General features: G+C 39.0%; 4 protein-coding genes and 1 pseudogene across 5 annotated transcripts; 2 read left to right on the forward strand and 3 right to left on the reverse strand.

Annotated features, from left to right (window-relative positions):
• Positions 1-19,002: 19,002 nt before the first annotated feature.
• ADGRF5 (adhesion G protein-coupled receptor F5) lies at positions 19,003-63,022 on the forward strand. Its single transcript, XM_007426788.4, has 21 exons — positions 19,003-19,154; positions 31,051-31,171; positions 31,607-31,676; positions 34,580-34,735; positions 36,758-36,937; positions 39,407-39,525; positions 41,295-41,353; positions 43,565-43,701; positions 44,506-44,709; positions 47,588-47,806; positions 49,727-49,891; positions 51,316-51,534; positions 51,829-52,053; positions 52,710-52,871; positions 53,457-53,656; positions 57,524-57,703; positions 58,623-59,978; positions 60,799-60,840; positions 60,969-61,028; positions 61,400-61,484; positions 62,164-63,022. Exons 2-21 carry the CDS (start codon positions 31,067-31,069, stop codon positions 62,241-62,243), a joined length of 4,023 nt encoding a protein of 1,340 aa, XP_007426850.1. The 5' UTR covers positions 19,003-19,154; positions 31,051-31,066; the 3' UTR covers positions 62,244-63,022.
• Positions 49,885-84,176, reverse strand: LOC107326093 (meprin A subunit alpha-like; annotated as a pseudogene). Its single transcript, XR_015794719.1, has 8 exons — positions 77,563-84,176; positions 75,160-75,333; positions 72,959-73,180; positions 72,183-72,329; positions 68,498-68,632; positions 66,360-66,789; positions 65,709-65,864; positions 49,885-50,992 (listed from the first exon to the last, which is right to left on the reverse strand). The product of XR_015794719.1 is annotated as a meprin A subunit alpha-like (transcript).
• A 107-nt stretch (positions 84,177-84,283) lies between these two features.
• On the reverse strand, positions 84,284-98,020 carry LOC103066442 (meprin A subunit alpha). Its single transcript, XM_015887830.3, has 13 exons — positions 97,913-98,020; positions 97,796-97,820; positions 97,614-97,670; positions 96,698-96,738; positions 96,542-96,617; positions 94,531-94,648; positions 92,426-92,601; positions 91,248-91,469; positions 90,408-90,542; positions 88,434-88,649; positions 87,231-87,698; positions 85,660-85,827; positions 84,284-84,489 (listed from the first exon to the last, which is right to left on the reverse strand). Exons 1-13 carry the CDS (start codon positions 98,000-98,002, stop codon positions 84,461-84,463), a joined length of 1,821 nt encoding a protein of 606 aa, XP_015743316.1. The 5' UTR covers positions 98,003-98,020; the 3' UTR covers positions 84,284-84,460.
• Positions 98,021-101,359: 3,339 nt separating this feature from the next.
• Positions 101,360-108,685, reverse strand: ANKRD66 (ankyrin repeat domain 66). Its single transcript, XM_007426789.4, has 3 exons — positions 108,087-108,685; positions 105,423-105,651; positions 101,360-104,224 (listed from the first exon to the last, which is right to left on the reverse strand). Exons 1-3 carry the CDS (start codon positions 108,223-108,225, stop codon positions 104,038-104,040), a joined length of 555 nt encoding a protein of 184 aa, XP_007426851.2. The 5' UTR covers positions 108,226-108,685; the 3' UTR covers positions 101,360-104,037.
• A 14,742-nt stretch (positions 108,686-123,427) lies between these two features.
• LOC103066668 (uncharacterized) lies at positions 123,428-141,956 on the forward strand. The gene is made up of 12 exons (XM_088133615.1): positions 123,428-123,538; positions 124,425-124,565; positions 125,859-125,959; positions 127,542-127,667; positions 129,546-129,656; positions 129,807-129,927; positions 130,393-130,474; positions 131,739-131,850; positions 134,480-134,718; positions 136,876-137,157; positions 138,270-138,554; positions 140,263-141,956. Exons 1-12 carry the CDS (start codon positions 123,494-123,496, stop codon positions 140,634-140,636), a joined length of 2,019 nt encoding a protein of 672 aa, XP_087989741.1. The 5' UTR covers positions 123,428-123,493; the 3' UTR covers positions 140,637-141,956.
• Positions 141,957-144,179: the final 2,223 nt, after the last annotated feature.

A 144,179-nucleotide genomic window follows, 5' to 3' on the forward strand; every position in this document is an offset into this window, starting at 1 on the left:
ATTTCTCATTGCTAGGCATCCAGGCATCACTGGAGCAGAGTGATGGCATCTGGACCAGCTTTTCAGCATGACAGAGCAATCACCAGGGATTTGACTAGCAGACCATCTTCTCTCAACTGCCAGTTAAGGTGATGCCATCTGTTTTTCTTGGGCCCCTGCCACTGGCACTGGGGGTGGGGCAAGGGCTATATGACCTATTTTGCTGCCTGTCCAAAAGATAAATCACCCCCCTCCAACACAAATGGACTAAACTGGTCAGTGAATTTTCTGTTGCTTCTGGACTGCATCCTTCACCCAACTCAAGGATCATAGGCTTACATAAGAGAGGTGGGACAAGTTGTTTGGAGCCAATGATTTTGGAGGAAGGATGTATGTCAGGAGTACATCTTTTGATTTTTTCCTATTTGCAGGTCAGACCCAGCTGAAGTCTCCTTTTCTTACAAGTAGCTATGGAAACATTAGCACAATCGCAAAAAAGACTATTACCATACAGCTGCCGCTATGAAATATTTAAAATATTTAAATGTATTTTATTATATTTAATAATTTTTAAATATAACTCTCTCTCTCCATATATATATATTTAAATATATATAATATTTAAAATAATGTTAAAATATTTAAAATTTAATCAAGGCAGTCACCTCCTCAAGACCTCAAGGTATGTGAAAATTTAGAAGGTGAAATTTGCATATAATCAAAATAGAATAATCCAACTCTAATAGTGTTGCTAGCTGATATCTGCACTCAAACATTTAACGCCATCATCCAAGCAAGAAGTTTTTTTGTAGTGGCATCCTGCAGACTCTCCGTGACTCCAGTGAAACTTATTTCCAAAGAAAAACGCTTTCCAATAGATCCCCAAAACTGCAGTATTCAGGGTGGGCCTTCAGACGAAAGGTTTTGAACTATTCAAATTTCACATTGTTTCTCTTTTACTTACATGACAAAGCACATTGTGTTTTCTCCAAAAGCGGTTATTTGGCTAAATGACCCCAAATCACACTAATATAAAATGAAAATGCCTCAAGCCCTTTGATGAAGTTGCTTGGTAAACAACCGTCCGTTTTGGCTTGTATCCCCCTCTAGCGGCTGGAACCGGAATCGCAAAAACATGAGGGGGGAAAATAACAAAGGATTCCGCCAGTTGTATTTTGTAGATCTGCACCTATTATTATTTTACCAGCCTAATATGTATCCCCACGTTTTGGCATGTGATTTTTAAAAGAATCACATCCTAGCTGCAATTTGCCTCTTGTTCTTCTTTGAGTTACTTGGAATTTATTTGAAAACTATATATATAGCATGACAGGCCTCTGCAATTATTTCAAATACATTTCCCAGAACTAATTTCAACAGCAGGAAATATTCTAATTCCAAACAGGACACAAAGAGGTAAGGTATCAGTACTGGCCATTCTTTATAATTTTACCATGTATTTTTTTGTGGATTAAAAGTGCAACATGAGCACCTTGCAAACTTAATATTGTTATTGTAAAATTTCTTTCACAATTCTTTAACAAACTGTAAAACTGTACATTCATGGTACAGAAAACATGATTAATAGGTGTGCAATTTAAATATTTCACTATTTTTATTCTGCTTGAACATGGTGCTATACTTTTCCCAGCACTACGGCCACATTGGGGTGCTGGAAGGCATCCTTGGGGCCCACATTCCAGAAAGGAGGCAGAACCAGGACAACTTAAACCCTGAATGCATTCTTAAACAGAATTAAAATACAATCAAATACAGGTAATATGAATGTTCTGAAGATACTTGTAATTTCTCCCTACCACACAGGCTGGCAAACATTGTTTCGAGGGGATAACTGCACTATTAAACAATGTCAGCATTTGCAAACAGAAGTGGAATTAAAATGAAAAAAAAAAACCCTAAGCATGAATAATTAATTAAAGATTACCCTCTTGTTTCCCACACCAATCTCTAACAACAGTTCTCCATAATCAAAACACAGCCCTAGACTGAATCCTACCAGTACAGCATGGCTGAGGATTCAGAAGCCAGTTGAGTCCAGAGATTGTATGATCTCTTATCTACAGTATGTACACAATGGTGTGGGTAGCAGGGATGTTGCATACATATTTCTTAATTTTGGAGCCCCTTTAAAAAACCAAATCTGGCTAAAAAGTAGCAGAAAAGAAAAGAAAAGGAGCAAACACGGATTTTAAGGTAAAAAATAAATGAATGGATGAATAAAAAGCCACAGAAAAGAGAGCTGCTGCTCTGCCCCACTTTAAAATAAATGAATAAAACATTCTGCTGCCATCTAATGGCTGCCCAATTTTTTTTCAGGCCAGATATTGGCAGTCTTAATCATAAATCATGTATTAAAAGTAGTAAACTAACTTGCACCAGTAGGTGGTAGGCATGTAACAGATACAGACCATTATTTGACCTCAAATTGAGCAAGTACTGATTTTAGCTGATGGTTACTTAGCAATGGCATGTGATGGAGTCAATTATGGTGATATCTAACTAACACAATGCTCTAATGCCTCCTGGAAGAGAGTCATAGTTTCTGCTTTGAGCCATTGCCCTGCCCCTGTGTAATGGTATGTGAGAAAGACTTTGAGAGACAGGGTGAAGAGATGCTGCCTAGGGAACAGTCAGATAAGAGAGGGCTTAGCCTGCACCTGTATAATGGGAAGAGAAAGAGGCTCAAAAGGGACACTCACTAGCTTCTCAGGCTGTAAAGGAGGTGGTGGGAGATTTGTGCTTTCAGACTTGCATGTTTCTGTTAATGTAGCCTTACAACAAAGTAGAATTAGCTCCTCTGGTCATGTTTCCTGTCTGGTCTACCTGGGAAGGCTGACACCTGCTCCTTACTATGACAGTCCTTCACTTCCATGTTTACATTTAACCCCTATCCCACCCACCCCCAAATTTGGGAGGACATAGCCTTTCAACAAATTAAACTATTCCTGGTGGTACTGGATTCCTGGTCTAATTAACAAAAAAGGTGTTGTTCAAACTGTTTGGCCTGAGATGGGACATGCTTCATACTGCAGTAACTCAGCACATGCTTTGAGACACTGGGTGCTCCTGATAAATTTGCAGTATTACCAGGGATAAGAGCAGACAATGTGCCACCTCAGAGATATCTGCAGGTACTGGGCACCTAAAAAAATGCAAAAACAATGGAAATCCTGTGGGTTTGTCAAATTTTGCAAGATTTTGTCAATGTCATCCCTGAGATTGTGCACAAGAGTCTGACATTCTCATCCAAAATCTCACATGATTTTGAGTTCTTGCCTCAAGTTTTGCAAGATTTCATAGAACTCCAAATTCCTGTGAAATATGGCCCAACCTCATGCAATTTTGGCAATTTGAAATGTCTTTACTATTTCTTTATTGAACTAATTTCCAAACTCGGCAGGGGTCATCTGTGGTTGGTATGGGTGTATTGGTATCCACTTACACCATGCTGCCAGCTGCTGCTTAATCTGATATAATCACAAACTCTGCAGTGGGAAGAAAGTTCCAGTCTCATCTAAATCAGTTGTGAGTAAGAAGCATGAGGAAGTAGACTTGCCCACCTATTCTATTACAGGAAGAACACTCAGAAAAAAGTAATACTCATTTTGAACTTGAATTGAAAGTGCATATCTGGAATGTGGAATGTGGCCGAAACATATGATAGATATAAATAAGATTTTTTCCCCCTGTATCCAGCTAAGGTGATTGCACAGCTGACTCAGTATCACCACTGATTTTTTTTTTCTTTTAAATAGTGATGTCCTTAATTTCAAACAGGGAGATTCTGATAGATTTTCCCAGATGGTAACACAAGACAACCACGACCAGAGAGAGGCCGGATTCACGCCTCACACATCACTATAGGGGAGTATGTTGGGTGCTGACTTAGCACGATGTGTGGAGGTTTGTCAACATTGATTTAAGGCTAACACTCTGTTTGAACACAGCCACCTGTGGATTAACCATGTTTAAACAAATGATGGCTTAGTGCAGTTTATGACTCCAATGAGAATCTGTGTTTGTTTTTTTTCAGGCACCAATCTGGTTACTCAAAAAAACTAATTCCTGAAAAAAAAGTCTCCCTCCCCTCCCCCCCCGCACATCTGAAATTCAGTATATAGTTTTATATACATTTAAACATCCATTGAATTGTTAGAAATTACACTTGTGTTTTTGTGACGTTAGACTCCATCTCTTTAGCCCATGGACATTTGTTATAATTAGGATGCCACAAGATTTCACGGTCCTTTGTGACAACGAGCAAGAGCAGCTGCCCTTGGGATTTGTTTAAAGTAGACAAAAATGTTCATTTCTTGTTCATTGCATTCTGATTGCTGTTCTGGACTGTTTATACTGCATGATATTGCATGATATTTTTGTTGTTGCCCACAAAATCAAATCTCCAATTCAATATTCAGTGATAAACAAAGAATACAAATACCATTTCTTATCAGAAGAGGGACAACGAAAACAAAGAACAAAGCAGAGAAAGCAGAAATATCATCACATTTGTGGTGAATGATACCAGTGATCAAAGGTTTTTCGTTTGTAGTTACAAAGGTTGCATCCAGAAGGTTGCATCTGGAACGTGGTTTGTCCTTTCCTTCCTTGATGGTGATGGCAAGCCTCAGAAGGAATAAGGAATGTATAACCTTCCTTTTGTTGGTAGCCACAAAGGAAATTTTGAAACGACATTATGACTTTAATTAGAATTGGACAGTTAGAGTGTGCCTTTTGAAGAAGTTCAATGAGATAATAAAATGGGGAGCTTCCATAGATATATGACACCCCTTTGTTTCACATGTATGGGTGGAATTTGTCTCCAACTCACTTCCAGTTTATGAGCAAATACTATGGAAAGTTCAAAGAAAGAAAGGGACAAGACAGATTGAAGTTACACAGTGATATATGCCAGACACATGGTTACCTTTTACTGAAGGAGGGCACAATCTTCCCAGCATGTCTGAGTCTGAAAACAAGGTACGTGTTCAGAAAGAGAATCGCAAGAAAAGGCAAATTGCCATAGAATGAAAGGAAGACAACCCTCTAAAACTTCTCTCTCTAAGTAGAGCCTTGAGGCACCATGGGAGTTTCTCGGGAGTGCTTCTGGTGACAGCTTGAAGTAGAAATTACAACAGGCATGAACTATACTCTCACCCTCTAGCACTTTCTCTGTATTCCCAAAAATATCTAATCTGACAAATAGCGAGAGTCAAAATGTGTATGGGTATTTTAGGTATTTGATTCTGAAGAAAGACTGGTGGTATCTCATCATATGTTGGGTGAAAATAGCTATTATCAGGCAATGGGGGAAAGAGACAGGAGTATTGTGTCTTCTCTAACAGTTAACCAAGACCTTGAAGATACTATAATTAGGTATGTGTTTTTATTCCCCTCCCCCCCCCCCCCCCAGTGATGCATCTAAAGAAACTAGAGCGAGGGAATGGGAGGGAGACCACGGCAACCATCCCACAGCTTAACTTACTATTTTGGCTGCTTTTCATTCTGCATAATAATAACCACCTTCACATAGCCATGATATCTCCAGATAATTGCTCTGGAATGTTTAGTTGTTTAGTCTTTTTTGTAAACATATCTAATATGAGTTTAACAGAGCGGCTTTGTAATGTCTTGTCTGCATTTGAGGCGTGGGAAATTCCTTAAGCAAGGCAGAGCTTCCTCCGATTGTTAAACACAAAGGAACACACTGAAATAAAACTAAAATTCCTCTTTCTTTAACCCATTCACCTAGTTTGAAAGGATAGAGTCTCAGATCACACATAGACTGCCATTATTGAACTCTGGCTAATATATATAAACATAATTAGGCCACATCTTACATGTATCTAAACCTCACCGAACTCAGTAAGATTTATTTTGAATAGACATATAAAATCTACGATATTAGGGGATTGTTGACATTTAATCAAGATGTGCACTTTGGTTTGTCTCTCTGAATTTGTGTGTCTTTTTCTACAATGCCTATTGTAAATAAAGTGCAAGGCTTGAAATGTTATGCATTGCATGTTGCAAATATTTCTAGGTGCTATTTGTAAAAGTAGTACTTCATTACTATTTAAGGAAATGCATGGTCACTTCTTTAATGTATTAGTATTTCATTAGAATCACAGGATTGGAAGGAGTGATTTATGTCATCAGTTCCAACTGCCTCCTCAGTGTAGGAATCCGAATTAAAACTTCCCAGAGGCCTGGTGTCCTAGCTTCCGTTTGAACACGTCCAGTGAAGGGCACCCCACCACCTCTCTGGTACTTGGTTTCACTGGTGAGACGTTCGTACTCGTAGGATTACATTCCATCAGAATCTGCCTTCAAATCTGTTTCCTGCACTCAGAGATGAGAGAGAACAGGATTTGACCTTCTTCGATCTGACATCTTTCAGTCATTTGAACATGCTATCCCGCCCACCCTGTTGTCATTTTTCTCAAGGTTCAACATCCTGAACTCTTCATACAACAGTTTTTAGTCCTCTGAACATCCTTGTGCTCCAGTTTCTCCGAATCCTTCTTAAACTGTGGTGCCTAGAATTGTTCTGCTGTTACATGACTGTCTGATTATTCATTCTTCAATTAACTAGTAAACTCTGGCCTCCCACAGTGCCAATCCTGTTGGGACCAGGTTATTAAACTGGCATATGTTTTCCAGAAGTCCAAAAATTAAACTATAAATGGCTGATTGCTATAATTCATTAAATAATATTTGAAGCTAATGGCATATACAGCAATCAAATAATCATTTGGTGTTCAATAATGACAGTTTAACAATTTGCAGGCTAACACAGAGATCTTAAACATTTAATTAAATGACAGAAGAGTTAGGAAGAGCATATTCAAGGAAAGGTGAAGGGCGCAGGGACTCACATCAAGGTTTTGTGCCGCAGCAGAGAAAGCAAGAGCTCTATGGAATAACAGGACACATACAGACAGGTGCTAAGAGAGAGGCATTGGGCACAGGGTAGCTTAAAAATGGAGAATGAAAAAAGAGAAGGTTGCATCTGGGTGGCAAACAACTTCTGGTTTGAGGAGAGAGCACAAGCAGAAAGAGAAGGGATGTGTTCATTGCTGGCTTGGAAGCTGCTTTAGCTTCATTTGGATCAAGGAAAGGGTAGGGGAAAAAGAGAATAAAAGGGAAGGTGCTCAGTTAAGCAGGATCTTTGTTCTCCTCTGACCGGCAGGAACAGGGGAGAGCCATTTTCATCCTTTTTTTGGAGAGTTTAACAAGTTGAAACCAAACCAAACCAAGTTTTTACTTCAGAATTTGGGAGATCAAATTCAGATGAGGAGCTTCGTTAATATAATGATCATTCAGAGCAGGAATTCTCAATCACTGTTCAACCAAATGGATTCACTTAAACACTGATATTTATTTAGTATATTTTAATCAATTCAATAACCAAAGCTATCAGGAGGATTACAAAGCCATTTAAAAGAAAATTGTCAAACCATTACTAAAAGCATTACCAGGACTACTCCTGAAACAGTCATTAATAAGTAACACAGAAAATTTATAACTGAAATGAAAATATATTTAAAGTGCCATTTACAGTATTCCTGCCAAATGTAACCTCTTAAAACCAGAAGTATAATATAAAAAAGTATTTAAGTGCATGGGAGAAGAGGAATGTCTTAGCCAGAAAAAAATCTCACTGAAAGGAAGTTCTTTTTGCTAGAAATAATAAATATGACTGTTTTGTTTTAGGCCAAACCTAGCTATGGAACCAAGTTCCACTATAACTTCATTTATTTCTCTATTTTGAATGGGCTACTATCAGAAGCAGAAGCTTGACCCTTTCATTTCATCTTTTGCCACTTGTTAACTAAAATGCCTCCACCCCCAGCAGCTGTTAAAACAACTCTTGAATGTTTTAATCCACGTTGGGCTTTGTTTGTATGGTGTTCAGATGAATTTCCTTGGGATTTTCTCAAGCAGGGCAAAGTTTCCTTTGATTGTTAAAAAAAGAAAAAAGCAGTCTTGAAATATTTCTAAAGATTCTGCTTCAGCTTGTTTCTATTGTCAAAACAATGTATTCACTGGAAAATGTAATTTTATTTGATCCCTTCTGCTTTTCCTCTTTCAAGGAACGAAGGACTTACTCCGTTGGTTGTTTTCAAGACTCTGCGTGGCTCTGGTTCAGGGTCCTGCACCAATTTTTCTTCCCTAGTGATCTGTACCACCCAACTTCATTAGAACGAACAGTAATTTAGGAGACTCTTTTCAGTAGGATATTAAGTCAGCATTAAGGCCCCAGATTCCTATTATTTCTTCAAAGAAAGAACATGACCAACTTAAACACATTTCTTAGAAAAGCAAGTTTAGTGTAACATGCAACTTATTCCTTGTATGCAGTCAATCCAATCCATCTTAAATTGTATCTGGAAAGATTGATTTATCAGCATCTGGTGTGAATTCTCTAAATATGAAAATGATTCAATTTTCCTGTGGGTTGTGATTTTTGCACACATATCCCTCAAGGCATGGCCATATAACTATATTACCATTCCACTGAAAATATTTTGGTAATTATTCATCATTTGATTTGTTTTGCCTATTTTATTAAAATGTAGCAACCTACCAATAGATGAGAACAGGACATCTTTGTGGAGTACAGATTTCCAACCCACCTATAAGATGCATGCGTCAGATCTGTGTAGTTCAAATTGTGATCAAAATGAGCATAAACCAAGTGAGGCAGGCAGTATGGTTATGTACGAATTATGTATCTCTCACTGCATCAGAGTCATACATCTGAGCGCTGCATCTACTGGAGTGGGTCTTTCTTCACATGCAACTGTTTAGACCTTTACTGCCCAAGTGGAATGTAACTGTCTTCAGTAGTAGCAGCAAACCATGATGGTCCAGATCCAACTAGACTGAGCCTTCCTCCTAATATGCTAGCTTTCTGTATGTCATTGATCTGGAAAAAAATCATGACTTCAATGCACAATGAAGCTATAGATAGCAATTCTAGTTAAGCCAAATGCTGTGACTTCGGAGCACTTTTGATATATTGAGTTGCCTTGCCAGCTGTAGCCAACATAGCAGAAAAGACCCTGACTTCTTTCCATCCTTGGGACTGATGGATAAACAGTTGGAAAAAAGTCATGGAACTTTGTTTTTGTACATGATAACTGCAGCGAGATTACAGTATTGTATGCACAAAGATGGAAAGATTCAGCACTACCCACAATGAAGAAATGGTTGGTGAAGATGATGGGACTTGCTGAGATGGCTAAATTGACTTTGATCAGAGAAAAGACAATATCTATATTTATTGATGTCTGGAAACCCCTTATAGACTTTGCGTGAAACAGAAAAAAAATAAACATGATTTATGGTTTTGATGATTAGACAGGATAGATTATACAAAGAAGAGTTATGTTGTAATCAGAGAGAGGTAACTTTATAACTGTACTCATAACTGCTGTAAAGAAGATCGGAAGCTACTTCTTTGTGTCTTTTTTCCTTTTCTTCTATTTTTCTCTTACTTTTCCCCTCCTTTCTTGCACTTTTAACTTTAATTTCTTTTTTTCTTTTTCTTGCTTTATATTAGTCTGTATTTGTTTGTGTTTTCCTTTTTAAAAATCTTTAATAAAAATGATATATTAAGAAAAACATCCAGAAGGGATCACAAACTTTTTAGCACCACTGCATATACCTACATCACTTCTATTGTACTTTTGAAAAGCAAACCTTTCAATAGCTAAGGGTTGACTGTTGATGTGCTGCGGATATAATTTTAAATTACATAAACACAATACTTGCAAAGATAGCTTAACTTTGTCTTAAACTGGGATTTAAGTTTTTTAAATGCCAGAACCTATTACGTGTCAGTCACTGCATACCATTTTGTACTTGGAAAAAGTGGTTGCTAGGTGTAGCAGTGTTGATGTTCCATTCAGGAAATTGCTTCGGCCCCCTCCGCTGAATTCTGTAAATGTGGAACGTAACACCTGCCTGCCTGACCTCTCTGGCAGTGTTGGTCAGGCTTGGCTGCCTTGATGTCTTTTCAGCAACTTTGCTGACAATAACAGGAAAGGGGCTTTTAAAAAAGTTTAACAAGCCACATGAATCAGGAAGTATCTGATCACTAGACTTTCTAGGACTTCACTGCTTCGCCAAGCACCCAGCTACCATTCTCCAAAGCCCCATTCGTCCTGGATATCAGTTCTTTTCCGTCAAGTGTCTTTCAGCGGAGACACCTGCTTTCTCAGGTGAGTGACCTGGCGCCTTTCCTGGGGCACAGATGCTGCCCAGCCTCTCGGCTCTCTTCTCAGAGCGTACGGAATGGAGGCACTGTCTTAATCCTGCCAAAGGAGAAGGCTGGAGTCCTCCTTTTGACATCATCACCAGCACCCTACATCACTATCCCAGAAGGGGAGCAAAGATGCTGAGAGTACCCTTGGAAGTAGGAAGGGGTTGTGAAGTTCCTCTAATTTGTGGCATGTTCATTGGCTGTATGCATTCAAACTTCACTTTGAATAAACACTGCTTAACCAAAGCAGTGTTATTTGAATATTCATGTTTGCTAGGATAATGACCAGATATGTGAATTATGCAGGTAGCGACAAATGCACCACTCTTACTGGCTGAGCATTACACTTTGGGAACTTACAGGAGGAAAGTTGAAAGAACCTAGTCCCATTTTTTTTCATGGCAGAAATCACAGAGGACACGATTCTATTACATGCATGTGTATTTTCCAAAATACATGAGAGCCATATTTATTTTCTCTTCTTTTCTCTTTTTACTATGTGTATGTGCTGCAGGAATCTAAAGTTAATAATGTCTCCAAAAACATTCTGCATGGAAAGCTTGGAGGAAAGCCTCAGAAGGACCTTGCCCATTACAGTGGAGTGGGAAGGACGACGTGCAGTCTAAGGCTCTGATCCGCTATTTCTATAACCTGTGAAATATCCCCCAAACACTTTCTGTTCAAGTAATATAATGATGGCAGTAAAAGATACACCTGAGTACAATTTCCTAATCTGCTTCCTATCATACCAAGAGTTTTTGCAGCAATTAATCGTTATATCCCATTATTTCCCACCAACAAGTAGAGCCAATACCTTCAGAACCAAAAGTCGTTTTGTGAAACACAAGGAAGTAAAAAAGAAAAAAAAAGAAAAAAATCCAGTGACAAACTGGTATCTTTAACCTTGATAGTCTAATGTGGTGAAAATGGATGAAAGAGATTAAAGTCGAAAAGCATGCCAAGCACACCCAAACCAAGTGGCATGATGATCTGCATAATAACGTGGGGTTATATTTAATCATCTATGCTGGATTTATAATTTAGCCTTGTGATCCAGCTTTCATTTTATTGTTTGAAAGAAAGTAATCATGATGGGCACCCAATGTTGGAAGCCTATAAATCTCAGTTTCAGCCCCAAACACATTTTGTTTCTTTTGTTTGTTCCTGAAGGACCCATCAAGGTTACCAGTGATTTGTCAGATACTATTCAGGCACCAAAACTCGTTGCCCTTTGTCTCAATTCTGGCCTCTCATAATGTGTGTGTATGTGTGTGTGTGTGCGCGTGTGCATGGGTGTATTGTGTCGGTTTTCAAAATCAAACATTGATACAAATTAACCACAACACATAAGCTAGTAAATGCATGAATTCTGTGCAAAACAAGCAGAGTCCTTAGCCTACAGGTAGGCTGTACCTGTGGGGGTTATTGTTTTAACTGGGTGTCATGGGTTTTTATTGTAATGTTGGTTTTAAGCTTGTATGCCACCCAGAGTCACTGCTGTGAGATGGGTGGCTCTACAAAATGTTTAAATAAATAAACAAAATGTAATATGCATCTATGAAATGCCTAACAAGTAGCTGATGCTGTTTTGCTTACAGTGACCCACTGGTGACTTTTTTTCCCACCTCAGCAGGAAATACGTCAATGTTTATTTTCAGCTCCTCAATCTTTATCATGACAAGCTGGCACTTCAGGCCTTAATAATTCTTGCTCTTAACTGTTTTTCACTACATGGCTTTATCTCAAAGGGTCTCATACTCACCAACTTTCTCATTACAGATTGTTTGGGTTAGGCTTTTGTTTTGTAAAGGTCACCCTAAGCTGTGTGGCTGGATACACCAATAACTTGTGAGACATGTTGTGTCTGTCCCAAAGCCATTTTGTAAAGGAATAATATCTGAACAATACAGGAGCACAGATTTACTAAGGAGATACTCAGGAGAACAGGGAACAACTCTGGGCCCATGAACACATTAGGAAATCTGAAAAGCTCTTACAGACATCACTACAAAATGGCTACCATTGGACTATTTGCTTAATAGTACACCGAGTGTGAAACTGAGCCTGCAAAAGGAAAATCAAATATTTAATTTCTAAATGACATTGTGCCCTAGAACTGACCCATGCACTTCCCATTATTAAAATACTAACTTCTGAATGTGATGATACTCCGAAATAAATCTTTCCCCTACAGCACTCCACACCTACAGATCCAGACAGCGGCTCCCCACAAAATAAACCTACATTTACGTCCCACTCAATCCTCATTTCAACACTCACAATTAGGCACTAATACCACCATGCTGCCTTGCTGTGAAAACTATGGTTCCCTCTCCAACTCTCCCAGGTTTACCAGACAGTTGCCTGTCCCTTCTTCTTTCTAATTTTAAAGTCAGTTTCTCTGGACAGCAAAGCCTGCTGTTCTTCAGGTCTCCTTCCACTTTCATTAAGAACATCTCTGGGTCAATGGGCTGGGATCCAAGAAACAATCTGGGGAAAAGGGAGATGACTAGTGGTTGGAAGCCAGGCTCTGTCTCTCAAGCACTGAAAAACAAAATTATAAAGTCAGGAAGGGCAGGAGGCTTCTGACCTGACAACGGAGGTGCCCGGGTGCTAGAGTGGGCTCGCTGTGGCAGGCCAGGCAAAGCAAACAGAGACATTGCAAAATGTGCTATAATCTGGAATTTTCAGGACAGGATATGAGTTCAGGTTACAACTTGGCTAGATGTTTTTTTTGGGGGGGGCAGCAAATGTGTGGACCGTTTGCCAGGGTGTTCGTTAAAGGCTGGCTAAAGTCATTTTGTTGCCTGAATGCAACAAACTCTCAATTAGGGTACATACTGACATACAAGCTGTCCCAAGTTAGAGAGCTCAGGCAGAAACTCCCACATACGTTTCTCCCCTTCTTTTGTTAAAAACATCAGTAAGAATGCCTATGAGTTCTTTAAAGTGCTGCCTTTTTATGGTACTCCAACCCAGGCAAGCCAGCTGTGCAATCCAGCAAGGCGTCTGCCCTCAGGCTATGAATTTGCAAAGCGGCACTATTAAAAGGTAGTAATCAAGCAAAGCACTGCAAACTAGCCCAAGAAGGAGGAAGGTGATGGTCTAGTCTTCTGTTTCACACATGAGCTTTGCTCATGCTCTGGTAGGAGATTATGAAAAGGCTGAACATTTGAACATACCACACTGGAAATGGCACACAACCAGAACTGCACGATTCTTCCGATGTTTGCCATTACAACATGACGCCCCTTTGCTTTGCTGTGGAATTGCTATGCTTGAAGCAAGCAGAAGTACTCTTATCATTGTCTCCTCATAATCATTGAACTGGTGCTTAATTTCCCCTTACAGCTGGAGGTGGTTGCTCAGAACCAAGTCCCATTAGCTCCAGTACAGCCTACTCTTCAGAAAGTATGCTTAGGACTGCTGCTTTCAGCAACTGTAGTTCAGCAACTGGAATTACTCCATCCGACTCCTGGGACTATGAAAATAGTGACCTTTTCATACTTTCCTGAATTAGTTTCCTCCTGGCTACAGCATCCTGTCACTTAATTACTTTTAGTTCCTCACAGTTTCCTTCTGATTCTTGTACATAATTTATTTTATTTCTGCACATCCAGAGAACTGGAAATAAAACTTATTTTAAAACATTAATTCAAGCCCCTGTTGCCAATTCTTCTGCTTGGACTCTAGTGGGAAGAGGTGCCTTCCACTGTTTAGATGATATTTGAAGGTCACCTTCTTCTTTCTGATCATTGAAAGCATTTCTGTCATCATTACCTCATGTAAGCGTGGTTGTCTAGAATTGTTCCCTGCTTTTACTGCAGAGAGTAAGAATGATACTGTGTAGGCACAATTATGACCAGCAAATGTCGTGGATTCAGCATCAGAAATTCTTCTGTAAACAACCAGCTCCTATTTAAATTGCAATACTGAGCTTTACTACTCATCAGGGAAAACGAATTGAATCTGTTGATCAGTTGGTAGTGACTGATGGTATTCTTTAAGTCTTCCAAAATAGCCATGCATTTGTTCATTAGCTGGTTTCCTTCTGACCAAGAGCTTGGAACTATCCACCCTGCCAGCACATTTTCAGCCCCATCATTGCTCCTACATCACAATAAACCCATTTCTTGCCCTGTGTATGGTTTTCACTAATCAGTAATGCCAATAATTTTTGCAGTGGGTTCTCAAATTGCCCAGGTTCCACTGGGGCATTCACTGGGATACCAATCCCCCCCTCGGAAATCACAACCCGGAAGTGATGGGGAGAACAGTTGCACATATTACCTTCCTGCCTAGTCCTAAGTACTTGAAGTCAGATTCAACCCCTGGACATTTTCCCCTCCCCACCCTTTTTCTCCCTGCCTCTCCTTTCCAGCGCTAGCATCTTGGGGAGGGGAGTTTCTTTCCTCTGCTACATCCCTTACTGCTCTTTCTTCTTCAATTTTCCTTTTCCTTTCTTCTTCTTAGGATTTGCAGCAGAGGCAGACTGAACGAAAGGAGAGCAAGAGGAGTTTCCAGATGAATAGCACCTAATGCTGCCAGAGTTTTTTCTTGTTTTCCTCCTTAGCAGGTTTTCCCCAGTAAGAAAAAGAACCAAAGACCAAGCAGGAAAATTGGAGTGGCTACAACTGGAAGATGACATTGTCTAGGGCCCTTCTCTTGAACTACACAGAGGGGGAAAAAAAGAACAACCCTCATCTAGAAACATCCAAGAAGGAAATGAAGTTTCCAAATAAGGGGTTATAATAGTTTCACAGTTAGATGTCTCTAACTAGATCTAACTAAATAGAGTATTTAAGCATATTGTATCCAGGACTATTATCAGAAACACCAGTGAACAAAGATATTAGAAAATATTTCAGATTGGCACAAGTTTCAGTTAGTGCAAATAAGTGATTTATGGCAATAATCAGGAAATGGTAAAAAAGATGGAAGATAAATTTCTGTACTATTTCAACATTCTAAAATAAGACTTATAGAAATGGAAAATATGTTACAGTGGAAGAACAATGGCTGTTACTTTGGGGGAAATGGTTAGATATATGGCAATGAAGGAAAATACCAAATATCATCTCATTAATATTTTAAAAGAGGTTTATACTATGAGCTCTGATCAATGTCAGCTACAGCGGAAGCTGGAAGTGAAAAACTTTCATCTTTATTTATTTAGGCAGTGTCCACTTATTGGAATTTGGTGGGGAAAGAAAGGTCTTTGATAAGATCAAGGAAGTAGCAGGATTAAGAAGGGTTTCTCTTAGGGAGTGAAGGTGGTGACACATGTTTATTTTGGCCTTGGCTAGAACGGCTCTGAGTGTGCCTTGGAAATCAATAAGTGCAACATCCCTGACAGACTGGAACAGCAACTCTGAGCAAAGCTTCACTTAACAAATGGAGAAACCGCTGAACACAAATGGTTGTTTTCCTTGGTATGTTATCTTCTGTTGTTTTTAATGTTGCATGCTGCCCACAGTCTTTAGGGAGTTGGGCAGCCTTATACATTTGACTAATAAATAAAATAAAAAAGATGGAAGGTAAGCAGATAAGTATTTACAAAACTCTAACATGCGGATTTCTAGGATTATGAACATCTTTATTACAATGTTATGAATTCTACATTGTTATAGTATATTAAAATCTATTTTCTTTTTCAATCACCACATCAATTCAAACAGATCTGAAAAGCCCTGGGAAGACTCTTTAGAACAAATTGAATGCACAAACTGGGAAATTATGTTGTTGAACTCTGTGCAAAAATGAGCATTTGGATGGCAGATATAAAGGAATCCCTGTAGCACTTAGGCAATGCCCTTGTGCCTCTGATGAACTTGAACCCCTAGCACCTGTTTTTCTAAGGTGTAAATTCTATGCGGAACTGTGCTCTCAATGAATTCGCTCTCTAATGGCAAGACGGCCTGGCTGCCCTGATCCGTATTACCTGGAAGTTTTCTTAAATGACAGTATCCTAAAAGCACCTTTTTAATTGCTAAGCTTTGTGCCTTAGCCATAAGGCTACTTTGTATCCAGATTTGTTCATAAAAGTACACCATGTATTAAAAAGTTATAATGCTATTATATTTTTGGATTGTACTTGGGCTGTTTTAACTAGGGAAAATGGTTCAGGGAGGACCCTGTAAGCCACGGTTCTCACCCACATGCTGGTTATCACCCACCTTCCCACCATCACTATTGGTTGCTATTGACCTAAACGGCAAGGGAAACATCTAATCATAGATCTTAGTCATCATGTATAATGGCCCTTCATCCATCCTTTACATGTGATAGAGCTGATTTCTTCTGCTTTGCTTGAACTTGCCTAATACATTCTTGAGAGTCCCAAGGCCCATATAGAAGACTGGCAGGAAGGAACATAACTCTTTCCTGCATTTTTTTTCACAGAAACATACATGCTTCCGAGCCTTGTTTGTGAGCTCAAGACACTACCATACAGAAAGCCTCAAGACCCAGTTAATTTGCTTCAAGCGCAAATTAAGTTTCACTGCATAAGCTTTGTTTCCCATTGCGATCACGTGTGTGTGTGCATGCACACTGGGTGGATGTCCCTGGCCATCCTTCCTCTTTTGTACACCTACTGAAGTAGAAAAAGAGAATGAAAAGTGAATGTGAAATCCTAGCGTTGCTGCATTTTTAGAATTATAATTCTTATACAGTATTTATATTCCACTTCTTTTTTGTACAACTCCAAGCTGCATACATAACGCTCCTGCCTCCTGTTTTTGCCACAACATCAGTCCTACAAGGTGGGTTGGGCTGAGAGACAGTGACTTGTCTAAAGTCACCCATCTGGCTTTCATTCCTAAGAGAAGACTAGAACTCATAGTCTCCCTTAACCAGTATACTAAACTGGTCTCTCACTCTTTCTTTGGTAAAATGCTTCCTTTGGTAAAAAGGCATCTCCTTTTTAAACATTAATAAAATTAATAAAAGGTGAATAATTTGTGGAATGAAAATGTAGAATCAATGTGGAATGAAATGTGGCTTATCATTACAGTAAGAGTTCAATCACCTGCATGTCATAATGATTTACTGACATTTACTTCCATGGAAGGGTCAGCTGCTGGACATGAGCCGGGCTGTTTTTTTGCAGAAAAACAATGATCACTAACATTACAAATCTCTAATAAAATCACTAAGACTTGTCATTCTTCCTTTGCTTCAGTCCCAACCCAGCACTTGTCTTGTTGGAATGACCCTGACTGGAAACTTTATCAACTGAAGCCAGTTGTATAAATGAAGCAGTGTCTTGTACGGAAGAAATATGTCATTAGTCTAGAGTTAGTCACATCTTTTGTACTCATGTTTTACTTTTAGTTACATTAACCACCAGGAGGCAGGCACTATATGACCAGTTTCATCCTAGGGGTACGGCATAGTTATGGCGACTATGTTATAGTTATAATTATATTGTCGTGGAAAAAATAAAGGCAAACATGAAAAAGGGGCAAATCTGAAAGAGGTTCATAAGGATAAATTTTTTTAATTGTTTATGTTTATAACTTTGCATTACAAAGGAAAATTCAAGAGCAAAACCAAGAAAACTTTACAAAAATGCATATTCTAATAAAAAATATCTAAAATCAAGTAGTGTATGTAAATGTATTTTAAAAAGACAATTCAATTTTCATGAATGTGAAAAATTGTTCATTAAGTGCTACTATTTGTATGATAAAAGTTAAATGACCCAAATAAAGGACAAAAGTGAGTTTTCGAAAAATAAATAAATCTAAAGGACAGCTTTCTGCAATAAAGGACTGTCCTTTATAATAAAGGATGTATGGTCACTGTAGACACATGGAGTCGTCGGTGCTCTCTGAGCTTGGTCGTTTGCTTGCAGATGTTTCATTGCCTGGCCAGGTAACATCATCAGCGCTGCAAGCAAACAACCAAGGACTCCACGGTTCAACCCTGAGCTACAGATATTCTCTTCTATTGGAACTGTAGACATAGCATAACATCTGTATCTCTATGGTCTGAGAGCTGAAGGGAAGGCGGACTGCATGGAACATTCTGACAGATTCCTGCAACCACTGAGCACCAGGATCTGGATAGCTCCTAGAGCTAGCGTGCTGTATACAGTACAGTAATCATCTAAAGTGCAAAGGTCTGTCAGTTCAATTTCTGGTAGAGGGTTTCAACCCTGGTGAATGACACTTGGCTTCCTACCTCTGAGGAGTCCCAATAAGGATTCTTCCTGGTGGTCAATGTAAAAACACCACACAGGATATACACTGTTTAAAAATAGAGACATTTCCTTCGCTTCCAGCAAGGGTGGTGGTGGTAGAAAGGTGTTCAATATTTATATTATTGTGGGCAAGAATACTAATAATGTATTATCAGGATATTGACTATTTCCAATTAACATCAATAATCACCTTTTAATGTGAAGCAAGCTTTGTTATAGATGGAGTTGAAATGCATAAGCAAAATCAAAAGAATAGCAATAAACTTTACGTCCTCTGTTAAGTCTGTAGCTGCTCTCCAACCTCTAAAGTAAAAGCAATAAAAGATGACAATTGTCTTGATCTCTGCACATGCCAGAGGTAATGCCCATGGTAAGGATCCCTAATCCCTTCAGTTCAACTGAAAGGTTTTGATCAGGTGCTGGGAAGGACAGATCCTTGGTGGTATGAATGGCATCAGGAAACTCAGCGTTCTTGCTTTAGAGACAGTGACATTTCGTTTCTTCCATTGTTTAGATCTTGTCTGAGCAGCAACGCCCCATTCAGTTTCACGAACAGGCTATATTTGGTGTAACTTCCTTTCAGTCTGCAGCAAAACAAGGATTACAGCAGTGAACAGGAGAAGGGGTATACAACCACACCAGCTTTGCTTAGGAGAACTGACCAGGGCAAACTGGCAGGTAAGAAAGCTTCTGCACATAATCTGTGTATTTGGAAGAAAGGCACTATGTGGCGAGAGCGTTCTTGTTGTACCTCAAGAGCGCTCAGGTTTATACAGATAAGAACGGGACAAGTCTGAGCAGAAAATAAGAATGGATTCGGGATTTGTAGGAGATATGCACACTGAGAGCCCTCATCCATGAAATCAAGTTTGTAGGTCACTGTGAGGCTGACATCTGAGGACAAATCAATGGAGCGTATCTCTTCACAGACATCCAGAAACCAGAATTACACTGGAAATCAGCCATTTTGATAAATAGACAGCTGGATTAGTAAAGTAAGAAAGTAATATTCCCGAACCTTTCTCTGAATCTGAAATTTTATTACAACTTTTGATTTTTTTTTTAAAACGGGACTTTTTCTCTAGGTGTGCATGCATGTGTGCCTGTATATTAAATTAAAACTCCAGAATATTTGCAAGTTTTACTGCATTTGGCACTGCCTTTGGAATTATTGCTTAGATTGATTTGATCTCTCTTTTAAAAATATTCTTATCGGTAGTTCTTGCAGAATGTTGCAACCTAATTTCCTCCCAACTAACAGTGCAGCTTTATGGAATTTTACTCAGACATAAGCTTCCTTGGTTTCAGTGGGTCTTACGATGATTAACTACGCTTAGAACTGCAGCTGAAGTAATGTGTACAACTGCAGATTGAATAACTAAAATTTACTTATTCTAAATCTCATTTATGCTTACAACAAAGGCCATTGTGACTAAAAAAAGTTTCTCCTAAGCAGTATCCTAGAAATATATCTGTGGAGACAATGGTTTAGACATCTTTATAGAAATCCAGATGCTTTGCACTGGATGTGTTGATAGAAAGAATATTTCTTCTTGTCCCTGTGAGTCAAGGATAGACTTTTGTTAATCTTCAATGATCATCGACCCTAATCACATTTGGATGGCCACGTTACCTTTCCTACACCCCTGTAAAATAATTCCGTTGCACAGGCCAGGATTCTAGCTGAAAATTATCTGTGTTTTTATTGCAGAAAAAAATGAGAACAGTGACTGGGAAGGGAAGCCCAGTTATTACTTTTATAGTTCACTGACCATCCATTTAATTGCATATTTGTTCAACGAACTGGACAAGGATAAATGACTGTTTGGTATTGAAGGTTAACATTGTGTGAGACACTGGGAAGTCAGCCAGGTGAAACCAGAAGAATTGTGACTTATCACAAAAATATCTATTTCCTTTTGAGAAGCATCAACAGAAAGCCTTTCATTTTAGAAGCACAAGGCCTAAAATTAATAGCTTTTTCTCCCTACAGCTCTCAGTGTGTTTTCTGAGGGTTTGAGGACAATAGTTCTTTGCTATTGTTCTAGATACTAAACTGAGGCACCTCTCAGTACAAGAATCAGTACCATGTGAGAAGTCAGGGAAATAGGTATAAATATCATCAAACTAAAGTGGTAACATATGACAATGGATATCATACCAGAGATGGCACAGTATTAAGAATATCTCTGGGTCAGCTTTCTCTTTCCACAGTGGCAAACCAGATGCCAATGTGGACTGCAGGACTAATGGCACCCTCCTCTTCCTCAAATAATGGCAACGGGAGGCTTACTACTTTTAGGACTGGGATTCATTCCTTTAACCTCCATGAATTCACATTTGAAAGCTACTTAAAATGGGGATAATCATTTTCACTTGTGGCAGCAAATTCTATAGTTTTACTATGTAGTGTACATAAAGAATTCCCTCCCTCCCTCCCTTCTGTCCTGACATTGTCATTACTCAATGCCATTGAATGACACTGGTTCCTATGAGGGGCAAACAAACACAGTTTCTTCCTATTCCTTTTCCCTAAGCCATGCATACTTTCATATATATTATGTCCTCCATTATTAGTCCTTTTTTTTTATACTAAAAAATCGCAGATTCTGTAAACACCTATGAAAGAGCAGGTGTGTAACCTTACTGTTTTCCTGCCTTCACCTCATTCATCTGAGACCCAAGGAATCTTGGTGGCCCACTGGATATCACGTGGCCTGTTGCAACTGGTTTGTCATCAGCAAACCTTTCCTGAACACAGATGGCCTGGCCACAGTCGTCCATGCTCTGATAACTTCTTGTACAGATTCCTGCAGGGGCTTTATCTGGATCCATTCCTGAGGATGACATAGAGGCTGCAGCTAATGTTTGAAGGATCCTTTAGATGATTTTGGACTTCTATACTTAAAAACATTAATTATGATCTATGATGTGGGTAGGAAACTCTCTTCAAGACCTCATGGCTGGGAAAAAGGCATTATCTGGAATGAAGGACAAGGCCTTCTCTTTTGTAGTACAATGGCTTGAGAAAGCCCTTCCCCGCAGGATCAGACTGGCCCCTACACTGTTTGTTGTTCAGCAGTCCCAGGTGAATACTTGGTTTTCTATTTGAACACTTGGCTGTTCTTGAATGTCTCTCATGAAAATCTCTGCATTTATATTGTTCTGTTTTAATCCTGAACAGTTTTCTGCCCCATTTTTATTGTGTTTTATTTAAATAAGTAAATAAATCCCACCCCACCCCCAAAAGACTCCCATTCTTTGATCATTCTGGTTCTCCTTTTTTTGCATCTTTTCCAGCTTCATTATGCTTTTTCCAAGAGGGCACAGAAAATAGCTAAAGGTCAGTTTGCCCCTAACCTATCTAAAATCCCAGCATATCAGGTGATGCAAGAGAGTGGGCCTCTATGGGGTGATGCCTTCTTCTCCATAAAAGCCAACCCTTGCATTATCAGCTTCTCTGTGCATGGCTCCCATCTGTTCCTGCATGGACAAAGGCCGTTTAGCCAAAATGAAGTAGAAAGCCATTGCTTCCTACCTTGCTCCATGTGGACTTGCCATCCTGCCTTTTCCCTTAGTTGAAGAAAAGGTAGGATGGTTGAAAAGACTGAATATTACTCTGAGAGAAAAGGACACATCTTATATCAAAATATTTCCCAGCCTCAAATAAATAGGTCTTCTGTATCTTACTGTTTTGCTCTTTCATTGCTTGATCCTCACCTTTCTTTATCCAGCTACCTCTGCATTTGGAGCAGATACCATTGAAGAGGAAACTATATCTGTCATCTACTTCCTCACAATTACATCTCCCCATATCACTATGATTTCTTACATTATGTCATCACTATTTTCTAAACAAACTAAATATCTGTTCAATATTTCCATAGCATCCTTGAGATTATTGTTGTCAGCCACTCAGAGTTACGCTCTAAGGTGGGTGGCCATACAAATCTTTTAAATAAATAAATAAATAAATGCCCCCTGGGAACATGCTACTCTATCATTTTTTCTTTGAAGGTGGAAAAGAAAAGAGGAGCAGACATCAACTGCATTTCTGTTTAAATTTCTGGATGTAAGCATTAACAAGCATGGGAATAAGATGGAATATTTAGGCATCCAACATGACCGTAAGGTGAAACAGAAGGACCCTAAGTACCACTTTCTGAATCCAACCTTCCAGGAAGAAGACAAGCCATGAAACACACCCTTCTATGGCTTATCCAGGCAAAATTGCTTGTTAGTCTGATGTCAGTTTCAATTTAACCAGAAACTGTTTATAGAGTATAATTCTGTACATGGCTTGCTGCCACACTGGAGTTTTCAAGAAAGCATACTGCAGAAATACAAAGAAGGATTAATTAAAAATAAATAAATAAATACATGAAATACAACAGGGATACCAGACACAAGTGTATGGGAGACGTAAAGCTTATATGAGAGGATTTTTAATAAGGACTTGCAATGAATCAGGAACAAAAAAAGTAACAGATGGAAATCACAATTAGAAGAAAAACTAAAGGAATTAGAACAGTTTAATAAAAGTCCAGGTTAACAAGCACTGAAAGAGTTAAATAAAGATAAACTACACTTAGATTTATTGGAAATGGCAGAATTCCAAAAGAAGTTAAAATACGCCAGACAAAATCATTTTGAAAATGCAAGCAAAGCGGGGAAACCTCTGGCATATCAAATCAGAAAAGAAAAAGAAAGAAGGATAATAACAGCAGTACAGTAGAGAAAGAGAACAAACTGTTACACACAAGATGGGAAATAGCAGAAGAACTTGCAAATTTTTCCTGCAATATTCCAGGAACAAAATAGACAAAGGAAATTTGAAAACATATATTCAACACTCAGAGCTTAAAGAACTCATTGAAGAACTTAGACAAATGTTAAGCAAATTTAACAACAACAATGATTTATTAAATTTATATGCCCCCTGACTCCCAGTGACTCTGGGTGGTTTACAATTGTTAAAAACATTTAGCAATTAAACAAAACAAAACAAAAAACTCCCCCACAAAAAAACAGAACAAGACAGAAGAACAATGATGGCAAAGAAAACAAACCTGGAGGGGAATAAAAAGGAGGAAGGGGGAGTCAGTCGCCCCCACCAAAAGCCTGGACAAAGAGTCAGGCCTTTAGGGACCTTCAAAATACCAGCAGGATGGGGGCCATTCAAATTTTGGGGGGAACTTCATTCCAGAGGGCAAGTGCACTTGTGGGATCCTGATAGGTGGCATGGTTTAACTGGTGGAACCCAGAGTGTGCCAACCCTGCGAACTGGCCAGGCAGATGCTATAAGAGACAGCTGCGCCCTCAAATAACCACGTCCTAGGCCATGTAGGGCTTCGTAGGTAATGACCAGCACTTTGAATCATACCTGGAAGCAAACTGGTAACCAGCGCATCTTGCGAAGCAGAGGTGTTACATGGACATACCAAGGCATGCCCATTGCTGCTCCTGTCGCTGCATTCTGGACCAGCTGCAGCTTCTGGGTGGTCTTCAAGGGCAGCCCCATGTAGAGTGCATTGCAGTAGTTAAGCTGTGAGGTGACCAGGGCATGAGCAACTGTCTGAAGGGCAGAAATTTATAACAACTCAAGAGATTAAAGAAGCAATAAAGAAAATTAAAATTGGTAAGGTGAGCAGCCCAGATGGGCTGACAGCACTGTATTTCAAAAAGCTAGAAGAGGAACTAGCAGGACTCAAGAAGACATTATAACAAAAAACTCTTTGGCACTCTCTCCTGACTGCCATAGATTCTAAAGACACAACATTATTCTCGAAACTGGTAAATGACAATTTGGGTGAAAAAAGCAACATCTTAGAGGTTAGAGTGTCCAAAGAGGAAAGGGAGAACCATTATACTAAATTGTTTGCTCCCCATCCCACTCCAGTTAATTCCCCAATTAATCTAAAACTCTGTGACACTATGCCCTGGCCCCCTGTCTCTTTAAAAGAAATTGAATATCTGATCCTGGTGTTACCATCAGGCAAAGCCCCTGGAGAAGACTATATCCCTGGTGATTTATTAAAAGCGTATATTGTCTGGTGGAAGTCTATTGTGGCTAAACTTTTTAATAACATTAATTCTTCTGCCCAACTTTCCCAGGGTTGGAATACAAGCACAGTGATTCCGATATAAAAAAAAAGGTGATTGTAGTCACCCAGAGAACTATAGACCAATTAGGCTAATTAGTATCACAGCTAAAATTTATGCAAAACATCTAGCTAATAAATTAGAGGACTGGGTCATCGATAACAATATCCTTGCAGAGGAACAGGCAGGGTTTAGAGCAGGATATCAACAATTGATCATGGTTTTATATTGGATCATCTGATAAATAAGTATGTAAAACATGCCCACAGGAAACTGTATGTTGCCTTTGTGGATTTTCGTGCAGTTTTTGATTCTATTGATAGAAACAAACTATGGATTAAGCTAAATCAGTTGAATTTGGATAGAAGGTTATTAATTCTGATCATGGCTTTATATACAAATACTCAAATTCAGGTTAGGTTCACCACAGTAGGGCATCTGACAGATAATATCAAGACTTTTAAAGGGGTAAAACAAGGATGTGTGCTTGCACTGTTATTATTTAACCTATTTATTAATGATATTGTTCCAGCCCTGAATTTTTTTTCTAATAAAGGTGGGAAATAGGAATTTATCCCTATTACTTTGTGTAGATGATTTATTGCTTATATCCCATTCTCAGATAAACTTGTGCATACAGCTGAGAGCTTTGGATAGCTATTGCTCCTTAAATTGGCTAACTGTGAATGCGGAAAATCAAAGGTGGTGGTATTTGGAGAGAAAAGAAAAAGACACAAATGGAGAACTGGGAAAATAATATAGAGCAAGTTCTCTCTTACAAATACTTGGGCATCCTTTTTAATGCTTCAGGCAGATGACGCTCTCACTGTCAGGCCCAAAAAATAAAAACTGAGAAAGCTTTGGTAGGAATAATAACGTTCTGGTGTACAAGTGGTGATTGACAAATTCCTCCAATCCTAACTCTTTTAAAAACCAAGTTAGTTCCTTACTTTTTGTATGCAGTAGAGTTATGGGGCATTTCTACCCCTTATGAAATGGAATTCTTTCAAAACAAGCTCCTCAGAACTATTTTAGGTATACCCAATGGTATTCCTATCCCCTTTCTCTGTGCAGAAACTGGTATATACCCAGTTAAAGCTAGAATAATTGTAAGGGCATTTAATTATTGGGCTAGACTCCTTGAACTACCCAATCCCCAACTTATTAAGCAGTGCCTCCTGGAACAACTAGCAGAACCACTATTGAAGATGATGAATGAAATTGAAACAACAAAAACAATACCAAATACATGGGAGGAGGCATATATAACAATACAAAAAGAAGGGAATGACCTGAAGAAACCTCAGTCATATAAGACTAATTTCTTTACTGAATGTTGATTTCAAGATATTCACTATTGTATTAGGTAAATGCATGGGGAAGTACATTCCCAAAATTATACACAGAGATCAGACATGTTACATTCCAAAAAGGATGAAAGGCAACACCACATTTTTCATAAATGCAGTAGAATTCATCAACATTGAGAAAAAGAAGACAGCAGTAATATTTTTGGATGCAGAAAAAGCTTTTGACCATTTGGAACAGACTTTTTTCCTAGAGGCGGAGAAGAATTCAACACTTGGGTGGAGAGCATATACCAACAGCAATCAGCAAAGATTACAGGGAACGGAATATACTCCGGAAACTTTTCCATGAGCAGAGGCACAAGGCCAGGGTGTCCACACTCTCTATTATCATTTGTAATTGTGCTGGAAGTCTTGGTGAGCAAGATCGGAAAAGACAAACAAATAATCGAGATCAAAGTTCAAGGAGAGGAATACAAGATGAAATGTTACACAGCTGATATAACATTAACAGTTACAAAACCACAAAGCTCTATACAACAGTTGATGGAAGTAACCAAAGATTTTGGTTGCTTTTCCAGATACAAAATCAACAAAAAAACGTCCACAACCAAATAATAAAGCATTTAACTTCCAAGGAGAAAACAATGTGAAAAAAGAGACTGGTTGTGAGATAAGATCCAGTGAAATATTTAGGGCTTTACCTGACAGGATGCAATGAAGACATATTCAAAACAATTACAACAAATTATGGAAAGAAATAAAATAAGATCTTGAAAAGTGGAAAAACTTAAAACTTTCCTGTCTAGGACATATGACAACAATAAAAATGTATTACCCAAGATAAACTACTCAATTCAAATGTCACCAGTTCAAATCCCAGATAAAAAATTGCAAGATTAGCAAAGAACAATTAATATATTTACATGAGAAGAGTAAGTTTCAAAATTTTTCAAGACTTAAAGAGAGGTGGAATAGCTTTTCCCAACCTCAGATTGCATAATAGAGCAAGTTGTCTATCATAGATAAAAGAATGGATAAATTTTCCTAAAAGCAGAATATCAGCTATAGAAGGAGCGGGCTTTGCCAATGGACTTCACAGATGTACAGTATATGGTAAGACAAACAAAGGGAAACAAGAATCTGAAGGGACATATTATAAGACAAAATCTGTTAAAAATTTGGAATGCTTTAAAAGCAAGGATAAGTCCAACCATTTCACAATTAGCATCACCACCAAATGCTTTTTTATTTCAAAGACCATTACGATAAGAAAGATCCAGAGATCCACCACCCAGAGTCACCTCACAGTGAGATGGGCAGTGACAAATTTGAAATAAAAAATAAAATAAAATCTGATCACGTATGCCAATATGACACATCTTCTAATTTTATCTTATATTACTCTACAAAATTTTCCATGTAATATTTGTGTTCGTAATTTCTATGCATCTTTCTTTTTTCTCTCTTTCCTTTTTTTTTTTAAAAAAGAAAACTGTTAAGAAGTTAGAGACATAGCAAGTTTGCCCATTCACCCTGATCCATCTCCTTGTTTAACTCCTTGTAATGAAAAGTAGGAATATCCTTGAGGAACAGGAGGAAGAGGTAATGGTCAGATAAATGAAATCTGAGTCCGGGGCAGAAATGTAGTTTGAGTAAGTATCTCAGACATGGCCCTCCCTAGTTTTGTAACCATATAGTAAAAGTAGTATTAGCATTCATAATTCTGGCATCCTAGTCTGGTTTACCTTGAAGGGCTGACATCAACCTTGCAAGTTTGAATGCGCTTCCCCCTTCAGCCTCCAGGCACCAAGACAGGACCTCCATAGCATCCCTTAGTTGGCCTGGGGTGGAGATATAAAGCTGGGTATCATCAGTATACTTATGAGACTTCACCCCGTGCCTTCGGATAACCTCACCCAGCAGCTTCACGTAGATGTTAAACAGGAGACGAAAAAATACCAAACTGTGTGGCACCCCACAAAGCAGGGGGTGCAGTGTGGGACCTCTCCCATTCAAACAACACTGCCTGGAACCAGCCCCAGAGGAAGGAAGAGAACCAGCGCAATATGGTGCCACCCACATGCACTCTCCAGAGCTGTTCTAGAAGGATATCAAGTTTGATGGTATTGAAAGCCACTGAGAAGTCAAGAAGAGGAAGGATGGATGCACTACCCTCATCCCACTCTGCCATCCAAAAGTACAACCAATGCCATTCCCATCCGATAACCAGGCTTGAATCCAGACCAAAAGGGGTCTAGATAATTCACTTCAAACAGAATCCTGTGCAACCACCTTCTCAACAACCTTCCCTAAAAAGGGAAGGATGGAGGCTGGACAAAAATTGTCCTAAACTGTCTAGCAATGGCTTCTTGAAGAAGGGGTGAACCACCATCTCTTTAAGAGAAGGAGAACAACCCCTCCCAAGGGAGAATTTACCACTGCCAGCACCCAACCACATGTCATATCCTCGGTGGCCTTAGCCAGCCAGGATGGACATGGATCTAATATACAGCTCACAGTCCTGAGGACCCTATCTGCTTCCTCAGCTCCAGCAGGATCAAACTCCTCCCAGATAACTGAGCAAGACTGTGACGCAGTTATCTCCACAGGACCTGTTCTAAAGCGGGACTCTAACTGGGAGCAGATCCAAGTGATTTTGTCCAACAGATGCCCAGCATGTTCTCAGCCATGAAGGCCACTAGTTGACCTTTGCTAGACACATTCTTTCAACCAACAATTGTTTGATGGAGAAAAAAGATCAAAATATTCTGCCTTGAGCTCCCCTGGCAAAAGCAGGCAATAATAAACAGTAATAAATAATAAATACATGGCATTCCAAAAGGACAAAGGAAAGTTCCCTGGCTTCTCTCAACTGGCCGTAGAAAATAAAGACTGCTGCTGATTCTTAGGAACTTACTTAGGGACTTGGGCCAGTAACTTATTAATCAACCTTCCCGGTAGGGTTCTGAGGATAAAAGTTTATAAGTTGAACAATGGTGCATGTTGTATTATGTAGTTATGTTGCCCTAAACTTGGAAGGTTTGAGTCAAGTTAATAAAAAAGTGATTGTGTTCATGTTGTGAGCTAAGCCATGGCATACTTTATTTGGTTTTGCTTTATTGTGTTGCACGTAAGATCTAGATAGTTGAAAAACAGATGTTCTTGCTTTTTAAAAATCACAGAAAACATTGGGCTATTGAATAAATCTGAAACATACATGTAGATGGTGCTATGAAAGATAATTCAGGATTCTTTTTTGTTTGTCTGTTAATAAAACACTTGCTCAGGAAGATTCAGAAGCAGTGTAGTAGTACTTTTAAGATTAATACATTTTATTGCAAGGCACAAGCTTTCAGGAGCTGTAGCTCACTTCATCACATGCGTGGAGTGGCTTAAGTGATGTGGGATTTAAATACATTGGGATAAGGCAGAAGGGGAAGACAGGATAGTTATGCAGAGGAAGGTTTCATGGAGGAGAGAATACGGGTACCTTATCAACTAACAAATATAATGTGCTAAAAATCTCATGTGTGTACTTGTTGGGGCCCATGATGATGTTGTTGGTATAGATGTGGGGGCAGAATAGATACCTGGGTTTTTGGCAGGGTCCAGTTCCCATGTTAGCATCGTTGTCCTGTTGCTTCTTGTTGCTTGTGACAGTCTGCTTCAGGCTGGGGTATTGACTGTATGCAAATAAGGGCCTGCCAGCCAGTGCTTGAGAAAGTGCAGGATCATTGTCCAGTATAGGCTGAAATGTATTCATAATGCATTTGAGTGGCTTGAGCTGTGAGCTGTAGGTGACAACCAGTGGTGTTCTGTTGTTCTGTTTTTGTGGTCTGTCTTTTAATAGGTCGTTCCTGAGACTCAGTCTGGCTCTGCTGATTTGCTCAGGAAGAGCAGGCCTGGCCTATTTTTAAAATTGGGTTTGATTAATTAAAATATTTCATGTCTAAAGACTCCTGGAAGTTTCCAGGTACCTAAGCAGTCAGTCATTTTATTTCAGTCATTGACCAGCAAAGCAGACCTAATCTATGTATCTGGCCATTAACGTGGGTTTATTAAAAGATATTTGGGCACAAGATAACTAAAGTAACAGTTAGGAGGAACTAAACTACAAGCAGCAAAAGCTTCAAGAAAAAGGAACGCAGGTAACCACTGGGGACATGCCAATGAGCATCAGCTGAACAGAGTACTGTAAGTTAGTCCCATTTTTCTTTTAAATTTGAGGCACTGATTTCTGATCTGGTCAGTTTCCAGGCCAACTTCAGTTAGAAATCCAGAAATGTGCTAGATTGGATGTAGGAGGCAGGAGAGGATTTAATATTTAGACATGTTGAGAAGGACACCAGAGGGCAAAAGGTGTTGCTGACTCTCTGGGACTAGAGGAAATTTACTTGCAGACCAACACTTGACTATGCATTGTGAACTGAACATCTTGTATAATTCATCTCTTTATTCTGTGTCTGGAGAGCCAGTCTGGTGTAGTGGTTAATGCATCAGGCTAGAAACCGGGAGCCTGTGTGCTCTAGTCCTGCCTGGGGCACGAAGCCAGCTGGGTGACCTTGGGCCAGTCCCTCTCTCTCAGACCTAGGAAGAAGGATGCAAGGGCAAACCAATTCCGAAAATCTTGCCAAGAAAACCACAGGGATTTGCCTAGGCAGTCGCCAGGAGTCAATGCTAACTCAAAGGCACAAAACAGAATTATAATCTACGGCTGAGTGTTTTTCTGTTCATAGAGGGCTACCAAATCTGGGCTGCAAAAATCAAGATGACTGCTAGAATCAGAGCTTCTGAATCTCTTTGCTGCTGTTGAGTTGTAACTGGACTTTTGCAGCCCAAATCTGGTAGCCCTAGTTAATGTATCTTTGAAAAAGATATCGCTTTAGCATAATTGTATAAATTTCACTTCAAACCTTGTCTATATTTTCCAAGTCAGGTACACTAGTTGCAAGGCAACTCTCAATCTAAAAACTGTTAAATTTTTGGACTTTAAAATATCTCTTTTTTGTCATCCTCACCCACAACCCCAAAATCTTTTCAAAAAGATAGATACAGTTTCACAATAAAAAAGTAAGTTTAATTCCTCTGGGTTGACTTTGGTCAAAGAACAAAGTGTTTCTTTTTTTGTGAACATAAATAAAACTTGTTTTCCTTTGGTGCAGCAACCAAACACAGGAAATGATGCTGTTTTGGAGGATAGCCATATTCAGTGCTCTCATGAGGGTGTACACTTCTTCCCAGATTTCGTGGGACTTCAGTTTGGGCTCCTTCATCTATTCACCTGTGAGTACTTTCAACGTTCATACCTGCACCGGCGGAGGATCAAGTCCTACACATGATGTAGTAGCTCGGAATTCTGACTATCTGTAGTTCCGCATATCTAGAGGCTACAATAAGAGAAGGTGATGGGTGGCAGTGAGTCTCCAAGGAGCAGCCTGGGATATCACAGCTCAGCTTCTCCTTGTTTTTACATCTTTCCAAAACTGTTGAGGGGATCACGTGGCCAATATCTTTTTCAGCACAATTGGGAATACTAGAAAGTTCCATTCTTTTGAGGGTTTGCTAACCCCAGAAATCAGTGTCATAGAAGTGTTGCCGCCTCTGAAATTCCAGGCGATTGATTCACCAGGAATGAATGTTTACGGTTCTTCTTGAAAACCCTTCCCCCAATGCATGACTCCCTCTCTTCTTACAAAGGGGAAAATGCCTGTTTTTCAGATTCACAGCAAGTGGGGCAAAACAGAGGACAACACCACACAACTAGAGTTACACAGGCAAAAGCGCCAGGGTAGGTGGATATCTTTTAATGTCTTTTGCTTGCAGATAGAAGCTTCATCCTTGGATACACTGTCGGTTTGCACAATCACTTTGCTTTTGGTGGATAATCTGATTTCTGCCTTGCTTGCTCTCTGCACGTGAGCAGAAGCTACCAGCCTCATCTCCCCAGATGGATGGCCCTCTAATCAAAAGCATCTTGCAACCTCATGGAAACTGGCCCCTCACCAGGTGCACTAATCCAGTGTAGATGCCCCAAAGCTTCCCTGCTTCACCACTGTGTGGAGGCAATCAGAGGAAAATGAGTGATGAAGCTGGGGGAGAGTGGCTGCTTTTCTTCTTTTTGTATATTTTTAATTATATTTAAACTGTTTTAACTAATTAAATAAACAGCTCATTTTTTAAAAAGTAATAAATTCATCATGCTATACTATTTATTCATTTAAGCCGATTAAATGCTAGCTGTTAGTAGAAAGGTGTTATATATATCGGGGTACAATATCTGGGCTGCAGAAAACCAGACATCTACCGGATGGCAGCAATGAGATATCAACAATTCTGTATTTCTACAGGCCAGGTACAGAGGCCCTAATGTGTCTTAAATAAACACTGAATAAAGATACAGGTAGTCCTCACTTACCAACTGCAATTGGGACTGACAACTCTGTTGCTAAGCGGTGCAGTCGTAAAGTGAAATGTCATGTGACCACTCCCAACTTACAACATCAGTTCTGGCTGTGGTTGTGAAGCAAATCATGTGTGGTCATTAAGTGTGTAACCACGACTTGTGACTTCCTGTCAACCTTCCCATTGACTTTGCTTGTTGGAAGCCAGCTGTGAAGGTCACAAATGGCAATCACATGACTGAGGGATGCTGCAATAGTCATAAATGCATGCCAGTTGCCAAGTGCCTGAATTGTGATCACATGACCATGGGGACGCTGAGATGGCCACAACTTTGAGGACCAGTTGTAAGTCTCCTTTTTCAGTGCCGTTGTAACTTTGAACGGTCGCTGAACAAGTAGTGGGTAAGTGAGGATTACCTGTATTTGTGTTGTTCTACATTCTTGGCTTCTGGTAAAGAAGGAGGCCAAATGTGATTGCCTCCACAATAGTGATGGAAGTGCCATTTTAGGTCCTTTTCTCACCCTTTAGTTTTCTTGATAGGTAGGGTAGGGATGTCCAACTTTTCTTGTTGATGGGCACATCAACATTTGCAATGTTAAAGCACATTGCTATGGGGACAGAGGGCTTGCCTGTTCACAAAAGGATGGCAATAGAGGGGTGGCCAGTCCCAAGGAAACTGGGAAGAACATCCCAAAGTCATCAAGGAAGGTGTCAGTGGGATCATTACTGCATGGGCATCATACTGGGGGCTGCAGAGATAGGATATAGGGCAACTCGAGTACGCCAGTGCTTTTTGTGGTAAGGATATAACATGCTAAATGGAGATACAGGTAGTCCTTGAGTTACAACTGCAACTGGGACTGGGATTGCCATTGCTAAGCAAAGTGTTCATAAAGTGGGATGTCATGTGACTGCATTGCTTAGTAATGGCAATCCAGGCAGTCCTGGTTGTTGTTGTAACCCATGATGTGTGGGTCGTTAAGCAGGAAGTGGAGGGAATTCCAGGCAAGGAGCGCGGGGGTGCTGCAGGGGGGTGGGGGAAGCCCTGGGAGGTCTGGCGCAGGCTGCGCATGAGTTAGGGGAGGGTGCACACGAGTTAGGGGTGCTATGGTATGGCGTGAGCTTAGGAAGGCCAGGGAAGGAAGTGAGCTGGTGGGTGCATACATGTGAGCAATCACAGGGAGGCCATGGAAAGAGGGTGTGGGGTGCATGCATGTGAATGTGCAATCACAGGAAGGCCAGGGTAAGAGGGTGCAGGGTGTGTGCGCGCGTATGTGCAAGCAAAGGGGGAAGGAGGGCACAGTGTGTGCAAATAAAGAAAGGCCGGGTGGTGAGACTTACCCGAGTGACTTGTGACCTTCCATGCCAACTTCCCCATTGACTTTGCTTGTGGGAACCCGGCAGGGAAGGTTGCAAATGGAAATCATGTGATCGTGGAGTCCTGCAATCAGCCATAAGTGCGAGCTGATTGCCAAATGCCCAAATTTTGTTCACGTGATTGTGGGGGTGCTACAATGGTCAGAACTTTGAGTACTGGTAGTAAGTCCCTTCGTTCAGTGTCGTTATAACTTCAAATGGTCGCTGAAGGAATGGTCATAACTCAAGGACTACCTGTATATATCAGCATGGAAAAAGCTGCAACTAGCTAAGATAACTAGTAACCAAAAAACTTACTAACGGCAAATTAACACAATCTTTGCATGGGCTCTGCACACATCTGGATCCCCAAGTCTGTGACAAAACCATTCCATTAAGGCCTTGCAAAAAGCCAGCGGAGTCGGGGCCAATCTAATCTCTGGGGGGATGATGTTCCAAAGGGTGGGAACCATGACAGAAAAGGCTCTTTTCCTGGGTCCCGCCACATGACACTCTTTCATGGAAAGGACCTGTAACATGCCTCTCCTGCTGGTCCTGATGGGATGGGTAGATGTAACCAGCGAGAGGTGATCCCTCAAATAACCCAGCCTGATGCCATGAAGGGCTTTATAGGTCATTACCAGCACCTTGAATTGAACCCGGAAGCATATTGACAACCAATGCAGCTTGCAGAGCAGAGGTATAACATGCGCTGATTGAGGAGTGCAAATAACTGCCCACATTGCTACATTCTGTACCAGCTGTAGCTTACAAAACAGTTGACAAAGATATGCTCATTGTGAGAGATTTTCTGACTCCTGGGCCTGAGGCTTTCTGACATGGACAGTCATTGAGAAGAAGATAGCAGGACTTGGCTGAGTCACTCTAATGACAGAATTAATTATGACAGATCACTTCTTTCCCCCTTGTTAGACTTTTCACCAGAATACTCGATTGCAGTTGAGATAAACTTTGTGGATGCCTCACTCCAGGAGGACCTCAGAAGTTTTCTCAGAAACCTTAGTCTCCCAGTTTCGGTCAAAATCCCTGATTCAGATGTAAGCATTTCACATATTAATATTACTACAGGTAAGTAGTCCATCATTTACTACCAACATTTGCTTTCTCTATTTTTAATTTAATTTTTGGTTTTTTGGGGGGGAGGTATGTTAAAAATAAGCAGCTGGCTGAAAGATAAATGTATTTATTCTTCACCCCCAAATTTGTCTGGCTATATGTAAATGCAAAAAATATGCACATCTTTGTGACATGCTTAAGACATGTGAGGGGAATGAGGGTTGCTAGATCCGTGGTACAAAACTTGAAACCAGCAGTTCTTAAATGTTTTGGTCTCAGTACTCTTTTACATTCTTAAAAATTATTGAGGACCCCAAAGAGCTTTGGTTTATGTGGGTTTATTTATTCATTCATTTAAAAATAACAATAATAAACTCATTACATGTTAACACAACTAACCCTAACCCTAAAACTGAGTTAAATTCTGAAAACACACATATTTATACCCTAAACCTGCTACTTTAGAAAATTCTAGAAAACACAAGAAAACACGAGCACACATTCCATTAGCCATCAGAGTGATGACTTCATCACCTGTCATGTAGCCCCTGGAAAACTCCATTCTACACTTATAAGAATAGAAATAAAAAAGTCAAATAACATTTCAGTATTATTATAAAAATAGTTTTGAGTTTGCAGGGCCCACTGAAAGGGATTGAGGGACCCCCAGGGGTCCACAGACCACACTTTGAGAACTGCTGTTCTAAACAATCAGTAAATATTAGGCCACAAAGACTTAGCATTTTACCTATCTCTTTGCTGTCACCTAGCCAGATTTTGGCAGCCCCTGTCCAGGAGCCAAGGGCATGACCATATGTTTAAGCAGTAGCTTCCAAGAGACTTCTCCATTCTTCTTTTTTTTTTTTAAATCACCTTCTATAAACATTTGCTGATGCCTGACAGCTCTTCTAATATGCAAAAAGGAAGTCTGCTGGGAACACAAGAGCCTCTACAGTAGATGGTGGCTCCTTGTGGTTCAAGCTAATGGAATTGATTGTTCTCATGTTCCAGGAAGCTGTAGCACTCTCTGTTCACTTAGTTCCTTTCCGCTTTAATGTCTTGATCAGAGGTTGTAGGGTGAATTTCTTTTGGATGTCATAAAAGTGCAATCAGAACTGAAACGTATTTGGGAGAGCTAATATAGCAGGAAACACTAAAGTATTTACAGAAGATTAGCAACACTTCCTGCAACAGATAAAATTCTGTGGAGCAATCTGGTTTATTAAAACAATACTACATTTATTCGTTTAATGTACTTAAACATTTGTCCTCCCTGTTTCTCAACATATTGTTCTAATCCAGTGGAGAAATGTGGGCTATCAAATTTGGACTAGAACATGTAGAGTTTTGCAGCTTAGATTGGGTAGTTCTGCTATTGGTTTAAAAATATTGTAGAGTGTTCAGAAAAGATTTACACAACGCTTCTTTGTTCTAAGAATGAAATCTGCAATGGATTCTCTATCTGAGAGGGGGTGCAGGGAGAGTTCAGCGAGGCAGTCGGGCTCTGTTAGAGTCTTTACTTGCAGACATTTAGGCTGCTTTGCTAAGAATCACTTTATACCTGAAAAATGAGATGACCGGAAGCCCTTGGTCAAACTGGGTGAGGACTTACGTTCCTCTTGACATTTGGAACATGCACAAAGTAGTCTGTAGTGTTTGAATGTTGCACACTGAAATTAGTAATATCTAATGTAATCATTTAACTTTTAATGTGTGTTAGAGAAATTGGGACTAAGAAACCCAGCACATCACCTTTGCTATTGCAGACCTGACTGATCATTTTGTGACTTTTCCAATATATTTTATGACTGCACAAAAGCACTTGTGAGGTTACAAAAGGGATGGCAGATATTATTCAGTTGTAGCTGATCAATATTCAAAAAGTGTTTAGGGTTTAGGCTCTTGGATTTTCAACCTTCCAAGTTTGTATGTGGTTTGAATCATGCATACAGAGTAAACGTAATCAATGAACTGAACAACACCAGCAAGATACAATGACTACAAAGTCTTTTTTTTTATGTTTTCTCACATTAGTGTGCAACTCAACTGGCACTAATCATTCTCATTGTTTCTGTGAACCTGATTATGGATGGTCTGCCAAGATCTGCGAAGCATATCCTGTCTGCCATAATACAACAGCTGCAGTGGGAAAGAGCTGCAACTGTATTGCGCAGCTTCCTCCTCAAGGGACCTTTTGTCAACTTCAATCAGAAGGTAAGAGAAGGTGGCAAATGATGATGAATGATGGGTTATGGGCAGCAGCAATTCATTCATGAGAAAATGATTTCTGGTAGGTAATCTGCCAAATGGAAGCTTAAATTATTTTCAACTCAGGAAGTTCTAATTGAGTCTTACGTGTTCTGCCGTAGCAGCTTTCCACCTTTTCAGGTCAGGGTTCTCCCATGAATCCTAAAAGGAACATAGCACCCACATGAATTTTTTTTAGAGTATATGTGTCTTTATTTTAGATCTCTTAAAAAATGTTTCCAGTGTCCCACTCATAGCAGATCTGATCTGATCTGATCTGATCTGATCCGATCCGATCCGATCCGATCAGATCCAATCAGATCAGATCCGATCAGATCAGAAGAAAGAAAGCTCAGGGAAATCAGCATTCACCATTCTCTGCACTTTTTTCCTCAACAAAGATAATGGCAGGGAATATATAGAGGTTATTTGTGGGGCAGCCTCTTCCTTAGAGTATCTGCCTGTCCTATGAGATTGGATAGGGTAGCCATGCTCCAGGTACCTTCCCTGAAACCTTCCCACCTAGTAGGACCTCAGAAGCATGTCTTTTCCGTGGAACACCCTCCCTCTGGTGATTTGGCAGGCCCCTACCCTTTTAGCCTTCAGGAAGGCCATCAAGACCTGGCTTATTACCCAGGTGCTGGGGTAGAGTGAGGATGTCTGGAATTGGTTGTGGGGCATGCCAAGGGGATAACTGAGGTGCTGGGTTTTGTTTGGGTTTTATGGTTTTATGTTTTTTTCATTTTTTATAATCCTGGGTTTTGCTGTGGATAAGAGCTGCCCAGAATTGTGTTTTTAGATGGGCAGCCATACAAATCTTTTAAATCAAGAGAGAGAGAGAGAAACCAGCTCATCTAAATCTACTTGCTGGGTTGGTTTGGGTTTGATAGGATTTAAGACCCAAGAGATCCCCAGCCTTCACTCCTCAAGCCTCGCTGCCATAGCCCTTAAGGAATAGGAAATAAAAGGCTGGTGGAGAATGGTAGAAAGGATTGGGTGTTGTTTGTTGGGAAAGGAACGTGTCACATTTGGCCAGAAAGTTATGGTTTTCCCATCAACCCCATTAAGCTTCCCTGCCTGTTTTCTGTTGTTGCTTTTTAATCTCTTCCTTCAGACTATAAGCTCCTTGCCCCCAAACTTTAATCTTTCACATATTAAAGTCCTTCTCTTCTTTTCGTGTACCATTATTTTTTTAAATCTCTCCTCTTTATAAACCTTTATCAAATAAAAATGGTGATGGCATAATGGGTGCAAATTGAGACAGATCAGTGACCTAACAATTTTGTTTCGTAACTCTAAAAACCTCACCCTGTATTATGTTGGGGAAGGAAGAATCCTCTGAAGTACAACTTACAGCATCCCTCAACATTTAGAGGACCATGGACTCCCTGCCCCTGTATTTTACACTGCTGCTATTGATGTAAACTTGGCCAATTCTTCACTTTCTGGAGTCTGTCAAATGTCACCTAAATAATTTTTGTCTTCTATAACCTATTCAATCAAACAAAATAATGTAATTTCAGATCAGAAAGTCAGATTTTTAACATCATCCTATGCTTTGCAAAATTTGAAAAACCTGCTTAATTGTGCAGCTGCATCAACTATACTTTGATTCCACAAAGCCTAAATCCCCAATGTGGGGATGGTGCATTGCTTGGTGTTTGCCGAGCTCTCTGCTACATCTAGTTGTACTGGTTTAGAATATTTTGATTTTAAGAAATGAGTGGGAAGTTAGCATGCAGCAAATCAGAGCATCGGCCCCAAGCATTAGCTGTGTTTCTCATGTCTATGCTCCCCATATAGAAACCAGAGGCACTCTTAGAAAATAAAAGACTGGATAGCTGCAGCCTTCTGGTAAATGGGTCCTTTATGATTAGCCATATCCACCACCGCAACTATTCTGGGAGAGGGCCTATGACATCCCATCAACAGTCTCAGTATGCCCACTGATTCCCAAGCATGGCGACCTTAGCTTGGTTTCTCTTCCAGACTAGTATATATAATCCGCACTACCTAAAAGTTGTCCTTTCACAAAAGGGTCCCTTCTGTGTCATTTCACGTTGTTTGTGCTCTGTTCCCATCCTCCTTATTTCTAGTTATTTTCCATTTAATCTCTCTTTTTTAAACTTTTGTTATGTTACTGCTCCTACTCCAGTCCTAATATTTTAACCCCTCTGTTGTACTTGCTGTTCCATTTGCTCACACTGCCAATTTCATATTATTAGACCCATCTCTTCTTCTTTTCTCTATGGTATCATGCAAGCCCCAGTTACAGCATACATAACAAAATTAATGGAGATTTTAAATGAATGGAATATTAAGAAGTGAGGGCTAAATGCAAGCGTTTAGCCAAGATTGAGTTTTACTATTAAATAATCCTATATTTTCAAATCTTTATTTTAGCTACTAATAAGATTGTCTTCTTTTCTACCACAGATATTCCTTCAGTGCTCATAACAAAAATGTCTGTCCGACTTAATCTGCCCTTTGAGAATGCTCTGTGGGATCCATCCTCTGCGTTATTCAAACAATATAAACACGATCTTGAGAAGGCAGTAAGTCTGAGCTGGTTCTTAAGCTAAAACATGACTGAGATATTTTAAAAAATCTTTTTACTGAGCTGAAGAGGATTTCTTTTGAAGGTGTGTACTGTAGATATTTGAGCTGATTAAAACAAATGCAAGTCCAGTCTAATCTGGATGTAATGTAAAGCCACTAAACTCAAGGTACTGCCAATGGCTTGTGACTTGGTATCCTTTCTTAGTGCCTCAGCTGTAAACCCCTAACTGAAGCCATCAAAATAAGCTCTCCATAGGCATATCATATGGCACAATTTTCACTCCATGTCCACTTACAATCTGTCACAAAATAATTTGAATCTGACTTTGGATTATTTTCACTTTGGGTTGCTCAGAACAGGCCAAGAATTCCATAAACCAATCTGTTCTCCTTCCAGATGAACAATAGGAGGATTAAAAATTGGTACTGAAATAGCCCCTGAACTGCCACAGCTCCTGGAGCAACAAACATGTGGCCTTCTTCCATAACAGTGGCTGTTGTCTTTTTATTGTGGCAAATGTACACAACTGCACCAAAAGTGTGAAGAGGGTCTCTAGCTATTTTCTTTTGTGTGTAGCTGGGGATGGAGCTGATGTTTTAAATGGCCTATGAAGGATGCAGTATTTTTATGGGACTGATAGTATCAAGCTTACAAGAACAGCAACACCTTTTTTTAAAAATTGAAACACCTAAGTAACAGAAGGAAATAAATGATTGCAGATATATGCAGGTCCTTAACTCCTAATGTGTAAGATAATACATTCATATATTCAGCTAGGGAAGGCCTGGCAATAGCATGGTGGAAGAGTAGAAGAAACATTCCCTGTGCAATATGCAGTTTTCAACCTGGATGAGAGACCCTGTTTGCATGGAGGTTCACCTTGTTGGGAATCCTTTAATCTGAATTTTTGCAGTGAGCATAGGGTTTGATTCAGTGTCCTAAATGGGCCCTTCCAACTTGATGATTTTATGATTATTCTCCCCATTTTAAGGAGAACAAGAACAAATTGGGCTTTGCTGCTATTATGTCCTCATGTGGCTCATTAGAGATTTTCCATAGTGGGGACATCACATTGTTCTTCCGCTGCGCTATTTTAGAACTGAGCACACACATTGCTGACATCCAAGAGAAACCACAGACACAGTTGTATTGGACCCTATAACCCAGATATTTTGAAGCCTGAGAACTGTTCATATAAAGAGCTCTATTTCATCTTCTTATGACAGGAATGAATGGACTTGGATTGGATTAAACTCTGGCTTTGGATGAAGATGCAGGTTAACAAATCCATAGAACCCTAGTCACACAGATTTTCTGTGTAAAGGTTTTTGTAGGATTTAGAACTTTGAGGCAGACTTGATAGGGATTTACTGTTATTAATTTATTAAGGGCTTATCTTACTTTTTCTTCAGCAGCCAGCTTAATTTCATTTAAGTATATTACTTGAGTGAACAGTTAAACCAACATTCCCTTATCTAATACCTTTCAGATGTTTTGGATAACAGTGCCCTTAGCTGGTTACCATGCTGATTGGGAGTTATAGGTATTGTAATCCAACATATCTAGAGGAAACTCTCTTCATCCAGCTTTAAAGGGTTATTTCCATGTTGGATTTGACAAAGAATCCTTAGCCCATAAGATCAGGACTGTGACAATAATTACATTCTTTGATGCTTCATGGAAGGAAGTAGGCATGTCTGTAGGTGAAATAATATGGCCTTAATTGTCAATAAATACTCTGTAAAATATATTGCTTTTTTTCAGTTTACTGCGGGCTATTCAACCTTACCGGGTTTCATAAATGTAACAGTTACAGGATTCAGGTATGAAAATGTTTTCATTTCACTTGAAAAGATTAGAGGAGGAAATGATTTGCTTTGATCTTTGCACATTGATCTAACTGATAAATGCTAAGCATAAAATTAAGATCAGTTTCAAGTAGTCCAAAATAATAATGCAGAGAGAAGCTTTTCCTGCAGGAAGATCCACAAAAAAACACAAATACAACCTATAGATAATTGAAAAATCAAGTTTGCTGTAGTTAAAGATGCTGGATTAGGAACAGGAAGACCCTTGGCATGGAAGCCAAAAGGGTGGCTTTGGGCCAATCACTGTCTGTCAGCCCTAAACTAGGAAGTTGAAAAACATCCCCGAAGAAGGTACTGACAAACCACTTTTCTGAAAATGTTGCAAAGAATCCTTAGCCCATAAGATCAGGACCGTGACAATAATCACATTCTTTGATGCTTCATGGAAGGATGTAGGCATGTCTGTAGGTGAAATAATGTGGCCTTAATTGTCCACGTAGTCCATGTAGTCACCAGGAGAGTCAAGACCAAAACAACAGCCTGTCTGAGTCAGTTGGCTTCAGTTGTCCTTCTTGTCCCATCAAACAATGATTCTCTCCCAGCTGAATCCTCAACCGATGAAACTTCCCACCTCTTTCTATCCAAATTGGTGAAGTTACCAACCACTCTCCTGATTCCTCTGTGTACCCAAAGCTGCAGGGAGTGGAATCCCGGCTGGGCAAAGTGCTGCAGGGAGAAAAAACTCAGGTTTTCTCTCCTTTTACTTCTTACTCACAGGTAGACTTTCTGCCAGCAGAGGGCCCTTTCTTCTTTTCTTCTGGTTACCATGCCCAAACGTGAGGACTTTTCTAAAATTTTAACTCTCTCCTTATTTCCAACACAAGCTTTTTTCTCTCCTTTCCTCCCTCCTGCTGCCTGATCTACTGAGGATCAGGCGGTCTAGCAGGAGGTGTTTTTTTAATCCATGTCCTCAACCTCTAGTTCCTATTTCCCCCCTTCTGCTGTTTAGCAGTTTAACTTAACCATTTTAACTTTACCTGGCTTGCAGTAACTTCCCTGCCACCAAACAGGTTGCCCTTTATTAGGCCAACAGAAGTTCACAAAATACACAAGTTTCTATAGGGTGTTATCAAAAGCAGAGTGTGGGGTGAAGAAGATAAAATGCTTGACAATGTGAAGCTTTGAAAGCTGCACATTTGAAAGCTGCACAAACCTGGAAAGAAGCAAGGACCTTCTCCAAGTCTATGATGTTTAAGGCCCCTTACGAAGCAAAAAAGCCACAATTATGACTTTATTTTTGAAGGTATGAACTCCAGCTATATTGGACCTGTCTGTATCCTTAATTAATATATACACATTCTTTAAGTGGAAAAGAAAACTAGGGACATGCAGCTGGGGATAGTTTTACATGATGTATTGAGGTTTAAACAATAAACAATAAAGCCCAAACAGGTAGTTTTACATTATAATGAAGCCAGCAAAAAGCTGTAATTATTTATTTACTTAATTAATTAAAAATTAATTATTTCCTGTAATGGAAGATCATGCGGCTGCACATACAAAGTAGGGCATTTGCATGTGGAAAGAATGAATGTTTGAAACCCATTTCTTTTCCTTTTAAGTGATAACAGCAAACAGTATGTTACAATATTGTTAATAACATCATCGGGGTGGTAGAAATAAAATTGCTCTAATCAGGGCTGCAAATTGTCCATTCCCAATAGAAATGCAGAGATAAACATGGAAACACAGTGTCAGGACTTACAAAGCAGTGAATATTTTAATTCAGGGTTCTTAGAGTCCATTATACAAGTCTAGGGGTTAAGATACTTTGGGTTACCCTCAGTAGTGTTTTGTTTTGTTTTTTTGTCTGAAGAACATCATGTACTAGGAAAAAAAACAAGCAAACAAACAATTGTCAGGAGAATTGGTGGGCCCTCTGAAGTAGATTTCAGGAGTCCCGGGAAGATAGAAATTCTACTGCAGAAACAGGAGTCCACTCTTGACTATCCCTTTGTCCTGTTATCCATTAGCCATTATGCTGCTTTTCTGGTGGATAAGGCAGTGGAGAAAGAATAGTAGAAGAGAATGATGATGGAACCCATATCTGTTTTTTCCCCCCTCCAGCTATCATGAAAATACAACTTTAAAAGCCATTTTGTATATTATTTATTATGCAATGACCCTGAACTCACTGGACTTGATTTTTTTTTTTTTTTTGCATAGGCCTGGAAGCACCATGGTTGACTATGAAATAACCTCAGCAAGGCAGATCCCACTTGAAAATGCACATCCCCAAATAGCTGCTGCCTTAGGCCACCACTACCAGTTAGCAACGTCCACCTTTGCAACAGAAATCCTGGGTAATGTTTTTAAATGTCTTTTGCTAAAATGTATATTACTGTTTTGGTGGATGTAGTTTATGTTCTTGGCAGCAAGAAAATGTCTTTAGAGTTTAGCATAATTTTAGAACCTCAGGTGAGGCTATGGTAGTGAAAAATTAGAATTGGAGATTCAGCCATTACCATGGATTTGTGAAAAGCTGGCCATTGATCAGCACTGCTTTGTTTGAAAATGAATCATTTGTATTCATTAAGCTAAATGATTGTTAATCACTTTGGAAAATCCCACATGTAAAATTCTGTCACCCTCTTGAACCAGAGCTCCACTGAGGTTAAGACATCAATGCTTAAGACAATAAAGATATCAGTTCCAATGTCTTAATTTTGCTAGGTAGTTTCAGAACATTTCCAAGGCATATTCAAAAGAGCACAAAATAATACAATGAAGTATCTGGTCATTATATTTGAGCAATACTCTGTATTATATGTGTTAGTTTGGACACATTTCTGTTAAATTTTGAAAAATCCTTTTTTCTTCATGTTGAAAGTGCTGGGGAAAAATAGATGGATGGATGGATATTTAGAAAGAAAGGATCATTATATGTTGAATTAAAGGAGTGTAGAGCTTCATTTTCAATCTCCAAAAGATGCTTCAGAGTCCAGGAGAGCACAAATATACATCTGTATGTAATATCTTAAAGCAGCTGCAATTTTTCTGAGACTGAACGGCAACTGCTAAATTATACATATCACTAAACTATATATGTTGATAATAAGTATTTCACTTGCCATTCGTTTTGAAGAATTCTCTTTATGCTATGCTAGGTAAAGTAAACATCTCCGTTTCCCCTGAACACATTTTTGAGGGGGATACAGTAAAAATAACCTGCACAACAGAATCCACTGCAAGAACTGTGAAATGGGGTTATACTGTTGCCAGGCATGGCAGGCTCACTGTGACAGAAGAGATTAAAGGGAAAAGCAAGGTAGTAACCCTGACAATAACAGACATCAAGCTGAACGAAGCAGGTAATTTTGAATTCTAAATAGAAAAGTGCTGGAACTGTTGTTTTATGCTGTCTGGTAACCATCAGTCAAAGGGTCAGAACCAATTCTTATAAACACCCCCACCAACACTTGCAGGGCAAGCCACTGTATATAAACAGGGAGCAAACCCCACACTCAGTAGCACTGATGATGTTACCTAGTTGGGTAATGAAACGTCTGCAAGCAAACAACCAAGCTCAGAGAGCACCAAGGACTCCACAGTTCACCCCTGAGCTACAGATATTCTCTTCTTATAAACTATCAGTGGAAGTGCTCCCCCAGAGGGAAACACTTGCCACATCATTTCACCCACTATAATGAAATCGGCTGAACAAATGCAGCATCAAACATAAGTTACAACTGGATAGCCAACAATGCTCTTTTCCAAGCTGTGAAGATTGTTTGACAATAATATTCCCCGCAGCTCTAAAATATGGGCAAGGATAACAATAAACACTCATGACATTATGCTGCCTGTGAAAATAACACACTGTCACAGCCCCTAAGCAAAGTTACTCAAGTGTTGCACAAAATGTTACCATTACTTGAACACTGCTAGTCTCCCAACTGTGGCCAGCATATGCTGAAAGATCAGCTTAGGGCAGGCAGCACCATGGAAACTGCTCTGATGTATTCCCAATAATAAGCTTTCTTCCTGCTTCGGCAGGCTTCCCTCCATCAGCTGTGGGATTGGCAGCAGGGCTTCTTCTGTGCTCAGGCTAGCTTTGAGTCAGAATACTAGCCCAAGCTGTGTGCTGAACTGAAACCCACAAGCAGGAATGCAGTGCAGCGTGCGTTCCTGACCACTATTTCAGTCATCCCTGTCCCCCTTTCTTTCTTTCCTCTATTCATTCCCACTGCCACCAGGTTCTCCATTTTTTCCTACCAGCCATCAGTCAGATTCCTCCAACAACTCCTCCTTGGGTCCTATTTCCCTAAAATATATTTTGCCCTTCTGCAAATTTTGAAGACTGCTGAGACTTCCCTCTTGTGGCAGACACACCGCATTGTATGTGCTGGCAGAAGTCAGAAAACAGCAGTTTGGAGGTGGAGCAAGGAAAGACTGGTGGAGTTGGCCTTGGTAGTGGGCTGGGGGGTAGCTGAGGCTGATGTTGTGAGTTTCTGTCCTCAAAAAACAGTGAATGGGCCATCCTTGTGCTGGGACAAGCAGGATGTATGGATGAGCTCTTAGCTACCTAATAGCATCTGCATATCCTCTCCAGTGTATCAAGGGCCTTGGTCAGTCATTCCAGCTAATGTCTCCCGATTGTGGTGGGAGACTGTGGAGGTTTTGCTGGGATACAAAGTTAACTTTAACATGAGTCCTTTTGTTTATGGAACCACCAAAAATCAGAATTAGAAAGGTATTACAGGCCACCAAATCTAACTGCCTTCTCAGAGCAGGGGTTCTACAATTTAGACCAGTGTTTCTCAACCTTGGCCACTTTTAGATGTGTGGACTTCAACTCCCAGAATTTCCTGGCCAGCATGCTGGCTGGGGAATTCTGGGAGTTGAAAGTCCACACATCTTAAAGTGGTCAAGGTTGAGAAACACTGACTTAGACTATTCCCAACAAGGAGCTGTGCAATTCCTACTTGGGCTTCCAGTGAGGGAAAGCCTACCACCCCTCTGGCTAATTTACATAACTACTCTTATTGTTAAAATGTACTTCCTAATTTTCCCACAAAAATCTCCCTGTAACTTAAGTCCATCAGACCTAGTCCTGCTCTCCAGAACTATTGGATTGATTTATGGGGTGGTCCTTCAGGTAACCTGAAAAGTTCTGGCACATCTCCTCTCAGTCTTCTCCCTTCTAGTGTCAATAGACCCAGTCACAGGAGGCTGAGGTTACATCAAAATGGCAGCATGCATATAATGAAGTCATGATGTGAACTTTGCCCTTACATATTTGGTTCTCAGTGGTGAACACAAATCTGTAAGTCACAGGCTTTGCGCATTCTGACACTCGCCTGCCCCCTGCAGATGCCTACGGACCCGGTTTCTGTCAAGCTTTCCTCACAAAACTTATCTGACTGATCATTCAGTGGCCTTCTTTGAACCAATTCTAATTTGCCTACATCATACTTAAAGTGTGGTGCCTGAAATGATGATGGCAGACTATTGTTCTTCTTGTCACTGTTACATAATTTTTATTGAAGAAATTTTAACAAATAAAACCAATACCAAATTAGAAAGAAAACAAAGAAAATAAAGAATAGTGAATGAGAAAGAAAATAGAAAAAGAAATAAAAAAGGAAAAGAAAGAGAAAGAGAAAGAAAAAGGAAGGAAGGAAGGATTATAAAGAAGCAGCTTCTGATCTTGTCGTCACTGTTCCAATATAATATATAATAGCAATATTCTGCCCAATAAATGAAGCTTTGTTTCAGAAAGTAAAGTTGAACAATTAGCACTTGTGACTTGAAAAATATAAGTTGCATCCAGATATTTTCATTTGTCACTGGAACGCACGTTATTTATCCTGCCGGCCTATATTTGCACCCCCAAATTTGAACAAGATGGTTGGGAGACACTCAAGAGCAGATTTAGGATGGAAAAGAAACTCCTGTTGCACAAGTCTATCTGATAATATGATGTTAGCTGAACCCCTGTTACTCTATTAAAGCAAAATAATATTGCATTATCCTTTTTGCCTCTCCCTACTGGCTCATGCTCAGTCTGTGACTGATTACTTCTCCTGAGATAGTTTTACGTGTATTCGATCTGCAATATACATTTATTTTATTACAAAACTGTGAAAAGCTAGTTATGTTGTAAAAGTGGTTTTCATTCCTAAGAAGTTCGGAGTATGTTACTTTAGGAAACTATGTTTGCCAATAACAAATATGTCTTTTTTGCAGATAATTTTAGTTGCAATTTTAAAGACAACTCAGAGAAGCTGCCCTCAATATACAGAGGTGACATTAATATAATGGTCTCTCAAATTAAACTTGTACCATCAGAAAATGTTTCTATTGTCTGTAATGGTGCAGACAGAAAAGAACTGAGCTGCTGCACCGATAGAGAGATACAACTTTTCTCTCCTTATTGGAGACCCAATGGAGCAATAAATATTTCAGGTATGTAGCAATATCATCTTTACTAGCTGCTAATTATAGCTGATCCTTTTTCTCTTTCTCTTTATATACTGTAGATAGTATAGCTGTCTCTCAATAGTTGTGGTGTTCTTTGGGTCACAGTAAGCTGGACACAAAGATCAGCCCAGATCTGGCTTTCATACCTTCCTCCATCAAAGCGAAACCAAGACTTGAACCTGAAATTGGTTAACTTCCTCTTGCTCCACCATTGCCTAACTTCCACCAGTCTGTGGGTTAAAAAGCAAACTCACTATCTGCTCCCTTCCTGGACCAAATTGTTAATAATATTCTCTGGTCAAGGAATATTATTGCTCTGCTCCAAATCTCTTGATATCAGTTGGAAATGTGGGAGTCATTTAGGATGCCACTTGGGGGCAGAAAGCGAAGTCTTTCCTATTTCTGCTTTCTCCTCTCCTTCACAAAGCTTAGAGTTCTAGATTTGCTTGCAAAGGGGAGAATGAAAATAGTTGATCTGTTGCTGGGAAAATTAGCAACTTTTTTTAGAAAGATCAGAAAACCTGGATAGCAGTGAAGATATAATGCATGGAGATACACACACCCTTTGATGTAAATTCTGTCCAATGGATTGGCCACCCAGGAGCAACTGGTTAGCCCTAAAGTAGCTATAGCTATGAAGAGCAGAGGAAGAGGAGTATATGTACCTTGTACTTCCTCCCTGTGCTACTCTTTGTCTCCCCCCCCCCCCCGTACACACACAAAGAAATGATAGTGCAAATATCTCCCTGCAGAGGGGAAACCTAATGTTGCAGGAGAAAATGAGAGGACCAGTGGCTTCCAAGTGCTGTTTTTCAGTAGATGCACCTACTCTCTGGAATTGGCTTTGCCCAGGACTTCAATTTCCCCCTGCATTGTTGTCCTTCTATTAAAGGCTATTAAAATGGAGCCCTTGAAGTTTGAATTGATATCATCAGTTATAGAGTAGCATACACTAGGACTGATATGGTTGTCTGGTTTATTTTTACCATTTTTTAACTCTTTATACTGATGGATGTTGTAAACTGCAGCAAGGCTCTTTGACTGCAGTGGTGATAAATTCAATCAATCAGTAAATTTATAAGCTTGCAGGTGTTGGAGAAGCATGGAAATATTTTCTACATCACTGGCACACCCAAATTCAATTGTAGTAGAACACAGACTGTTGGTCATTGTTTATGTCATGGGTACTTCCTTCATAACCCTAGCCATGGAGGCTCACTTGGTTGCTTTGAACCAACTCAAGTGAGCTCCCATGGCTAGGTTTCCCTGCCTCTAGCCAGTAACCACTGCACCACACTCATTCTCTGATCAATGCATTTGATTAGATGCATTTGGGAAGACCTAGAACTAAAACAAGTGCAGCTCTGGAAATAGGGTGATGAATGCAAGCTTATAAATTTACTGATTGATTGAATTTATCATCACTGCAGTCAAAGAGCCTTGCCCTACTGTCCCACTGTCCCCTACTGTTGCCATGGCCAAAGCAACCCTTGCTGCTGCAGTCACGAGCCGGGAGTTTTCAGGTGTCTAAATTCATTACTATTATTTTGGGTAACCACATTTTTGTGCATTCAACTTTTTACTGTGTGCACAGGTTTGATCAGTAGCGTGCGCATATGCACCTTAGCGGGAACATAACTCTCAGCTCAACCTACCTCATGGGTTTGTGGTGGGTAAAAAATGGAGGAGCAAGTACTATGTACACTGCCTTGAGCTTCTGGAAGAAAGGTGGGATGTAAATTTAACCACCACCACCACCACCACAGCAATAAATTCCTCCTCCATTTTTCTTCATAATTCCACTGCATGCACAGTGTAACTGACACAGAGACCCAGATACCAGCTTTATTTCAAGGGCTGGCCTTTCTTCAATCTTTTTCTGAGATAGATTGCTTTTCTTTGCAGGGAGCACTACTTCTATGAACAATTGTACCACCTACCTGCTACAGGCGAGTGAATCTCAGTGCCCAGCAAACAAGTCTGGGAGCAGCACCTATTACACATGCGAGCTGAATACAACCTATGGTGCCCGTGCCAATAAAAGAATCAGAGTGACATATTTTCGCATGGGTAAGCGTCTCATTGGATGTAACACCTGTTTTCTGACTACTGTGGGTAGATTCAATAAACATCCCAGGAAGCATGTAGTACTAGATTTAGAATAAGGTATTTAAAATAACAGGCTTTTTGCACAAATGATTCTTGCTCGACTGCTGTTTCAGATTGGAAGGATCAGGGATGGAATAGCAATGAATGCAGACAGAATTAAACTGTGAAGGGGTTGTGGCAAGAGACAGGATCAGGAACCCAGGAAAGTGAGAAGGGGATTTTGGGTGATGCAGTAGTTCCAGACTTGGACCCATGGGAAACTTATTCATTTCTTCCACTGGATTCTAAAACTTTTTCAAACTTCAGCTGCTTATTTCAGATTTTGCTCTTAAACTTTTTTTATAATCACTTTATTAATTTTTTTAAAAGAACAACAAAATACTAACCAAAACTAATATTAAGAATAAAAAATAAGAAAAAAAGAAAAAAAATGAAAAAAGAAAAAATAATAAAAACCAAAAGTGCAGAAAAGCAAACAACAAAAAAGAATTGACTTCCGACCCACCCCACCACAGGTATAAGTAACAATATACATCTAACTCTTGCTTTAAGTTTTCTACATAATTTCCATTATTTCTATTAACCCATATTATTTCTGATCATCAAACCTATACAACATAATTTCATTTTTCTATATCCCACAAAAATTCCCTCCCCCCCCAAAAAAATCCAGTTAATACTAAAATTACCCAAAGTCTTATCTCAAATCAGAACTGTCAATTTCACCATCTTGGCCAACTCCATCAACCATTGTTCCACTATAGATAATATCTTTTCTTTCCACCTCTATGGATTTAAAAACCTTGCTGCTGTTATCATATATAAAAAATAAAATTATGGATAATGTCATTCCTTTCACCTTTATGCATATAAAAACCTTACTACTATTGTCATACACAAGAATAGGAAAAAAGAAATTAAAAAAAGTTGAAGGGGGGGGGATATTTCTAAGTTTTCAGCTACTGAACCTTTGATATAGCATGCCTTACAGCTGGTGGACAATCTTCATGTGATGTGGTGAAGCATCCTGGACTGCAGACATCGAAAACTCCCCACAGCCATCTGTAAAATTTGCAGAATAGATTACAAGATGGTGTAAACAAATGCTTTTGTGCCAACTGTTGTAAAGATACAAGGAGAAATACTTTATTAAAACAGACTAAAGAACAGAGCAAACAATAGAAGCAAAACATTTTAGGACTGAGGTCCAGACTGGTCAAGGAAAGATTAGAACATACACTGTGTGGAAGAATTAGTGTCTAATATATGAGAATTAATCTTCATATTAGGAAGGAACATCATACAATTCTCCACTAAGTCTCTTTTGTAATGCTGCTCTCATAATCAAATACTAAATGACGTCTTTTTGTTTTATGTTTCACCAGCAAAAATAACACTTTCTAGTTTAAAGCACATTGTTTCTGAGGGAGACACTTTCTTTTTAACGTGCCAGAGTGATGTGAGCAATTATGACAAAGTCATTTGGAAAATTCAAAATGGAAGGACTATTAAGGAGGTAGCCAGTATGTGGTATACCACCACGAAGAACTCCAGAGGTGCCACATCTGTGCTGACGGTACCCAGTGCAAACCAGGGTTGGACTGGTGAGTAAAGACATGAATCATTTCATCCCGCCACCATTCATGAGAAAAATAATTTTATAAATGAAATAACTTATTCACTAAAGCTGCCTTTTCAATCATTTCCACTGCTTGACTCTGCATTGCCCAGGGTCACTTTATTTCAATTAGGCAGCCTTATCAAACAAACAAACAAATAAATGTATTGCCTTTAGAGGACGTTAATGGTGGCTGCTGCTGCTGCTGCTGCTTTAAACTTGCCTGTTGTTAATTTCTTCGGTATTAAATTTGTTAAACCTGCTGATTTTATTGTTCTAGGCACCTATATATGTACCTTTTCCCAAAGTTTTTTGAGCAGTTCTGGAAACACAACGATTAAAGTCATTCCTTTGCTCCGGGAACAAGAGATCATAAGAGATCCCATAGAGACAATCATTTCTTGTCCAGCAACAAGAATTCTGGAATGCTGTACAAGCCGGATGGAAAATTACACTGTTCATTTTTTCTCTTATGATCACAATATGCCTTTACACTTTATGGCAGGTAAGCAATCATAGGCTGGGTGGAAGAAGAGCAAGACTGTTGATGAATAGCTAGATATCAATTCTCCTGGAAACTTAATGAGGGTTTGGCAAGGTCAAATGCATCTGTTCCCCCTAACTGAGAGAAGCACAATCAGCTTCTACTTCAGTGTTTCTCACCTTTGGCAGCTTTAAGATGTGTGGACTTCAACTCATGCTGGCTGGGAAATCCTGGGAGTTGAAGTCCACATATCTTTAAACTGCCATGGGTGAGAAACACTGTTCTACATCTCTATAGCAGGGGTTGAGCACGCTGAGATTCAGCAAAAGTGCCCTTAATGGCCCCCACATTCTTAATTCCTTAATGTTGATTAGTTTTGAAGGAAAAACCTGCACCAGGGGTCTAAGCTGAGGAAGGCATCTGGATGAAAAGAGGACTAAAAGTCCTAAACTTTAAAAAAAGTTTAAAAGACTAAAGTCTCAACTGAAGCTTTCAGAGCCTTTTACAAACAGTTAAAAAGTAGTTTTCTCAGAGCTTTAACACAGAATTGCCTAACTATATATGAATACATCTCTCTTGATCAACCTGACTAATATCTGGGGTTAAGGGTGGAGACTAGCTTCTTATCCTGGTTGCTGAAACCTTAATCCCAGTTTAAACAATTTGTTCCTTTACAGAGAGAAGAAAAAGATATAATCTCAATTGCTACTATTACGTACAAAATTTCACAGATGTTCACTGCAGTTCCAAAGGACATGCTCTGCAGGTGCATTGTATGTTTAGGAATCAAATCAATCATAATGTGACAAGTCGAGCTATGGTCCTAAATTTTATTCCAGGTAAGAGAGAATGCCATTGCATAAATCAGTCACTAATGTCTGCAAGTCAATCTTATTTTACTTGGGCGTTATCTGTGTTGTGATTGTTTCTAATACAAACCACTAAAGTTTGAAAGACAGATAAATGAGAATGATAACAGATTATTTTGTTCATACTGGGTCTTTTGCATTTTCCATTTTTCTCTGAGTCTGAAGACTCTGCTTTCACATTGTAGAAAAATGGGGGGAGGCACTTTTTCTGCTCCAAAGGTACCTTGTTCTGTACTTCCTCATTGGAAAGCAGGCCCTACATAACTGTGTTCTTAAACAAGATATCCTCCTTTAACACCTAAAAGATAGGTTTATTGGGGGAAAAAAATCTTCATAATCAGCAACTCCATGAACACTTTTATTGGCGTAAACTACAGAATTTTTCAGTTAAAAACAGTTTCTTTTTAGTGTAGTGAAATGCATGTTTTTTTTTTCTCATATGTGTGATGGGAGATTTCTCACTCCAAAAGAACTAGACTTAGTTTTATAAATCTGTAAGGAGGCCTCTGTCTCAGAAACTAAGACGTATCTTTTTAAAATCTTTTTTTCTCACAGCAAAGAATGTGACATGCAATTCCTTGGACATTGGTGTGGGAGCAGATGAAGCACAGATCATAAAGCCTTGCTTAAATTTCCCTGGGACCAATAACTCTGTCAGAGGAAACATTACCTATAAATGTGACCATACAGAATGGACTGTTCATAAAAACAGTTGCCTGGCCGGTCCCATCAATAACATCTTGATTTCTGCTGAGGTAATCATGTTCTAGTATGCCTGGTGAGCTTATTCCAAGTCAGGGGATCTGAGGTCTATTGAAACAAGGAGCTCTGAGAATTTAGGTCAATGGATGAGGACTGAGTGCACTTTCCTTTAGTTCTTCAACCTGGTAGTTAAAGCTAAGTCTTTTCTGTCTCACAAGGAAGACTGATTCTCTCCTTCTAGCGATGTTGTTTAGAATTCCCAATAGCCTTTGGTCAATGGCCAAGAACATAGACTCACTTTCCACTTCATTCCAGTCTCTGAATAACTGGGAAGTACATGTAGTCCTTGGCTTATGATGGCAGTTGGGACCAGGATGGCCATAGCTAAACAACATGGTCATAAAGTGCAACATCACATGACCTTGTCGCTTAGCAATGGCAGTCCCGGTTGCCATCAATGAGCGAGGAGCGAGTGGGTCATTGAGCAAGGACCTCATGTGACTGCGACTTCCGACTTCCTGCTGGCTTCTCCATTGACTTTGCTTTTGGGAAGCCAGCAGGGAACATTAGAAATTGTGATCACATAACCACAGAATGCTGCGACATTGTAATTGTGAGCTGGGTACTGAGCAATCACATTACTGCAGGGATGCTGCAATGGCCAGAACTCTGAGGACCCATTGTGCGATGCTGTCATAACTTTGAATGGTCACTGAATGAATGATTGTAAGTCGAGGACTACCTGTAGTTCAGCAAAGTGAGCTTATGCATAAAAGGAACTTAACAGGATAGAGCATAATGCTTTTTCTTCATTTTCAAGACAAATTCTCTTTCTCCCATATGTTCTTCCAGTACTGTTCTGTTTCTGCTGTTGGTGGTGCTGCTGTTACTATGTTGTTGCACTGCAGTTTGGGAGTACACCTTGGATGGTTCTTTGGAGAACAGGGCATTTCATCTTCTTGGCCTCTTCTTCTCTAGTGTATCTCCTTAGCCTGGTAGCCAGCACTGTGAGCCTTTGTTTAGCAGTCTCTATGGAGTCAGGCCCTTGTATTTTTTCAGTAGTCAAGTCTTATCCTTAATCTCCACACCCTTCTGTAGTTCTACCAGCTGACTAATTTCTCCCCAAGTTGCCTTGATCTTAGCCTCCAACCTCATTTTCAAGGGGGATTTTGTGCTGCTGTTCTTCTTGATTGTGTAACCAACCATCTCCAGGATTACAGCAGCTGTAGCGTATACCAGTTCATTGGTTTGAGTTAGGGTGGTAGTAGGGATTGTCATGAGAGCTCTATTGGTATCTTCTAGCATACTATCTGATGGTTCTTCTTCACTGAGCCTTGGTAATTGGTCTTGAGGGCTGACTGTAGCTAGTTTATCCATGATCTTATGCCTCATATTAGCTGCTGTGCTCTATAATGGAGGGGGTGGCAATGACGTTCCAGCTGCACATCCAGTTGTTCTTCTGGGTGTTCTTGAGTCCAGGATGTAATGTGTAGTTGGTCTATCTCAAGTTGTGAGAGCAGCTTCTTCTTCACTATGTTGAAGCATTGGATAACTAGCTGTTTCTCAGTTAGTGTGGATGTAGGTCTTCTGTCCATCCCTAGTTCCCTCCTACATTTCATATATCCCCTCTCATTAGGTCTACTGTTATAGTAGCATTCCATCAATTCCAGGTTCTCTTGTCTCGTCCATGTATGATTTGTTCCAGTAGCCCACTTATTGTCAGATTGTCCTGGTTCCCCAACATCTGGTGTGGACCTTGTTAATCCAGGTGATGTCCAAGCTGGCATGACTCTTTTAGTTCATGTCATGAATATGAGGTAGGCAGGTGAAGCGTTAGGGGGTCTTTGCCCAAGGATGCTTACTGGTAAGATAGGTACCAGCCAGGATTCGAACCCTAGTCTCCCGCATCAAAGAGCGGCACTCTAACCACTACGTGATCTAGCTGAACTTAAGATAGAGCATAATGCTTATTCTACATTTTAAAGCCAAATGTATATACACGCACACAAATATATACATACATATATCAGTAATATATTTGCACATCTTTGCATATACCAAGAAATATCAATGTTCACTTGAAGAGTGTGCTGGAATTCTGTCCTAGATCAGGATATACCCTGAATTGCCTCCCCTAGTTTGGCAGTTGAATTCAGCTTTTTCCTTCTCGCTCTCTATATTCCTTGTGAATTTGAAAATGGAATCATATGGAGTTCCATTATCACAATCTCCCTAAGAGTTAATTAACATGTTATTTATTTATTTATTTGTTTATTTATTTACTTACTTGCAGAACCTACATGGCTGCCTATCTCATATAATGATTCTAGGTGGCTCAAAACAATCAATAAAAACAGAGATAAAAACAAAAACATCCTTCCCCCGGTGCCAGATTGAACAGCCTCCCAGGTCAACCCCCATCCTAGTCCAATGCTTGGGGGAAGGCTAAAAGGATAGGGATCCCTCAGATCTCAGGTGGGAGGCTGTTCCAAAGGACTAGGGCGACCATTGAGAAGGCATGCTTTCGAGGTCCTATCAGGTGACAACATTTAAGGGAGGGGACCTGGAGCATGCCCACCCTACCTGACCTAGTAAGATGGGCATATACCCTCAGGCAGAGGTGCTCCCACAAATAATCTGACCCTGTGCTATGTAAGGCTTTAAGGTAATAACCAACACCTTGAGTTGCACTTGGAAAGCAACTGAGAGCCAGTGAAGCTCATACCGCAGTGGTGTAAGTGAAGTGAATTGTTGGGTACCCAAAACTGCATGTGCTGCTGCATTCTGGACCAGTTGCAGTTTCTGGATGGTATTCAAGGGCAGCCCCATGTAGAGCTGCATTGCAGTAATTGAAACAGGAGGTGACTAACGCATGAGTGATTGTGAGCATGGCTTCCCAGTCCAGGAATGGGCGGAATTGGTGCACAATATGAATTTGTGCAAAGGTCTCCCTGGCCATGGCTGCCACCTGCTCTTCCAGCAGGAGACACAAGTCCAGAAAGACCCCCAAATTGCACACCAGATCTGTCTGGAGGAGTGTTGCTCCATCCAGAGTCAGAGATATCAACTCTTCTGACCCTGGGGAGCTAAAAATCCACAACCACTCCATCTTTCTAGGGTTGAGTTGCAGCCAATTTCTCCCCACCTAGGCCCTTACAGCCTCCTGGCACTGAGCCAGCACCTGAACAGCATCACTTGCCCAGCATGAGGTAGAGATGTATATTTGGGTATCATCAGCATAACAATGATATCCAACCCCATAGTGCTAGATGACCTCTCCCAGCAGCTTCATATAGATATTAAATAGGAGAGGAGAGAGACCCAAGCTCTGAGGCACCCCACATAACAGGGATCTGGGGCTGGATCTCTCCTCCCCCACCAGCACTGATTGGTACTGACCGCAGAGATAGGAGGAGAACCACTGCAATCCTCCTCCACTCCTCCCACTCCCAAGCCCAGAGCCAATCCAGCAAGATACCATGGTCGATGGTATTGAAAGCCACCAAGAGAGTCAGGAGAGCCAGGACAGAGACACCACCCCTATCCTGAGCCCTAAGCACATATTCTTTTTTCTGTCTTACTTACACTCTAGCCATGGGCAAGCAAGGACAGAACACTACGTGTTGTCACTCTCAACGTTCCAACCAACCTGCTTTATCTCTCCCACCTCCAGCTGATCTTTAGCCCAGAAAGGAGAAAAGAGCCATGGCATCTTCAAAGTACAATATCTCTTTGTCCCAATCGGTGGCAATCAGACATTGATAACTGGTGAAGAAACTTAAGTGGTTCTTCATTGCCATGTCACAAGCAGATTTTCCAACATTCAGTGCGTCTTTCCAAGCAGCTAAAGCTGTTCAGTTTATCTGATGATCCAGCCATGCCATCTAATTTGTCTTTAACATATTTAATTCTAATTCTAGTCTTTGGCCTCCAGTCCAGAGTCACAGAAGAACTTGCCAACATTCCTTAAAAAAATGAATGAAACCACCAAGGAGGCACAGGAGGAAATAAACAATTCTGCTGCAAACTTAAATGCTGTCCTTGAAACCTTGACTTTAATATCAGCCATACCAGTAGAGGCAAATGAAGAGAATATGGCAGTAAGTGGCAAATGACTTGGGGGTACCTTTCTAGTTATGTTTCTTGAAGGGACTTAGTATCAGTATTGGAAGTGGCATAAGGAACACAGTAACACTTTTTTTTTCTTACCTGAAAAGCCTCAGGCTCTCTACAGAAGTCAACGGACCTTGTTAAACAACTTTTCCCATCAAGGATTTCTGAGCCTTCTTTTCAGTACTTTCTCCAATAATTCCTAACTGCTCAGTTGGTCTCTGCCAACTCTACGGAAGCTCAAGCCGCTTTAATACATTTTTATTTTTCTTTTTTTTTTTGACCATGCCCTTTTTGGGAGTGTGATTTCTGAAGGGTACATATGCATACATACATACATGCATACTGATCAGCAAGTGTGTCATTCAGAAACACACTTTTACCAGGTGGGAACAGGAAGCTCCAGGACTGGGGCTGACTGTTGACAAGGTGAGAGCATTGAATAGAATTTTTGTGTTTATAATTTTTTTCTATTTAATGTTCCTTTTTGGTTTAGGTCATTTGAAATTACAATAACTATTACATTATGATGTAGCCTTAATTTGGGGTGGATCATCTTAAATTCAGGATGAATTTGGTGATAATCTGAAAATCAGAGCAAAGTTCCAATTTTGATGAAGAAAGGATTAAATATTAGTAGCAACCTTACATAGACCCTACAGTGTCTTATACTCCTAGATGCCTAGTTGTTGCTAATAGATATTAATGGATAATCCTTTGTATAATTTTCCAGTGTTATAATATACTAATGTATCTGAACCTAATTTCAAATATGAGAAGAATTTTAGACTTCAGCACTAGGATCTTTGTGTTGGAAGTTGGTAAATGGATTGAGATAAACTGACAGGAAGAGGACTTCCTAATGCAACCTGATAATTTAAAAGAGTTATTATTTTCCCTTTTTTGCAGAACTTTGGGTCTACTGTAGAAACCATTATCGCCAGTCCAACAGAAACTTGGAAGCATGTAAAGAATGGGAGCTCTCAATTACTTGCTTCAGTAGAGCGATTTTTAGGATCCCTCCAACCTGTTAACCAGACTGTCCCTTCCATCATACATGACAGCCTTCAAATCAAAGGAACAGTTCTTGGCAAAAGCAATATTTCCATTTATAATAGCAGCTTTGCTTTTCTCCAGTCCGCTGGCCTTAGGGGCAACGTGCTTATTGATGATGCAAAATTTGATATTGAGAAATCAATCACTATAGTCAGTGTGGCTTATTCAACAATTGATCGTATCATTCCACAGTACAGAGAGGAAATAGTAAATAGTTTAGTGATGGCAACAGTAATAAATCCCCAAATAAATGAGGATTTCCAGATCAAAATGACGTTTGCAAAGCATGAAAAGGCCATGAAAAATCCACAATGTGTCTTTTGGAATTTCAGTTTGGCAGAAGGAGGAGACTGGGATAACAGAGGCTGTGAAACTAAGGATGATGGGGACAATGTCATTTGCTCGTGCAATCACACAACTTCATTTGCCATGCTGATGTCTCCCCACCTGGAAAACTCATTGGATGAACTGACTTACATCACTTACATTGGCCTGAGTCTTTCTATACTGAGCCTGATGGCTTGCATTGGAATAGAACTCTTTGTGTGGAAATCAGTCACCAAAACCAGAATTGCCTACATGCGCCATGTCTGTATTCTGAACATTGCAGTTTCTCTCTTGATTGCAGACATCTGCTTCATTGTTGTTGCTGCAATGCATGACCAAAATTATGCAGTGGATGGGAATCTCTGCGTAGTAGCAACTTTTTTCATTCACTTCTTCTTCCTTTGTGTCTTCTTTTGGATGCTCGCTTTGGGACTTATGCTCTTCTACCACTTGGTCTTTCTTCTCCACAGCGCAAGCAAGACTATCATGAAAGCCATAGGCTTCTGCTTGGGATACATCTGCCCTCTAGTCATATCAGCCATCACAATAGCTAGCACTCTTCCATATTCCTCTTACACAAAGAAAAAGCTCTGCTTTCTCAACTGGGAGGAAAGCAAAGCCCTCTTGGCCCTAGTTATTCCTGCCATGATCATTGTTGCTATTAATACTGTTGTTACTGTTGTAGTTATAGCAAAAATATCAAGACGTTCAATTGGGGAAAAATCCATAAATGAAGAAAAGAGTGCTTTGTATCGAATTGCCAAGAGCATTGGTGTACTGACACCGCTGCTAGGTCTTACTTGGGGATTTGGACTGGCCACGGTTATTCCAGGAAGCCCAACTATATTCCACATGTTATTTACCATTTTCAATGCCTTTCAGGTAAGTGGATCAATCATATAAGCTGTTTGGAATAGTCAGATGATGAAAACATCATTAACATTGTCTTGGGGTTTCTCACTGCCTTATGCAGGGTACTTAATCTAAACTGAGGGGTGATTCAAACAGTTCTTTCCATAACATGCAATCTAATGCTGTCTGACTTCACTGTCCTATAGAAGCACAATGAGTTTCTGGAAAACCACACTGTTCTTGCCAGTGACAAAGCTAGTAGACCTACCTACAAAGTCTTCAGTTGCTCGCCTCTGGAATTTTGGTTTGGCGTAGAAATGAGCCAGACTACTGTTCCAAATAAATAAATAATGATAATTATCTCAGTTGATTTTAATTCTAACTACTGTATACTTTGCTAGTCCAAAACTAAACTAAATAAATAAGTGAGGGAACAAAACTGGATCCAGTGTTTGTAAAAAAAAAAAAAACACTTCTGATCTCTAGGTCTTGAGAACTATGGGCAATTCTTTTCCCTTTTCCTGTTTTCTAGCTGCCTGTTCTGAGAGGGTTTGTTGTTTGTGGATATTCCAAACCAGGGAGAGATCAGATCACCCATTCGTATTCTGAAAATTTGCAACCAAATCTCGTTTTCAGTATGAATCAATCTTCTGGTTATCACCCCTTTTAAATTTTGCCTCAGACTGTTTGCAATTGCCATAAACTGAGTATAGGTTCTTTTTCTTGATACTCTTCTATTTCATACTTCTTCATTTGTAATTATACTAGAGGGAAATCAACACTATTAAAGATTCTTTGTGCACTAGTGTAAGGATTGAATATGTAATTTCAATCTGTGAATATTTTTCAGGGATTATTCATTCTGTTGGGTGGAACTCTCTGGGACAGGAAGGTAGGAACACAATTTTAAGATATTTACTGTTTTGTGTGTATTGTTTTATCATATAATAAAACTGTATGCAGACATGATATTGCAGACATGATTAAATAGTCATGTTCATTTTTGTTTGAAACATGCAGGTACGAGAAGCTATGCTGAATAAATATTCCTTATCCAGGTGGAGTTCACAACACTCAAAGGTAATATTCTTTCTAAATAAAGGGTTGGGTTCAAAGATACCCTTCTACATGCAGGAAATGACTTGTGTCCACAAAGGGGCCGTACTATACAGTATCTTGCTTTAGCTACAGCAATGCATGGAGTAATTAAATCCAAATATAGCCTTCCACCTGTGCAAGTGGAAACATGAGAGGAATTTGACACTTTATTTCTGCAATTAGGAGATGAAGGTCACAAATTAATCCATGCTGATTTGGAAGTAAAAGCAATTGTTCTGAAAGAGGCTTATTTGTAATAGGTGTAAGTTATTGGCAAGCTAAAAGTGTACAAGTAGAAGTTGTAATAAAACCTCACAACATCTTTTTTACTAATATATGTTTCCATTTTGCAGTCAATGTCCCAAGGCATGTCAGCTCCTATGCTTTCCATCAATTCGCCTTTTTCAAGAACTTTAAATAATTTGTTTGGTAAAGCAGGTATGTGATGAAAAAATATATGACTTCAATCCATTTCCCATTGTTGTTACTTTAAGTTTTTCCCCCCATAATCTGGATCCCTAAATGTATATTTTATAGGCCAACCAAGCTCCTAATACTTATGTTGTTTACAGAATTGCCTTTAGAAACATAAGAACCTCATTAAGTCAGGCCAACTAATCCATCCTAAGTGCAGGATCTTTGAGACTTCATTATCTTATCATGACAAGAAGCTGCAGTCGTCATGTCTGGAAACAGCTAAAGATGATAAATGATTCTCTGGTTTAACTCCCCAATATGAGACCTACCAGGCCAAACCATGTGGGTATCTTCATTATCTTTGGGTATTTCCTAGACATGGTTGTTACTATCACACTTAGAAGGCAGGCATTAATATTGGGAACCAAATTGAGAAGGTTTGTGGATTGCAACTCAGGTGCACCATGTTGACAGGCTAAGAATTGAAGAGTATTGTGTACAATAAATTAGAATTTACTGTAACCCTACATATTTTAATTCTGATAGTCTCATGCAGGCTTATTCGTGTTTTCTTTGGTTTCCTCTTAAACTCAAAGAACAGTTAATGATTACAGGCAACTAGTCCTAGGAACTGTTTTGTGCTTTATACAAGTCACTGAGCAACACTTTTTAAATACCATTATACTTCTCTATTCTGCAGGAAAATACCAGGTCTCTTCTACAGAATCATCAACTGTATCTTCTGAAAACACTTCAAAAGCATATTCTTTACTGACATGAGCTCATAAATATCTGCATATTTGAAAGAGTTCAAGTATTTTTCTGGATCAAGTAATAACTACAGAATAAATAGAGAGTAATGGAATGATGGCTTTGTGGAGTGTGGAAAGGAAGTGGCACATTCCTTAATAAATTATTTTTTTCAGCATACCACATGATGAACAGAAGAATAACTGAAATCTTTTAAGCTAAACATTCAGTGACATGGGCTCTAATGTTGTTTTACAGCACTATTTATTTTACAGTATCTTTCAATGTAGTCATGTTTGTCTCAATCCGGTGATAAAAATGGACCAGTGGTGGGAAAGACATATCACAGCCAAAGAGCAAAATATGCATCCAAAAAGTTATGTGTGTTCATATAAATTTTACTTGCTGGATAGAAGCGTTCGTTTATTATTTTCCTGAAAGTGAAGAAATTGCTAGTGCAATCCTATAGATGTCAGTTCAGAAGTAAATGTCATAATTTTCAGTGGCTCTTTTCATTCCCTGGTACATCCTTTTCCAGGGCAAAATCCAATACAAACTCACCTGGGAAGAACCCCATTGAATTTAGCAAGACTGGCTTCTGAGTTAGAGCAATGGAATTGCACTGATCACCTTGTAAATAAACTGGAACATTTGTGCTGTCAGCCTCTACAGAAACAGAAGCACTTTATTTTTGTATTATAGGAACATTTCCAGTTTTGCTACTTGTTTTACTAGGGGACAAACAAGGGGGAATTTTGTGTGTAAATATATATTTATGAGGATACTCAATAAAACTTGCTTGCCCAGAATTTATTTTGAATGTCTTGCTATTCTTGCATGGTTATCTTTATGGGCTTCTGCAAGAACTTTTCTGGAGAGAGGAAGAGGGGGCAAAGCTGCAACGTGGGATATAATTATAATGTATTTGTGCCCATTTTTGTTCTGTGCATGCCTTGTTAGTGTTATATTCCATGATAAGACAAATACAATACAGAAGACTTAGGAAATATTGGGCATTTTTTTCATGTCCACCTTCTTCATAAATCTGACAATTGACCTACTTTGTCAGAAAAAGGGATCCATGTAATAGGTTTGGTGTCTTTCTCAGTCCCATTTGGAGTGGCTGGGACTTAAATCTCAAACTTTTTGCATGCAGAGCAGAGCCTTTCCAAGGTGAGCTTCAGAACCCCTCACTTCATCTTGAAGCATTGGTGAGCCTTCCATAGAATCTGTGGCAACTGCTTTTTGCAACAGGGATGAGGCCAGGAATTGGAGGTGCACATGGTAACACTATGCAAATTCTCCACATTACAAAAGAGTGTCCATCTTTTTAAATAATATCTGTACACTGGTTTGTTAATGAGTAGATGGAGAGAAGCAAATAAATTCATTTTTAGAGTATAAAAAACTAAAAGGGTAAGAGCGTATTTCAAAAAGCTCCATTTAGTGACAGCACTTAGTGAATCTTGTTTGATCTCAAAAAGTTAAGCTGAGTCAGACCTGGTTAATACTTGAATGGGATGCCACGAGGGCTGTAGGCTAACCTGGAAAGCTGAAAAAAAGAAAAAATCCCAGAAGGAGATGAACTCTCAGGGACTTCATAGATGGATGTCTATGAAGCCCCCAGGAGTTGAGCTTGATATGAAGGAGACTTTATCTATATATTTAAGAAAGAAAAGGATTTATGCAACATGATTTTTTTTCCTCCATGCCTTCACTACTTCTAGATAATTCAGATGTTGTAAGATGAGATTAAAAAAAAAAAAAGCATTTACTGTACCACACTTTCTTGGCAGAGAAGACTATAGCAGACCCAGTGGCTTCTTACACTGAGAAACGGTCAACTGATTATCATGTAACTCAGCCTCTTGATTTACATGGCAAGCCAATGCGCTTGCTATTAATAACACATCTTCCTGATCTTTGTTGGTGAGAATGCTTCACCTCCAAAGCATAGCAGCCAAACAATGAAGTAGAAAGGATACTGAAAGGAATAGCTCAGTGGGCCTTCTCTCTAGGACACAGCTGAGCAGTGGAAGTAGCTTTGCACTTCAGTCAGGGAAGTAGGCCCTGGGAAGTTAAATAAAATTTATACCCTACAACCTTGCATTGGACTGCAGCCTACAAATGGGGGGTAGGGTGGGAAGGACATTATAGGAATGGTAGTCCAGATACCATCATCCCATCAAAGAAAATATAAATCAGGTCTATTGTCACCATTCATGAAGTGATGTATGATGACAGTCCTAAAATGTTTCTCAGAGAAAAGCACCAACCCTCCTGCTACTATGGAAACCATTATGATGATTATTGGAAGATTTCCAGCAGCTCCACAGCCAGCAAAAGATTCCAGTGGATGGATGCTACCTGGCATTTCATGCTGTCTAGAGCAGTGTTTCTCAACCTTGGCCACTTTAAGATGTGTGGACTTCAACTCCCAGAATTCCCCAGCCAGCATGCTGGCTAGGAAATTCTGGGAGTTGAAGTCCACACTTCTTAAAGTTATCAAGGTTGAGAAACACTGGTCTAGAGGAAGATTTTGCTTGGTGCACACCTGGATAAAAATATTTTTAAAAGGGAAGGGAGGCAGTTTTTACAAGGAAATCTGAATGCCTAGTCTATGGGTTGCTTTTTATTGTGTATACTGCTCAGCATCTTTCTTTCCTTTTCCATTACAATTTTTAAAAAGGATGTTAGATGAGGATTATGTTTATGGACATAGCATTCACTGTTCCTTCAGAAACACAAAACTAAAAACTGCACTTGCAAACCAATTGGTGAAAACTACTAGAATTATATTTCGCATGTCATCAGCACATATAATCTACTTTATGGCAGCATATCAAACAAATCCATTCTGTAGGCAGTTCAGACCTCTACTTAACCAAACACAAATGTATATCTTGACATTCTGGACCCACCAGTGTAATATCTGCAACAAGTTCCCTTTGTCGTTTAAAAGTACACATAAGGGGGGGAAAACCCTAAAAGAAAAATAGAAGTGAAAAGTTGAAGGCGCTTGATTTCATAATGCTTCTCAATATCAGATGCTAGATTATATACTCGGCATGTATAGCATTTATTTTTACTTGAGGCAGCTCAAAATAATAAGTATAGTATCACTGATGGCACCATTCAATCTTTATTGAATTACCTGCCTATGTTTCTCATATCTGGCTTTTAGAAAAAGCTTCAGCGGAATTTAGGAGCGATACAATGGTCAAGGAATGAGACAGTATTATACGGTCCTGTCTTTAAGAGGATGTATTACTCCATTTACTTCACAGAACCACACCCCAGTAAAAGGATCATATCCAAGAGTGGATATGTAAAGGAAAAAGTGCTAAAAATATCGTAGACATGCCATGTCCCAAAATAGCTTATGAAGTTGTCCCTGCAACAGGATTCTCATAGGCTTATGTGTTGAACACACAACACAGTTCACAGATGAGAAGTGAAATAATGGCACGAAACAAGAGAAAATATCTTGGGTACCTGCAACTTGCTTTCCCTCTGATGTTTTCACAGATGCCATCGTTCTGGCAGGGATTTGGGTTCAACTCATTTTGCTGGCTGGATCCGCTCAGCTCTTCCGTTCCAGAGGATCATTCTCACAGATGGGCCACATTTGTGGAAAAAGATGCGTTGAATCTGAATTTAAAAAGAGAGGTGATACAAGGAAATGCAGCAGATATTTTCAGTCACAAATAAAATGAAAACTTGCATTCAAACATTTAAAATGAAAGCACAAAACCAATATGTCAAAGTTACATCAAAATGATAAGAAATGACAAACAAGATGCTTCATGGAGTGATGAAGACTGAAATCAAATCTCTACTGAAACACTGAATTGAAAGGAGGAAGTTATTTTAAAACCAACGTGTAACTTTTCACTGACATTTTAGATTTTGGAAATAATAATGCTCACAATAAGAAAGATAATTACTTTTTTCTTTGTGGATGACAAAGGAGTTTTATTCTCAGCATCTTCTGGAACATTGCATGTGATCCTGAGGTGAATTAAGCATTTCAGCCAGTACAGGGGCAAGTGGTAGAACCATTGAATCAGCCCTGCCTTCTCGCTTCCCCAATAATTTCTACTCAGGAACATACATACTTTGTTACATACATACCTTGTTACATACCTTGCAAAACCTGAGTTGAATCTGTGGTGAAACTCCTTTCAGAGGACATTCTTGTCCTGATATTGGGATCTTGGTCCAACACAGTGATGGTCACTTGCCTGCGTAGAGCTGGCCATTCAAGAACTCCACTATTTTTACCACTGGCCAAATGAAAAGAAATACGTGTGTCGTTTTCAAGCACAGAGCACCTGGGCCTCTGAAAGATACTGATACACCATAACCATAATCTTCACAGCTGTAAAAACAAGGACTCCGAATAACATAGTTGCTGGGGGACAGTTTTAAGAATACTGGCAACATTTCAAGATAAGCCACCCAGCACTGGGGCACAGAGTTTCACTCAGAGTGAGGTCATCAATGGATATTCCTCCTGAAGAGTCACCAGGGTTTCCTTTTAACCCACAGAAGAGATACTTGAACTTTTTTTTTACTTTTGAGTATCTCGTGGACAATTTTTCAGTCATAGCTGTCATCTCCTATGAAAGTGAAAGCAAACACAGTGATCTATAGAGAATATGAGAATCTTCATTCCCTACACAATGTCCATTGCTTGAAACATGGATTTGCTTGAAACTCATGGATTTTTTTCAGTAACCTAGGACAATTGAAGAACCCAATTTACTGCTGGATATGCTTTGCTAGAGCACATTAATATCCAGAAAGTAATACAGGACTTTGATCATGCCAGATTGTTCCTCTCTCTTCTGCTATAACACTTGGGGAAGTGTTCCTTAATGTGTTTCCTGAGTAAGATTTAATTTGTACAAGTTTTTAAAAATGAAGATTGGACTCCTGAGCAAAAAGCAAGATATAAATGTAACCAAAAATATCCATTTGTTTTAAAAAAAATAACCCATCCAATTTTATAAAATTGTTGTGGAGGTCAACAGCTACCTAATGCATAATATCATTTGTAATGTATTAACACATTATAGAATTCCAAAATCAATGCTGTGATTAAAACAGGCATATAGACAGGAAAAGAGGGGGAGTTAGAGATGAAGAATCATGCACAAACTCAGCTGGGCTGCTTCAGTATTCAGAAAAACAATTCATGCAACCTAATGCCCCCCACATTTGCCACCTTCTGATCCTCCTGTCAATTTCTCTCCTACCTGAAAGAAAATCCTGCTTGCTCTGAGAAAGAGTTCCAGGCCGCACAGAGCAGGCCAAGGGCAGGACCCTATCAACGCCACCTGCAAAAGGTGGAGGTGGGTGAAGGCCTTCCTTTGAGCCAAGGCAAGCTCAAAGATGGCTGTATGTGTCTTGAATTCAAGTTGCTTCAAATCAAGCCTCTCTGTCACAGCTCTCAGTTGAGCAATTAACATTTATGGATGACATAAAGTGCCTTGACAAGTAGAAACATGATAAGACACATTTTCATTTATGTTTGCATCATATATATGTATTCGACACAGGGACTCCCTTGCTTTTATTCATAAGCAAACATTCCATTAAGACCAAAACTGGTAATGATTTAAATTGTTCATGTCTCAATAATTCTGTACTTCTGTCCATAAACACAGAACAAAGCAACTTATGTTTCAGCCATTTTTCTATGTCTGTTCAGAAAACCTATTGTAATTGTTGAACAAACTCAATATTTGTTTTACAATAAATAGTATGTGTAGTCATATATTTTGCTAGTGCTTTTGACAAAACACTGACATTTATTGGGCCACCATTTTCCATGTTCTTTTGAGTCTGTCTCTTCTGCTCAACCCTAAGCTTAACTCTAACCCCTCTTCTACTCCTCCTGGTTTCTTCCTAGATAGTAACAGAAATCATACCTTAATTATGTGAAATGGATACCCAATGGAATAGATGCTCGGGAATTTCTTTGGCTCTCAAATCTATTCTGATTACCTGGAGTTATCTAATGACTAAATTTTGTGGCATCATCTTTTGTTTTTGCAACCTGACTTTGAGGCATCTGCCCAGTTTAGAAGAGCATGGAATTAAATTTGTGCTTTGGAAGAATGGAGTGTGGAACAAAAACAGGTTAGGCTTTTTTCTCTACCAAAGAAGCAGCAGAATGTGTATAACAGCTATAACTTAATATATGCTGATCAAAGCCCATGACCACTCAACTCATTGAGATAACCAAATCAAATCTCTTGTATTTTTGAAGTAATGGCTGTACCAAGTTATTCCAGTAAGCTTAGACTGATTTCCATAATTACCTTGAAAAGTTCTGACTTTCATCAATCTGCAAATTTTTCCAGTGCCATCATCCTTCTTAACCCAGACCACAAGCCTGTCCTGGTGACTTCCTGTGATTTTAAAGAAGAATTGGAGAGACTATTTTTTTCCCCCTTTGGTAGAGAATCTGGCACTGCAAAATTGCTGCTTCTCCCTTTTTCACTGGTATTAAAATGCATGAATTGGCCAATGATTGTAGAGAAAAAGGTTGGGCTACTGAATATCACCCATAATTGAATGCACTTACAGTATCTCTTGGATTTGAACGTTATCATTGTGTCATCCTGGAGTGTTCTAAAGGTGTTCATACAGCCCAAAATTCCAAATCTATGAGACTCCAAATCAGGAGCCATAATTAAAATGGCTGAGCAGGTACTTTCCCTCCTTCCAGGATATAAGCAGAATAGCTGTGTTCAAGGCTTTTGTGCCTGTGTCCTCTAACCAGACTACAGTTCTTTGTAGAGTAATTCATGTATACTGCAGAGAGAATGTTCCTGAATCAAAACTATTAGGCACAATTAATCTGTAAATATTTACTGGCTTCTTATGAGCAGCTCTTTTATCTTTCAGTAAAAATCAGGTGAGAATGAAATTGGTAACAAGTGCTGAAAGTCCTCTATTACCGCATAGGGGTCATAGATCATATTCCACATTGCTGAAATATGGCAGATGATTTAACTGTATCAGCTTTTTAAAATGATAATAATTCTTGGGAATCAGTAGTTCCAATCTAGTCCTTGTATTACTGAGGCCTGGGTGGAGGAACTTGCATTCGCCACACGCTTGCTGGAGCTATTCCAGATTAAACCTGTAAGCTAAATGGGTGATTTGGTATGCTGTACAGGTAGTTCTTAACTTATGGCCACAATTGAGACTGAAACTTCCATTGCTAAGCAATGTGGTCATTAAATGAGTCATGCCTGATTTTGCGACCTTTTTTGCCATGGTCGTTAAGTGAATCACATGGTCATTAAGTGAATCCATCTTTCCCTATTGACTTTGCTTGTTGGAAGCCCCTTGGGAAGGTCACAAATGGCAATCACATGACCCCAGGACACTGCAACTGTTGTAAATACATGCCAGTTGCGAAACACCCAAATTTTGATCATGTGACTGCAGGGTCACTGCGATGTTCATAAGTGTGAGGACTGGTCATAAGTCACTTTTTCCAGCACCATCATAACTTTGAATGGTCATGAAATGAATGGTCATAAGTTGAGGACTACCTGTATAATAATTTCATTTTCCTCTCTAGGGCTTCTGTTCAATTTAGTCCCAAACAGTGTACTTTATGCTGAATCCTCAGAATATACTGCAGATGCTGCTATCATATAACCCACTCTGCCGCCATTCAGCCATCCTCCATTTGTTCATGATATGGCTGTCACATTAAATGATGAGGATTTCCAGAATCATTCTTCTTGAAAACCCTATGCATCACACAAAGTGCTATTTTCTGCTTTGCAGGTGCGCAGTACAATTCTGAACTGTTGATAACCTCTTGTAATGCTGTTGTACTTTAATCAACAGAACATTTGGCTTTTAAATTGGTGAAAATGTGGAAGACTGACGACTGCAAAGTAAATGAATACAGTATGGTAGTCAGAGCAGTTAATTAGCTATCCCCAAGAACTGAGATGTTACTAATCTCTTCATTTTGCTTGTTAAATGTTGAAAGATATCCTGAGCTATTGGAAAATGGTTTAACTTGCCTAATGATGCCAAACTCATTAGCTGCATTGCATCCAACAAACATTAGCCACTGCTTGGCAAGAAGAGGGGAATGATGAGAGTTAAGGGAAGAATCCTTCATCCAGGAGGGAAACAGCAGAAATAACTTTTGGGGAGGGGGCGGCTTGTATGGACAGAAGGTTGATCATCATGAAAGAACAGACCATGATCATTCCTCCTGTAGCCAATCTCACTGAGATTAAAAGGTGCTAGGTGGTTAGCTTCTCTTCCCAGAAACTTTTGGTGAGGAAAAGGTCATCTCATGTCCTTAGACAATGCCAAAAGACGTGCTTGGCCACGACAACAGGTTTGGAGGGATTCATCCCTAATTGCAAAGAGAAAAGTAGACTAGAAGCGGAAGCATACAAGGCAGATATTTTTCCAGATGAATCAGGAGAGTCTTCCTCAAGAAAACCCAAGCAGCTATTAGCAGGGGATATCATGCTTGTGACAGGGCACGATGACTGTCCCATAATACGATCTCATTTAATTCATCTTTTACTTTTTTTACAGCAATCATATCTCAATTAAGAACTTTTATTATCCTGAAGTGCAAACACTCTTTTTTTTTAAGGCGCTCACTCTGTTATGGAGCAGACTTCTCTAGTACAACTATTTCCACGTTTGTTGAGAATTGTGGGAATTGCAGTCCTTATGGATGTAGAAGATGTTAAATTATGGCTAATCTAGATTCATTTCAGTTTGGGTCAGCCCCAAGTTTTATAATCCTGATTGGTGACTTATATAGGGAGGTGGGGGGGGGGGAGAGAGAAAAAAAGTGGAAGTGGGGGGAGTGCCACTATGACAAATCTCCTAGAACCTTTGGTAGCTTTTGATACCATCAAACAAGGCATCTTTCTAAAGACTGTGAATTGGGAAGTGGAAACATGGGTCTAGAATGATTCCACTTTTAAGCCTTGGGCCAGCTCCAGAGAGTATTGATGGGAGAGTTCTGTTGACCCTTTGTAGTTAAGTGGTGACTCACAAATTATCTTTTTGCCCTTATCTTTATAAAACCATTGAGTGCAGGCATCACAAGCTTTAGGTGAAGATGCCATCTGTCCACTTCATCAGATGCATAAAGTATTATCCTGAGAAAGGAGTTACGTACATTGATGCTTGGGAATGGCCAGGAAGAGAACTGTACTAAACAATCCATGCACCATGGATTTGCAGAAATGCAGCTTTAATCAGATATGTGGGAAAGATCCTTTTCCAGCATCACTTCCAAAGGGTGAAATGAATTCCCTTGTGAAGTTGAAATTGTTGTCAACACTGACTGCTTGCAGAAGAATGTCAAACCGTATCCTTTAAACTTAACTTTTAGCAATTGTTATTGTCATATTTAAAATTTTATTAGATATATTGTTGATATAAAGTCTTATGATAAATATGGATTTTGTAGACATTTGCTTAAATATTTCTGCTTTTTATACTTTGGGGAATTCATTATGCTGGACTAATTTATTTATAAGGATTTTTGAATATTTAGTTAGGCATATATCATCAGTGGTTATCATAACTGCACAGGCATATCCTTTAGCCAGATAGCACCATTGTTAGAACGAAGAATGGGTTTACAAAGTTTCCCATTTATATTTAACTGCTAGAAAAACCATCCTCATTGTAGGAGGCAAAATTTGTCAAGGAATGACTCCATTTTCAAAAGAGTGTTAGGAAGGATAAAATGCCTGTGGGTTCCCTGTCAGTGCATCATAAACTCTTGCCACAGCAATGTTCTCAAGTGTTGCCCAAAGCAGTGAGAGTTAGCCCTACTCCATGCTCCAGAAATTCATAGCATTAAAATCAACTGTCACAATTTGGAATGTCTTTCAATCAGAGAGAAGAAAAATGATGTTTGGTGACTTGGCACTTAGGTGTTGAATTTACCTTTGCACTGTTCAGTGAGAGAATGAACTTGCTCCAGGGGACTGCTCTTCTTATGTACCCAGCCGGGGTCAGCTCTGTTTTCCTGAACAAGCCCACATATGCTGGCTGACTCAAAATCACATTGGTCCAAAACAGTAACAGATCTCACTGGGGAAAAATAAATAAATAAATAAATAAATAAAACAACTATAAATATTTATTTCCTGTATTTTTAATTTAAAAGATAATGACTAGGCAATCCTATCTAAGAGTGAAAGATCTGAGGCAAAAGAACTGCTTTATCCAAAGTCCTATTTGGTCCATGGTAGACAGGATAGAAGAGAGGGCCAATTATTCTTCCTACTTCTGCTTCAGGCTTCCCCCCTCTTTTCTCTTACCATTTTCCTACCATTGATCACAGTAGGAGTGAAACTATGTATGCTGAACTTCAGGGCTGGAATATATTTTCTCCAAATCTGGAATGTGCCCATGGATTGGGAAGGCTGTGGATCCAAACAGACCCAAGCCTTCTATCAGCCTTTCCCAGACATAATCATGGAATGCCCTCTTTGCTTCTCCCAGATTTGGAAATCTGTCAAACTAGCAAGATATATGGAATTTTTTCACTAAGAGACCATTAGTAAGGTTACTCCACTCTGAACTGAGAAGGAAGGATCAATAAATACTGTAGGTTTGGGGATTCCCTGAAAGGGATTATTGGATTGCAACCTTAAGGTTATTCAAATGTGATATATTACTTAATTTAATTTAAATTTGCTTTGTGAGTGTAGACTTACTGCAGTTGTACAGGTGATTGCATCTTTCTAAATCCAAAATGCTGAAATCCAAACATTGGTCAATAATATGATTAAACTCAGATACTTTTACAGTATTCATTGTTAAACTTGAGTTTTTACTAAATGAAAATGAACCATAGTGCATGATTGACTCATAATCATACCAAGTATTCAAGTCAGTTTGATACACGGTATCATGCTTCACAAAGTTGTGCATTTGTTCTATAAGATGAATAAACACTGCATTATTTCCTCGAATTATTATTATTATTTCCTGGAAATAATGCTTTGAAAAGCATTCTAGTCCATGTAATACAGCACATCAATCATGGTGCAATAATTCATTAGGACCAGATCTACTGGTGATGCAAATTTTGACTTAATCATATTTTGTTTATCTTTGTGAACTAACAGATGTGAAAATGTTATAGCTTAAATTGATGCTGCAAAAGCATTAAGAGCATGGCTATGTACTGGCTATGTATTGGAAGGTCCAATTTCAAGTATCCTGTCTTATTTATTTTTATTTCTCTGGAAAAAGTAATTTCTTAATAAATATTAATCTGAATGGGCCATCTATGCAACATAGCTAAGGTACAACCTTCATTAGAAAGCCAGAGTATCATTGGGCATTTTGTTGATCAGCACCCCTATAGCTAAACAATGACTGTTCCAAACTATGCCTGTAGATTGAAATGTGATGATTAGCAACAATATTTCATCTAAATATCTTAACTGAGTGAATTAACCTTGAATTAATATTTTTCAGTTCCAGAGGAAAACTCATAAAATTGTCTTATCAGGGTCAGAACATGTGGACATGGGTTTTACAAGAAATATTGAACATGCATCAATCTCAACAAGTCTGAAAACTTCCTGCTTAGTTGCTGCCTCACCCACATGGAATGATACTGAATGACACACTTCCCTGCCTCCTTCACAATGGTTACAAAATAAGTATATCAGAAGATAAAACCCGCGTGCGTAGGTTTTTCTACTAGGTTAAAGCTCACAGGGGCAAGAAAATTAAGTTCATATAAAACAAGTTCTTGCAACTCATTCACAATCATTCTAGCTGTTGGAAAAGAAGAAGGGACATTTTCCTGCTTTTCATCCTTGCTAGGCTCCCCCAACATGCATGCATTCTCATGACATATGAAAATAAGAGCTAGTGGCATTAGCCAGTGTTCTACCAATGCTCTATAACATTGCAGCTGAATCTTGATAAGATGCTAAAGTATATGAATATTTCTTCCATGGCATTCAACACAACTTAATATTATCCAGACCCAAGACAGGAGAGTGGCTGGATGATCTCTCCTTACAACATGCTTTTCCATTCCAATCTGATTTTGTTAATCTGCCTACCTCCACTCATTAGAGCTTACACTGGGTCACAGTTCACTTCTGGAAGAACTGGCATAAAGAAGCAGTTGGGAACTCTCTTGTCTACCTGTGCTGTACACATCTCTCCATTATTCTGCAGCTTCCTTGGCTGCCCATGCTTTCTGAGCTAAAAAAGCCCTCTTTCTTTAGGATTTAATGAAATATGGGGAGCTGGAGAAGCTGCCAACCATTGTTCAATAAACAAGCATACTGATATGCATCATTCAACTGCCTCGAAAAGTCAGTTCAAGAACTCCATAATTCCTACCCTTGAAAACATTTTCATCTCCTTTAGATGAAAATTCTTTTTCTATCAAATTGAAGAATAGTTTTAAAAATGCCAGAAATTTTGGTAGAGCATGGTCTTTTAAGATCTTGGGATGTTCCACGATCGCTTTGGAAATCACAATGCTGATGTTCAAAATTAGAAGTGTGAAGGCTAAGTTCACCAGACTTACCCCCTTCATGCACTGACTCTTGCCTCAGTAAGGAGTTATTTAAAGAGATTATGACCCAGTTCAACCCCTTTGGAACTAGGAATTCTATGCTGACTAATGCAGAAAGATTAGGGTAGAGTGGAGGATAGTATAAATAGTCCACAGTCCCTCTGTGTACTGCATAGGGTTTACGGTCAAACTCCACATTCAGATATGCACACAACATCTTGAAACAATCATTTGAAATTCCTCTTCGTTATAAAACTCCATAGATAGATAGATAGATAGATAGATAGATAGATAGATAGATAGATAGATAGATAGATAGATAGATAGGTTTCCATAATCCAAAATTTTACATTACACTGAAAACCTAACCTGGAAGGACATTGTCCCACCATACTTTAACATAATCATCAGTCTGTCCTTGTCTGCTCATGAAAGAGTCCTAAAGAATGTAAGATTTCATGTGTTACAATTGCTTTGTGGTTATACCCTGCACCAATAGAAAGATTTTGACCTCTCTTTACATCTTCAGTTGTAGACCAACAACTGAAAAACACAAATAAAAATAATGAGACTTCCTATTCAGAAATTGTGCAATGCTTCCTCTCCCATATTAAAGGAGTTTGCTGAATATATTGAAGGGCTGACAGAAAATTTATGTGAATTGCATTAAAATTTGCATTTGTGATTAATTTCATTCTTTAAAATTCCACTACTGAAATAATATGGCCAGTGAAGAAGTTGGATAGTCCTGCTTTGAATAAAACAGTATAAAGACACTCACATATCTCACTGTGCCATGACAAGGAGAGATGACTGAAAAAATGTTTTCCCAAGTTGCAGATTATATATGATTTGTACCTCAAGAATAACAATGCCTCTGGTTATTATGAAAAGTTAAAAATTAACTGCAATCATTACATTTAAAAAAACAGTTTTGTTGCTGATACAGTATTGCAATTTTATTAATGTAATGATTATGTAAATAAGTTATATCACAGATCTGGGAGGAGTTCTCACATTTAAAAGGCATCCTTTCCCTATTTGTACCTAACCATGGCAGAGATATTCCCCAGCAAACTATGGCAGGTCTACCATGGATACAATGTGATGTTCTTAAGTGACCGTGGGTTCAGTGTTGCAGTCCGGGATGGGATCATCCCAGCACCTGTTGGCCACTTTGGGCTGACGTGGGTACACCCCTTCCCCTTGGGTCTCTGTGCCCCAGAGCTCTTCTGGTTTGAACAGTGGGAGAGTCCAGATCTTTCAAACTCCTTCCTGTACCTGCCAGCCTCTTAGCTGATCAGTCCAATTAACAGGTGAGAGGCATGGGGAAGGGAGAGGGTCCAGTGAGGTGGGAGGGAGACTCCTGCAGCACAGCACCACACTTTACTGGGCTGCTCAGCTTCTAGTTGGCTATTTTTAATAGTGGGTTTACTGCTGTTTTAGAAGAGCTATAAATCCATGTTTAAAAATAGCCTGACTTAACAGCTGGTATTTGAAGAGAATCACAGATTCACCAAGAAGTGTTTAAGCCATTATTTAAAGATTGCTTAATACAGGGGTGGACAATCTTTTTCAGCCTAGGCTGCAGGGGACATAGACAAGGATTATAAAATCCGGGTGGCTAAAATCTGGATGACCACTAGGTGGCAGCAAAGTGCCAGAGTGTTCTCCATCTCTCTTGCCATTTAATGGTCATCCAGATTTTTGCAGCCAAGATCTGGGAGGCCTAACATAGATGGTGACATCATGATAAAATCTAATTTTTAATCCCATTTTTCTATTTTGCGGGATAATCTGCTTTGGTCCCCAAAAATCTCCTCAGAATAGGGAAAACTGGCCCAGTTTGGGGGAGAAGGTTCTTCTGGAGTTTTAGGACATGCAGGCTTACAGAATCCACTTTGCCCCTTAAGCCCTAAGGCCAAATATAAAAAAGGATTTAAAAAAAAAATAGTACCACAAGTGGAGCAGTCAAAATTGGGATTGCAGAAATAAGATGCAGCAAGGCTGCATATGGCCAGAGATTATGTTTTCCCACCCCTACGTAGAGCATATTACAAAGAAATGTTGACATTGTGCTTCTGAGCATGATTGGTAAAAGAAGGCAGTGGTCATAGTCTGAAGACATAATAAAAAATAAGTAACATTTATGCTCTAAACTCTTGCCTTTTTCTACCTGTCCTTGGACTTCCTATTGCATTTCTGCTGCCTTAGTGATGCTTTAAAAAAGGTGTGTGTGTGTGTGTGTGTTAGAGTATTGTAGACAGTGACATGTTCTTGTTGCAATCCCACTTATAATAATAATCAGAAAAAGCAACAAAGAAGTCTGCATGCCAGATGAGTCATCCCAAGGGCTTCATTCATGGGAAGAACACTGAACAGGACTGAGGGAGAGAGAAAACAGTGCAGGAAGAGTGATGAAATTATCACAGCTCATAATGTTCGCAGTGGTCCCTCCCCTGGCAGAAGGAGATGGAGCCACAAGCAAAGCAGCTTTGCAGCCAGCCAGCTCGTAATGCTACCGATCAAGAGGCATGGCACAGCCGTTCCATCCTCCTTTTCTTGACAAATTTTGTCTCAGGAGAAAGAAGTGATGGAAAGACGACAAAGAATTACAAAGGGAGCCTGGCAATATTTGGACACACAGATGCTGGATCAACTGCAGAATTACCTCACTGGAAGCACCCAAGTTTTAAGAAGAGAATGGGAGTACACATATAATATTAGGATGCTCAATTATAAAACCCCAGCTAACAAAGCCATCTTACTTACCCACCAAGCTTCTGAAATATTATATATGATTTCTCTCCATCATACGGTTTGAATTTCACACAAGATTTTAGGTGGAATCCTTCAAAAGTTTTAAGAATCATCCCTTTGGCATTTAAATTTTTGAAAAAAGAGAAAGAATTCATAAACGTTTTTCCACCACTTTTTTGAAAATTTGCTACAACAGATAAAGATGAGCAACTGATTTCATTTAAATAAATTTCAGTAAGTTATTTTTGCAGAAATATTTATGCATTTAAAAACAACGACAACACTGCAGAGTTTTCAACTGAAATCTAATAAGTTTCTGTATTTTGAATTATTTCATTAGCACACCTAGTTTGGAACTGCCAACTCTGATCTGAAAGTTTGTGCTTTGAGAAATTTGTTCCAAGATTTTTTTTTTTTTACAGAACAAGATTTGCTGGTCTATTTTAAGTGAGAAAGTAACTGAACTTACTTCTGAAAGTGTATAAGGTGATTTTTAAAACATCTGCAAATATGCCCTATGTATTCACACCAGTGGGGTGATTTCTGTAGGGAGTGATTTATTTGAAGTACTTCTGGACTAATCATGGGATGGTGAGAGCACGTGGGCATCTCTGATGTTAAAAGAAAGAAAAACGCTGTGGCCATTTTGTATCATAACATCAATTGCAGAATAACCTTTGGATTTAACCAGCTGTAACAGTGCCTCTTCTAATTATGAATTATTTTGAATTAATTATTTTTATCATGGTTTACTGTTTTATTACTTTACTCACTTTTATTGTGTACATTTTAAAATTTAAATATTGTTTTGGCACTTGTTAACAAAAAGTGGTAAACATGCTGTCAATAAATAATAAAAACAATTAACTATAATTAAATATGCTGAACTTAGAAGTGTGCAAATCTTTCAAAAAGAGTGCTTTGGAAACATGAAACATGTAAGAAGCACTTATTTTCAAATTATTAATGCAGCCACACCTTTTCCAGGTTTGTGTGGCTGCTTTAGACATTTCTCCTAGCTGCCATTGCGTGTGTATGTACTGTATGTGCAGCCATTTACTATTTGCATACATTCTTGTCTATTCCAAAGAACCTTTTTTGAAAGATTTGCACAGTGCCACAAGATGCTTTATGCCAGCATTCCTCAAACTTGGCAACTTTAAGATGTGTAGACTTCAACTCCCCTGCTGGCTAGGGAATTCTGGGAGTTGGACTCTACACATCTTAAAGTTGCCAAGTTTGAAAAACACTGCATTATGCTAAAGTATATTTACTCCAAAGTAGCCCCAAAATTTCAGTAAATATACATTATGTTTCAGTAATAGCACGAAAGTATCTACAATAAACATTAAGATTACCTAAAGCTTAAACAGCGTCTTTCCTAGCAAGCTGAATATATCATGTCAGTCACTGAGGCTGACTTACCAAGGGCTCAATACATCTCTGGCTTTGCCTGGGACTGCAAAAGGAAGTGAGTAGCATCTATCTGGCTGGAGACTTTTCAAACAAGTCCCATGCCTTTCAATAATCTATTTATGGTTGAATCCATGCATCCCACTAATCCAGATTTTCTTAATCATAGTTTGTAGATGATGGTTCACATGAAGCATGGTTCACACATGCTGCTAAGCCATAATGAGGGACAGGACTGTATCACTTTGCTCCAACAAGATATCACACTATGGCTTGGTTTTTGGTATGAATCAGACCAATGTGTGACTAAGAGACCTGTCATTATAGTTAAGCCCATTACCAAGAAGCAAAGGATTTCCCAAGTATATACTGTTGGCCCATTCCTGTCTTCTAGCACTGAATCACAGTGTCCCTGCCACCACTTTCCTGAAGATATTGAACAGGCATAGAGACAAGACTGATGCTTGGACGATACTCCACACCAGGGTCCTTCTATACCACCTCCTCTTTCCTAAATCATTTAGGCATTTCACATTTCTAGTGCAATGTTTTTTTCTGATGCCCAAAATCACAATTTGATCAGACTTTAATTCTGAAAGCACCACAAGAACGTCAAGTTAGTTTTACCCAAGTTGTCAGCCAGAATGAATGGAATGGGGAGTTTCCATCGGAAATGCTTATCTTTCACAGCACCACGTCTTTTCTGCTGAACACGGGAAAAGATTAAGATTAGGGGTTTTTTTCTACGTGGCACACCAATCTGTCTCATTTGGATTTTAAACCAAAAATTTATGAAGCCCCAAGAAAGGGAACTTACAGGCAGCAAAATATCCCCTTCAAAAAGGCTGAGTACAGCAGCTACAAAGAAGGAAATGAAACAGATGACTCAATCAAAATGGAAAAGATTCCTCAATAATTAAAATTGGTTTTCTCCTGTTGAAGAAGGGTGTAAAAACCTATTTTAACAAAATTACTCTTCTTTCTAAATGTTAGAAAAAATAAAAAATAATCAGATAAAAAGACAAATATAAAAACAGAAAAATATTTAAAAACCACATTAATAAATACCATAAAAAACCAAAAATACAAACCATAGGGGAAGGAAGAATAAAAATGGCCCCCTCAGTAATGGAGCCATCTAGACAGGTTTCCGGTTCCCTGGGAGCCCCAGGCCTGATCACATAACCATTGAGGGCCTTTCGGAATAGCAAAAGGGATGTCACTAATCTAATCTCGGGAAGAAGGATATTCTATAAGCCGGGTGCCACAGCACAGAAGGCACATTTCCTGCGACCCACCAAATGTGGGTCCCTAGCTGATGGTGCCTGCAGCATGCCTTTTCTGCGAGATCTGACGGGGCGGACTGATGTATGATTATATCTGAATGCAGAGTCTATCCTTTTGACATCTAAAGTACGTGATATCCTGTTAAACACAATTTATTATAGTGAAGTGGGCAGAGGGCTTTTTATACTTAGTGTAGAATTTTTTTTAAAATAGTGAATGACTCGTATAAACTGAGCCAAGGCTGGGAAAAACCACACTTAAAGCCTGAGCACTTCCCTCCACTATCTACAGGACCATTCCCACCATCTGCCCTATTAAAATGATTCCAGCTGTTGGTGCTGTTGCTCCCCACCCCTACTGCCACAAATAGTTTTATGTTTCATAATAATTGATGTTATTTGTAAGCTACCATGGTTTGGTTAGTATCCTGAAAAATGGGATATAAGGAAGGGTGATCAATGATAAATAATTATCTATTTCTAATCAACCTTAGTTTTTCTCTTTTTCCCCCAACAGTTCCCATGAATAGGGATCAGGAGGAACTGAATGTAGCATAAATATGGCACTTTCATTTTAAAAAACAAACACATTTTCAGTGTTTGCTCAGCTGTAAAGTGACTAAGTGTAATCTCAATTTCAGCAGAATTACTTTCTCAGCATTTCTAAAATGAATCAACCGAGTGGCAAGTTTTCAACAAGGGGCTTAAAAAGGGGTTCCAGCTGTTTGACTAAATCTGGGATACTATATTGGTGCATCTGCTGCCTGAGATAATTGGATATGTTATTTATCGTAGCTGCATTTCACCTTTCTTCTCACCAACTCAGAACAGTGTAATAAGGTTTTCCTTTTATTCCTCAAGCACTCTAGTGGGGTAGAGGATCCTTTCTGAACCATCATGAATTCGAGGAGAGCACTCATTATAGGAGCCCCCTAAAACTCTGAATTACACTGTCTGAAAGAACTAAACAGTAGCTAAGCATGCAGTGAACTTAATTGCATGCAACACTTGGCCTAACTTCAGAAGCCCTCTTTAAACAAACAATTCAGCAGTTTGTCCCAGTCTAGTCCAAAGAGAGGGAAGCAAGAGGGAGGGAAAGGAAGCACTGCAAGAGGGCAAAGAAGAGAGGAGGAGGAGGATTCCTGAAAGAGAAGCACATGGGCTCTACCACCGTTGACTGATGCCCTGTCTAATGCTTACTCAAGCACTATCCATCGGTCGCATATGGCCCCTACTCTCCAAAGGTTGTTGCCCACCCCTGGCTTGGTTCAAGAGCACACATTTTGCATGAAAACAGTTCCAGGAGACCTGAAGGAATTATTGTCAATGGGAGCTATTGAGAAACTGGCTCTGGTATAAGGATAACTAGGGCTGTACAGTGTTTTGGATTCAGTTCCAATAAGGGGCTTTGGAGTATCTGAGGGTGCAAATACAGCACCTGTCTGCAATCCTTTAGGTGGTGGGGTTTAGTGGACAGTATCAGTTGGGCCAGCACCAGGTGGAAAACACTACTTTTGGTACGGAGCAGGAAAACATGGGCAGAGGTGGCATTTGTGGTGTGAGAATGAGTTTACAATGTCCATTCTTGCCCTGTATATTACAGGAGATCAGTTAAGCCTATTACGCAATGCTGCAGGCCGCTGACAAGATGCAGCATCCTCATGAAGAAGATGTGCCTATTTTCACATACACATGGAGTAAAATATCCCAGCTCCTCTCTTGGCGGGAGATAGAAAAAGTTTGGTCCTTTCAAAACTAGAGACGTAACTCAAAAGAAGCTATGAAGAAAAGCATGGGACACACCAATGTTCCTTGTACCTTCTGAATAACATTTGGAATTTCCAAGAAGCTAATTAGCAGTAACTTTTGTTCAAAACATACTATTTCCCTAGAAATAGGTAGAACAATTAGCTAGGGATTGCACCAGGTTTCAGTGTTATATTCTATGTTGTGGTAAATCAAGTCTCATTGTCTCATGTTCCTATTTTTCTCTACAAGCTGGTGAATTAGGTATATATTCAGCTTTAGCCATACCTAAGGCTAGGCATGAAGATACTATTTTTATTTCTGTGATCCATAATAATTTGAATTCTACTGCAATCTCTTTAGACATTTTTTTTAATGTGCAGCAGATCAGTGCCATCTTGTGGTCTAACCAAAGCACTGTATTTTATTTAATTTGCAAACAACCGTTTACAGTACTTTGATCTAAACAGCTCTGTAATTTATCTCCTTCAATACTGAAGATTTTTGATTACTTAAAATTGAAACGGTCTTAATCTTTCATCTCTTTTTAATTTTTTTCAATAATCAGAACGATTTCACAAGAGAAAACAAAATCAGTCTCCCAAAAGGGGAAAGAAGGGTTGAATCCTCTAGCCACATGCCTATGAAGTGACTTTATAGAACTTTTTGTAGTTTTTGTAAACTGTTCTTCTAATTGCCAGAAAGGCAGCACCTGTTGTGAGAGTCTCATACACCATAAATCATACTGTCTCACACACCAGGTGAGGCATCTCATCGAAGACACATGGTGGCAGCAGGAACTACTAAGCTGCAGCTCTATGACAGGAGGTAGAACCAGAGTGTAAAGACTCAGAGGCTTCTGAGAGGGAAGGTTTGAAACCTCCAGCCTTACATCCTATGGACTCAGCTATCTATAACACTGATGATGGTGCATTTCAATTTGTTATATATATTTTCATGACTTACAAGTTGTGCTTGGCCTAGGATTGATTTGTAATGAGGAGAAGATCATGAAAAATTATATAACCTAATACTCTGAAAATAAAAAGTTTTGAAAAGTTACTTTCCAATGTTGAACGTATGGTTGGAAAATAATAAGATTAAGAAACAACTGGGAATGTTTAGCGTGAAGAGGAGACTGAATAAACAGAAGTTATAATATGAAGATGAACAGAATTGTTCTCTATTGCTTTAGAGCAATAGTTCTCCACTTTTAAACCCAGCCAATCACTCTATCAAAGAACCTAGAACCCACTCTAAATCTACCGTTTAAATAAGTTTTAAAGTGATTACTCTATGTCCTACCTAGACTATTTCTAACTCCTATCTATGTATGCATGCCACTGTTTGAGAGCCACTGCTCTAGAGTGTATGGCTAGAACTGGCCAAATATTGGAAGGAACTATACAAGTGTTTATCAATAGAATAGACTGTCTTGGCAGTAATTAGATTCTTAACCAGATGGAGAGAATCTGTCAGGGACAGTGTTAGAACATCCAGCACTGAGAGAAAATAAGTAAATGAATGAATCCCCAACATTTCTTCTTAAACCATAATCCTGGGGGTGGGGTGGGGGGTGTCTTCTGAGCACCTCCCAAAGTAGTTGTTGAACTGTAACTGTTAATGGGATTGTAGAAAATATGTATTAGATACTTATTAACTGGATTTAATTAATTAAACTTAGAGTGAAGTACATCTTTTAACATGCCCCTCAAAAGGTAAGTGTGACCCTCAGTTCAAAAATAGTTGGGTACCCTGATCTACAGTACTATTATGAAAATGTAGAATCTGCCACCTGATGTAGTATCTGGTAGGCAGAAATCCTCATCACATCTTTGATATTAAGTGGAAAGTATTACTTCAGTAACTCTCCAGATGTACCTCTCTTTTTCTTGAAAACTCTCCCTCTATTGTGCCTGAACGTTTATTCAATGTATTTGTTTTTATTTAGGGATCTGCAAAAACAGCTAGACCAAAGAAATAAAACCTACTTCTATTCAAACATAGGTCTATACAGTCTTCTGATATGCTTTAAATGAATGCTTAATGAAGAACTGAACTGCCAATATTACATTGTAAATATAATAATTTTCACTATGAGATATTTCAACTGTTTGTTGTTTGCAGGTTTATACAGCTTAAAAAGCCATTATTCTATTCTTCGCAAATACAACATGTGGACTATGCCACATTTATAAACAAAGTCTAAAATGTAAATATAATTGGCAGGATTGTAGGATGAGATGCAACCTTGTCTCCTTTCGACAAAACATATTCAGAGCAACACATGAAACAGTGCATTTTATTATTATTCTATTTTCAAGTTTGCTTTTCAAGGGTGCGGGGCCAGTAAACGTGAATCCACAAGCCAAACTCTGTCAGAAATTGCTCACGATAGCTGAAGGAATCAGAGGAGACGTACACTTGTTTGTCAAGAATTCCAGGAATGTATGAAGTTAGGTAACTTATAAAACATTACCTGGATCATGAATAACTGTAGGTATGAGAAGAAAAATAAAAGAAAAAGATAAACAAAGCTTTTCATTATAATTGACAGCAAGAAGCAGAATAATATATTACCTGATCTTTGGACTTAAGAAATAAAACTGATAGTTAAGTTTTTCAGCCTAGTAAGAGGAACTTTCATGTAAAAATAGTAGTTCATTCATATAGCTGATCTCGATGCAGATGTACATCTGGAGAGCTACATGGTTACTCTAGTCTATATTTTATTTTATCTTACAATGAAGCCCAAATAGTTCTCAGATTTGCTCTTAAGTTAGTTTAAATGTGTATGTTCATCATATGATCAATATAGCATATATCATTCATGTATGCATCTTACTTGATCACAGCAACTATGACAGATCATTCACTCTGTCTATTGTTTTTTGTTGGTATAATATTCAGGCTGGCAAGCTATCTTGACTAAGTTTTTTGTCCCCTCACCCTAGCATTTCCTTTGATCTTTGACTTTGCACAGAGGATTCCTCACATTGTGTTGAATGCTTTTTGAGCTTGTCTTTACCAAGAACCACTGCTCTTTGTCTCTTGTGGAATTCCCTTCCCCACTTACATCAAAAATGTACACAATGCATACTCCCCATATTCTGCCTCTTGCTCCAGTTTGCCAAGGATTCCCTCCTCCTCATCTGATACCTACCAGATTTATACAATGGTCTGATCACATCAAGCCTAAAAGTTCTCAGTGCTCTTATCTACTTCCATATACTCTATGTGTGTGAATTTGCTGGCAATTTTTTCTTCTTCTTATCATTCTGATCCCACATTCTATTCTTCGATTTCTGTCTTGGCTTCTTGTCTGCTCTGCTACCACCTGCTGTCCAAAAGTCTACCTGGCAAACTTGGTACTTATTGGCCTTGGCTATCTTTCCTAACTGGGCTAAGTCCTTTAAAATGAATAAATTATCTTGGAATGTTCCAGCTTTAAAGAAGCAAACCACACATATTAAAAAGATATGTTCAGCCTTTTCAAATACATCTCAACAAAAACTACTTCTACAATAAGGATGGGAGAAGTAGGCAAATTAATGACAATTAAAACTCAGAGGAAGCAACTCTGCTTTGAATATTTTAAATCTTCCTGCGTAGAGTTATATTTTTCAGAGAGTTCAATAAATAACAGTAAGAACATGACACCTACCTTCAAAATTTGCAGAAATGATGAGATTGTCATTTTTAACAAAATTCTTCCGATACAATTCACTGTATGGCAAGATGTAATGCCATCCCCATGCTGGACCTACATGGGTGCCATAGAGAGAATCAAAATATCCAGTAATGGTGGGCTTATCCCAAAAAAGTTTGCCATCTGTCAAGCAAAATAAACAAATAACCATAAATAAATTGAAGTGGATCAATATTTTCAGCATTTTCAGGAGGCTACATAAAATTCAAATAATCAGACACAACATTTCAAACCAATATGCTTTTACAGAAAAAGTACCTGCTTGATATTTAAGATAATTTTGCTTCAGTGGGGGGAAAAGTGTTGTCCTACCTACATTGTTTTATAAAATCTGTCTTAATAAGTTTTCTCATTCTTCAAGAGAGTTCCTGAAAGAAAAAGCTGGTCTTGGTATAGTTACCACAGCTTTCATAATAACTGTGTCTGTCTTTTATAAATTTTAATTATGTATTTATTGTTTTAAATTGATGTAAACCACCCAGAGTCCCCCATTGCAGGGAGATGGGCGGGGATAAGTCTATGTATAAATAAATAAAAATAAAAATAAAAACTAGCTTCACTTTTGAAAAATGGAGACTTGGCTCAGACATAGCATCTAGTTTATGACTATATCTGCATTATATCTTGCCAGTGATTAAGATGTGGCTAGATACTAGTTTCTTTTCAGATACATAGTTTAAAATGCTGCTGATAAATTTTAAAGGGTGAAAGGATGGTATGTTCTGAGTGTACCTGCTTTCCCAAATGAGAGAGATGGGGGGCAATTAGTCAAGTAGCTTTGACTTCTGGAATACTGTTGGCAAGTATATTTTTCAGGCACCTAACATTTTGTTTTCCTTTCAGGTGCCAACTAAAAATAATTTTATGCCTGACTTTTTTTTTTTTTTTTTGCATGTTATTATTGCCTGAATTTGTCATAGGTTCCAGGGAATCTTTCAAATTTATCACCAACCCAAGAATTTGTGGCATTTCCAGATTGGATTTCACTCAGTAAATTAGAAATGGAGTAAGAGGCATCGAATAAAATAGTTGAGTTCAATTCTGCACAAAGTTAGACATGCTTTTTCATGCTAACCTAAAGTTCCAATACTTAAGTTCTGACCTGTTGATGCTACAATATCTTCAATAATTCTGTGATTCTCAATAGATTTTAATCTATATAATCACAGTGATTATTTTAAACTCTGGCCCAGTGGGCATCCTTTTACATGAACTGTCATTTTGGTTCAAAAATAGTATAAAATATTGGGAGAAGGTTTAGGTACATTGTCTTAGATATATTCTAATTTTAATCATAACCTTGAAGATTTAGTAAGGTTGCCTGATTCATTGATTAAGAGCCACTTTTGTAATTTCCCAGATTTAATTTTCACTTGCTTATTTAAGATTTACTTTAGATGGTCTCACTTATGAATAGCATCTCTGCATCATGCTTGAAAAAGAATCAGCTAAGCAGCCTTGGAATTATGCTGTTAAAAAAGAGAGAAAGCAGTCAATTCTGTATTATACCACCCCCTTAGACTTACTGTAGCGCTGGTTAGGGTCTGTAACAAAACTGCGGCTTGCTGACATCCTTTGGGTGATGTCAGGATCTTGATCGACTATGGTGAATGTCACTTGCCTGTTCGCAGCGGGCCACTCTAATGCTCCATCATTCTGGCCACTACATAGAGAAAACATGATTCCCAGATAATCTCCACTTGAGCCAGGTGGACCATGGGGATAGAGACTGAGCACAAAGCAGTAGCCTTCAGAATTATAGAAGATGGGGCTTGGAAGATCGTCTCCTTTTGAGGAACTCTTTACAAGGGAAGTGAAGTTTCTTATCTGCCAAATGTTGGTGGGACACTGTGTTTCAGTCAGAGTGACATCATCAATGTGAATTCCTCCATTAGAATTGTTTGGGTCTCCTTTAAGGCCTTGAAAAGCATAGCGGAATTTGGTCCGGCTGTTGAAAGGAATGTTTGCTAAGTTCCACTGCTTCTCTCCATCAGCTGAAAAGGGAAAGGGGAAAATCCAATATTGGATTCATCTAATTATTTAATGCATTTTATACAGCTTCCCCTGTAATGATCTCAAAGTGATATATAGCAAAAGTAAAGTGATGAAGATCGGAGAATAAAATTACAAAAACTTAAAATAGTTAATAAAACTGTGCATTTAAAATGGTGGAAAGCCCTCCGCCATAGGATGGCATTCCATTGATACTCTGAATAATATTTGAGGCCCTTTACTTGGCCGCAGAGAAGCAACAGTTTTGTCAAGGTATATGTTCCAAAGTTTGCTTAATACCAAAGACAAAAGTTGGATGTCTTTGTGAGAAAAGACTGGATCGTATTTGTTTCTTTATTCTTTATTCTTTAACTGGCTTTAGATTTAGACTCATCCTTCAGATCTCAACTGGTCACACATATGAAAGGCAGTGCAAAGAAATGCCATCTAACACACTAATATAAAAATATATTTTAAAAAAGCCAAAATGGAAATAACCGTTTACATTTATATTATAGAACAGTCATCAGACTTTTACTCTGTTATGCATTCTAACCTATCTTTCTCTACCGATCTTCATGCAACTGCCTTTTCAAAGTTTTTCTAGGTTTATCACACACACCAGTTAGATATTGGATATGAGAAGGCAAAGATATCTGATGCTCTTTTTAGAAAGTAAAGCATAACCCTGAATGTCTAATTGTAAGTAAATCTTTAAAGATTACTTGAGAGCTTACCATGGATGTTTTTCAGTTGCATTGTCTTCCTAATATTTCCAGTACCGTCATCAGTTTTAATCCATACAATCAGTTCATCTTTTGGACTTCCATCAAATTTGTAATAAAACTGTAGACACTTCTCATTTCTTCTTGGATAAAGAATACGAGATTCCAAAATGGCTGTTTCACCTGAAAGGCCTTTTGTGGTATCAAAGCTCATAACATGCTCTTTCTCTGTAAAGTATATGAAGATGGTTTAATGTCCTGAGGTCATGATTCATTTGGGACAAATGTGCAGGAGTTCACTGGGTTAAACTGGGGCACTTACAAGATTCTGTTACTGTAACCTTATAATAAAAGTAGTATTAGCATTCATAATTTTGATTTCCTAGCCTGGTCTACGTTGAAGAGCTGACATCAATTTTGCAAGTCTGAATATACTTCCCCCCTCCCTCCCTTTATCTTTGTGAGAACTAAGAAAGATCAATTCTGAGACACTTTCTCAAATTACATTTCTGCCCCAGATTCAAATTTCTTTTATCTGACCATTGTCTTGGTTGCAGCTCTTCTTCCTGTTGCTCAAGGTTATTCCTTCTGCCCATTGCATGTAATTTCTTTTTTTAATGTCCATATATTTTCAAGAGGCACAAAATAAAAAATAGTTGGGTGGGTGTTTTTTATAGTTACAAGGCAATTAATTTCCATAGGTCTTATATATATTTATATAATCCCTATATGGGATGCAACCTTTCTTAGTGTTATTGTGCATATGTCCCACCCCAATAAATGCTCGATGCTCAGCCTTCACATAACTGCATGAGACCGAAGCCACAGATAGTTCTGCTGATAGGCTATCAGTATTCATGAGTGACAGACCCACCTATCACTGTCTTCCCAACCTCCCTCCCTTTCTTCAATCTTCTTTCATTGAATTAAAACATATCTTCCTTAATAATGATTCAACTGTGGTCCTATTATTTACTGTAAGCTAAAGAAAGGTAGGTGAATGAGACAAAGGCTCATGTGACTATCAAATTTATTCCTTCTACAGCAGGACCCTACGAGCAGCAGATGTGGAGCGACACAGAATGGTGAGGTCTCTGTATCTTAATGGGACCTGCTCTGAGCCTTTTAAGCCACCTGTTATATAGGAAGATGTGGCCCTGTGGTCAGTACTGAAATAAGACTCAAATGCCTCTGTCAAATCTTACTACCTGTTACACATTTCTGGTGTTTTTTTTAATTTATGTGCCACCCACTCCTCTTCCACAAACCAATAAGGTTCAAAGTGTCTAGCTATGTGGCTAGCAAACTAGAAAAAAAAAAATAAAAATGCAATCAAAATCATTATAAAAAAAAAAATGGGAAAAAGCTCCCAGGGGCCTTTCACTCAACTGAGCAGCAAGTCAGGTTATACTCCAAAGGTCTGCCTGACTAAAAACCACTTTTGTGTGGGATCAAGTGGCGGGGCAGCATAGGAGTGGCATCCAGTCCTTTGCAGACCATATGGTGGAAATTTGAGCAGTAGTCCTCAGCAAATTAGAAAGGTTGGTCAGAGTTCTGATATCGTGGGAAGAGCATTGTGAGTAGACAGAAAACAGATATCTAAAGCTAGAATTGCTGACCTGAACATGACAATACGAAACAAGATAAAGTATATATGACTTTGTGGCCTCTACTTTAATTAAACCAATAGCTTTCAAGTATCTAAAAAGGGCACTAGACAGTGATGCTCCAGCGAAATCCTAGGGGGTCAACTTTTGTTCCGTGGTTTATATCTTTCTTCACAAGGAGATTGTCACATATTAACACTTTTAAAGAAACTTTGGATGCAATTAACATTTTGAATTCTCTTATTTTCATATTTCATAATCCATTTCAGGTCTCATATTTCTTTTAGCCCTTCCTATTGGCTTTCATTATTAAATGATTTCAGTTGTACAGCAATTTCCTCATCCATGACTGCATTTAAAGCACACATTAATATGTTACCTAAGCAGTTGTTCTTGTTATCCTGACTTGTAATCAAGGTGTGTTGCCAGTCCTTGTCGTCTCTTCCATTCTGCACCATACCACAGATATTGATGGACTCAAATGAACATTGGTCAAGGAGAGTAAGACTGGAAGCTGTAGAAAATAACCCCACATTTCAGATAAAAGCAATCTAAGTGCAAATCAGGTAGACCTCTGTGCTGCCTAACAAACCTCTTCCCAAATTAGTTTTGAGCACCTTGCACAGGACTAAAACATCCTTGTCAAGACAGCTCAGAACATTTTGGGAACCATTCTCAGCTCCACACAAACGAATATCAGTCATGCGCCATAATTGCTCTGAACAAATAGTTGGGTCAATGTTACACAATCTTTTATAGACCAAAATATACACTGATACAGCTGGGAGGCCATAAATGATCAGAGGATGCTGGAAGCAATAAGTGGGGACTAGTAACTGCATGTGGGCCTCAGGTATGGATTGACCACTCCTGCTTTAGGGTCACATGCCGTCTTAGGCCACAGGTTGGGTATTCATCAAGTATGTAATTTAGGTGATTGTTCAATAAAACAATGTGGATATTACTTCCTGGATTAATTTAATATCATCACTGCACATGCAGGGCTTAAGAAGTTGCAATGGGTGAATCTGCATTCCCATGAACTCCAAAACACCTTTGTGCTTTAAATTCTGTAGTATTGCATAGACCTATTTCTAATTTAATATAAGCTGATAGAGATTGTTAACTGTTCCTCGTAATTAAGGAATGTTTAAGATGTAAGGTTTCACCATTTCTGTAGCACAAAAAAGTAAAGTTGAGTAAAATAGAATAAACTTACCACAATGATACATGCGGTTAAGCCTTTCTAGATCTATCTTGCTCATATCCTGGCTCTGCCCAATGACATTGTTGAATTCTGGAATTTTTGTTGTAATTGAAGGGACAGAACTGTTCTTATTGAATGAATAAGGTCCATAATGCATGACAGATTCATAATCATACGGAGTGTTTAAATCAGTAATGAAAGTGTCGTCATATTTGTCAAAGTTATATGCCTGACCTAGGAAACAAAATACTCAGATTGTTAGGAAAATTTGACAATTAATATTTTAATATTTTATTGATGGATTTGCAATTAGAGGAGGCAATCATTTATAACAGATCTAACTTGTACAGCTTGATCCCTAATCCATTATTTAACAGTAGGCTTCATCGCATCCCTTATATGTTATTTAATATATATCAGAATCCACTGGAAATTGTCTTGCAATTTTGAGTGAATTAATCTGTTGTTACTGTAGTTGCACTTTAAGTTCCAAAGTGCTGATGGAGATCAGTAACGAGTTGGCTTTTTGTCTGATATATCAAAGCTGGAGCAGTTAAAGATGTTGAGTTGACAGCCAGACATTTGATCCAGAGGGTAGTCCAATATCTTGTGCGTGATTTTATATGACCCCTTAGAAAATAAAGTTTGCAGTTTGGGAATAATCCTGAACCTACAGTAGGTTTGCTTTTGAGTAATTAAGTGGTAACTAAGATCAGGAACACAACATAGATTTGTAGACCAGTCTACATTTAGTGAACGTCCTTGTTGCGTCTCTGTTGAGCTGCTGTTGGGTACGGTATGCATGTTGTGCATCTTTGGCCTTGTGTCTCTCTGGCTTCTTGATCTCTCCATTAATTGGAACAGAGATTGATAGATCTGTTTTTCAGATTTAGGAATCTACTTTTAGATAAGAAAAACACAGAATTGTTCTTCCTCCCTTGAAGCCAGTGGGAGGCCCAAAATTCACATGTCAGTCTGTCTTTTCCTTGCCTGAGACATATGGCACTACTGCATTAGGTTAGGTTAAATGTCCTTTTTAACTACTATAATATCAGTAACATTTCCTAAAACCAAATTGAGGGGGATGATTTTAGTTCAAATCTACATGAAGTAATAAGATTCCAGAATGGGCACAAAAGATTTGAAAGGCCCCAAATCTTCCTAGTAACTTTTCTATCCCTTCTTCTTACCTTCAATGATTTCATTCCACCAAATCTTAACATAGTCATCTCGATCAGTGCGTGACTGTTCATGATAAAATCCAAGGGCATGCAAGACTTCATGCTCCACCGTATCTTTATATTCACAGCGTGATCCAATGGAAACGACCTGGCCATTCTGAAGATCTCCCACATAAGACCAGCATCTGTTATACAATGATACATTCATTCATTCATTCATTCATTCATCCATCCATCCATCCAAAACAGCTGATTTAACACAACAACTAATATAAACACATAGTTATTTGGGCTAGAAGAGCCAAATGATAGCAGAGTGAGAGAGCTCCCCATCTACCATATAGGATCCCACCTTACCTACATATGTTATTCATTCAAAAAAGATACTGACGCTGCTTTAGGCCAACCAAATACAAACCCTGGATGACACCTGTTCTCACAGTTCTTAACAGACAGAAGAACATAGGCCTATTCAGGCCTTACTAAACTGGACTTATCTTGAACATTCATGAGTTCTGTACAAAAGTCTGCATATGCAAGGGTTAGGGTTTTTTGCTATATTTTTGCTATAGGCATTAGCCTCACATACATGACAACCAAGGAAGGATGATGTCATGTGAACAGAATTGGTCAACAGGAGTCTCTAACTTGGTCCCATTCTCATGCAGGTATTAAGATAAACAGGTTTATTAACATATATATCATGATTATTAATAATCCACATGATCCAATGGGGGAGGGAATGGGAAAGGAATATTATTTATAGCATGTCCTGAAATCATGACCTTGTAAAAGAGCTCAGCTATGTTAAAAAAAATGTAGCTCACTTGCAGATGGAGTTATCATAGTTACTTGGGTGGGGTCCTGCATAGTCTCCCAGCATGGTGCAGTAGTAGCAGCAGCAGCAGTAGTTGGATTGCTACTTCTCCCAACTTCTAGCCTGTGCTAAGGATGCTCTTTGGCAGAGAACTTGGAGAGTAATTAGCTTATAAGTTGCAAGAGGCTTCTTTTTTCCCTTAACAGAAGTGTTTTCTTTAGATTTTTAAAAAAACTTCGTAAGCCAGGGGTGGGCAACTGGAAACCCTAGGGAAAGGTATGGCTGCTGAATCCCTCTTTTGCACCCCCAGGGAGCCCCTCACATCAGAACTGCTGAAATCAAAACATCTGAGCTAGATTCTACTGCAGCCTGACCTGAGTCACACTGTGTATGAGGCATAATATTCAGAAGGATGAATTATTCATGCCAAGCGATATCCAGACTGCATTGCCTCTGAAAAGCAAGGAGCTTCCCAATGCACTGCATTTTTACTGAATAATTGTTTAGAAAAGAAACCATACAGAGGAGAAACTACAGACATGTACAGAAAATCTATCTATGTCCTTTCAGAAAGGATAGAGAGAGAGGATGGATGGGAAAAATTACTGTATTCTAATGCTCACTGAGGTGATATGGTAATCTGTTATTTCAGACTATAAGCAACATGATCTTCTGTGTGTCTCATGAAGGGAGGAAACCTTCTTATAGAAAGTTAACATGTCAGGAAGACTACAAACCTCCTCTATGATATTTAGGATCGACCTACAAGTTTTCCGAATAAAGTAGTGTGCAATCTAAAAGTGAGATTCTGTGTGCAGTAAACTAACTATATGTCTAGTGATCTGAACTAGGACTGCAATATGCAGCATGGTGAAGATGAAGGGGAAATCTACCATTTCTTCTGGCAACTAGCTGGGAGTAAGTTTCCCTTAATGCACTGACTTCTGAATAGTCTGTACTGCAGACTAAATGACACATCAAGGGAAACATCCCAGGTTGTGCAAATAATAGGTGGAGAATATCTAGAAGAGAAGAAAGGCATGCAAGGGATTCCCCTTCTTGCTAGTAATAAGCCATTTCGGGGAAATCAAGGAAACACAGTCTGACCCAACCTTGAAATACGGTAGTCAAAGTAAGTCAAGAGGAAAAGGCCTAATTTATGCTTTATACTAGGTTTCAATAAAGGATGAAGGCAGAAATACATTATACTTTTGTGCACTTAAACTATGGACAATTATTTAATTAAATGGCACAGCTTTCTGTCATGGCATTGGCCTGTCTGTTTGAATAAATTTACCCATCCAGCTTTTCAAATTGGAGATAGGTCTGCTCTCCTTCATAGGGTTTGAAGTCAATGCAAGATTTGAGTCGAAACATCTCAAACGCTTGCAGTATAACACCCTTCGTATTCAGGTCTGAAAGAAAGAGGGCATATTTTATTACTCCAATCCAGACTGTAGATAAATGAGATCTTTATTATTTAGATATATAGACTTTTAAATAAAACATGTATAAAATACATTTTAGCAACTTATATGTTCACTTGTTCTAATAAATAACTCCATAGATATTCAGAAAATACATTCTTGAAAATATGTTTTAAAATGTAGAACTGCATTAATTGCTTTGGAACATGCTACAAACCAGATTCAGAGTACTATTTATGTATAAATTTGGGGATTGCAGGAATTTTCTATGAAATTGGGCTGCTGTTAAAAATCTGATAGTTACACTGTTACTGAGGTGAATAGTGATTGCTGCCAATGGTGTGCAGAATTTCAAATGACCACTTTATATAGATTTGCAGATACCATGGCCTCCTATAAAAGCATTATATACTGAGACAGCAATACAAGAAGCAGTAAACTGGATAATCACCACAGGATGTCAATCAGAATGGAGTGCCACCAAAATAATTCTCCCAGTAATCCTTTGTTTTTTCTACCCATAGCAGCAGCAACCAATGATTTGGAGCAGGGATAAAGAAAATTATATTGCAAAGCTGCTTTCTTGAGTATCTATCGTTGGAGCAGAATGTTACTTAGTCCGTGAATAACGGTATTTGGTTCTCAACAGTAGGAACCCTTTGACATTTGGGTTCTTCTTCCAGCAGTAATCAAGATTAAATTTTCAATCTATAGTCCACTGTTGCTTAGCTGATCACTTTTTTTTTTTTTTTATCTGCACTCAGTTGTTACCGACTCTGCAGTGACTGCTTTGGACGAGTCCTTTGCAGTTTTCAAGGCAAGGTGTTTTGGAAGTGGTTTGCAGGGCCTCCTTCCTAAAGCAGAGCCCAGCTGGCGAGCGCAGGAGGCGGGGTCTCCATTGCTTCGTACCCTTTTCGGGCGAGTGCGGTTTTGCGCTTACCGGCAACTGCTCCCGACTCCTTTTGCAAGGCGCCGCCAGCATTTTTCCTCCCAACGGAGTGAGAGTACCCATTTATCTACTCACGTGAGTTTTCGAACTGTTGGGTTGACAGGAACTGGGGAGGAAACAGGAGCTCACCCTGCTAACGCGAAGGCTGGGCTCGAACCGCTGAAGTATTGACCATTTCTGACCGGCAACTTTCAGCGTCATTAAGCCGCTGCGCCACCGCGTCCCCCTTTAGCCGATCACCAAAATACTGTAATCATGTGATCCTTCTTTTTATATATGTATGTAAGAGGTATGTTAGATTTTGAGATGAAACAGGATGATGATGACTAATGACTTAACATTCCTCTCAGACATCCTGACTGCTTTGGGCTATTACTCTATTTCTGTAAGTTCAGGTGTGATTTACCACTCCATCATGACTGACAGCTTAAAAAAAGTAATGAGACCAATGGAAATCTCCTTAAATCAGAAATAAATACTCAAGTAGTATTTTTTTAAAATGACTCTTTAAATAACTGTGTTTTATTACTGGAACCTTCCTTCTCACTCTTTGCCCCTTCCCCCCAATCAACTGAAGGGCTAGACTAGAAACATCCTGGAAGAAAGCAAACCACTTCCCTATTGCTGCCAAGAAGGTTTCATGGAAGTAGCCAAGGAGTCAAACTCAAGGAGAGGGCGATTTTGCCTTTATCTGCTGAAAAGCCTGAAATCAGGGAAAAGCTGGCTGGAAATTTTGAGACCTGAAGCCCAACAGGAAATGGGCACCCAATTAAGGAAGGGAACTCTCAAGAAACATTTTTAGGGAGTTACAGGGGGAAGAGGGCAGAAGGTCCCTAAGTTTGCCCTCTATTGGAATTTACTCCATAATCCATTGTATCCATCAAACTGATGATTGATCTAGAGTTCTAGAGGTAAGTAAAATATCTTGTTACCTATACTGGCGCCCATTCTGTACGGAATTGGAAGTTTCCATCTATAGGAGGTGTTCCTCAGTGCATTTCTGTCACGCTGTTAAGAAAATTAAAACTATTTTTTTAAAAAGTTAATTCCCTAACCTCTGTACAAAGAATTAGATCAACCATACATACCGGCAAGATCATGTCACCTTCAAATAACTTCTTTCCTGTTGCTAAAAGGGGAATGTACAATAGTTAAGAGCAAAGCATTATCTTAAGGAATTATTAGAGGTTTTTATTCTCTAAATCTTGGACACATAGACAAAAAAACACCATTTGATAGAGGTTTTTTTTTCTGTTTACTACTTAACACATCTGAGTCTAGGCTTAGGGATCAGTCTGGACTTTGGTTGAAATCCTATACACATTTAGGTGGGACATATTCTATTGGACACAACAGGAATGACTTTTGAATAGACATACATTGGACGGCATTAGATATGCACCTATGTAGGCCCTTTATGGTAAATAGTCCTCCAGAATATACTACAAGACAGTTCATATGAAGGGAAATAATTGTAATAACAGAGGAGATATGATCAGTGGAGGAAGGAAAGAAGAAATAAAGGATGCAATTTCAAGTTCTTTGTTTCTCAAAATTGTCCTCAGAGAACAAATCAGGTCTTCATCTATGTGGCATTTCTTCATAGACTTGAAGAATGCAATCATAGCTCCTTCAGACTTTTCTTCTCAAGACTAAATATATCCAGTTTCCTCATTCTCTTATGCTGCTTCTAATTTTTTTTTGGGCCGTGACAGAACTTATGATTCAGTACTGTAGTACTTAGAACTTTACATCAAACAAGACAATTCTTCCAGACCTCCTCACTAAGAATGGCTGAAGCTCGTAGGCTATCCTGATTGGTTCTTTGTTTTAATGTTCTACATCCCTACTCTTTTCTACTGATTTCAGTGGATCCCAAGTATGTGTTTGTCTTCTCAATGCATAAAGAATGTTTGTGTAAGACAGGATCTTAAGAGAAAACAAGATATTTTCTTGAATTATATACATAAATATACATTATTTCCCTCCAATGTATTTACTTACCTGCATTGATTTCAGGGATGCCTTGCCTAGGTTTTCCTTCATCTAAGGAGTACCCTTCTAAATGAATAAAGATGTATATTAGTATTAAATAAGTACTTCTTTACAGATAATTACCTCAGACTGTATGTTTCCCACCTTAGAAAAAGATACATAGTTCATTTCAAGTTTGTTAACTGACTTACCTTCATGTTCTGCTCTCCTCCTGATCTGCAATGGCAATTGGACATTTTTAGAAACTCAAGCAAGGAAAATAAAATAGTGTTATAACAAGTCAGGAAGCATCTAAGAAATTACCATACCGTAAAGGAGGAAGAGACAGTCAGCAGTGCTGCCAAACATAGGAGCCCAGGTGAAAACATTTTGGAGTGGCTGTGAATGATTGAGGGCATGGTATAAATAACATGTAAAATCCCGGACTTTGTATGCAGTGTCAGAGAAACTCATTAAGAATGAAGCAACCACAGGCTAATATTTAAGCCATCCTATTATTTCCTAACTATACCCTAGGGATCAATAAATTCAACTCAAATTCAATTTTTTCTCCATATAGTTTTGCCTTCTGTTGACATTATTTCCTATTTAGGTGCTTAAAGAACTGTTGGTAAATTCCATGAATAAAACATCCAGGTGTATGGAACCATGTAAGTATTAATAAATGAGGGAATGATCTGGCCAAACCTTTATGTATTACCTTTGGGAAGTCCTAGGGAATGGATGAAGTGCCAAATGAATGGAAGAGGGCAAATATCCCTAACTTCAGAAAGGGGTGGGTGGGATAGAAGAACCAAGGAACTATGGCCCAATCAATCTAACATCTATAGCTGGGGCAATTCCAGAACAGATCATAAAGGCATCCATCTGTAAGCACCTTGAAAATAATATAACAATTATCAGAAGTGAGCGTGAATTTGTCAAGAGCATATCTTTCCAAATTAACTGTACCTCATATTTTGATCAGATAACTTACTTAGTGTATTCAGGGAATGCTGCAGTCATAATCTATTTGATTTAACAAAGTATCCAGTGACATTCTGATTAGCAAACTAGCTAAATATGGACTGGATGGAATGATAATTAAGCTATCTTGAAAACTGGGCTTATCAATGGTTCCTCACCAAATTGGAGGGGCAATTGAATTTAGACTTGGCCTTGTATTTTTCAACATTTTTATTAATGACAGATGAGGAGGTTTATCAAACTTGCAGATGACACAGAACTGATGGGATACTATTACTTGTACCCCAGAAGACAGAATTAACATTCAGAACCATCTTGACAGGTTAGACAAATATAATAAATGTAACAGAGATTAAAGCAAACGTATACAAGTAGGAAGCAGAATTCAAATGGTTATAGAATGGATATGGGTATAGAATGGAAGTTACCTGGCTTGGCAAGTACTTGTAAAAAAGATATTGGGACGGTAGTTAATTACAACTGAATATGAGTCAGCAATGTGAGATGGCTGCAAAAAATGGCAAATGCAATTATAGGTTGCTTCAGTAGAAATATAGTTTCTAAGTCATGGGAAAAACCCTCCTACTGTATTGTGTATCATGCACAGGGAGGTGGAAAAAAAACCAGACTAAGCACATGTCCTTGAAATAATCTTTTTTTAATGACCTGCAGAAACAAAAATAACTAAGATAGTCTAATGGAATGGCTACTAATTAGAAAATAGTTGGAGGGAGCCTCATAGGTGCCTGACTCAGGACTTTGCGCAGCACTTCTTTTCTTCCTCTTGAAACCTGCTTATCTTGCAAGATACCCAGGCTCAACTTTGCAAGAGCATAACAAAAGGATCTTGCCATATAGAGTGACTTGCCATATTTCCCTCCATAATACATTTTTAAACATATAAGATGCAGGCTGCATGATGATATCATATCTCTGCATGCCAGCTGGGAATTCTGAGAGGTTAAGACTGCTTTAAATGAAGAATGAGCCTCATTTTTCATATTATGTAAAGCAGTCAATCTCCCAGAATACCTACCTGGCTTACCGAGATTCAGTATCATTGCACTGTTTACACCACGTGTGTTTTAAAAAATTCAGTTCTCCTATTCTTCACTCATTACATAGGACAGCATTAGTTAAGTTTTTTCAGTCTATTGCAGGGACTGAATGAAAAACAAATCCCAAAATCTTATTGATAGGATTTTTTTTTAACTTAACAAGACATCACTAGAATATATTTTGGAACATATAGTTACTATGGCATATATTGGTAATCTCCTTCTTCTGTGTTTAGTACAGTCGTGCTTGGTTCACCTCTTTCTTATGCAACCAATCCTGAGTGTTCTTCACCACGAACACAGTCGGAACTGTTATTTTACATGGATCCTACATTTTGTGATTCTGCCTTTGCCAAATAAACCCTCTTACAATTGCGGAGGATGCTGATAGATTTTTGATAGAGCAACATTTTTTCTTCTTTTTAGCCACTCCAAATTGCCACTTTTTCATATCAATGTGGAAAATTCTGGGCAAAGGTGATGTGGCTTTCTAACATGAACCAGGGGGACTTTGATACTATATATCACCTAATAACTGCTGACAACACGTTCCAAGCAGTAGCAGATAGCAATGTCCTAAGAACAGTAGCTATATGATCCAGCTTACCTCTGTTGGCCACCTAGAGAAACACTGAAATGCTGACCTACAATTTTATAATACCTGAGTTAGAAGGAACATAAAAAGCTAATTCTTGTTTAAATCAAAGTTGGCATTTGCATCAATTGCAGCTTGATATAATGTGCCTGTTTTAACAATTCTTCAGTAAAACCACTATTTTGATTTCATGCGAAATTTTTTTAAAAGATGGTGCAAGAAGAGATATGTGGATCATCAAATGTGCTTTATTTTACAGTTCCCTTTGGCAGTGCAGTTTTCCAGTCCAGTGGGTTCTTTTCTATAAAAACACAAAATGTATTTAAACGGGTGAAGTAATAGGAGTTGCACTTATTTTTTTAAAAACTGCATACTGCCAATTCTTCTAAAATGCCATGGGTGTTCACACTAACCCTTAGTACTGAAGAGAAAAAGCAATTAAACCAGTAGTCAGTGAATGCTAGAAGAATGTTATAACGTGGCAATTCTTTCTTGGTTGCTAACCCAGTGGGTTCTGGATGAGCTGTTGGACTAGGACTGTAGAACTGGAAAGACCCATGCTCTAATCCAACCTGCACTAGGTAACTTTGGATCAGCCATTCCTCACCTCACAGGATTGAGGGGAAAAAATGGGAGAAAGGAGCATCATGGATGCCAATCTGAGTTGTGCAATATAAATTGTATACATACATACATACATGTGGGGATGTGCAACTGAGGCAAAAGAAGGTACTCTGTAATGCAATCATTTATTACCACAGTAAAAAAAGCAAAAGTGCGTGAAACCCACTACCATTCAGAAATAATATCCAAACAGAATGGCGGACAAGGGGGAAATGTTCCAAGAATGACCGGTCCTTTATGGTTAGCCATATGATGCTTGGATTCCTTGGCGGTTGAGACTGTCATTGGAATGTCACGGAATGCTTTAATGATTGTACTGAGCTGATTGAAATTGAAATCCATTGGTTAATTCTTGATAGCACTAGGCATCTCTGGCTTCTTCTTCTATGTGGCATCTTCCACGTATTAGTGATAAAGATTTTCTCCAGAGCAATTAAAAAGAATAGGATCCTCAACCAATTGTGATGGTCTCCCAAACAGAACCATGGACCAGAAGCTCAGTGCAGTGACATGGATTTAACTTCCTAAAAGCAAGAAAGATTGGGGCCACCCATACTTAAAGTGTTCCATAAGGCAGAGCCACCAATGAGAAAGCCTGTTACCTGGTCTATGCCCAGTGAATCTTATGGAGTGGGGGAATCCCCACAGACATGCCCAGGAAATTCAAACAGAACAAGCAGATTTTGACTAGGCATTGCCTCATATAAACTGGTGGCCCCCTCAGCCACACCTTTCATACATTTGTATCAAACATACCAAGCTGTCATCCAGCTTCTAATGCGTACCAGCTTTGCTTTTCTGCCTTCCCACATACACTCTACTGTGCCAAGACTGCTGATAGCACTCCATCCTCCTCCGTCTGGACAAGAATCTTCATATATGTATTCTGCCTGCTCCCAGTTTCTATCCTTGACATTCTCCTTTTTTCATATGCACAGTAATGTCTACGGAAGCCATTGTGGCCTTGATGTCAGAAAACCACTCTTGATGTATACACTTGTTCAATTTGCATCTATTCTGCAGCAGTCAATGATCATCTTTATAGTTAATGCACCCATCAATCTTTTTCTTTTTTCTCTGTGGAGACATACCATCTCTTATGATCACAGAAGTCATTAATTTTGTTGTGTTGATGCTCCTTTTGTCAAACATGTTTCTGGAGAGAACTGCAAACCAGCTCTGAACCACCTTTATATATGCATGTTTTTCAGTACAAGCTAATAATTTGATCGGGGGAAATCCCAAGCTAAAACAGTACTATACTGGTGAAAGAGTGATTAATTATGTCCTTCAGTTAGTATGTTATGTAGAGATGAACCTCAAAAGGTGATAAAGAAAAATAGTGTATTATTTGTAAAAGGACTCTAGTTCTGGTTGCTATATCTATTTGAAGAGTTGCATTTATAAGAATGTGGTTACTGATTTTTTCAGTTTAAGGCCAGACATGATTTTTCTCCTCCAGGAAAGTTTGTATAGATTGTGTACCTGTTCTTCTAACAGTGCTCTATCAAAGAGAAAGGTCATTATGGCATTTTATTAAAAGGATAAGAAAGTAATTAGCAAGAAAAGAAATATACATACTAAAGAATTGTCTTGGACAGTTATTTTTATCACCAATCTAGCAGTTTGTTGGCTTTCCAATAAAAACAAGGTGTCAAACAATGTTTGATAACAGAAATAGATCTAATTACAGTTCAGGAGAAGTAACTGGGTATTTTAAATGTTATTAATAGAACAAAGCTTTAATTTTTTTTTACTATGCTTTCTGTTTAGCAGATACGTTTCCTTTCATTCCAGTTAAGCGTTCTCTCCATGCCACATGCTATAGCATGAGATAGCAAAAATAATTTCTAAATGTTCACAGTTGACTTGTGCTTAATTGCTACAATTTATTATTTTCCTAAATAATTGTTTCCTGAATGTTTACTCACTTTACAGCCTTCTCAGCATTCATTCCCATGAAAAGATTGCTCAGAAACATTAATTAATGAAGCACAGAAGCAATCTCAAGGGTGACCGGAGCGAGATCAGCAGTAATAAATGATAATACAAAAAACAACATAAGATAAACCAGAAAATAACTAGAGCATAGAGGGGAAAGAAAGAAAAAGCAAGCAAGCAAGCTAACATGTATTAGAACAAGTAAATATAAACAACAAAACTGAACTTGGACCACACGCATCGTATGGCTAAGATTTTCCAGAGTGTCAGCAGAAAGTCAGTACATCTGTAGAAAGTTTAAGCATGCCCTTCATCCTGGCTTTTAAGTCTTTCCATTGGTGTTGAACAACCTTCTTAGCTGCTGCCCACATACAGTAAAGCTTAAGTTCAATAGGTTCCAAACGTTTAGAACATAATTCAACTTCACATTATCATCACTATTTCTTATCGAAGCACCATGTTTACAAGCCTGTGAATATTACAGCAATAGTTCAACACAGAGCAGACCCTACCAATTATCTTCCTTCTGACACATTAACTTCCAACATGCAGAAGTTGAAACCCAGCCCTTACTACCCACCCTCTTAAAGTGTCCAATATACTAAAAAAAGACTATTTTATTGAAATATTCCCTAATTTAACATTCTTTAAAACCCTAACCAAGCACCTTGTTAAAGCAGGATCTTCCAAACTGTCTGCATGGTTCTCCTGTCTATCTTCACACAATTTGTTAACTGTGAATATACATTAACTGTAAGGTTTCTTTTTATAGATTAAAAAGCAAGACAAAGAATTTTTATCTGCATTTTAGTGCAAATTTAATTTCACACTTCTGGGTATTGTGGCAGTGTCCTCCAATTAAAATATGCCCAAAAACTTTAATAAAATAAAAATAATATTAATATTTTCCTTAATGTTAATAAAATTATTAAAGGAAAATTATAATATATACATAGTGTGGTCATAAAGCACAAAACTTTATTAAATTAGGGAAAAGCTTGAAAATGTGAGTATATTATACAAAAGTGTGCGCAAAATTAGTTTATTAGGAGAAATGCATATAAAAATAGATTTTTTTGTGCACATTTAAAAAAATTCTTAATCTGATATGATGAGATGAGCCCATCATCATTAATCACGTCAAAGAATGGAAAAATAGAAAAATGAAATAGATGGATTGCAATGACTAGTAAGTTAAGGGAGATAAGATCTTATTATCTAGCTCATCTGAAATATTCTGTTCTTCTCATTATTTTCTTGAATGAAGTTGAACACCATGCTTTCCCTGCATCTTGTGTTTCACAGGTTTCTTTTGAGAGAAGGATTTACTTTTCAAAAGTTCTTCCTTCTTAAGCTCCCAATCTTCATCTTTCTCATCCAGTTGGATTCCCTTTGATTTTGCCATCTGGCAATACACCTTGTATTCCATTTCAGCCCTAGATAAAAAGAAAAGAGAAAGAGGCCTTGGATAGCTGCTACCAAGGGCTGATCATGGCTTGGAAGAGACTCTGATGGTCTCTTCCCATTTGGAAAGATGGGTGACACTGCATCCTTCTTGACCATAAGCCGCCTCTTAAAACTCAATTCTAAAATTAATTAAAAACAAAACAGCTTTGGCTTTGCTTTCTCAAAGCCTGGAGGATACAAACATAACAAAATATAGGAAAATTCCTTAAATACATATGGGTGCTTTAGCATTATTGTAAACCAGCTCTTCAGAGAAATATCCTTTTAAAACCAATGAAGGCAACTTCATTAAATGTTTATTTAGGCAAAGAGAAAGCATGAGGCAATTCATAGAGATTTGCTAGTACAATTAATGCCATTAATCTAACTGGGTTTATATGTTACTTACTTGAACAGAGTTATGGATTTTAAAGCCTTGCAGATTTCCTTATAGAATGGAGGGTGTGGGGAGAGGAGGCATCAGATGGGAAGGTGTTAAGCATGAGAGAAGTGGGGCTGGGGGGAGAGAATGACATAAAAAGGCCTGTCAATGGAAACAGCAGGTCCACAGAAGACCAAGCCACAAAAGAAGTGCAATTAATTATTTGCTTTCCTAGCATGTATCAGGGGTAAAGAAGCAGGGGAATCCACCAACTGGATGTTCAGTAAGTGTACTCCAAGTAGACCACCAGAGAATCAATATGGCCAAAGTGGAGGAAAAGGTTGAAATTTAGAAAGACTGAGAGGTAAATAGATTAAGGCTGCTGTGCAGAAAGTCCTTGGCCTTTAAAACCCAAATAATTTGGAGGCAATTTAAGATCATTCTCAGAAACCCTGCACATTATCTTTTCATATGACCCAAAAATACAAAAATATAGGAGAGATTCAGTTCTTATGCCATTGCTCTGGAATACTGTTCCTATGATAGAATTGGCTGGCTACTCTTTTAATGTCATTTAGAAAAAACAGATTTTATTTTAAAGGGGCTTTAATATGTGATTTGACTGATTTTTTTAAAAACCAGATTTTTATATCGACGGCTTTGGATAGTAGTAATTTGAATTGTTTTGATAATTTCATTTTTTTCTCCTAACTTGGGACTGGTAAGCCCCTTTGCTCCACTACAAACCAGCATTAGGAAAAGAGCAATGTTGTCTGCTTTAATTCTTTTCCCAATACAGTACTTACCTTTCTAAGAATCTGACACAGGCTTTGTGCCCATAGATCTCTGCAATTCTTCTTGGGACATCCCCATAGAGATCTGGAGCATCAATCGGTGCGTGCAAAGAATGCAGGGTTCTTAACACGCTGAGTCGCCCTGATTCTGCAGCAAAATGCGCTGGAGTCCAACCTGCCTCAGTTCTCAAGCAAAGGCGAGCGCCATGTTCCACAAGCAGCTTTACTATCTTTGAGTGGCCTGTTGAAAATACAAACAGGAAATAAGAGCAAACAGGGAAGCCTAGCATCACAGTGAGACTTTCTCATTAACAGACAATTCCCAAAGAAGTGGCTCTTTTAGACCATAATCCAGAATCTGTTGTTTTGGGAACCATTTTTATTCTGAGAACAGGGTCTGGTTGTGACTTCTTCAAACTCTTAATTCGAGGACTTTTTCACATTCTGCATAGGCTGAAAATTTCCTGAATAAACCTTCCCGCCTTCATGGCCTGTCAGAGTGGAGCTCAGGTACTCTATCTTTTATAGATGTCTATTCACACAAACACATAGTATAAAGTTATATGTCACTTGGCCTTACCTGCTAATAACAATAACCTGGAGATTCATGGTTCATATATTCTATTCTATATTCTATGTATTTATTTATTTGGTAAATTTATATAGCCACCCATCTAATGTACCTGACTCTGAGTGGCATACAAGGTTAAAAAACACAAAAGACAATACAACAAAATAACCAAAACACATAACAAAAAAGTCATTAAAAAGTCAATTAAAAACATAAAAATAATTAAAGAAATAATCTGCAGGAGAATGCACTCAGTTTCTCTAGTAAAGCAGCTATTTTGCAGGCTCCACAGCCACATTCCCAGATCCCTGGGCCAGATGGCAAAGCCACGTCTTCTTGCCCTTCTGGAAGGCCAGCACGTATTCCCCCTCTTGAAATCTTTATACTTACTGGTATCATGAACAACATAATAGAGGTGTTACTTGCTAATATATACAGTATCTACATGCTTTTTAATAGGTCATAGAAATATATTCTTTACATAAATTTAAATATGTTTCTAAAAATATGTAGATTCTTAGTAGGGAACACATGTAATATAAAGAGACAGCATAGTGATATTCATTATTGGTGACCAAAAAATTCCATATTTTTAATATTTGGCTGATGTAATACATTCGTTATTAAGTCTATAAATCCAGTTAGATTATTTCTACACTCTATTACTGATGGCCAAGACCATTCCTTACCAGTCCATTTAATACAGCAATTAGATATAACACAAACTGGTTGGGGAAATACCTTCTGGCCCTGTGTAAAAATTAATACGTGGATGCCATTGATTAATGCCGTCTCCATTGTCCCCAACAATTCCTTGCAAAGAGCAAATCATGCCTTCAACCCACACATGAATTCGAGTATTTTCCATCTAAACCATAGTGCTTATCATTAGTGGCCTTCCTGTGTATTGGCAACATACTGTTTTCAGTCAGAAATTGTATGCTACCCTACAGCATAGCAGTTTTGTCCAAAACAAATTTAAACTTTAAAACAGAAACCATTTTTGCCCTTCACAGACCTTATTTCCCATTTTAAAAAATATTTATTTATTATTTTATTTCAATTTAGATGGCAGTCTATCTCAAAAACATGATTCCGGGTGGCTAACAACAATTTAAACAACAACAGACAGTGTTGTCCAAGCTTGGCCACTTTAAGATGAGTGGACTTCAACTCCCAGAATTCCCCAGCCAGCATGGCTGGCTGAGGAATTCTGGGAGTTGAAGTCCACTCATCTTAAAGTGGCCAAGCTTGGACAACACTGACAACAGATAAAACCAAAAATCCATGGCCTGGACCTTCCAGGACGCTTCCGTTCAGGACTTAGGAGAGGGGAGGAGGATCACCCAGAGCTGACATACTCGGAGCAGAGGAATCTGATCCAGCTACTTCTTCTATGCAAGTTCTGTTGTTGAGGAGTAGTAAATCCATGTCTTCTTATACCCAAACACAGGATTAGAGTTTCTGGGCCTCCCCCTGCTTGATGAAGCAGTGAGGCATGGAATAGCACTTCAAAGCAATCATTTTAATCCCAAGGAAAGCTCATGAAATATCAGCGGTTGAAAAGGGGAGTGAAAAGAAAGATAGCTCCGGGGTTCCTAGTGTCATTCCTTTGTCTTACGCAACGCTGAATACATCATCCCGGTCTATCAAATCGTTTCCTTCATGGGGCAGAATAAAAGAGGGATCACCTGGTGCCCTACTTTCCACCTCTAAAGGCCTGGGATAACCAAAAGCCACTCCCTTCGGAACCGCCATACTAATTACCCACAGCGCTGATTCCAGTATCTAAAATATAGGTAAAGTTCTTGCCTGTTGCTCCTGTCTTTCTCAATGTCTGCTTTTATTTAATTTTTATCCCGTTTTTGATGTCTGTTATATCAGTAAATGTATTTTTGCTAATCGATCGGAGTAGCCTGTGTGTTTGCTCTGATTTGGAGGTAGAGAATGATTGGGAGCGTGCTGGGTGCAAGCTGAACTGGAAATTACCCACTGTAATTTTCTACGCACGCTTTCATTATTGCTGGCGCAGTGTTCCTCCTTCTCCCTCTCCGAGACCCACGCACAGCCCCACCTACCCACCCAGTCCCAGATTTATTGCTTACCATTTGCTGCCGCCCAGTGGAGAGGTGTCCTATCGCTCCAGTCTGCATCTTTGCAGTTTGGGTCAGCGAGCCCGCTCTTGAGGATTTCTTCCACTAAATCATATTTGCCCACAGCCACCCCTTCGTGCAGTTCCGTCATGCTGCCTTTCGCTAACCTCCTGAACCAGACCCAGAATTCAGCAAGACCTCTAACAAGCCAGCTCTTATTGTCAAGAGGATGCGAAGGAAACGATTCCCGACCCGTTCTGCTGGTGCTGCCACCCACTCGGAAGGGCTGCTAATGGCAACATTTAGAAAGAGAGAAAACCATTTTTTCCCCTGCGATCAAGAACGAGAAATCTAGCTGGTGACCCGAGAGTCTCCACGTCTGTTGTTACTTGTTTTCTATGGAAACTGGCTCCTCCTGTGAGGAAGCCTTACAGTTGCCCTCGCGAAACCTTCATTCGCGTAGGTCTGCAGGAGAGCGAGAGAACGAGCAATGAAATTGTCCTACAGCAGGAGTATTTCGAAGTGACGTAATTTTTTCTGGCCGCCAGGCGCTGCTGCGAGGGGACGCCTTGAATCGCAGCGGAGGAGGAGGGAGGAGCAAAGCTGCCCTTTAAGCGGTGAGTTGGGCGGCTTTGCTGAAAATGGCGGTGGCCCGGGGAAGCGTTTGTAGGCGTTTAGGCACGTGCTGCTATCTGGGCACGTGCTTTGCCTCCCCAAACAATAGCGGATTGGCAGGACAACCTCCTCCTTTCTGCCCGTAAATATTGGGCATCCTAACCAGGTTTCTTAGTTCCTTCCTTATGATTAATGTTCTCTAGTTCACCTTGTGTACCGTTCTTTACCTACACAAACATTTTCGTTTTTAAGGGGCAGAGGTTTGCACTGCAAGAGAGGAGCCTCTTTTAAACGAAGTCCACAAGGACAGCTGCCATCCCTTAAAAGCAACTTCCATCAAATTCAGGAAAAAAAAAAAAAAGACGTGACGGAGGGCTTGTTGCCTTTCCTCTCAAATGCAACGTTGGCTCGGCGGAGCAAAAGGCAGGCGCAGGGCCCACTCCAGACTTTTCGGCGCCCGAGGCGAAGCCACGTTCTGCGCCCCCGGTGGCTTGGCTCTTCTTCCCATTTTGTTAGAAATTTCAAAAAGGCGCCCCTTGTTTCTTTTTGCTTTCGAGTTTTTGAGCTTTACTCTTAGGATTTTCAGCCCTGGACAATTTTTTTTTTCTTCTGACATTTTCACCCTATTTACACAGTACGTAATTTTAATTCCATCAACACCCGTTGTTGTCATATGGCAACAATTCTGCGAAATTATATTTAACCTCGTGCTGGCTCCCGGAGTGTGTCGTTACTGCTTCGCTTTTTTATTGTGGTGCACCCATCGTCACTGGAATTGAGCCCATCCACTTCCTGCTGGTTTCTCAAGAGAGCTAGGTCTTCACGTATTGTACCAATAGAAGAGAATATGTGTAGCTCAGGGCTGAACGGTGGAGTCCTTGGGGTTCTCTGAGCTCGGTGGTTTTCTTGCAGATGTTTTGTTACCCGGCCAGGTAATATCTTTGAAGTTGTTATCTAGCCATTTCTAACGAAATGTCTGCAAGAAAACAACCAAGCTCAGAGAACCCCAAGGACTTCACACTTCATATATTTTGTTCAAAAGATGATAATTGAGCCTAGTCATTTGCAGCTGGTAGTTAAAAATCAGTAAATGTTTTTGTTAATATATTTTAAGCTTTCTTGGGGGGAGGGGTTGTCTTCTGGCAGATATATACACACAATAATGCATATTGGTTATATGTACATATTTATTGAGGGGGTGAGGATTTTAGGATTGGTTTTAGCTGGAATCGGGCACCCTTGGTTGATAAGGTCGGAAAGCTAGCCACGCACAGGATTTTTGTCTGTGTTGATAATTCTTTTGTCCATTCTAGCTTTATGGAGATCAGTTTAAATTCAAGGACATCTTCCTTTGGGGTAAATATAATATTCTAGCCTTGTAGCTAGTGTGAAGACCAGTAAAAGTACAAATATTTCTTTTATAATACCTGTGTTCTCCTAGTTTTGGGCTACTGCTATAGATGAACATGTGGCTTTAATGATCTTAAATCTGTTGTCAGAAATACTGAGTGCATCTCTGTCTCCTTCTCATTGCTGTCACCATCGCCCATTCACTGGTCCTCATGTGGTCACTGCTGTGGCTGTTACTGCCCTAATTCCTGCACAGGACATGGAAACAAAGAGGAGGAAAAGTAGGTCTAAGAAGCACCAGAAGATTATACTGCCCCCCCGCCCATCATGGGGGTGGAAGAAATCCTGTGCAGTAGGTTCACAGGGGTTCACAATAGTTGTTAATGGTTACATTAGGATGATGTCACAATGCTTCTGGAGGAAGGCATGGCATTTTTTCTTGAACTTATATCCACTGAGAATATATAATAATGACATGCATATAGGAGTAGGAAGCTACTTTATTAGCTATAAATGTAGGAAATTACTGCAATAAGGGTTGTAGACAAAACAAAAACAGCTGCAGATATGACACAGGATAAAAGAGAGAAGATTGGTGTCAAAACTAATAATAACCAAGCCAAAACAAAAACCTGTGATCAAAGGACCAAAAAGAAACTTTCTGCCACTCTTTTGTAAGTATATCACTACTTTGACCCAAGGAGAGGGAAGGATCACTGGTCACTGTTGGAGTTCATTTTTCTTGGGCATTTGCCAGTTACTTTGAGAATGCATCTGACTCAGGATCATGGACCTAAAGGAAGCCCCATCTCTTTTCACTGAAGTTTACAATTGCAACCCAGGTTGAAGGGTGTTAGTAAAGTTAGGGCTACACATACACACGCACACTTGAGAAATACAGCAGGCAGAAAGGGAGTTCAATCTGGAGTCCTATGCTGTTGCACAGAACATCTTACCCTGAACTTCTGCTTGCATCTGGAAAAGGATTCCAATTCATGTAGCAACTTTTGGGAGGGTGGAAACTTTCACTGGAACCATGGCAGGGGTTAAAAGGTTGAACTCCCCATTTCCGATGGTAGTCATTTGGGGGATCCCTGTGGTTGCTCTTTGCAAATAAAAAGCAGCTACAGATGACTTTGTCTGAGGTCATCTGTCCCTTCCATTTGGTCATAGGAGGAATGCCTTGTCTAGAATGCTGCCCACTGCAGTGCATGTATCACTGACAGAGAAAATAGGCTTCTTGCTTCAGAAATATTCTTTAATACATTACAGAGATAGATTAAATAACAAAAGCTTATTGCTCTGATTATTAGACTAATAGTACTAATACTAATAGTAGTAGCAGAAGATACTTATTTTATAGGGTAAAAACTGATGCAGAGGGACCACTGTTAAGAGTTGTGAAAGACAGAAAGTGTCAGGATGGTCACAGATACTAACTGGAGGGAAGGGGAGCCTGGCATCTACATGCCATCTTTACCTTTCAATCCATTTTTTCAGTCTCAACTAGAGTGATGGCTTACTGAAACTACAGACCCCTTCACCTAAAAGTGTTGCCACTGAATTCTCAGTAGGCCAAAGGGAAAACATTAAGATCTGTGACTGAATTAGGAAAGACCATTTATACAAACTGGCAGGTATAAATAAAGCAATTTGGATGAACTAGGGAGAGTAAATATATTTATGAGGTATCTGTCTAGGCATCTGTCAGGAGCTCCCAGACTTGATCTGGAAGGGAAAATGCCCAGGGTCTTCTACAATTTTGTCTATTTATAGCCAGGGGCTTGATGCTAATCTGGGAGATTTCAGTAATAAGGAAGGGCATAAATTCAAAAAGTAGATCTCAGTCCTCCATGAAAAAAATAATTGTTCCAAATAATCCATATGGTCTAAGATCTAGAATAACAATCTATAAATGTCTTTAAAAAATCCATATATTATCCAAGTATGGCATACACTGCACTGGATGGTAGTTTCCCAGAATTGATTAATCCAGTCTGCCCTCCTAAACAAGCATCTATCCTGTAACTTACAAGGTCCAACAAGGATCAGAAGGGCATTAAGAACTGGATTCAGATATATAGTACATATCAATTTTTGAAATGCTGTACTCAGCTTTAATATAAGACAGTCCCTGCCTGCAGATGAGTAAATCCAATAAAAATGGAAGGAGAGAAAGCAAGAAAAGATACAAATTTGTACCCAAGTTTTTAATAATTGCTGTTAGCTTTTTAAATGGCTTCTGAGAAAACCATGGTGGGAAAAGAAGAATCAAAAGCACCAGTATGCCACTGATTTTGGAAATGTTCAATTTAGCCTGCCTTAACACAAATTCAGTCTCTGTTTATCTGTGTTTCTCATCTATACCAACTCCCTTCTGTGTAAAAGACCCCAGCTTTTGATTTTAACCTACAGTTCCAATTAGAACCTTCAGGTGCACACAGTTTATCATCCTATGTTGTTTAGCCTCCATCCATATATCTTTTGCATTCATCATGAATTCTCTTAAGTTCATACAACAAAGGCGCATAGAAAATTATATTATTACCAGTTGCATTGTTGGTTGGGGACATTTTCTAATCTAGATTACTTGGTTAGTCAAGGCTCGCTATTAATTAATCCCGTCAGGCCACTAGTGTCAAAGGCACTTGGAAATAGAGCTTTACGTGTATGGTGGGGGGAGGGGGTGTTCATTAGAAAGATGCCATCCTACTCTGATGCAGCCACTACTCAAGTTATATTAATATTGGAGTGGAATTTTGCCATTTGATTGCAGTTTTATTACTTCATGACATAATTAATATTTAACAATCTGTAGAACAAATACTGGTCTGCATCTCTTTTTAATACATACATTGAATCAATGAAACTGAGTTTTTAAGAGATGTTAGGTTGAATTCACGTTTTAGATACATTAATCTTTCTATCTGCTTTCTTGGCTATGATTAGCAAAGTTTTATTTTGATGGGCAGCCGGTACAGGTCTGTTTTACTGGGGGGGGGGCACAATTATGGAAATTCTGAGGAGATCATAAGTGCTTTCTTTTCCCCTGTTGAGATGGTGTTTGAAAACTTGGTAGCCATTCTGGAAGGCAAAAATTAATTATCCCTCGTAGTTTTGTTTGCTTTTTAAAAAAAATCCATTAAAACTGCTGCTCTTATTTTGTTTTTAATGCCTTACAGTGATTTTTTAAAAAGCCACTTGGGATATAAATAATTTAAATGAATGAATGAATACAAAAGTACATACATAAAAACTTGGATTTTTGCAGGAGCCTTTTGGACCCTGAGGATGAACTTTCTAGTATCCAGTGGGATTCAATACCTTTGGACGTAAAGGAGTGGTTAACAGGCACTTTTGCAAGGACAAAAGAGACATACAGACTGCAACCTGATGAAATAACAAGTGTTCGGAGTATTTCATATGCTTTAGAGAATGCAGTTGTGGTAGAAAGGCAAGCATAGATTTCATAGCAAATTATGAACTTCTCAGAATATTACCTAAATCATGTATCTGATTATTAGAAAAATGAATTCCAGAATCCGAGCTGGAATTGACCATAAAAATCATCTAGTCCAGGGATTGGTAAATTGTTCCAGCTTTAGGCAAGAGTGTCAGGGACTACAGAAATGGGTGGTCATGTTTTTTATACCTATGGGGGTATAAATATAGGCTGTAATCACTGTTGGGGCCACATAATCCCTGCAACTGTGAATCTCTGCAGAAAATTCAGAGTTTAAAAATGAAGATGTACTAAGGCAAGGTCCCGCCCTTAATATGTGTGTCTTTGAAGCAGCTATTTAAAAATATATGTAACTATCCATTGATCCCCGTAACTGTATATAAAGAGGGCTGACTCATTTCTTTCATATATTCTGTATGTTTGTCAGCTAAGCAAAGCAGAACAAAATAGCTTTCAGTATACTTGGTTAAGCGTAGTAGTTGGCTGTGTAAAACAAAAATGTTACAATTAAAATGCACCAGTTAATTAACTGGCACCAGTTAATTTTTCCCACAAAAGTCAAAAGAGAATGTGCATAGGTCATTTCAAGAAGACCAAGAAACAGATTAGCCAAAAGGAGAGAAAAAGGGCAGAAAAATGAGAGGACCTGAAGGTCCCATTTGGGACAAAAACACTCTGGAGTTAATTTTTTATCTATTTCATTTGTTTTATCTTTACTGTTCAGTCAAAAAGGAATTGATGAGAATTTTTCAGAGGATGGTTTTCTTTATAGAGAGAGGGAGGGAGGGAGATTGGTTTTCCATATATAAGCAGAAACTGAGAGAAAAGAAGACAAAACTAGTAACTCAGACTGAGGTTAAGAAAGGAAATGAAAGAGAGGTCCCAAACAGAAGAAGCCATAGCAGGGGGGAAAACTGATGGGGCTGGAGGTGAAGAAGAGAGCAAAGAAATGCTTGTCCAAGTTCAAACTGGGCAGGAATTGCTTCACTTCAGAACCTTAGTTGTGTTCCAGCTTCTTTGTCTTTCCCAGTGCGTTGTTCTCCCATTAGGTTCTTCTTTTACCTGAGAAATTTATAGCTGATGAAGGGAAAAGGAGGAGGAAAATAGGGAAGATTCCTAGTGCTGGACTGTAGGTTGAACCACACTTTCTCCTGTAGACACTGCTACATCAGGTCTGTCAGTGGATTTCTTCAAGATGCAGACTGGTATAATGCAAAGACAGCACATCTGGGTGAACAGACTAATTGAAGCTGCCAAAAATACAGCACCCTAACTTTCATCCTATTTCTACAGGAGAGTGAAAATCCAGATACTTTTTACATGTAATTTTTAACCATCGTCAGTATTTACCTCTACACAATTCTACACAATGAATGTGTAAATATTTCCTTTTCAACTGAATTCTAATCTTTAATTTGTTACAAGTTCCACTGTCATAGACCTACTCCTTAACTGAATAACTGAGCAAGATAAAATGCACCTAAAATTCAACTGCAAAGGCATAGGAAGACCTATCTAGAGGAATGATCATCTGACCCTGGGATTGAGAAAGCAGAGCTAAGAATTAGTTACTGTGAAAAGCACTCACGTATTTCCCAAACTGTCTTTTTGCTTGAGTCACAGAACTGCAATGTTGATGGGATTCCTTAGTGCTCCAAGATAGAAGAGAAGGGTGTGCAGTCAGAAGGTGAGGAGTGGGAGGAGAGGAGAAAGGATTTAACAGCTTTTTTGGAGGAACAAAATAGGATTGTGCCAGATTCTAGGGGCAGTGGGGGAGAAGAACCACTTGATTTTTCTTCTACCTCAGCTTTTGCCCCTAGTATGTTCCTATGCTACAAGTTTGTGTGCCCTCCCCCCATTTTTGTAGGCATTTCCTTTGCACCCACAGGGTCACAGTGGAGATGTTCAAGGAACTCAGCAGTTGTCCAGGGTTAGCTTGATTCTGAATGCATCCCCACTTCAGAGGGCCATGACAAAACTGGGAGACAACCTAGCTCTAAATCACTCCCATTCGACTCTTAAAATTGAAACTATCTGTAGTGGCCCCAGGTTTGAAAGCCGGGTCCCCAAGAATCCCATTGGACTCTTCCCAAGCTCCTGTGGTTTAAAGATCCCAGTGCCAAGCGTGTCTCCACCTAACTGGGGAGCTTGATATGAAATGTCAAATTCCACCCCACTCCCTGAGAAATCTAATAAAAAATAAACCCCCCAGTTTTATACAGTAAAACAGATTTATTAGTAAAGTCAATCAACTTACAGAAATGCAAAGGGATAAAGTATCACAGGTGTGAGAAGAGAATGCAAGAAACTTGTGCTTAGAATTAGCAGCTTGCTCTCGCTCTTGCTTTCACTCACAGACACACACACGCACCCTTTCCAGAGTGGCTTCTGGAGATCTCAACACCAGGTTGGGGAAGCTTAAAGGTACCGTGCATCCTAATCAGGTTAATTGCCTCCCCTGGTGGCACAACTCCATTTTTTCCTCTCTTGGGAGGGCAGTCCCCAACCCCGTGCCTCCCATTGCGGGGCTTGGAGAGACTCTCCCCCAAATCCCACTACTGGTCCCAATCAGCGAGGTACTTTTTCTCCTTTGCTGGCTTGCCAGATGTTTTCTCTGGCCCACTTGCTGCCAATCAAAGCCCCTGTTCCCTTGCACTCCCAGATTCTCCTCCATCTTATTTTAATATTGAGGGCAATCCTGACTGAGCAAGGAAGAACATTTCTGTTTCTTCATTTCCTCATCATTGCTTATTCTCAAGTCACCTCCTTTTATCCTGCTGCTGAGATAGAGAAGACCCTATCCTACTCTGCATTCTTTCTGATTCCTACTTTCCTTGAGCTCTTTCCTACTTTTTTCCTCCTCAGCTTCTTTTCCTCCTCGGCATGGCACTTTTTGCCTGTCTGGCCAAACTTCTGCTCTCTGCTTCTCCTTTTCCCTAACCTGTCTGGTTTCCTTCCTGTATGCGCTCTTTCCTTCAGTGTCTGCATCTTCACACCTGACGGGGCATTGATTGTTTCAGTCCAGTTCTTGGAAGCTGGTTGTAACATTTTTGTATACATCAAATCTGGCAATTTTTCTGCATGTCCAGGCAGAGCAAGAAGGAAAGCCCAGAGCATATCTGACAGTGATTGGCCTTTGTACACACAGACAAAGCCACAATGCTGATAGGATTGTCCTTCAGGCACTCCAGTCAGCCAGATTGTCCAGACATAGGTGGAATAAACTGAGTATTTGGCCAGGCTGCTGTAAGTAGATTGGAAATACTGGGGCAAGTACCAAATGAAAAATGTAGCTTTTATTTGTTCCTTTTAAATGGAACTTTATAGTCATAATTATTGGTTATGGGTGAAAATATCTTCTAAATAATTATGTGTATGTATGGCTATTTAGTTCAGTAGGATCTGAACACATAACTATTCTGTCAAGTCAGTTTTAAGCAGAAATGTAGCCAGGGTTGTTAGGATTATAGAGATACCTCTTAACAGTGAAGATTTTACAACTGTTTTAATTATCAAGCTGTGTGCCGTATCAGAATGGATAGGGGAAGGTTAAATAATGAGAAAAAATTATCTGGATGCACTGACCCTTCCATCCTCGGTATTCAAGCAGGATACAGTACTTCTGTCTCTTCATTCTCTTAATAAAACAATCAGAACCAAGTTTTCTAAGCTTCTATTAACCAGAAATGCCATCCAGCTCAAGAGGAATTCTGTACATGAAATATTTTTTTCTGTCAGTCTTACATTCCAAAACCTCTACATTTCTCAAGGATGTCAATTGGCATTTAGTTGAATGGTTGGATATAGAACAAATTCCTGAATTTGTGATATCAAGTTGATGAGAAGGGCAATTCTATTGAGAGATTGAGGTCATGGCCTGGGAAAGCTTGAGAACCTGTAAGTTATTGGTATTGTGACTAACCACATTTTTACCTTTGTTGAAAATAGTACAGCTTTTTAAAATGACCTAGTTATTTACTATCTGAAGGTGTAACATGACAGATAATTGTTGGAACTGGTTCTTGCCTAATTCAGACAATACCCTTGACTCTTTGGGGGAAAGCCTCTCCTACTGCAGTTATCTGACCCCAATCTCCTCCTCGTCTCCAGAAACAATTCATTCTCTTGATCTCTGTCTTCTGTTTATTCAGCCCCAGATTTCTGTTTCCTCCAGTTCGTCATCAAATGCAGTCTTCTGGGAGGCTCATTACAGACCCTTTACAGCAAACTTTAACCGTTAATTACTCCTAAAATCTAAATGCCCCCTAGGTTTGCATGTGAGTTTGAAGTTCTAAAAGCCTGAAAACATTTCTTCTCCTCCTCCCTATCTGAGTCGTAAAAGTAATTCAGACTCCCAGGATGCCCAGTAATTTGTTCTCTCAGCTTTAATTCTTTTTCCTATTAGAATAATTGGCACTTCAGGGGTGTCAATTTTGCCTAAGTTTTTAACTGAACTAGGTCCTCAGCCAAATACAGGGCTTTCTTTCTATCCTTCTAAACTTGGTTTTTTAAAGCTCCCATTGCTCCCTTTTATCTTGTACAGTCTATTAAGAGTTGCTTACTCTTCATCCAACTTGCAAATATTGTATAGTCTATTAAGGGCTGCAGCTGTATCTGAAACCTTTTAGGAAAATGAATTTTGGGAGGTTTATAGGGCAGTCGTACTATTCTATTCATAAAGCAACATGCAATCAATAGTTAACTAAGGTAGCCTTCAAGTCACTTTTGAATCCTTGAGGGCAGTGAAGCTGAATGAGTCAAAGGAAGGGGTCTGTTTGAGTAGATATGCAGAGAGATGAGGAGGGCTAAGGCCATGCACAGTTTTCATGATAAAGGTAAAATACGTAGAGGAATCATACAGTGGATTTATCATAAGCTCGTCCATCCCACTGAGCTATGTTGCAACCATCCAATTAAGTGCCTAACATGTTTTCTCAAGATTACTTTGAGATTATATGAAATACGCTTTTAGCTTTTTTTATGAAACAGCCAAATCAAATGTGTCAGAGTTATATTTCATTCCTTGTGGTCTCCTCCTCATATGTTTCAGTTGATGCTTCTCACCTTTCCTTCTTAATGGATAAGTCCTGGTGAGCATATGGATAAATGGCCATCCTATTACTTTCCCTATTTGGGACAACTTCTTACTTTCCCTGTTTGGGACAACACTTATTATTTGTTCTTCTATTATTGTTGGTTGCACAGTCAGCCAGTTGTTTAGACTGGATTTGGCATTTTTATCTACCTATCAAGTCTTTCCTAAGAACCTAGGGTAGATAGATGTTGTTGATTGATGGTGTTAAAGGTATTGTCACAGGATGTAAGCTGTTCCAAGTAAAGCTGCCTTTTGCAATTGACTGATGGTGATTTTGTCAATGCCGATGGTCTTCAGTTGGTACTCTGGATGTTTTGGGATTGCATCCAAGGCACGTACTACTATTGGTACCATCTTTGCTTTCTTTTGCCACAGTCGTTCTATTTCTATTTGCAGGTCTTTGTATTTTGTGATTTTTCTCCAGTTCTTTCTCTTCTATTCTGCTGTCTCCAGGTATTGCAGTGTCCACTATCCAAACTTTTTTGTCTTTCTTATTAACAATTGTTATGTCTGGGGTGTTGTGTGGCAAGTGCTTGTCTGTTTGAATTCTGAAGTCTCAGAGGACTTTAGCTTCTCCATTTCTATTACTTTGTGTGTTTTGTGGTCCCACCAGTTCTTGCTTGCAGGCAAATGGTATTTCTTGCAGATATTCCAGTGCACCATTGTTGCTACTTTGTATTATTATGGTTGGTCACATAGTCAGCCAGATGTTTAGACTGGATTTGGCATTTTTATCCACTTATCGAGTCCTTCCCAAGGACCTGGGATAGGCAGCTGTTGTTGTTTGATGGTGTTAAAGGTATCATCGCAGGACATAAGCTGTTCCAAGTAAAGCTGCCTTTTGCAATTTATTATTATTATTATGCATGTGAGTACCTGAACATCAAGGGGACGCGGTGGCGCAGCAGCTTAATGACGCTGAAAGTTGCTGGCCAGAAATGGTCGATGCTTCAGCGGTTCAAGCCCAGCCTTCGCGTTAGCAGGTTGAGCTCCTGTTTCCTCCCCAGTTCCTGTAAACCCAACAGGTCGAAAACTCACGTGAGTAGATAAATGGGTACTCTCACTCCGGTGGGAGGAAAAATGCTGGCGGCACCTTGCAAAAAGGAGTCGGGAGCAGTTGCCAGTAAGCGCGAAAAAACTGTGCGCGCCCGAAAAGGGCACGAAGCAACGGAAACCCCGCCTCCTGCGCTCGCCAGCTGGGCTCTGCTCTAGGAAGGAGGCACTGGCAAACCACTTCCGAAACACCTTGCCTTGAAAACTGCAAAAGGACTCGTCCAAGCAGTCACTGCAGAGTCGGTAACGACTGAGCGCAGATTAAAAAAAAAAACAAACCTGAACATCATCTGCTCAGGAGTTGGGTTTTTTTAAAGAAACCACATGGTGTAGTTTATATAAAAAGAACTTAAATATTAAGTTCTTAAACTTAAAACTTAAATACTTCTTCAATATTTATGGAAATGTATATTTTTCCTCTCAGGTGGGCTGTAATCAAGTGAATTGATGACTTGCCTATTATCTGGATGAAAGATTGAAATATTGTCATGGACTTAGATGAGTCAACATGTTAGCCAAGCTGTGGATTGGCATCAAACATGCTCTCAACATTAATGTTGCAGTGCTCTCTGTATGATGAGCTAAAAGGGGATTTTTACATAGACTATAGGTTTATTTACATCCTGTAAAATTGTAGAATACATATGCATACAGAATGCATGATATAAATCATACATACTGACTCATTTTGTAACAAGGAAAAAAGCTGGCAAAACTTTTAAAGGAGCTGTGCATTAACAGACTTTTTAAATCTTGTGCACTGTGTTTAATAATTTCTTAGGAAAAATTGGTATCTAACATTACTGTTCTATAGGAATCTAGGGAAACTCATAAGATTAGAAGCATGAGCTTCAGAATTAGAGGTAAGTGGTGGATGTATAAAGTCCAAATTTTGGGTTCTGGAAAAAAATATTTCCTCTATGAAAGACTGAAGTGTGTAGGCCTGGTCCAACACTCTAACCTCTAAACCACATGGTATATCAGCCTCTTAATTGCATTTGACTAACTCTGTAAATGGGATTGTAGCCTTAGCATAAAAGCTGACTTACGTGTGTTTAATTTGTTCTCCTAGGGAGTTCCGCACAGCCACTAGTTCAATCGGTATGGCTTACCCATTGCAAGTAGTACAAGTTATGAAGGTGAAATCTTTATCATTGTTGTCTTTCACTAAAATGATAGGATAAGTCTTTCAGAAAGGGCAATTTTAAAGAGGGCAACTAAAATAGAATCTACTTAGGTTACTAAGAAAACTATATGGAAAATTCCAATTTTGGGGGAAAAAATTCTGATAAGATTTTTCCCCAGCTTCAACAAGAAATATTTATTGTTGTTACTGGTTGTGGGTATATGAAAAAAAATGTGGCATTAACAATCTAGTAAGAAAGGCCCAGAAGGAAGAAAACCATCCAAAGGAAGAAGGAATTGCCAAACCTAAATGCAACAGTGATAGAAAACTTACTTCCCAGGGCCTAAAAGTATTTACAGTTGATAGCTGAGTCTGCCCGTCACCCAGCCACTGGTCATTCTCAAGAGATGCTCAGCTCTTCTTCTGAGTTGAGCTGTCATTCCATTCCCCATATCTTTAACTTTCAATTTCAGGGTGGCGGGAAGATCCTGGTTATAAAACTCAAAGGCCTTGCTCAAAACTTCTCATCTCAGTTTGAGCTGGGCCAGATCCTCTCAACTCTGAATCTCTTTGAAAATGAGATTTTTTGTCTCCTTCTCCTTCTCCTCCTCCCTTCCCTGCTCATTCCCTTCCTCTAAATAAAAAGTATAAACAAGCCAACAAGAGAGGGAATTTGGGTGCAGATAAATACGCAGGACTCCTAATGTTGGAACAGATGCTTTTCTCAGCTTGGGGACTTCCAGGTGGAGGTGCAGATCTGCTCATAGTTTGAGCTGACTTCTCTCCTGCGAGTCGAAAGAAACTCTAGTTAAGCAGTTCCCACTGTGCCTAACTCTCAGGTCTTACAGTCATGGGGTTTGTTCTACAATGGGGTAACTTTTGTCAAGGCACCAAATATCACTAGGGAAGCAGTAGCATTTCACTGTTTGGTTTTGCCCTGGATGGTCTTAGTCCTCATTAGAGGAGATGGTTGGTTCAAGTTCCATCACAGCTCCCGGTATCCCAGCATGATACCAGCTTGTTAGACATCAGCATTGGGTTCAAAGCCACATGTACAAGGCAACCCATGTGGCTTGAGGAACTGCCACATGAAAGGCATCCAGAACTCTCTTCCTTAAATGTTTTTGCTGCAGGGAAAGGGATTTTTAATGTTTGATATGAACTGTGAGAGTGGGATTAGGAAGCCATTTGTGGCTGGCAGACAAGCACCAGTTAGCTGAACCATCTCTGTGCTCATCTCTTGGTAGGGAAGGCAGGCTGTGAGAGACTGTCAGTCCTGTGCACGGTCTGTAAATTTGCAGTGAAGACATGCCAGTTGCAGCTGCATCCCAGTGACCATATATATACAGTATATTACACAAATAGCTCCCTCAAGCCTTGCTTAATTTTCACTGTTTAATCAGAAGATTTGGGTGGTATCCTGGTCACCCCCAAGTTTACCCTGGCAGACTGTTCAGACACTTTATAGATCAGGAGTTGGAGACACATGGCTCTGTGGCTGTTTGCTGAACTATACGTAGTAGCCCCAGGTACCATGGCCAATGGTGAGGGATACTGGGAGTTATGGTTTAATAATATTGGCGGTGAGGGAGCATGTTCCTTATTGCTGTGGTGGAAACACATAGCATATGCTTTGGTTACATTTTTAACTGGTGGCATGAGGATATCTTTGCTGAAATATTTACGATATAATATTTTTCTTATAAAAATATTATAAGAAAACATGGACAAATATCTTGCTTACGAAAGGAGAAGCTACAGTACAGTATTGCCACAATCGTGCTAATTATCTGCAAGATGGGAAGTCACACTCTTTCCTCCATCTCCCTGTTGAGCAGAGTACAGCAGTGCTCCCAGAAAAACTTTTGCCCAAGGAAAAAATACACACCAGCATGATAGGTTTGCAAACTGCAATGTCCATATCTTGTTCTCCAAAGAATCGCAGCCAGAAAATATATACTATCTGGTTGTTTATTGATAAAAATGCAAAACTTCATAAAATACAAGTTGTATACAAAATATAGGAAAAAACACGTCTTCTCATATATTCAGCATCCAAGACTTATCCACAAACATAAAGTCTCTAGCCAAAAACTCTCAGAGAAGAGGTACACTACTTGGTTATTAGTTACAACTACATAACCCATAACACTACATACCTACATGGTGGCTAACACTGAAACAACTGCAAGGCTGGGCATACAAATGCTCCAGTTATATTGTCACTCCATACCCCCCCACTGGGTAACTAGCATACACACGCCAATAGGTGGCAGTAAATAGCAGTATACGTGCACAACACACAGTCACAAGTTGTTTTGTTTACACAAGCTACATAAGCTAGACATAATATTGTTGTACAGATAACGGGATGAATTTCTTCCCATGAGAAAATCCTGACACTCCCCCCACCCTCCACACACACACCCGGAGGACAGTTCTTCATTGTGAGGAATCCATTCCTTCCCCCTTTTCCCTTACAAAGATCTCCATAAGGATTCAATGTGAAATGTACAAAGTGCCCGGTTTTAGAAAGCTGAAGTATTTGTATTTATGTTTTACATTTAAGTTTACATTTTACAGTTCTTATTGTGGCCAAACTCTGGTTAAAAAGTATTTGCTTATTTGTTTTTCATCATTGACAGACTGTCGATAAATGGGATTTTAATGTGTTTACCTTAGATGAAGCTAGTGAAGGACACAGCTTGAAATTTGTGATGTGTGAAATGTTCACCAAATATGACCTTCTGAGCCGTTTCCAGGTCAGGAGCTAAAACAAAACTCTAATATATTAAATATATATATGTCTATATCTCAAGAAATACAGAAGTCCGAATTCTTAACAAGCTTAACCCAGAGGAGACTTTTAATTCCACATTCTTGAATAAAACAGTAGGTTTTGTGATTGAAGAGTCACATTAAAAAGTCAGCTGTAGTCTCAAGAGAGGACTAGAAAGAAGTTTGACAACATGAAATAAAAGGCGCATCTTAAAACACGAAGCAGAAGGGCAGAGTTATTCCCTTCCACTGCCTCCTCTTTACTCTCACTCTTACACATGCACAGGCACACAATTTCAGCTATAAGTGTTGCAGTCTCAACTAGTGCCTGCTTCCTTTCCGAAACAATTCTCATTTCATTTTGAATAGAGGTGTAGTTTGGAGATCTGAAATGGGCAAGGGTGCTTTGGATCCAGTGTAGGCACATGATAGCTGTGCGAGCTCAGGAAGATGCATCTTAGAGTTAAGGAGGTGGCGACAGGAAGGCTCTAGGTTGATGAAGGCTGACACAGAAGCAGAACACAAAGTGGGGTAAGAAGTTGTCTTGGACCATAAATTCCATCAGGAGCAAAATAAATTAAAATAAATAAGATGCTTTGGTATTTCTCACCCTTATGACTTAAGGCAAAATCTAGCAAATTCCTGAACAGATGAGGAATTGAGTATTTCCCTTGATGTTCTAAAAATCTTTTTCACAGTGCCCTGGTATTAGCATTGTTTTTGAGCATAATCCATGTATAATTTTTTAATAAAACTCCAGTGATATTGAACACTGAAAATCAGTTGTTGATTTCATTTTATATCCTAGTATATTTGATCTTGTTAATCGCTACAGTAGAAATGTGCACATTCAATTCTTGTCTCCCACAGATACCTATTACCATTCTAATTTCCTTTGCAAAAGCTCTGGAAGCTGGTTACAGCAAATACAAGAATCCATATCACAATTCACTCCACGCTGCAGATGTTACTCAAACTGCACATGCCATTATGCTTCATACTGGAATGATGGTAAGAGATGACGCAATACCCCAGAGAGACAAATTCTCCCTTGCATACTACAGTTGACAACTAGATACATATCTGGAAATTAATAATGTAGTTGGTGTACTCAATTGAAAAGTATGCTTGTACTCATGGCAGATAAAGCTCTGCTAGTTCAGAGTCTATTTGCCCTGACCTTCCCTGCTTCCCCATCAGTGCAATAAAAGAAACAGGACTGGATGCATCCATAAGGTTGTATTTGTGTCCATGAAGGAGCAGGTAATAGGCAACCTAATGGTGCAGACCAACATTCCACAAAATGTAACCCAGGTTCTGTCCTCTCTCCTCTCCTGCATTATTATTATCTTCCCATTCTCTCCCTGTGATGACCTCCTTGACAATATTTACACTGTACTCTCACTGGGACAACAAACCAACCAACCCAGTAACTGCAGGTATAGAAAAATAACAGACCAGATTGCATGTTATGCATATATGATGAAGCATCAGTAAGTTTATGGAGTGTTATAAAGGCAAGCACATTTGTGATACTTTGATCCTTCAGAGAAGAGCAGCAATTTGTTTTTAATCTTTTTCTTTGTTCTAAGTTCCCTTTTCCAGTTCCTATAACTGCTGGATACTTTATTTCAGTCATGTCCAGTATTTTCTTTCATACCTCTTCCAAAGTCTGTAAGTTCTCCATCTGTGTCTGTTCATGTAGCCCGTGCCTCTAAATCTCAAGAGCCACCTCGGATGCCTGACATAGAGGGGAGAAGTTTCAGATGAAACCTTCAGTGGCAGGGAAAAGGTCATCTGAAACCTGGCAGAGGAATTTCTGACTTAACACACTGTCTTTTAAATTTTCCTCTGTGCCTCCCAGAGAAATTTGCTAAAGTTGTCAAGATGGGCATTCTAACCAGAAGTACAACAAGCAGTTTACTTTCATTCTCATAAAGAATGAGTAAAGCATATGGTTCTCCAGAAGTTGCTAACACAGTTTCCAGCATCCACCACCATTGACATCCTAGTGCACATTTGCATCATTTTTCAGTTACTGCAGCTTGTGCTGTTATGTCTGTATTTATCAGAGGGTCTTACATGTGGAAATTCAGAAGGAGGACCTCCCCGGACACTGGCATGATGTAAAGGGAGGGTGATAACCCACTTGAGATCCTCCTGAAGTTGCCATTCATTGCAATAAAAGTCCTTTCTGCCCACTCCCTATTTTTTTTTAAATAAAAGATTGTATTTACAGGTACTATACACATTGTATTTCATTGCCACTAAGGAACATGATGGGCTTCTAATTCTTTTCATTAGCATTGGTTCACTGACCTGGAGATCTTAGCAATTATTTTCAGCACCTCCATCCATGACTATGAACATACTGGGACCACAAACCATTTCCATATAGAGACAAGGTAAGTCCTATTCTACCTGTAGACAAAATTGAAAGACTGAATAGTTTAGTGAATTATGGCTGATTCACGATAGGCATATTTAAGTTCAATCAAGATCAATCAAAGCTGCAGGGATTGGTCAATGCTTGAATTAGCAGTCTGAGAAGAAGGAAAATCAGGGACAGGATAAATGAGAAGAGGAGGCATCAGAGTTTGGGAGTTGTATCAAGGTATGGTGGAAAGAGAAATGCTAACTAGTGAAAGAAAGGTTTGTACATCATTATTTTTAGAATTATTTTTAAATGTGTGTTTCCCTTCAAAACCAGATTATAGTTTAGGGTGATATTTAAATTCAGCTTGTGTTTTCTAATCTTTAATCACTTTAAGGTGGGGCTTTTTTTTTTTGGTTTGTTTATGTGCATTGTTTCTACCCTAGCAAAAATAGGGAGCTACTCACTTAAAGGCTTGATGTGGCTTGGGAGGTCTCTAGCCCTTCTCTTGATTTCCTTTCTCTTTCTACAAGGTAACCTTCTTCTACTTCGGAGATTTGGAGCATTCTCTCCAAGCCTCCATTTTAGTGGAGAAACAGCCCCTGCCTGTGTCTTCCCCTCAGATCCAGATAGGGAATTATTATTCCTTCTGAGGGAAGTACTGACAAACAGGAAGGGGGTGGTGATTCAGCACATGGAGTGAAGCTTTCACTCCCCAGTTCCTTCAGTTGATATCATCTGGCCCTAGAAGTGCAGGAACTAATCTGACTTAGTGTTTGGTTTACTTCCCACTTACAGTAGTTGTAGAGTATCTGATATCCTAAAGTCCAAGCACTTCCTAAAGTCCAAGCCATTCATTCCACCACCACCCGCCCATTAATCTGCATGTGTTTTATGTTTTTCACCTCATCTTCAGTCAACAGTATTCCCAGAATGAGTTATACAAGGTAACCAAGCCTATTCTTCCCACATAGTTACAGTCTAAAAGGCAGGACAATATGGAAATGAGCAGAAATCAAGAGAAAACCAAAGAAACCATATATTGCATTAAACAGGCACAGGTTTTCACATAGATTTGAGGTGGAGACACACAACTGCATAAGTGAAGTGGAGTTTATTTTGATCACTGAAGGTGTATGAAAGCCTTACATCCCTTCAGGTGCCAGGAACCCAGCTCATCCCTCTTTATGGCAGTGGGTGGACCTGAGAGTGGACGTCACTGTTGACAGACTGCTGGCTGTCTGGCTGACAATCTGCTGCTCAGCTGATTGGGGTTTCCACTAATTGAAGTGGTGTAGGCCTTTCATATTTCATCATACTTCTTCTATGATGAAAATACAGTATCATCCACTTCACTTGCTTAATTATGTGTCTCCATTTTAAATCTCTCTTTAAAATGTTGTGCAGGTGCAAAGGGACCAGGCGTGTAGTCAGCTGTAGAGTTTGCTGCTAAATAACACCTATTCAAATGGAGTTTAAGAAACCATTATTCTAAAAAGTAAATATAATCTGTATTGTCCGTCCATCCATCCATCCATCCACCAACCAAAGAAGTTAAGTATACAATCCATGGATTTAACATGAGCATTTTTTTTTTTGGACTTCTATACTAGGTCAAAAACTGCTCTACTGTATAATGATAGATCAGTTCTTGAAAACCATCACCTGAGTGCTGCTTTCCGTCTTCTACAAGACAGAGATACGAATATCTTAGCCAACTTAACCAGTGATCAGTGGAGGTGAGACTATATAGAGACATGTAGTTGAGCTGTATCAGCATATATTGAATTGCCAGTTTCTTTTGAATCCCTGTTTCAGAATTGTCTTTAAGGGACTGTATTAAAGCTTCCACGTACATCTCCTCAGACAACCATAGACTGTTAGGCCATAAATGTACATTAGACAGGTGGGCAAGCAAATGTGGGCTAGAAGCTATGGATTCACTTGCAAAGCTGATGTGATACTTCTGTCATTTTGCCTATTTGTTTGTTTGTTGTATTTATATATTTAGGTATTTTATCTACTACCTGAAACCTGCCAGACTGTAGACAGCTTGCCAGATTTACAAGATAAAATACAACACAAAATCAGTGTTTTGAAAATTGATTAAATAATAAAATCCATCATCTAATGCACAGTTTAAATGCTAAGATTAATAGTTAAAAATAATTTAACATTTCATATGGCAGCATTGGTTGCCATTAATTTCCAAAGGCCTTCTGGAAGAGCTGTGTTTCCACCTATTTTTGGAAGGCCATGAGGGTGGGGAATCCTTGCTTCCGGGAAAAGCTCTTGCAAAGTAGGGAAGTTGCTACAGAGAATGCCTACCATAGTGACCTCCTGGTAGGAGACCCCTAGAAGTGCCCCCTACATGTTCAGGTAGGATGGGCATGGAAGGACAGTTTTTAAGATATCCAGGCCCTGAACCATTTAGGACTTTATAAATAGTGACTAGCACCTGAATTGCACTCAGACACCAATTGGTAATCACTGAAGCTTGCATAGCCTCAGCCCAGCCATGTGAAGCTGCCCCAGGAAACTGCAGCCGCCCCAACCTGGCCATGTGAGGCTGCCCCAGCCCACCCACCTTTTCGGACCCAGCTTCTCCATCAAACTGTTCCTCCACATGGCTCCCTGAGCCTTTAGAAAGCTGCGCTGGCTTTGGAAAGCTGCGTTGACTTCAGAGAGCCTTCAGAAAGACAGTGCAGCTTTCCAAAGGCTCAGGGAGTCACATGGAGGAAAGTTCGCTGGAGAAATTGGGTCTGAAAAGGAGGTGGCAAAGGCAGCAAGGTGCTTCTGCTTCAGCTGCGGGGGCTGGGCGCAAAAGGCAAAAAGTGCCCTCGGTGCGGGGAACTGAGAGAGAAGGCAGCTGGGCGAACAGATGCTTCCTGGGGTGGCTTTGCGCAGCTGGGCTGGGGCAGCTGCTGCTTCATGCTGCGCTGCGGCTCAGGGGCTTCAAGGCAGAGTGCAGGGCATTGATGGAGGGAAGATCGGCAGGTGGGAAAGTTGAAGTGCCCCTGCAGTTGTAAGTGCGGGTGGGCTGCCAAGCACCTGAATTTTGATCATGTGACCATGGGGGTGCTGCAACGGCCATAACGTTGGGCACGGGTCATAAGTCCCTTTGTTCAGTGCTGTTGTAACTTTGAATGGTCGCTGAACAAGTGGTCATAAGTTGAGGACTACCTGTAATCACCAAAATGCTCTTAATACGCCCTGCTTTTTTGTAATTTAATATTCTTCTATTCTTAGTTTATTTAAGAGCACCTTATGAACCTTATTCCTCCTCTTGAAATATCTTTCCTTTTTCAACCATCCATGAAAATCCAAAATTATCCTAGGGAAAGGTTCAACTACAGTCGGTCTGTATTTTCTGGCCATATGCCATTACCAAACTTCACGGAAGCAGGAAAGTTAGAACAAATAGTGAATGAATCCAGTGAATGGGTTATAGAGGATGGAAATGGGTAAAAAAACCCAAAGCCATACTTTTCAGCACCCACCTGCAAAATGTTTTTCCCAAGTAGAAGACGGGATACATTGCTTCTTAGGACTTGGTAATATTTGAAAACTTTATTTTGACAACACCTAGAATAAAATGTTCCTCTGTCTGCTTTCAGGGAATTGCGTCGCATGGTTATTAATATAGTTTTATCTACAGATATGTCACATCATTTCCAGCAGATGAAAGTCATGAAACATATTCTGCAATGTCTCCAAGATGTTGAAAGGTTGGTTGCGTTGGGAAGAGAGGCTGCCCTCATTCTGAATTGGGAGCTGGAGGGGGATTGGGGAGTGATTAAGAATTCTAAAGTTTCTCTGGCTAAAAAAAAGTGGAGGCTTTTTTTGGTCAGGTAATCAGAATATTCTTAATTTGACAGGGAACACCGAGATAAAATCATGTCTTTTTTAGTACATGTAGCTGACATCAGCCATCCAGCAAAGCCTTGGGAACTGCACCATCAGTGGGCAGAAGCATTACTGGAAGAATTCTTTGAACAGGTGCTGTATTTAAAAATCCATTAGTAAGCATATATTATAGGTCTGTGCAACAATTCAAATTCAAAGGCAAAAAGCTGATTCACAGCATTTGGAATGCAAACTTAGTACCTGTCTGCAACTTCTTAAATATTTCTAAGGGACTTTTTGTGTCTCCTCCTCATCCCTGCCTTCCTTCAGCACTCCCCAAATCTGCCATGGAGCGTATGAAGAACAGCAGGGGAGACGGTACTTCAACCCACCTACAGTGTCTGTTTCATTGATGGAAGGAAACTGTAGGCTAAAATCTGACACCTTGTGTGACTCTTGGTATTGTGCTAAAACATATGTATCTTTATTCCTCTGTTTTAGGAAGAGCATTTTCAAAATATTGTTTTTCTGAACTGTTTTCATAGCACAGTATGTTTAAAGTATCACTTATTGTTCACAATAGCTCATGCTTCTGTGAATTCCTTCCTCCAATACTAGGGAGACAAAGAGGCTGAAATGGGACTTCCAATTTCTTCACTGTGTGATCGCAAGACAACCAATATTGCAGAATCCCAAATAGGTGAAGTTCACTTAAACGCAGTGATGAAGGAGGGAGGCAAACTTTGTTTTTTCCCACTCCTTTTATTTCTGACATTCAGATTGATACCTTTGTTCCTGACCATCCTCCAAACACAGGGAAGGTTCCAAAGGACTGTTCTTAATGTGAATCTTGAACCCTTCCCCTCTGGTAACAACTAGGATACAGATAGGGGTCTAATTCTATTTGTTTCTTAGTGTCAAGTCAGATTATGATTTCCTTAAGTTACACTGTCAGAGCTGCTGCTTCTAGGGGAAACTCTTCTCTCATCAGTCAGATTGAGGTAATTCTTTTAATTACGGCAAAGCAACTATCAGAACAAAGAATGATTCCCTTCTACTTAGGTAATGCAGTGCATTGTCACATTGGCTGAGTTCATACATCACATGAAGCCATGATTTGTTTTACTGATGATTTGTTGAATCACATTGATATAATTCACATATAACATTAAGCTGGAAACAATGATTTAGGAGGCTGGGGGGAAAATGTGCAGCCTTCAGAGGAAAGAATTCCTGCTTCCATCTACATTTTGGAGAGAGAGAGCAAAGGCTAAAATAATGTTTTTGGATTCACACAATGTGTGAACCCAGCCAATGTTTTCTTGCAGAAAATCCCAGTGTAATCACAATGAACCTTTCATAATGCCACACATTTTGTAAATTATTGAACTGCTCTTAGTCAGGAGCAGCTTTCCCAAACATGGTGCCCTCCAGATGTATTGGACTACAGCTGCTATAAATTCTAGCCTGCAAGGCTAATGTTGTAACGGTATATGGGAATGACTTTGGGAGACAGGGCAAAGAGATAGAACCAAGGGAATGGTCAGGTAAAAGGCAGCTGAGCCCACAGCAGGTGTGTGGGCAGGGCAAGAGGCTCAGAAGGGACCCTCCCTAGTTTCTTGGGCTGTAAAGGAGACCTGGTGGGAGGGAGAGATGTACTTTCAGACTTGTAAGGTTCTGTTAATGTAGTTTTATAATAAAATAGAATTAATTAGCTCATCCAGTCATATTTCCTGTCTGGCCTATCTCGTAAGGTTGACAGATTTGAAGCGTAGAACTAATATTATAACTTTAATGAGGCTTTTTCTGAAGAACTATTAAGTGGCATTTATTTTCAGAGAGAGTGTTTTACAGAACATTTGGCCGTAAACTACATTCAGCTGAACCTTGGATTGAGTGAAGTTTATTTGTTCAACTTTAAACTAAACATTGTGTTTGGATTTTTTCTTTCTTCCTTTTTTTAGGTTTTATTGACGTCATAGTAAAACCAGTGTTTGCTCTTCTACTTGAAACTGTGGAGAAAACAGTTGTTCCTACTACACGTGAAGATGCTAAATCTCAGTCTGGAAAAAATTGGTGTGGACATTCTTGCTTATTTGTTTTAAGTTACCTTTTGACTCCGAAATTAAGTTACAGTTGATGGATATTAACTCTGTTTCAGCTCTCTTTTAAGAAATTTCTTAAAATAATTCTACCCATCTAGAAATTATAATGCCATGTTCCAAACACTTTATAGGTAAGGCAAAGAGCAAGATAAAACCTATCTTTTCATCCATTGTTTCCAGGTCTAGGAACCAGTTAAACATGCAAATAAACCTTCTTTCAACTCTTCCAGATATTCTTTTCCAGCTATTTTCAGCATATTTGTGGGTATCTAGAAGAGTTAACAGGGGAAGAAAAGGGACTGAAGAAATACTGAGAAGGTTGGGGCAGTTTCACAACTGGAGAAGTTACACTTTTAGCTCTGTGACTTAGCAGCCGTGGCTTAACAGTGGTGGTGCACAATGAGGGGTATTATTGTATTTTGTACCAGCCTTTCTCAATGGCATTAAGGGCAAAAACGGTTGTAGATGTGGGTGGAGATGATGGTGTTGTTGCCATTGCTTTTCCACCACACTTTTGGGAAGAAATGAAGTAAAAATTGTACAGGTATATCTGCTCTTCTGTGTTCTTTTGCAATTCGTGGCTATTCTAGGTATCCACATTGGTTCAGACATTCCAGTCACTGTGATTTCATTTATGATGCTGGGGCTTCAGGTTTTTTGCCAACTGAATCACAAGTCAAGTTCACATTATAATATTAATATCTCATAACTGTATTTGTTTGCAGGCTCATGATAGTAATATGTTGAATTGAACCTCACAATACTTCTGTAACATGCTATATACATAGAATATATATTATCCTCCTAGTTGGTTAGTTTCATTTTAGAATATTAAATTGGGAAATAACAGCAGAAGAGGTTAGTGCCTAGGTATGAAGCACAGTGAGCAGATAAAGGATTTTGTCATGTGTACTGTCCCCCTCATCTTTGTGTCATGTACTCTGACTCATGTGGTCCACCCCTTGCTCTCCTCAATTTCTACAAATTAAGTGCAACGATCTGAAGAAGATCTGGCCTTACAGTTGCTTCCACACTTGCATAGGCTTTCTTGTGGAGACTGGTGGGGTGATGTGTTAATGTAGAGATACAGCAGCATGGCTAGTGTACAGAATGCATTCAACCATTTTCATATTCTCACATCTGAATAGGATTCATTTCACAGCCATATCTCTAGGTCATGTTACTTATCCTGTCCTGCAGCATCTTTCATTGCTTTTCCTGTAATTATTTCAGTGCTTACTCAGCATTTAAGATTTGATGCTTTCTTTGTTTAAATGGGAGTTTTGCAGCTTTATTGATTATTTTAAAAAAGGATGAGTATTCTGCTGTACAATTAAATAATATTGGGAGCTGTACAATGGAATAATATAAAACCCCCAAGGAAATTGCTTATCTAAACAGCAAAATTCATGGTACCATGTTGCTGTAAAAATTTATTAAATGGTTTATGCTGAGATACTAAGAAAACTTCAGTTATGTAAACTGAATTAGTTCTTTTGGATAGCAATGGAAAAACAATTATACTTGAGGGTATAGCAGAACAAGAACCGGTAAACTTGAGGCAGCTATCTACCCCAAATCTCAATGTTGCATCTTACAGAGATGTAATAAAGTTCCTCAACTCCTTGACTCAGAAACTCCCCTATTAAATGGAATTAAATACAAATTCCACACACTGCTTAATACAACATTGCCTTTGCCATGGTTAAGATCATTCTTTTCATGTTAACCTTTACTATTCCCATATGATTATAGTGGGGGTTAACAGCTTAGGATCAGCATTTTAATAATCTTTTGGTCAGCCTCTTTTACTTCCCAGGCATCCATTTCTGTACTGGGGGGAACGGAACACTGATCTTCAGAAGAAAATGTCTACAGTTCTATAGCAAAACAGTAGCACCCACCTGCAAGAGAAACATACAGTCAGCAACCCATCTTTCAGCAAAATATCCCCATATTGGAGCACCTCAAAACAGCCCAAGTAGGAGTGGGCATGCTTAGCACTCGTAACATGCTACCTGACTGTAAGGGAGCCAGTAATAGCTATAAGAAAAAATGGAATGGAGTAGCTATAAACATACTGGTGAAAAAGATCCATGCATGTAAAATGGTAGAGAAATTCAGCTTAGGGTGAAGAACAGGGACTTCTGATTTTGGTTTTTTCCATCTCCCCTGAAAGTTGATTAATAAGTGCATATAAATATACTATAAATAAACTACTAAATGTTATTGTATCCTTAACTGTACATTGTGTAACTATCCTGGTTATTATTAACAAGAAACCTATCTCCTCCATTAATTCACTCTTTCAGGCTCACTTTATCACTAAATTTGCATTTAGATACAATGCACAGTAATCCAATGACAAAATATAATTATATAATCATAATTATGTCAACAATTCCTTCCTTCCTTCCTTCCTTCCTTCCTTCCTTCCTTCCTTCCTTCCTTCCTTCCTTCCTTCCTTCCTTCCTTCCTTCCTTCCTTCCTTCCTTCCTTCCTTCCTTCCTTCCTTCCTTCCTTCCTTCCTTCCTTCCTTCCTTCCTTCCTTCCTTCCTTCCTTCCTTCCTTCCTTCCTTCCTTCCTTCCTTCCTTCCTAGCAAAGAACAAGAACAATCCATGGGGAGTGCTGAAGTAAATCCTAGTGGGAACAGCCTCATGAAAAATGATGGGATTTGTGCTGAAAAACAGGATTTAATTGCCCTAAACCTATCAAGATTTCAGGACCAAATCCTGCAGAATATTGAAGCAAATAGAAACAAATGGAAGGACAGTAAGGAGGCTATTAACAAGGACACTATTAACAAGGACGCTATTAACAAGGACGCTATTAACAAAGGTATAAATAATATCTGCTGACATACGTTTGATCTCAATACAGATTTTCATCTAAACAAAATTGCATACTTTTTAAAAAAAAATTGAAATGATTTTAAACGAAGGCAATGCCAATAAGAATTAACACTGCCTCTGTATACTGTGGTTTGTAAAATCAAGAACAACCTCCCCTGAAAATTCATGATTCTATAGAAATGTATACTTTTTTCTCCTTCCTTCCTTCTTTCTTGAATGAAAAGTTGCTCCTTCATTTCCTTAATAACTTGTGGGAGTAGTACGTCGTTCAACAACTACAAAGGTCAGATAGTAAGTATTATGGGTGGAGCTATAGTGATGAGATCCTCAAAGCAGAAATCAAATACCAGCCAATTCAAAACAGAAAGCCAACCAAATACAAATTGAAATTCTTTACTGTTGAATCATAAACTTTCTGCGAGTAGCTGGGAAATAGGTCAGTCTAATGCAATATAGGAAGAAAGGTAAAAAGTACACAGGGGTGATAGAGGGATCTGCGAAGGGGCGAGGGGGGTATCAAACGACAAAAGCAGCTTTGTGCTGTTGCACCACAAGCCCCATTCTTGTGACATGTATGAAAGAGGCAGAGCTTGCATCTGCCACAGTGTGCCATTTTGTTGAAATCATTGGATTCCTTGAGAATGCCCCTGGGTGGGTATGGTCTGATATGGTGTAGAGGAGCACAGAGATGAGTATGGAGAAGGTATATGGAGACAACAAAATATGAGCTTAGCCCAAGAAAGCAAAGCTTGAGAAAGACACTTGAAGTTGCCCCACCTTGGATCACTTTCGTATAAGAAGCAGGGAAAGGAAAATGCTATTAGGCTTTCAAGATTCTCTTGTTATAGCCTATATCAATAAAGTAAAATTCTAGTGTTTATGGTGTCTGTTTCCTGACCTAGCCTATGTCAAAGAGCTGACATGAAGAGAAATTCCTATAATAATCGGTGATTTCAATTCAATTTGCATAGATTATTATAGAAGTTAAGGTGTTGGACTGAAACCAGGGAGATCTGGGTTGAATCCACCACTTGACCATAGAGCTTATTGAGTGACTTTGAACCTGTCATTATCTCTCAGCTCAGTAACCTCACAGGATCTTATTGTGAGAATTAAATGAGTGTCAGTCTGAACTCATGAGATATAAATGTAAGTGAAATAATTTTAAAAATGACTAAAATAAAAATAGGTAACCTTTTAGATAGCCTAAATTATTCTGCCCACAAAGGATTAGTCATGGAGCCTATCAGAGAGAGAGTGATCCTGGACTTCATCCTAATTGATGCTTAGGACATAGTATAAGATGAGTGTTGTTCAGATTTAATTTATATTCAGGTGGAAAATTGCTATGGAAGTCTAACATATGTAGCTCCAAAAATAAGGGCTCTGGCAAAAACCAAGTTGACGGGGAAAATAAAAAGAACAAATCCTTAAAACTTTGAGATTACTCAAACCACTGTATTGAAAATTCCCCTGGATACCACATACCAGGAAAAGTGCCACTAAATCCAAGAAGTAAACAGAATGGTTAATAAGCGTTGTGAAGAAAGATTCTAGAGGAGAAAAAAGTGGGAAAGTGGGAAAAAATTTGGAAGTGGGTCTTTTCCAAAAAGGAACAAAAAAAAAAAAAAGCAAGCTTCCATAGAAGAGATGTGAACAAGGAACGAGAGCCAGCAAAAAGTAGGATGTTGCTAGGATCAAAATGCTGAAAGATTTCTAGGTGTCCGCTTTTTCACTGCAGAAGTTGTAGGACAATCCTATGCCTGACGTGATATTTTCAAGAAGGGAGACTGGGCAGCTGAGGCAATTAGTGGTAAAAAGAAATGATCCTATAGTGGCAAACTGAACAGTTTTTAACTGCAGCTCCTGGACTAAAAAAGTCATCCATCGTTAACGTCTATACCTGCAGCCTATTTCTTTCCAAATGGGAGCCCTGTGCTATCCCTTGGCCATCGGCATATACAAAAAGGACACTAAAATGAGAAAAATATATAACCTGGCTAGCAAAATTGTAAGCACAAATCTAATGAAAAATTTGTATTCTAGGAAAATTCACAAGTGTTACATAATAGATTATTTTAAAAGTCTTTCTCCCTGTATACTTAGTTTTTTAAACTTGGTTGAACATTCACTTTCTTTTCAGAAGAACCATTAGATGAGGAAAATAAGGCTAAAAAACAAGTCACAATTAAATCTAAAGCACCAAAAGAAAAACTCCAGAAAACAACAAAAGAAAAACCCCAACCTTCCAGCCCCAGGAATTATTGCATTGCAGCACAAAGTCCCACAACTTGCCGTTGCCAGTTTTGTGTCAGCAAAGCACATGAACCAATGGACGTCAGCTTCATAGTTTACAATGCAAACGCTTCAGAATTAGCACAACCACCAGAGGATACTGATGTCATGGATGTCACGGAATCATACGGTATGGAAAGCCCTCTTCTGTCCCAGTTTTTATCTTGGGGCGTAAACTGGGAGGCATTCGTTTTGTTGTGCAAAATGCACTCAAGCTATCTTTGGTTATCTACAACTAGAGTTCATTATGAATTCAACTGAAGGAAAAAACTTTTTTTTATCCATAACCATAGTTTTTTACCCATATTCTAGAAAACTATAGATGAAGTAGATTTACACACCAGGAAATCTATATGACACAAGTACAAATGCGTAATACTATAACAAATGCAAAATTCTACTTATGCAATATTTCAAAAATATTTAAGCATATACATGCAAAATGCAAACAAACAAAGTGGTGGTGTCTGTCCAAGCATTAGAAATAACATTTATCAGGATATGGGATGTTTGCCCTTTACAGATGCCTATTGCTTCATGATGAGTCCAGCCGTAACTTTCATTTTACCAAATTCTCCTTGCGTCTTTTCCCTAGTCAGAGCTGTTTCATCCTTGAGTTGCCACATTTGGCAAATCCTATTTTACTGCATCAAATTAAGTAATTTTTATTAATATATTATGCTATTTTCTCTTGCTGAATGTTCATTTGGTGCACCAATGCACTAAATGTTGAGTTGATGCAGAAATCTTTAACTTCTAATGGAGAATTAATCTTTCTAAACACTGAATCACTGAATTGTGGATGTGTTATATTTTCATGTCTTGATTAGGTCAGCTAACTCAGATTGTAAATTCAGCAAATGTTTTGATTAATGTAGATCACTATGGGAAAATGAAATGGCTTATTCTAATCACAGCTTTATAAATTCTGACAAAATATGGGTTTTAAGCATAAATCATCTGGAGATAAATGTATATTTCCATCTTTATCAGTATAATGGTTTTTATAACTTATATCTAGCTGTCTGCATATTGCCAATACTTTTAACACCTTTTTGCTGGATTATTATAAGAACTCCTTTGTAAAATGGTCCTAATGATACATTTTATAAATCTTATGGTTTTTATCAAAAATTGACCATTTTAATCAAAAATTGACCATTTTTTCTAATATAAGATGCAACACTACTTTTCATACAAGTTGACTTAACTGAATATTCCTTTTTACACATTATTTTCTAGAGGAACTGATAGATAATGGAAGTTCTTGGAGGAATGCTGCAGGTCAGAATATAGATGCAAACATACAAGAGATGAGAGACATGGTTCCCAAAACAAAGACTCTGCAGCCTAATGAAAGTGATGATGTCATCATTGAGGAATTTATACCTAATGACCCACAGCCCCAGAAAACTAGTGAACCGCCCACTGCCATTACTTCAATGGATTTCCAGCAACCACCTAATCTTGGATTTTTAAGGACAAATTTAACCAAAAGCGACCTGGAAATTTTTTCACTATGGAATGGTAATCTGACACTTCATGGGTAATAGTTAGGGAAAACTGGGATAATTGCTTGCAAAATTTATTTACCAGGAAAAAGTATGTGCAAAAAACCCCCAGAAATCAGGATACATTACAATGAATATACAAATTTCTTCAGTAAAAGGTGCAAAAGTAGGACAATCAGATTTAAACTGCAAAAATGAGGAATAGTGAGAAAATCCCAAATCTAAATATTTCTGGGTTCATTTTCTAAATGTTAAAGCATTGAAAAAGTTGCCATAAGGCGCCAATTTTGTTGCTTTTGCCTTTGGACCAGGCCACAAGACTGGCAGCGGTAAATGGTGTTAGCGTTGTGAAAATGGAGAGCTAGAGCTAGGATCGATCGGCACGTCATGGAAAAGGAAGAACTTCTACTGATAGGTCACTTTAGAGTTCTTGGGTTGGAGTACAGACACTAAGTAGCAGTTGCTTTCAGAATACTAAAGCGCTATATTTCTTGCATTAAAAAGATAGACACCTCCCCCAAATTAAGCCCAATTACTGGGGACTGTAGCCTACTGTACTCTGCGTGGCAGCTTTAAACTGCTTGTCTTCTAGCCAAGACCAGCTGGAAATCAGGCCAACTTAAGAAATTGCTGCCCAGATTCCAGTTTGTTCTTTGCTTTGGCAATGAGGGTGGCCAGTGGTTCTGTCCAGCGAGCAGTTATCATAGTCTCTAATTGGTGGATTCTGATAGAAATTTTGAAAGTTTCACCTGTTTAAAAAACACACACCGTTTCATAAATAAAAAAAACCCCAGTAGTGAAAGGAGGAGGAAGGGGGGAAAAACCAGCTTTCAGAAGGAGCAAACAGCCCAGTAGCTGAGTATGAAGTGGGTATGGAAGGCAGTAACCAGAAGAAGGTGGGGAGCACTCCCTCACAACACCCAGTAGCCAACTGGAGCTGAGGCATTCGCCTGCATTACATGAACTCCAGTAGGCAGCCTGCACAGCACTATTTGTGCTGGCATACATCAGAAAGTGCTACTTTTGATGTACAGCAAGAAAATATGGGTGGAAGTTGCCTTCATGGTAAGCTGGAGGTGGGTTGAGGACAGTACCATGTGTCCCGTCCTTGAGAAACCATCCTTATTCCAGGGGGACCTTCCTTATTCCGGGAGGGCAGGACATGTAGGATGATCCTTACATACATGCCTTTTTCTTGGCAATGTCATGGAATTGAGTTGCCACTGTCTTCATCCGGAATACTTTTTTCAACTTTCAGGCCTAGTATATGGCATTCCTAGAAAATCCCCCAAGCCAGTAGCAATCAGAGGCAACTCTCCTTAGCTTCCAAGATCAGATGAGGTGCTGGCATCTGCTAAAAATTCTACGGCTTATTCAGAAAATATTAGAGAACCATATTAGAAAGATGGATATAATCAGAAACCTTGTTGCTTCATGATTACATGAAGAAGCTTTGATTAGCATGTGTAAGCTGAGAAAAAGTGTGAAATTGTAAAAATATGAAAAAGACATGAGATTATCACGTGACCGTCTGCTTCATCATTTTAATTTATTTTCATGACACTGAAGAATCAGAGGTTTTCTTTTAAATTTTGTATGTACAGTATAGTGTGGTATAAGCAGAGAACAATGAAAATCACAACACATTCTATATGCAACCAGTTTTACAAATATTGCTAACCCCAGCATTCTAATAATTTAAATGTTATTTTCTCTGTCTGCAGAAGAAGTGATGAGACGTGCCGCTGAGCAGCAGAAAAAAACCTTCAACCAAACATCGACTGACACAACCCTGCAAGTGGCAGTGCAAGCGCTGCAAAACGAACACTGCCAAGGAAGTGGAGGGGCTCCTGCCCAGAATCCTGAAACCTTTATCTTGCAGGTGATCTCCCTTGACTGTCCTTCTACACCGTGCCCAGATCACACGGGAGCAAATTGTGACCCATGTCAACAGAAAGATGCCAGTACTCCTGTCCCCATGAATTGTACCGTAACAGCATCAAATGCGTCTCAACAAGCAAATGAAGCAACCCAGTGTGGAGCTGCAGCTGTATCTGTCACATCCTTGAGTTACGGGGTCTTTAAAATCCCCCAGTAAGCTGTTTGCTTGCAGAGTTGGATTGCTCTGTCTTCAAGCAGAATAGGCACTGATATCACATACAAGGCCAGTTAGCCTAAATAAATAGATCTTTTGCCTGCTGATTGTTCAATATTAAATGTGGGAAATGTTCATGTGGAAGCCTGAAAAAAAGAGCAGTTGCTTTATTGAGGCATTGGGCTTGCATGAGGTCCAAAATAATTCCAATTCATTTTCAAAGTGTGCATAGCCCTATTTTATTTTAACTCACTGTGGGGAGGGATACCATGAGAGCTGAAATGGATACCCTAGCAACTATAGACCATGTTGCTGACTTTTTGTTTGGTAACATGGAGCCGCTATTGTTTGTTCAACAGACCACAGTGCTATAAATCCTCATCAATATTCGTGAACATCGCCATGAAGAACAGAGTCCCTCTGAGCTGAGTCTTAGTTCTAAGTAAATGATGCCATACTCTTCCTAATTTTCACATCTCTTTTTATTTATATAAAAGCTTTTCTAGATTTCTTGGCATCCTTGGAGATTTAGGCAGTTTTCTGATTTTAAAGTCTAAATAGAAAAATATTAGTTGGTTAGATGCTACTGAGTCCTGCTTGACTTTTGGTGACTGCCTTGTGCACTGCAGTAACCTGTAGCCCTTCCAAGGAAGTCCTGTATTAATTTTTGTACCTGCTCCCACTAGATGGCAGCAAAGAGATACTCACCTATTTCTTGTAGTTTTTTTCAGCTAAGTCAGCTTCCTAGACTAGAGCTACCATAACTGAGCAGCAGAAATCCAGATGGCCAATAGATGGCAGCAAAGCTATATAGAACTCTTTGCTGCCATCTAATGTCCCTCTGAGGCTTTGCAGGCAGACATGGTAGTCCTCATACAATGCCTAGAAAATCGTAGCCACATTCTAAAATCAAATGCCATTGTTACAAATTAGTAAAGAAGCTTTCTTTTGAAGGTAGTGTTTTCCTGTCACCTTGCACGAATTTACAGAGAAAAGATGAACAATATGCACTGATATGAATGAGTCTGACATGAAGGAGACTTTACCCTTTTTATTAAAGATACATGTAATTAGCTTGATTTGCTAGAGATGACAGTTTTATGAATTTAGTTTCTTCCCCATAACAATGGGGAAACTCTGTATCCCAGTCAGTCAGTCATTTTATTTTGGTCATTGACCAGCAAAACAAAACAAAAGTCACATTTAACTTGCTGAATATCAATACAGCCTATACAGCACAGAAATTGACGAGAATAAAACAAGCTATAAAACCATACTATAATACAAGTAAAATTGTAAGTTAAATTTTAAGAATTTGGGGCATAAAATTAATATAGTAAGGTATTATACAATTTATATAAGGCAAATATTTAGAATAATAGAAAACTACAGATCTAAAATACAGAACCATTATGATACTGAGAGCCATGGAAAAGTTGTAATTGATATATCTAGAAAAAATAATAATGTAATGTATAAGGAAGAATGAAACATAAGGAGTCATTATAGTTTCAAAACTAAAAAGTTACAGTCCAATTATACTGAATATATTTTTTAAATTACTCTGGCAGCTAATGAAAATAACACAGAGATGAGAATCAGTTGACAGTAATGACATAAAACATTGATAAAAAGTAGAGACTAAATGGACAGCTGCATTTGAAATGTTTCCAAACAGAAAAGGAGATGCTTGAAGAAAAATTAATGTGTATTGTACAAACTATGAAACATTTTCTGGCTGCAGTCATCAAAGTAGAATCAGTTTGGTCTGATAGTAGCAATTTGAGATAGAAAAAGTGCTTACAGAGCTATGGGCTTACAGCAAGCTCACTGTACAGAAGTTTCCTCAATGGGATAGACTTGTCAGAAAGTAGTAGCAAAATCATGGTCTGCTGTCTCCCTTCAGATGACTACAATTGTATGGAGATAACATCGGTATATGCTTTTTGTTATGATCTTTAGATCTTTTAACTAGCCACACAGCCATGGTAGAAAAAAATTTGACCAGGCATTTTTTAATAAGAATATTGTATACAGATTTTTCAGTTTCCTATCAAGCTCCAGTCTTCCTGCTGGAAATGTTTAAAATCCTAAATGGGTCTCATGGAAGGGACCAGCTCCTGATTCTCCTTTCTCCACCACTGGGGGTGGTGGAGATGTTCATCCCATTTCCTCCAGTACATCTTTGGCCCTCTCCTGATTTGTTTAAAGTGGCACCATAATTCCTGACAGGTCCAAAGTTCATCCTTCACAATGCTGAATTCATCTTGTTTCCAGCCCATAAAAATTGTTTGACATGGTTTTAAGGTCTATAAAACTGTTGACTCGTTGCAAAGAGATTATGGGAATTATGGGCATCTACACTGTTTCCCCTCTCTATTTTTGCAAATAATGTTATTAAGTATTTGTACAGATAAAAAGTAATACAAATTACAAAAAATAAAAATAGAAAAAGTAACAAGTGCAGAAAAGAAAAAATAATATAAAAGAAAGAAAAGAATATAACAAAAAATAAAATATAAATATAAAGAAGTAACTTCCCCCTTCATCTCAACAAGGATATACAATTTTAACAACTTATCACTTTCTCTTAAAAACAACAAACTTCATCCCATATCATCTCTTTTATCTATAGACAAATTCTTAAAGCCACGTCATTCAGTCCTAGTCAGCAAAAATCCATTAAGGGTTACCAGAAATAACATCATTTATTTTAACCTTGATCAAACCAACTTTATATTCCTTCCCTTTACTTTTAACAATCTTGATCTTTAATTCCTTCAAATAATGTCCTAGAACTTGATTTCTTTTCCTTTTTTCCTTGTCCCTTCTCACCAAGCCCTTCAAAACTTTAACAGGTCTTTTTGGTAAATCTAATATAGGCAAATTATCCAAGTCACTCTCCTGGTTGATTGGTTGTATGTCCTTTTTAATTATTAAAATGTCAGCTGGTTTCATTTGTATATCCAGTATATCATCTTTTTCCAGATCATTCTTGCAGCCTGTCATTTTTAATCCACGTTCAAATCTATTTCAGTCTTATCCAGTAGAACTTGTTCCTTTTCTGTAACATCATTCACACATAGTCTATGATGGCAGACATTCTTGAAATTAATTTTTGAGTTCATTGTTCACATATATCCTTCCGTAGATTTGATGTTAAGGTATTTTGCTCCATTCTGTGTTAACAAGTCAAATAGGGGTTCTCCTTTAATTATAATCTTTACTTCCTTTTAGCTCCCTGTAGCGTCCAACCTTCAAAGTCCCATCCTATCATTTTTGGGGGGGGGGGATTCAAAATGAGCCATTTTCCCACTGGAAGGATTTATTCAATTAATTTAAAATCCCATTTCAAGTCGATCTAGACCCTTAATCTACCTATAACTTTCCAAAAACAACACTCTAATCACCCTTTTGCCATTTATTCCCCAAAATGGCCAAGTCCTTAAAGTTGCACTTAAAATTCCTTTCATTAAGGATTGAAGGAAACTCACCCAGTGAATGCCATCAAACTTGCTGTTCCGAAGGTTCTTAATATTTAAACAG

This window comes from Python bivittatus, unplaced genomic scaffold (assembly GCF_059951505.1).
Source record: "Python bivittatus isolate LINGU-HERP-01145 unplaced genomic scaffold, Pbiv_v1 ctg000020_np1212, whole genome shotgun sequence".
In the NCBI taxonomy this organism is placed as follows: domain Eukaryota; kingdom Metazoa; phylum Chordata; class Lepidosauria; order Squamata; family Pythonidae; genus Python; species Python bivittatus.

Bases quoted from the DNA above. Each gene is read 5' to 3' on its own strand.
- ADGRF5 (XM_007426788.4), top strand. From the start codon at position 31,067: ATGATGCTGTTTTGGAGGATAGCCATATTCAGTGCTCTCATGAGGGTG. The intron at 39,526-41,294 runs GTAAGTCTGAGC...GCTTTTTTTCAG, and splicing joins AACACGATCTTGAGAAGGCA to TTTACTGCGGGCTATTCAAC. The intron at 43,702-44,505 runs GTAATGTTTTTA...ATGCTATGCTAG, and splicing joins CTTTGCAACAGAAATCCTGG to GTAAAGTAAACATCTCCGTT.
- LOC103066442 (XM_015887830.3), bottom strand. From the start codon at position 98,002: ATGCCCTCAATCATTCACAGCCACTCCAAAATGTTTTCACCTGGGCTC. The intron at 94,649-96,541 runs GTAACAAGATAT...TCTTTCTTTCAG, and splicing joins CAGAATGGGCGCCAGTATAG to ACCTGAATACGAAGGGTGTT. The intron at 87,699-88,433 runs GTAAGCTCTCAA...TTCCCTTTTCAG, and splicing joins GCAACTGAAAAACATCCATG to CTGATGGAGAGAAGCAGTGG.
- ANKRD66 (XM_007426789.4), bottom strand. From the start codon at position 108,225: ATGACGGAACTGCACGAAGGGGTGGCTGTGGGCAAATATGATTTAGTG. The intron at 105,652-108,086 runs GTAAGCAATAAA...TATTTTCAACAG, and splicing joins CCACTGGGCGGCAGCAAATG to GCCACTCAAAGATAGTAAAG. The intron at 104,225-105,422 runs GTAAGTACTGTA...CTTTTTATCTAG, and splicing joins TGTGTCAGATTCTTAGAAAG to GGCTGAAATGGAATACAAGG.
- LOC103066668 (XM_088133615.1), top strand. From the start codon at position 123,494: ATGTGTGAAATGTTCACCAAATATGACCTTCTGAGCCGTTTCCAG. The intron at 129,928-130,392 runs GTGCTGTATTTA...CTCCAATACTAG, and splicing joins TGGAAGAATTCTTTGAACAG to GGAGACAAAGAGGCTGAAAT. The intron at 130,475-131,738 runs GTGAAGTTCACT...TCCTTTTTTTAG, and splicing joins TATTGCAGAATCCCAAATAG to GTTTTATTGACGTCATAGTA.